Source organism: Chlorocebus sabaeus, chromosome 1 (genome assembly GCF_047675955.1).
Source record: "Chlorocebus sabaeus isolate Y175 chromosome 1, mChlSab1.0.hap1, whole genome shotgun sequence".
In the NCBI taxonomy this organism is placed as follows: Eukaryota; Metazoa; Chordata; class Mammalia; order Primates; family Cercopithecidae; genus Chlorocebus; species Chlorocebus sabaeus.
In genome coordinates this window covers 28,364,547-28,508,725 of record NC_132904.1, presented here as the reverse complement: position 1 = coordinate 28,508,725, position 144,179 = coordinate 28,364,547, and the positions used below count along the sequence as shown (strand labels likewise).

At 44.2% G+C, this 144,179-nt stretch overlaps 1 protein-coding gene across 2 annotated transcripts; it reads left to right on the top strand.

The window, feature by feature from the left end:
- The first annotated feature begins 30,713 nt into the window (after positions 1 to 30,713).
- On the top strand, positions 30,714 to 124,564 carry PRR5L (proline rich 5 like). 2 transcript variants are annotated; one of them, XM_037999513.2, is made up of 9 exons: positions 30,714 to 30,879; positions 55,223 to 55,511; positions 57,542 to 57,622; positions 71,973 to 72,021; positions 84,538 to 84,595; positions 90,093 to 90,184; positions 105,804 to 105,944; positions 110,716 to 110,842; positions 121,763 to 124,564. In XM_037999513.2, the coding sequence occupies exons 2-9, from the start codon at positions 55,348 to 55,350 to the stop codon at positions 122,155 to 122,157; spliced, it is 1,107 nt and encodes a 368-aa protein (XP_037855441.1). In that variant the 5' UTR covers positions 30,714 to 30,879; positions 55,223 to 55,347; the 3' UTR covers positions 122,158 to 124,564. The 2 variants fall into 2 exon arrangements, with proteins under 2 accessions (XP_037855441.1, XP_037855442.1); XM_037999514.2 differs by lacking the exon at positions 30,714 to 30,879 and adding an exon at positions 52,238 to 54,334.
- The last annotated feature ends 19,615 nt before the right edge of the window (positions 124,565 to 144,179 follow it).

Genomic DNA, 144,179 nt, shown 5'->3' with positions numbered 1-144,179 from the left:
TTTGTGGGCCATATGGTTTTTGTTACAACTACTCAGCTTGGCAATTGTAGTGCAAAAGCAGCTATAGACAATACACAAAAGAACAGGCATGGCTGTGTTCCGATAAAACTTTATGTACAAAAGCAAGTGGTGCATCAGATTTTGTCTAAGGGTCATGGTTTGCAGATACTTTGCATAGCATATGATATCTTTGAAAATAAACTTTGGATATTGTGTATGTGTTTTATAAGAATAGGCTCCAGGCCGGGCACGGTGGCTCACGCCTGTAATCCCAGCACTTTGGGAGGCCGAGATGGGCTGATCATGAGGTCAGGAGATCGAAACCATCCTGTCTAACAAGGTGAAACCCCATCTCTACTAAAAAAAATTAGCCGGGCGTGGTGGCGGGCGCCCGTAGTCCCAGCTACTCGGGAGGTTGAAGCAGGAGAATGGCATGAAGCCCGGAGACAGAGCTTGCAGTGAGCCGAGATTGCACCACTGCCTGGGCAGTAAAGCGAGAGAGACTCCGTCTCAAAAAAAAAAAAAAAAAAAAAAAAAAAAAAAAAAAAAAAAAAAAGAACAGGCTGCAAACTGTTAATACTGATTACCTTGGGGAGAAAAAGGGTGCGATTGGCAGTAGGGTGATTTTTCGTTTTTTCTTTATTCCTTTCTGTTTCCTTTGATTTGAAATGAAACACATGTATTGTTTCGTAATTTCTTTTTCACATTCCTACAATGAAATACGTACGCAGTGGGAATTCCCAGATGTATAGAAATGACTTTGCCTATGGAATGGGACACTTCTGACTTGATTTGAGGGGATTTTGGTTGACCACAAGCTTCAAGAAACCAGCAGTTGCTAAAAGCCCAACCTAGTTTGAGATGGTGGTAATGAAAGTATAATTTTCTGATTAATAGAGGGGACAGTCCCAGTGTTTTTTGCAACAGTCAAACCATATCTAGGACTTTCTTTTAATTTTGGGGTGCTGAGTTATAAGGCAGACATGGACAAACGAGATGTTTGCTGAAGACAGAGACGGGGAAGGTGAAGAGTGTGGAAGTGCTGTCAAGAGGAGTGGAGTTTGCTGAGCCTGAGGAAGAGAGGGCAAGCATGGAAGAAATAAAAGCTGCCCTCACATCCTAGAGAGGAGAAAGGAACTGTTGCCCATGCCCCAGGCTGTGCCCTGAACTGACATCCACTTCTTGTCGAGCAGCTGATGGTCTAGCCACCATGTAAGGACGAGATCCTTACATAGCCTCCTTCTAAAATATTTCAGGAGGGCCTGGTCTCTGCAAGATTCAGGAGCTTGGGAGGAAAAAGGTTCCTATGGTGGTTCAGGGCCTGAGCTTTGGGGTAGACAGACCTGGGTTTGCAACCTTGGAAAAAGTTTCTGAATCTCTCCAAGCCTCCATTTTTCCTCTGTAAAAGAGCCACAATAAGATTATGATAATGATACTTATTTCACGGGGCTATTATGAGAATCAAATGAATCAATGCACATTTAGCATTTTCCATTATGTCTGGCACAATCAGTAAGTGCTCAGTACATGTTAACAGTTTGTTGTTGGCTTGGTTGTTATTATTGTGGTTGTTACTATAACAGCTGCCGGAGTATCCTTATTTTACTCCAGTAGCTGTGTTTGATATGCTGGTCCCCTTAACTTCACAGCATTTTACCCTATACTCTTCTTAGACAAAACCAAGGTGATAGCTTGGCTGCATGGCTTTCTCTGGGCCTTGGTTGTTTTCATCTGTAAAACAGGCTTCATGGTATCTATTGTTCCTATTCAGTAAGGCAGATGATGTATAAAAGACTCCATTGATATATCCTTAGAGAGAGAAATGAAGGATGCAAATCGAAGGTGACACAGTGCCCAAAGCCCCAGTTCCCTGCCTCACCTTTCTGTGCATCCGAATCCCACTCCTCCTTTAGCTAACCAAAGTCCCCGTGTCTTCCGACCATGTGTTTATCTCCTTCCTGGAACTTCCGGGCACCTCTGTCTGCCTTGCCCATTTGGGCTGGTAATTCTATGCTGTATTGGTTTGCATCATAAATGAATTATCTCACATGGCTGTGTCATAACCATAACTGTAAGTAAGATTTTAGAGAGTTGGGTCTTTGTCTTACATATTTTCATATTAATAGCTATTAAAAAAAGATTACTTTAAAATGAATAATTGATGCCAAGTTCAAGAAGATTGCTGTGTGTCAGAAATGGTGCCAGATATCTTCACAGATAATCAATATTGAATGACATCGCAACACCCCTATAACTCAGGTACCAATGTCTCTACTTTACTGATAAGCAGTGGAGTTCGGAAAATTAGTTAGCTCGTGACCACTCACGTATAGTAAAAGACTGGTTCTTTCCTATTCTGTCAGGGCCAAGCAGGGTATCAGGCACACAGTAGGTTCAGGGTACATGTGATGTAAAATGTACTTAGTGTCCCTCATTAAAAAATTGAAGATTTTGGCTGGGTGTGGTAGCTCACACCTGTAATCCCAGCACTTTGGGAGACAAAGGTGGGCGAGAGGCCAGGAGTTCAAGACCAATGTGACCAAATGGTGAAACCCCATCTCTACTAAAAATACAAAAATTAGCTGGGCGTGGTGACGGGTGCCTATAATCCCAGCTAGTTGGGAGGCTGAGGCAGGAGAATAGCTTGAATCCAGGAGGCGGAAGTTGCAGTGAACTGACATTGCACCACTACACTCCAGCCTGGGTGACAGAGCAAGACTCTGCCAAAGCAAAAAAGAAAGAAAGAAAGAAAGAAAATTTGAAGATTTCAAAAACTGTTGTTTCTAAAAACAACTAAGTTAAAGTTAAAAAAAAAAAAAAAACAATTCCATAGGAGCTTGCACTTGCCTTTTTCTGGTATCTGTTTACCAAACAGGCTGATCATTCACCGGGAACTGAACCAGGGCCAGTGAGGGAGGGGAAACAGGAGGCCCAAGTAGGACCCAGGTTTCCTGCAGGGAAGTCCTGGCCAAGTATCCCGCTTCCTTCTGGTCGATTGTTCATGGGAAGGAAGGCGGGGGGCCTTCTGTTCTTTCCCTGGAATCCCGTGGTGCCTGTCTTTGGCAGGCAGAAACAATGAGCCTACCCCAGCCTCCCACAGTGTGTTTGAGGCACATCTTCCATGCTGTGGCCTCGGTGATGCTTGGACACATTGTAAGCACACAGATGTATGGATTTCTTATTATTTCCTAAAACCTATGCTCCGTTGGCTGAGATGGGCCTGGGATTTACAAGCCCTACCAGTTAGCCGAGTGCTGAGCACTGTAACCCAGGGCCAGTACTGCTCTCCTAGCTGCAGGGAAGGTGTGGTGAAAAATCGCAAGAGGAAAATGGAACCTGGCACTAGAATGTGAGCAAGGAAGAGGCAATTCTGCTGACTTCAGAGAAGCCTCCTTGCAGGAGGAATCTGAAACAGGAGCACCTCTCTGGGGAGGATGAGAAGAGCACAAGGAGGAGGGAAACATACCTTACGCTTTGTAGGAAGGGCTGCTGAGAATCCAGGTTAAAATGTTTAACCCTGGAGAAAAAGAAGTCAATTAGGAGTTTCTTGCTATAATCCAGGTAGTGACAATGAGGGCCCGGATGGAGGAAGAGAGTGAGTGAGTGGGTGTGTGAGTGTGTGTGTGGGTGGGTGAGTGTGTGTGTGGGAGGGTGTGTGTGTGGGGGTGGGTGAGTGTGAGTATGTGTGGGGGGATAAGTGAGTGTGTGTGTGTGTGGGATGGGTGAGTGTGTGGATATGTGAGTCTGTGAATGTGAGAATGTGTGTGTGGGTGTGGGGGTGTGTGTGTGAATGTGTGTGAATGTGTATATGTGTGCATGTGTGTGCCGGGGAGGAGGAGGTGGTGGAGAAGTGAAGAATAATAGAGAGTGAATAATAAGAGGGAGTGAAGAATAAAAGGGACAGTGGCAAGAGGTTCTTAAAGGTAAAGATAAAACTTGACTTGGGATTGGTTATGAAACAGAGGACCAGTTAAAAAAAGTTTATGTTTCAGAATTTGTTAAAACTAGAGTTTTATTTATTTATTTTTTTCTTTTTGAAAATTTCAATAGGTTTTTGAGGAACAGGTGGTATTTGGTTACATGAATGAGTTCTTTAGTGGTGATTTCTGGTATTTCGGTGCACCCATCACCCGAGCCATGTACACTGTACCCAATGTGTCTAGTCTTTTATCCCTCACCACCCTCCCACCCTTTCCCCCGAGTCCCCAGAGTCCGTTGTATCATTCTTAAGCCTTTGCATCCTTACAGCTTAGTTCCCACTTATGAGTGAGAACATGTGATGTTTGGTTTTCCATTCTTGAGTTACTTCATTTAGAATAATAGTCTCCAGTTCCATGAAGGTTTCTGCAAATGGCATTATTTCATTCCTTTTTAATGGCTGAGTAGTATTCCATTATATATATATATATGTATATATATATATCACAATTTCTTTGTCTACTCATTGATTGATGGGCATTTGGACTAGTTCCACATGCTAGTTCTTTAGCATGAAGATGCTAAAGAGGAAGGAAAGATACTTCATACATCTGGGAGGAGATAGTGCTCAGGGCACTGGTTAAGGGCTTTGGCACCTGGATAGATTTGGAGATGTTTTGCATTCCACATTTTTGCAATCGTGAATTGTGCTGCTATAAATATGCGTGTGCAAATATCTTTTTTGTATAATGACTTATTTTCCTCTGGGTAGACATCCCCTAGCAGGATTACTAGATCAAATGGTAGTTCTACTTTTCCTTCTTTAAGGAATCTCCATACCTTTTTCCATACTGGTTGTACTAGTTTACATTCCCGCCAGCAGTGTAAAAGTGTTTCCTTTTCACTGCATCCCCGCCAACATCTATTATTTTTTGATTTTTTGATTATGGCCATTCTTGCAGGAGTAAGGTGGTATGGTATTGTGGTTTCAGTTTGCATTTCCTTGATCATTAGTGATGTTGAGCATTTTTTCATATGTTTGTTGGCCATTTGTATATCTTCTTTTGAGAATTGTGTATCCATGTTTTTAGCCCATTTTTGATGGGATTATTTGTTGTTTTTTCTTACTAATTCGTTTGAGTTCCTTGTAGATTCTGGACATTAGTCCTTTGTCAGATGTATAGATTGTGATTTTCTCCCACTCTGTGGGTTGTCTGTTTGCTGATAGTTTCTTTTGCTGTGCAGAAGCTTTTTAGCTTAATTGAGTCCCATCTTTATCTTTGAAACTAGGGAGTTTTAGATCTAGACAGGGCTCACCTTACTCCTTCCCCCTTTCCCCTTTACAGATGAAAAGTTGAGCCCAGGGAGGTTAAACAACTTGCCTACAGCAGTAACTCATGTCGGTACCTGGCTTCAGGGCCAGTAATTAGATCTCTGGATCCTCAGGCTGGATCCCCAATTTTCCCCTGTTTCTTCTCTTCAGCTCAGAGGGCAGTGCTAATCCCAGGTTACAGTGCTTGGCACTCAGCTAAACAATGGGGCTTAGACATCCCTGGCCCTCCTCAGATACCAGGATACCAGTTTTATGAAGAACAAACCCTGATACCAGTGTTCTCAACCTCAGCACTATCGACTTTTGGACAGAGAGGACAGAGAGAGGGAATATGGCGTGAGATGAACTGGAGAGGTGGACAGCCGTATCGGGTACAGTCCTGTGGGTCACATAGATTTCTGCCTTATCCCAGAAGTGACAGGAAGAACTTGGCCCACCCGACTGAGAAGGATGGTATAAAAATATTTGGTTATTTGGTTTTGTTTGTTTCTTCTTACAGACAGAGTCTTGCTCTGTCGCCCAGGCTGGAGTGCAGTGGCACAATCATAGCCCACTGCAACCTCAAACTCATATAGCTGTTTGTTGTGGGTGACTGTCACCCACATTGTAGGATGTTTAGCAGCATCCCTGTCTTGCACATCATATGTGCAGCAGCATCCTTGCCACTAGATGCCATTGGCATCTTCTCCTTCTCTGCACATCTACAGTGGTGACATTTAAAAACATCTCCACACATTGCCAAGTGTCTCCAGAGGAGTGGGTATGGAGGGACAAAATTGCCCCTGGTTGAGAACCCATGTCTTATATTGATGAGCTCCGGCATCACATGAGTCAAAGAAAACCTTAAAATTGTAAAGGGCGAAGCTCCTATCATTCATTTAGAAGGAAATGATTACTATTTTCCAAATAATCTTGAGAAAAGTGAATTGTTCATTCATTCGTTCAAGAAAAATATACTGTTTATGTACTATTGCCAGGCGCTGACACAGTCTTTAGGGAGACAGGAATGAACAGGTTGGACTCTAGAGCAGCAGCCCCCAACCTTTTTGGCACCGGGGACCAGTTTTGTGGAAGACAGTTTTTCCACGGAGGGCTAGGGAGAGATGGTTTTGGGATTAAACTGTTCCACCTCAGATCATCAGGCATTAGATTCTCATAAGGAGCACACAACCTATAGCCCTCACATGTACAGTTCACAATAGGGTTAGCGCTCCTATAAGAATTTAATGCTGCAATTTAATGCTGCAGCTGATCTGACAGGAGGTGGAGCTCAGCTAGTAATGCTTGCTTGCCCATCACTCACCTCCTGCTGTGTGGCCCCATTCCTAACAGGCCACAGACTGGTACTTATCTGTTGCCCGGGGGTTGGGGACCCTTGCTCCAGAGGGTTTATAATCAAGCTCAGTGACTGTAAAAATGAGCGACCATTCCTAGGACTTCAAGAGTCCTGTGGAGAAAGGGAAAAGGGAGAGAAGCCAGAGGAGACAAAGAATCAATAGTCAGAAGTGGCTAGAAAGACAGGAGAGTACACTACTACAGAAGTCAACCTAGGCATTGGGTGGCTGAGACATAGGCTTCATTGTCAGGAGCACCTTTGTCTCAATTCTGGCTTACTATGACTTGGGCAAATCACTTCTTTAACCTGAGTTTCCTTGTCTGTAGAATGCAAATGATAACAGTAGTCACCTCCTGACTGTTTTGAAGATGAAATAAAAATAATACATGTGAAGCTCTTAGAACAGTGCCTGGGACCTGGTAAACATGCAACAAACCTACATAAGTGTCTCTAGTCATCTTTCAGTTCATACTATTTTATTGCTATGAACAAAGCTGCGCTCCAGGCAAAGGCACATCAACTGCCACCAAGATTGGAATAAGTTGTTGGGACAGTTATTTTAACTTTGGCCATCTGGCTGTCACTTATCAATAATCTGTTGGTTGCATCTGTGGTGGGTTTTGAGGTATGATAAAGTTTACTAAGCCTGTTATTTCCTATATACACAGAAGCAGTGAGAGGAATGTGCTGCAGTCATAATGAAAGTAGAGGTCATTTTTTAAAATTGAAAGTGAGAAAATGTATTGCAATAGGACCATTCTATATTTGTCTAAAAAAGAAAAGAAAGTGAGAAAACGCAGAATGTTACATGTGCCTTTGAAGTGAAGCATCGGATGATGGGGATGACGATACATATTAAATACTTAGAAATGAGTTTGGCACATGGTGAGCACTCAAGTAACATCTTCCTTTGTGATTATGATTATTATGGTGGTGCAGAACAAAGAGGGAATCATATGGTATGTGAAGAATGTTGAGCTTCCACACAAGACAGTTATTAGCCAGGGGCAAGGAAAAGTGAAGACTAAACTGGAAAAAATCTGGAATATGTGGCTAGAGCTCAGCCTCAATTTCAGATGCCTTATGCAAATTCAGGAGATGGCTAGAGGTTGGAGAACATAAAGGGGTAACTTGGAGAAAATGCTGCTTGGAGATGATTGTTGTAAGCCATGGGCATTCCGTGAGGTTAAGTTCATTCATTCGAATATGTTCTTCATTTAAATGAATCTCAGGTGTTCTTCATTTAAATGAATCAGGATCCCATACTTCTCAGATATTTCTAGAGACCATCAGCTGAGGGAGGTCTCATCTGCCTCAACAGATTTACAAATTGATCCATTTTAAGGAAGGATGTCCAAGAGCGGAATGTTTTATGGTGGCAAAGAGAAACATAAACTTCAGCGCCTAAACTAACATTTCTATTTGGTGGATATGTGAGTGAAGATTGCAAACCTAGTCTCATCTTGTTCACCTTGGCTTTACGAATATAGCATCAACAACAACTCGCATCTACTGAGAATGCAATATGTGGCAGACAGTTCCAAGTATATTGCATGGACTTTCACCAAGACTCTGTGAATTAGTTAGTGTTACGTGCCTATTTTATAGATTTAGAAGTGGAGGCACAACTTGCTTAAGGGACCCAGTTAGTGAATTGTACAAGTAAGATTTGAACCAGGTAGTCTGACCCCAGAGTCGCTGCTTTGCTTTGCTTTTTTTTTTTTTTTTTGACAGAGTCTTTCTCTGTCACCCAGTCTGGAGTACAGTGGCGCAATCTCGGCTCACTGCAACCACTGCCTCCTGGGTCCAAGTGATTCTCCAGCCTCAGCCTCCAAGTAGCTGGGGTTATAGGTGCGTGTCACCATGCCCAGCTACTTTTTTTTTTTTTTTTTTGTATTTTTTAGAAGAGATAGGGTTTCCCCATATTGGCCAGTCTGGTCTCGAACTCCTGATCTCAGGTGATCTGCCCGCCTTGACCTCCCAGAGTGCTGGGACTACACTGAACTTACAAACAGCCTATTAACAACTGATCTTTGTTTTTTTTTCTTTTTGAGATAGGGTCTCCCTTTGTTGCCCAAGATGGAGTGCAGTGGCGCGAACAGCTCACTGCAGCCTTGACCTCCCAGGCACAAATGATCCTCCAGCTTCAGCCCTTTAGGTAGCTGGGACTACAGGCACATGCCACCATGCTCAGCTATTTTTTGTAGAGTCAAGGTTTCACCATGTTGCCTGGGCTGGTCTCAACCTCCTGAGCTCAATTGATCTGCCTGCCTCGGCCTCCTAAAATGCTGGAATTACAGGCTTGAGCCACCATGCCCAGCCAACATCTGATCTATTTTTAAGTATCAAAGCTTCTGTATTATTACGACAGCTGTCACTAGTAGGGAAGCATGATCACTGATATCAAGGACAATTGTGACTAAGTAAAAGTCATTTGATTCAGCAACAAGCAGATCATTGACCTCTGAGTGGGTGGTTTCTGTAAGGTACTGGGGTGGCAGTCAGACTGTGAGGCCTTAAGGGAGTTTAAGGAAGTGAGAAAAGGGAGGCCTCCAGGGTTTACAGGCATACCTTGTTTTATTCTACTTCGCCTTATTGCACTTCACAGATACTGTGCTTTTGGCAGATTGAATGTTTGTGGCAACCCTCTGGCCAAGTCAGTTGGCCCCATTTTTCCAACAGCGTGTGCTCACTTTATGTCTCTGTGTCACATTTTGGTAATTCTCACAATATTTCCAAATTTTTCATTATTATTTTATCAGTTATGATGATCTATCATGAGTGATCTTTGCTGTTACCATTGTAATTGTTTTGGGGCCCCACACACTGTACCCGCATAAGATGGCATACTTAATCAATAAATGTTATATGTGTTCTGATTGCTCCATTAACTGGTTGTTCCCTTGACTCTCCCTCTCCTGGGGTCTTGATATTTCCTGAGACACAATAATATTGAAATCAGTCAATTAATAATGCCACAATGACCTCTAAGTGTCCAAGTGGAGGAAAGACCACGTCTCTCACTTTAAATCGAAATCTAGAAATGATTAAGCTTAGTGAGGAAGGCATGTTGGCAGCCGAGATGAGCCAAAAGCCCATCTCAGCTGGGCCAAACAGCCAAGTTCTGAATGCAAAGGAAAAGTTCTTGAAATTAAAAGTGCTACTCCAGTGACCTCAATAATAATAAGAAAGCAAAACAGCCTTATTACTGATATGGAGAAAATGTTAGTGGTTTGGATGGATGATCAAACCAGCCACAACATTCCCTTATGCCAAGGCATAATTCAGAGCAAAGTCGTAGCTCTCTTTAATTTTATGAAGGCTGAGCAAGATGAGGAAGCTGCAGAAGAAAAGCTGGAATCTACAAGAGGCTGGTTCATGAGGTTTAAGGAAAGAAACCTCTCTCCATTACGTAAAAGTGCAAGGTGAAGCAGCAAGGACTGATGGAGAAGCTGCAGTAAGTTATATGGAAAATCTAGCTAAGACCATTATACTAAGATCATTGATGAAGGTGGCTACACTAAACAGATTTTCAATGCAGACAAAACAGCCTTCATGGAAAAAGATGCTCTCTAGGACTTTCATTTTAGTGAGAAGTCAATGGTTGTTTCCAAAGCTTCAAAGGATAGACTGACTCTCTTCTTAGGAGCCAATGCAGCTAGTGGCTTTAAGTTGAAGTCAGTCCTCATTTACCCTTTTCACAATCCTAGGGCCCTTAAGAATTATGCTAAATATACTCTGCCTGTGCTCTGTCAGGGGAACAAGGAGTCCAGATGACAGCACATCTGCTTACAGCATGTTTTACTGAATACTTTAAACCCACTGTTGAGACTACTATTCAGAAGAAATAAAAAGATGTATTTAAAAACATTACTGCTCTTTGGCAATGCACCTAGTCACCCAGGAGCTGTGATGAAGTTGTATAAGGAGATTAATGTTTTCATGACTGCTAACACAACATCAATTTTGCAGCCCAGGGATCAAGTAGCAATTTTGATTTTCAAGTCTTATGATTTAAGAAATACGTTTTGAAAGGCGAAAGTTGCCACAGATAGTGATTCCTCTGATGGATCTAAGCAAAGTCAGTTGAAAACCTTCTGGAAAGGATTAACCATTTCAAATGCCATTAAGAACATTTGTGATTCATGGGAGGAAGTTGAAACCTCAGCATTAACAGGTGTTTAGAAGAAGTTGATTTCAACCCTAAGGAGTGACTCTGAGAGGTTCAAGACTTCAGCGAAGGAAGTAATTGCAGATGTGGTAGAAATAGCAAGAGAACTAGAATTAGAAGTAGAGCCTGAAGATGTGACTGAATTCCTGCAAGCTCATAATAAAACTTGAAGAGATGAGGAGTTGCTTTTTATGGATGAGCAAAACAGTGGTTTCTTGAAATAGAACCTCCTCCTGATGAAGAGGCTATAAACATTGTTAAAACAACAACAAAGATTTAGAATATTACATAAATTTAGTTGATAAAGCAGTGGCAGGGTTTAAGAGGACTGACCCCAATTTTGAAAGAAATTCCACTGAGGGTAAAATGCTGTCAGCTATCTCTTGTGAAAGGAAGAGTTTTTTTGTGAATGGAAGAGCCAATCAATGAGGCTAACTTCGTTGTTGTCTTATTTTAAGAAATTGCAACAGCCATGCTAACCTTCAGCACCCAGTACCCTTACCAGTCAGTCAGAAGCCATCAACATTGAGGCAACACCCTCCACCAGCGAAAAAGATTACAACTCACTGAAGGCTCAGATGATCAACATTTTTTAGCTGTATTTTTAAATTAAAGTATGTACATCATTTAGGCACAATGCTATTGCACACACTTTTAATAGACTACAGTATAGTATAAACGTAACCTTGGTATGCACCAGGAAACTCAAAACTTTGTGTGACTCACTTTATTGTGATATCATTATTCACTTTATTGCTATGGTCTGGAACCAAACCTGCAATATCTCCAAGGTATGTCTGTGTATAACTTCCAAGAATTTGGCAGTAACTGTCAGGAAAGAAATAGAATTACAACGTGGCTCAAGCCTGTAATCCCAGCACTTTGGGAGGCCGAGACGGGCGGATCACGTGGTCGGGAGATCGAGACCATCCTGGCTAACACGGTGAAACCCCGTCTCTACTAAAAAATACAAAAAACTAGCCGGGCGCGGTGGCGGCGCCTGTAGTCCCAGCTACTCGGGAGGCTGAGGCAGGAGAATGGCGGGAACCCGGGAGCGGAGCTTGCAGTGAGCTGAGATCCGGCCACTGCACTCCAGCCTGGGCGACAGAGCCAGACTCTGTCTCAAAAAAAAAAAAAAAAAAAAAAAAGAAATAGAATTACAACTACAAGGAGTAGCCAGCCATGTAGAGGTTTGTTTTTTCTTCTTCCCAAGGTGATAAATATACATTGGAAGTAAGAAAAAGGGCTGGTAAAGGGGAAGAGAATGAAGATGCTAAAGAGGAAGGAAAGATACTTCATACATCTGGGAGGGGATAGTGCTCAGGGCACTGGTTAAGGGCTTTGGCACCTGGATAGATTTGGAGATGTTTTGCGTTTTACTTATTGACGATCCCTAAAACGTCAGTGCTTGAATTTTTAGTAATCAGTGGTTGGATTTTCAGTTACCTGGACCCACGCTGACTTGCAGGCTCACATTCTTGTGGTTGGATGGTCCTTTATCTAATGTTAGGAGAACTGCGTTTGAGTCCCAGTGCTGCCATTAAATAGCTGTGTGTGATTTTGGACAAATAAGTCACTTCATGTGGCTGAACCTCAGTTTCCTTATCTGTAAGTGGCAGATTTGAACTAAAGATCCAGGGGTCCTTTGTACTTGGAGCAGTATTAACTTCTAATGCGAACAGAAGGATGTTCTGTCATTTTAGGTGGAAGATTAATCCTCTTATTGTAAGAGTTTGTCTTAGCATGGGAGAGAGGCCACAGTCACTTTCTTCGGTGTTGGAGAAAGAGGTGATTTGACCAGAATTGTAACAGAGGCCGCATTATATTTATACATGTGTATACTATTCTTTGAAATGGATTAATTTGTTACTTGGAGTCTAGGGCATTATATTTAATTTTTATTTTTATTTTTATTTTTTTATTTTTTATTTTTTTATTTTTATTTTTTTATTTTTATTTTTATTTTATTTTTTTTTATTTTTTTATTTTTTTTTGAGACGGAGTCTCGCTCTGTCGCCCAGGCTGGAGTGCAGTGGCGCAATCTGGGCTCACTGCAAGCTCCGCCTCCCGGGTTCACGCCATTCTCCTGCCTCAGCCTCCCGAGTAGCTGGGACTACAGGCGCCCGCCACTGCGCCCGGCTAATTTTTTCTATTTTTAGTAGAGACGGGGTTTCACCGTGTTAGCCAGGATGGTCTCGATCTCCTGACCTTGTGATCCGCCCGCCTCGGCCTCCCAAAGTGCTGGGATTACAGGCGTGAGCCACCGCGCCCGGCCTTTTACTTTTTTTTTTTTTTGAGACGGAGTCTCGCTTTGTCACCCAGGCTGGAGTGCAGTGGCGCAATCTCGGCTCACTGCAAGCTCCGCCTCCCGGGTTCACGCCATTCTCCTGCCTCAGCCTCCCGAGTAGCCGGGACTACAGGCGCCCGCCACTGCGCCCGGCTAATTTTTTTCTATTTTTTAGTAGAGACGGGGTTTCACCATGGTCTCGATCTCCTGACCTTGTGATCCGCCCGCCTCGGCCTCCCAAAGTGCTGGGATTTATTTTTTTACATATTAATTATCATTTTATCCTGGTGTTTTGTTCTTTAGGAAGACATAAATGTTTGTGATCAAATGTTGACAATCAATAATGATGCAAAGATATCAGCAATGACACTTTCATTAAAATGTAGAAAATAACAGATAAGATACAGACATAACGATTCCAGAGCAGATGCCATGAAGACACTAACAGTACGTCCCAAAGGAGCGGGATCAACAGAAACAGAGACGGGATACATCCAGACTGTTATATAAAAGAAACTATAGGGTATTGTTTTAAATGCTACAGAAGCCTGGCCGAGTGCGGTGGCTCACGCCTGTAATCCCAGCACTTTGGGAGGCTGAGGTGGGTGGATCACCTGAGGTCAGGAGTTTGAGTGCCAACAGGGCAAAATCACGTCTCTACTAAAAATACAAAAATTAGCTGGACATGGTGGTGTGCACCTGTAGTCCCAGCTACTAGGAAGTCTGAGACATAAGAATTGCTTGAGCCTGGGAGGCAGAGGTTGCAGTGAGCCGAGATCATGCCACTGCACTCTAGCCTGGGTGACAGAGTGAGACTCTGTCTCACACACACACAAACACACACACACACACTCGCAAATACTACAGAAACCTTCTTATGTTCTTTATTAGCTAAACTCATGCCTGAATCTCAGGAGAATCATGAAATATTGTTACCTTGTTTCTAGTAGAATGACAATGACATACTGTTCTTCTTTGGACAAGTCTACCTATTATTAGTGGGATGGTGACCTCTCTAAGTGTTGAGTTCTCAGGAAGGAGAATCAAACGGGATATCTATGTGCCAACCATCAGTTGCTAACAGTATTTAATAGGCATAATTTTCTCTAACCACCAGAGTTATAAAATTTAACTCAGCAAATGCTTAGAGTGTCTACTATGTATAAGGTACCAAACAGGAAAATGGGGACTAGAGGTATCAGTTTTGCTGATCAAAGCCTATAACCCAATAAAAACCCAAAACAGGAAACCATGACAAATATCTGACTATCTGGTGTGCAGCCATTTGGAACACAAAGGGTATGTGCAACCCATCACACATGTAACGCACACACCCACATGCATGCAACTCATCAGCTCAAGGAGTATGTGTGTGCATGCATAAATGCGTGTGTGTATGTGTGTGTGTGTGTGTGTGTGTGTGTGTGTTTAGGGTCAGTATGGAATAATAGGCTGAATAAGAGAATAAGGTTTTATGATATACACCCAGAGGGAAAATCTGTGTAAGTTATGCTTTTATCTTGTTAGGTATATGCTATTACTCAAGAACACTTACACCTGGTGATCCAGCAGCTCAAACACACATACATGCACACACTCCTAACTTGATATCACCCTGGTGTACACTAATTGTCTTAAGCCACTCATTTGATTCAAGAAGCAAGTATAACTCTACAGCAGCAGTTCTCGACATGTGGTCAGAGACCCCTGAAGTTGCCTGCAGGAGCCGTGAAGTCACACAGGGCCCCATGCTCAGAGCTCAGTTCAATGTTCTGCTGTGGCTGTCTTGAAATTCTTTATAACTTTTGGACAGGAAACAGCATTTTCACTTCGCACTGGTCCCCACCTATGTAAGTGATCTTAGTTGCTTGAGATCCTTTTAGGAGGTCCATGAGCTCAAAACTATTTTAACAGTAATAACAATATTAATATATTATTTGCCTTTTCTACTCTGATTTTCACACAAGTATACAGTGGAGTTTTCTGGAGGTGACATGGCATTAGTATTACAACAGATTGAGTGCAGAGCAGACATGAGAATCCAGATCTGTTAGGCCAGACATTCAAGAGAGTTGCAGAAATAAATTTAAAATAAAGCCACTTTTCTTGCTATATATACTTTTTGCTTTTGGAAAATATAGCTATTTTTCATAAAAACATGTTACTTATGTTAATTTGTAATGGCTTTTAAAAATATTTTTAAATTGATTAATAAATAACCAAAGATTTTCTCAGTTTTAGTTTCTAATATGTTAAATATCAACAGATATAACTGGTAAAAACAAAAGACTTTAAGGCTCATAACAGTTTCTAAGACTTTAAAGTGGTACTGAGTTCAAAAAGTTTGAGTCACTGATCTCTAGGTATTTACTGTTTCTGCTAGAAGAAAGAAATCACTGTGGGAATGTGATCAAACGATAGTGTGTGTGCTTATACTTGTTCATTTATGTGGGCAAATCAATGTCTACTGAAAAAAATGAGGCAAAGAGACAATCTTTTTCATTACCCTTGGACTTCTACAGAATTTTCCCAACTATGACCTAACACAAGTCACTTGTTTTGACTTGTTTCTCTCCTTTGTGTAAGTTTTAGATCAGCAGGTTCTAGCTTATATCTTGCTCTTGGAGTTTTCCAAAATGGAACGGCTGTTAAAGAGAGATCTTGAGCCTCTCTTCCCTCGAGGGGCTTGGGAGAGGCGCTACAGACGATTCCAGCATGAGGCAGAGTTGGATAAAGTGACCTCTGAAGGCCCTTTCAGTTTGGAGGATGAAAGTAGAGAGAGTCTTTTCCCTTACCAAGTTCAAAGTCAGGGGGGCTGAAGTAATAACAAATGAGTACATAAAAGGCAAAAAAAAAAAAAAAAAAAGACATTCTGTCAGCACGGAAGCAGCAGGCAGTCACCAGAGACTCCTGCCTTCCATAGGCAGCAGAACGGGCCACCTGCTCTGTCCTGAAAACAGAACTTGCTCCGAGTGATGTAGGCAAGGGAGAATGCTTCCGATGGGAGGGCAGGGCAGGGTGGGTATGGGAATCGCTCGCTCTCATTCTTATGACTCTGACTCACCGAAACGGATCCCTCCCTTCCCTTTTTGGGGCCCCCTATTCCTCCACTTTTAGCACCAAAGTGCTGACATGCCTTTTCCCCACTTGTCTTTAGAAAATCCATCTTGCAGTGAATGCTAAGGTGCTTGGCTATTGACAGTTTCACACATCACCCTTAGTGGGGTGAGGGTGAGGGGGCGGGGGCGGTGGTTGGTGGGAAACCATGACAAGGAGAACCAGACACAGTATCTTTACCCCAGGAACAAATCTCCAAAAAAGGACGTTTTAGACACGGGGCAAGCAGAATTGATATATTGGGGAAAGAATGTTTTTCTAGCACTTCTCACACCATGCCTGCTGTTTCTGATTGAAAGCATCATCAGTTATGTCTGTCCTCCCTTCTTCTCTCTACCCATCTTTCCTTCCTCACTTCCACTTTTCCTCCTTCCTTCCATAAAAGGTCTTAGGGATTCTCTGTTATAACCCAGGCATTGCTTAGATATTGGGGATTCAAAGATGAATAATGTGCTGTCATTGATTTTATAATTTGGGAGTGGCGACAGGTAAACTGATCACTGTAACAAGAGGAGGCAAATGCTGCATGGCTGGGAGTTGGGGAGTGGTGTGTGTGCTGAGTGCTAGGGCAGCCTGCTTGGGATGGAGGAGCAGGGCAGCCCTTTGACCTGGCTCCTGCAGCGGGAAGTGGGTGTATCTAAGGGAGAGAAAGAGAACAAGGTGCTCCAGACCCAGAGAGGCTAAGTCATGCACCCAGATTCACATGGCCATGTCACTGGACCGGGCCTGAGCCTGGTTTGTCTCTGCACCCTGCATCCTCGACCCGTATGCAGTAACTACTGCCTTTTCCAGACCACAGGGATCTCAGTGTGCCTGGGCATAGGGTGAGATGAGACGGAAAGAGTGGCCAGGAATGAGGTTGTGGCCAAGACTCCACACACTACTCTTTGTGTCATACCAGAAGACAGAAAAGAGAGGCAAATATTTGTGGACCAGGAGAAAAGCCCAATTCTTTGCTGTTAACTTATATTCGTGCCACAAGTTATTTAAAATGTATTCCTGGAGTGCTTTCGAAGTGTGAGGGCAGACGTCACTCCCTGACCTCTGGGAGCTCATGTCTTTCTTTCCAGATTAGCTGGGGACAGAATGACTGCACTAAGCAGAATTCACTGTTAATAGCTCAATACCTTTTCTGCAGATGCTGTGGTTACAGCTCCTCACCGCTTCCTTAGAAGTTCTTTTACCCCTTCTGATAATAAATGACCTGTCTCTTGTCTTTTCTTTTCCCCTTCCTCCTGACCTGCCTTTGAGAGATGAATCAACCCCAAGGCAGGTTTCCTGCAAGGAGTGGAGGAAGGGCTGCAGCTCCTAGATCGGTAGAAAAAGCAGGAGTTGACCGATTTCTGACAAGCTCGCTTGACCAAGGGATCTGGTCCCCTCTACCTACCCATCCTTCTGTACCTGCCTGACACTGGCCGGGCACTTACTCTTCCAGAAACAGCTGGGCCAGAGGAAAATGGCCCACCCCTCCCACAAGAATGCCAAGAAACAATTGGCTATTAATTTCCAGTAGGACGAACAGGAACCCTTTCAGCCAGGAAATCTAAATTGAACCGTGATTAAGTCATTCAAGCTCCGTGGCCCTGTTTAACTTCCAGGTCTACAGATGGCTCTGCCTTCCTCTTAGAGACCATTTTTAGCCACTGGTCTCGGGAGGGTATTTCACTTTTAAATAAGGCACCTGCGTGTTCTTGTCAGGCTGCACTCTGTGGTGGTTAAACCCACAGACTAGTCGGAGCAGAATGTCCCGGTGTGAATTTCAGCTCTGCCATTTGCTGTGTGACTTTGGGCAAGTTACTTACCTCTCTGTGCTTCAGTTTCCTTATCTGTGACATGGAAATAATAACAATTGCACTGGCACAGTGTTGTTTTGTGTTGTAGGAGAATTAATGAGTTGACACTTGTGATGTGCTGAGAGCTAAGCATAGTAAACATTTTTGGGGGTTAAATTAATACATATATTTAATTATCCAACTGTGGATGGGACTTGCCTTTGTCCTTTCCTTTTCTCATGAGGTCTGTCATTAGACAGAGGGAATGAATTTAGTAAAGAGGTTAAAGGCAGAGATTTGGGGATCAAATTGCCTCAGTTCAAGTCCTGACTCCATCACTTAATTAGAGGTTAAGTCACTTCACCTCTCTACTCTTCAGTTTCTTCATCTGAAAGGTGGGTTATAATTGCACCTATTTCTTAGGATGCTCATGGAGAATGAGCTTTGTAAAGTTCTTAGAGTAGTGTCTGGCACTTAGTAAGTGCTCAGTAAATTTTACCTATTGCATTATTACAAACTCAAAAAAAGTGCCATATAAACACAGCAGTTTTGATTATACAAGCTACAAGCTGCCCAAAGCTAACATTCTGAGCAAGTGTAGCCAGAGCCTCAAGCCAGCTCCTAGAGGCTGGCTGTGTGTTAGTGAGCAGGAAGCTTGGCAGTTTGTCCAGGTGTGGAAGAGCTCAGCTCTCCTGTGTTTGAGTCCTGACTCTCCTGCTTGTTGAAGGTGTGATGTTGGGCAATTTGACTTCTCTAAACCTCAATTTGTTTCCTTTCTCTCTCCCTCCATTCCTTTCTCTCTTCCTTCCTCTAGTGAACATTTGTTGAGTGGCTGCTCAGTGGAGGAGGCACTGTGTGAGGTTCTAGATATTCTCCAATGGACAGTTCAGTGATCCATGCATCACAGGCAGGCTATAAGGATTAAACGAGTTACTGTCTGCTGGGGGCTTAGTCTGGGCCTGGTACTTAATGTAAACTCAGTAAGTAGTGGCTGCTCATGCTGATTTCCTATCAAACGTCCTTAGATCCTATCTGTTGGGTCTCATCATCCCTTCTGTGAAGGAGGTAGCTGGTTCTTATGATAAAGCACTTAGGGGGAATGATTATTCAAGGTTACTTGCTTTGTTTCTGCAGTGGAAACTGAAGCACGATTTTTTTTTTCTCTGTAAATTTGGGAGACTATCAGCAGACCAGTCATCCAAGAAATTAAAAAGCCAAAAGCAGAGTCTACTGAGTAGACTCAATTAAGATCTCCCTTCATCTTATACAGTCTCTGGCCCTTTCAAAGCAAGTTTGACTGACAGGGAATTCTTTGGTCTAGGACCACATTTCCCAATTATGTCCTGCAGAATATTATTTCCTCAAGCTGTTAATAGTATTCCATGAAATGAAATTAAACTATTGAATGTTTTTTTTTTCTGAAGACCACCTCCAAGTTCTTAATATACGAATGCATTTTACAGTATTGCATGCAGTATTTTTCCAAAAGTTATTAGATTAAGGAATGTTTCTCCAGCAACACCAGCAACATTTCATGGTATTATCCCTTCCTTTACTTGGGGAACAGTTTGAGAAATGCCCATCAAGGATAGCTAAGCCAGACTTCATCAATAAAAGCCAGGCTGAAATACCAAAACTCTGGTAACACAAGTATTATATTTAGGAAAAGAAGTGAAGCAAATGTTGAGTGATGGGCCAGTCTGTGTTATTATCAGATTAGAACCTCCCCCGAGTTGATACTGGAGAAAGAACAGAGTTCTTTGTGAAGGGCAGCCATCCACTTGGCTGGCGTGGCTCACCTTGACTGAGTGAGACATTCAAGCACAGTACATGTGCTGCTAGGGAACAGGGCATCTTCCCTCGTTCACTTTCTGCTCCTGCAGAATTCTAATTTCTCACATCCAGCAGAAAACCTCCCTGCAATGAGTGGTTTGGATGAGAATATTTATCTTCCCCAAACAGTTTTGCAACTTCCTCTTCCTTAATTGGGAGGTCAAGATGACTGAAGAACTTACATTGGGAAATAAAACTGTATAATTTGTAGTTATTTCTACCTCTGACAAGCTGTGGGACCTTGGGAAATGACTAAGCTATTTCTTTTCATCTTAACTTCTTCATCTATAAAATGGGGATAATAATAGCACCTCTTTCCTGGTGTTGTCTGGGGAGTAAGTGAGCCACTGCTTGCAAAGTACCTCACACGGTGTCAGCACATTGTACATCTGCAATTAATTTTTTTTTTGCAATTAATGTTAATGTCAGTTGTAATTTGTTTTTACCAATTCCATATTTGCGTGTGTGTGAGAGAGAGAGAGGACAAAAAGGGAGGAAGAGGGAGGCATGTGCCATGCTTAGAGTATAATGTAAATTCTGTTTTGCAAAGGAAGATTTAGATTAAATGAAAAACAAATGCATTTCCTATTATTGACATCTCTTTTGCCTAAAGAGATAATTTATAAATGTGATTTTAGGTAGAAAATTCTAGAAACCAAATTACTGATTAATTAGTATTTTAGTTTATTGGTCACTCTCTGGGGAAGGTAGTTAGCATGAGTTAATCCCTCAAAGCTTGCTTTGTATGGGATGTACCTTGTGGGTGTATTATGGTGCCTAGGACGCTAAATTAGTGGTTAGAGGGTTATACAGTAGTCTTTGACTCTGAGGAAGGGGGCTGAGATTGCCTTGAGGAATTTTTGATCGGGTCTCTTGAATAGCCTAGATAAACTATCCTGGCCAGAATTCTTTCACAGTAGAGTTTAAAACTCCTCTCTCCTTCTTTCTCCCCTTCTTTCCCCTCCCTTCCTTCCCTGCTTCTCCCTTCTCCCACAGACAGGAATAAGCATATATAAATTTTTGCTTATTCCATTTGCCTTTCTATATATCCAATGCAGACTGCTGCCTTGTGTCATTATTTATGTTATATTCATGTGATTATGTTCCTTATCTTGATTTTATCTATTTCTGAAGTAGGAAGGGTATAAATGTCATGGTTTATTTTTAACATTACAACTGTATTTCCATATTCTCAGACCACTTATTGAGGTCTCATTTATATTCAACAGCATGCAGTAATACGCATCAAAATATAAATAAAGGCTAAAACATATGGTCACCAAATTGGGAATAGAATAAAATACTAGGCTTTGCCATAAAAGAATTGAGATTATTTATGTGCGGAAACAAACAAATAGTTGGTCAATAACATACAAGGGTCTCTTATTTTAAATATGGTATCTAATTATTTTTCTTTTGTTACTAAAAAGTGTGTTACAATGTGCCAAACATTGTGCCAAGTATTTCACACAGCTCTCCTAAACCTCATTTAGGCCTCACGAAATCCCTGAGAAACAGGTAGTGTCTGCAACTGAGACTCTCACTGCCTTCAGACGGAACTGTCCTTAAATGGTACTCCCAGGTCTCAGTCCAAACCTTAGCCTTTTTCCCCACAAGGAAACATTGATTGACCTAAGGTTTGGCTTATACTAGAAGGGATGACTGTTCCGGTCAAGATATTTGGGTTTCAAAGGACAAATTGACCTGGACCCTGGACCCCACTATCTCAAATAAAAGGGGCGTCTCATAGAAACAAGCCCAAGCCAGGCTTCATGGGATCTGGGACCAGAGAACTTCTCTCTCTCTTCTCTTGCTCTCTCTCTCTCTCTGTTGGTGTCTCTCTCTCAAAGCAAATACAATGAAGTGTATGAGGTAAACAAAAGGGTAAGAGAGTCCAAGGTATATGTGAGGGAGTTAATATAATAAGGGAATCTAATCTGGGTGAGGACGGAAGTGAAGACTTGAGAATGACCAGCCATGGGTTAAGATAGTGTATCTCAGGGGAGTTGAAGATTTGTGGGAGCCAAGGCACTAGAGGGAATGACCGTGAAAGATGGGAGGTGGTGATTAGAGAGTGGGAGTCGGTGTAAATAGGAAATGACAACATCAAGGCTGACTGTGACAGTAAGTGGCTGCTGTAGAGTGGAGAACAAGGTCATCAGGGCAGAGGTCAAGGATCTGAGCTTCTGGGATACTGGAAAAATTATTTCTATGGATATTGAAATCATGGAGAATTATGAAAAGAGCAACATCTAAGAGAGTGATCATAAACCAGGTCTGAAAGTTTCAAGGCAAGAGGGAGATAACCCAGAATCTGTAATGAACACTACAGGGGCAGGGGAGAGCGAGTAGAATAGTCTAATGCCTTGATGGGGATTTTAGGGAGGGATTGTGGTCTGGAAGTGGCACAAAAAACAAGGAAAACAATAACTCTACCTCAAAGTCCAGCCATGCCGTGAGTGTGGGAGAAAAACTACCATCATTTGAGAGGATTTTTAGGGCCTCAGTGGAAAAGCAGAGTTCACTTTGAATAGTGATTCTCAAAATGTGCTTCAGGGACCCTTAGGGAGTCTCTAAGACCTGGCAGAGATCCACAGCTCAAAACTATTTTCATAGAAAACTAAGATATTAGTCACCTTATCACCCTCATTCTCTCACAAGTCTATGGTGGAATTTTCCAGAGTCTATGTAACGTGTGATAATGCAACAGTAGATTGAATGCAGAAGTCAGTAGAAGAATCCAACTGTCTTCTATTAAGCCAGACATTAAAGAGATTTCCAGAAATGTAAAACAACACCATCCTTCCCAGTACTTTTTTTTGTGTTTTGTTTTGGAAAATATAGTTATTTTCCATAAAATATATGATGGTTTTATTATTATTTTAAACTGAATACATTAAGTTTAATTTTTAATTTCAAATACAGTAAGTATTGATAGATATTACCCACACCAATCAAAGCTCTTAGGGTCCCCAGTCACTTTAAAGAGAGTCATGAGATAAAAATGTTTGAGAACCACTGAGTTAGGGCATAAAGGCAAAGGAAATGTTCAGAAAAGAAGTCGAAGTGTAGAGGATTTTGCTGGTGATGCACTATGGGTTTCAGGGTGCACAAAAGGAGGTTTGGGCTGGGAGACAGGTCAGAAATGGGGATGGAAAAAAGCACGTGGTGATGATAATCTGGGGTGATTAAAAGAATCCTGGGCCCTGATCTTTGAACTGATGGGCAGAGACAAGGATGCAGGGCATAAGGTGGCCAGTCCTGATGACTGCAGTGCAGAGAGTGATGCTGAGGCTGAGGCTGAGTGTTGTGAGGAAACCAGGATCACACGAAGCCAGCTTCTGCTGGGGGGAGAATGAAGCTGGGAGACCAGTTATCTTATATGGCATGTGGGTCTCTTAGTTTGAATTCCAAAGGATACTTTGATTGGCATATCTCATCTGCCCATGTGTCAGGTGCCCAGTCCCAGGACCAGTCACCTGATATAGGTCTAGGACAATCCACTGCACCATTCTGCAGAGTCTGAGGTGTGTAATGGTTCCTGGAAAAGGCAGTATGGTCTGGTCAGATGTTCCCCAAAGGCATCTACAATCACCAAGAAAGATGAAGAACTCTTTTTTTGGGTAACTCTGGGAATTTATTTTTTTTGAGATGAAGCCTTACTCTGTCACCCAGGCTGGAGTTCAGTGGCGCAGTCTTAGCTCACTGCACCTCTCCCTCCCAGGTTCAAGCAATTCTTCTGCCTCAGCCTCCCGAGTAGCTGGGACTACAGGCTCCTGCCATCGCACCCGGCTAATTGTTTTTTGTATTTTTGGTAGAGATGGGGTTTCACCATGTTGGCCAAGCTGGTCTTGAACTCCTGACCTCAGGTGATCCACCAGCCTCGGCCTTCCAAAATGCTGGGATTACAGGCGTGAGCCACCACGCCCGGCCTGCAACTCGGTATTTATTTGGAAAGTTTCCCATTCAATCCTGTCTTAAGATGCAGAGAGGGATTATTTGCAACGGAGTGTCTTCCACTGAAGCAAAAGGCCTTCTAGGAAATGAACTGGGCAATATAATGGCAGCATGTTTGATCATGGCAGTGGTGACTTCCCACTGTGACCAACTCCTTACCATGACCTTACCATGACCTTGCTCTGTTGCTTGGACCTCATCTTGTCCCCTCCCCACCTGTTCCCTATGCTTCGACCATAGGGGCTTGCTTTCTCCCTCTAAATTCCCATGCTTCTTCCTGACTCAGGGCCTCTGTACTGACCATTTCTGCTGTTTGCAACATTCTTCTGTTTCCATAGATGCCTCTTTTCATCATTTAAGTCTCAATTTCAAAGTTGTCTTCTACAGAAGATCATCCTTGATGACCCTACGTAAAGCATTTCTCTTCTTTTTTTCCAGTCACTCCAGTTTATCCTCTTCACAGCACATATCAGTACTTCAGATGATCTCCTTTATGCATTTGTTTCCATGTGTAATGTTTGTCTTCTGCTCTTTGGTGTTAGAAACCTTGTCTTTCTTGTTCACCATTGCATCACTGGTGCTTGACACCAATAAGTGACCAGCCAGTATTTGTTGACCAACCGACGGACTTAGGATTGTGGGAAGGAATAATTGAAACCCTTGAAAGTTATCTAAGAGGCCGGGCGAGGTGGCTCACGCCTGTAATCCCAGCACTTTGGGCGGCCGAGGCGGGCAAATCACAAGGTCAGGAGTTTGAGACCAGCCTGGCCAACGTGGTGAAACCCCATCTCTACTAAAAATACAGAAAATGAGCTGGGTGTGGTGGTGGGCACCTGTAATCTCAGCTACACGGGAGGCTGAGGCAGGAGAATCGCTTGAACCGGGGAGGCAGAGGTTGCAGTGAGGCAAGATGGCGCCACTGCGCTCCAGCCTGGGTGACAGTGTGAGACTCCATCTCAAAAAAAAAAAAAAAAAAAAAAAAGTAGAAAGAAAGTTATCCGAGAAAAAGTCAAGGAGGATCACCAAATTTCTTTTTTCCCTAGTAAGATTTGCTTATTCAAATTATTCTCAAAAGGCAGTCAGATTTAATTCACTACCAGCCACTTTAGAATGGAGGGCAGACTCTCCCCAACACCAAAAGACAGAAACGATGGTAAAAGCCAATATACCAGAAATATCCCATTGCTAACAAGAGAAGGATGAAAGGGACTAAAGTAATTATTTTGTTTATGTCTTCCAAAATTCTCCCAAAAAGCGAACTTCAGGGTTCTCAATTTTTCTACTATGGAAGTTACAAGCAAGTCAGAAGGAGGGCAAACTTTTATCATTTGTGTGCTAAATCTCCATGCTGTACCAAAGGTCACTGATTTTACAGCCTGGTGTTAGATCAGATGCTGAGTATATTTCTCAAATGGTCCCATTTTTATGGATAGTGCAGTACTGTGGTGGTATATTGAGTGCTTATGCAAGTTTTATACCTAGATTGGTATTTACCATGAGTAACTACGTTAACTCATTTTATTACCTGAGCTCTGAGGACCTGAAAAACTGTGTGTTCTTATGTTGCACGTGACTGGGAGACCTGCCTGTGCTCCTCACAAGTTGTGCTGGGCATTAACAAAGGATCTTGGATTCTCAGGGCCTCCTTTTTTCCATCTACAAAAGGAGAAAGCTTATGGGAGGATATATGTTTTTCTTCACTGGAATACTTTTATATCATAGTATGAGACATTGGGTTTATCGTGGAGGGAGATCAAACTTTAAACACCTAAACTTGGCAGACATTTGTTTCACAACTATTGTATATCAGACCCCTAAGGCATTAAATGCGATAATATGCACTGGGCATGGTAGCTCAGGTCTGCAGTCCCAGTGCTTTGGAAGGCAGAGGTGGGCAGATCACCTGAGGTCAGGAGTTGGAGACTAGCCTGGCCAACATGGTGAAATCCCATCTCTACTAAAAATACAAAATTAGCCAGGCGTGGTGGCGCATGCCTGTAATCCCAGCTACTTGGGAGGCTGAGGCAGGAGAGTCGCTTGAACCTAGTCGCTTGAATCCAGGAGGCAGAATTTGCAGGGAGCCAAGATCGTGCCACTGCACTCCAGCCTGGGTGACAGAGAGAGACTCCATCTCAAAAATAAATAAATAAATAAATAAATAATAAAATGAATAAATAAATGTGATAATGTATAAATTGAGTAATTTTCATTATCATTCAGAGATGGAAGCAGTTAATCAGAGGAAGAGAGAGTGAATTGGTATCAGAGATTTCTGTCCTGTCCTTTTTTGCCTGTGTATAACTTTAAACAAGTCACCTAACCCTGCCTGAACTTGGTCTGATTAGGCTCTTTGTGGGGTAGAAATGAATAATGGGAATGGGGTGGGCAGGCATTGTCATGGGAACAAAGCAAAACTAGAACAATGGACTTTTGAAAGAACAGAATCTGAAAGGTGGTTTTGATTACAAGGCAGCCTCTCAGGGAGGGCCTCTGCTTCTCCTGGTCTTGATGTCCAATTGTCTTCTACTGTTTCCTTTATCTCAGTAGTGTTCACATTATGTGGTTCCAAGCAAGGTTTTGTTTGTAAAATGGTTTGAACCCATGCCATTCTATTGCATAATTTCTGCTTGCTCATAGCGCTGGCCCCTTCTATGTGTCTGCATCCCTTGCAAGCTGCATTCAGAGTGTCAGGAAAATGGGTGATCAGGCTGGTAACAAGAGAAGCAGGGAGTGGCTGGGACTGTGGCAAACTGGAAACTGCATGTTCTCCCTAAAAGGGAGAAAAAGCACTGCAGAACTAGCCAATTATGGAGTGCAGGTCTGCAGCAAGAATCATGCCGGGTTCCCCAGGTTTTTCAAGGCAAGCTGAAAAATCTGCATTTTCGCATAATGTTGTCTGATTTTAAAATATCGGCAAGTAATTCAAACAATGTTGACCTCATGAGGTTCAAACAATACAATCTAATATATAACATTTAACGGGCTCACAGCCAGTCTGCAGCTTTTAGAATCTAGAGTTCAGATAAAGTCACAAACTTCAGCTTTTGCTCTGCATAATAGTTGTGTGTGTGTGTGTGTGTGTGTGTGTTTGTTCACATTCCTGAAATGTAATCTTACTGGCAAAGTGTACTTTTGGGGGCCAGAATTTTCACAGGACAAATCTATGGATTGGATGCACCTGGCTTAGGTGCCCACCCTTAGTCTTAAAGGGGGCTGCCTAAGGGATAGCTACTCTTTCAACAGGAGCCTCTATTGGACTGACTTCCATTTCAGAGGCTGTGGACATGGCAAGCTGTGTATATATCTAATAAAGACCTAGAATTTCCTCCTCAGAAATTAATGTACTGGTTTCTTCTATGAAGATTCTGTTTCTTAATAAGAAAAAGCAATGTCCCATTGACATTTAGGTAGAATTTTGGTGAGAATTTGGGTGGTGACAAGCATCACATATTGGCATTAATGGTCCTTAAGGAGAAGCTCTGATTTCCATGGAAATACTGACTACTTCTCGTCTTAAGAAAATTCTGGCTTGGCGTGGTGGCTGTGATCCCAGTGCTTTGGGAGGCCAAGGCAAAGGATCAGTTGAGCCCAGAAATTTCAGGCTATGGTGAGCTATGATTAAGACACTGCAGTCCAGCCTCGGCGAGAGAGCAAGACCCTGTTTCAAAAAAAAAAGAAAAGAAAAAGAAAAAAAAGAAGAAGAAAAAATATCTGCTTACAAAATGAGAAACTCTTAGGGTTAGAAAAGAATTTAACCTCTTTAAACTTCCCTTTCAGTCCTTCAATACTTTTTTATGGCATGCTCCTATATTGTGAATACTTCTGTTTACCAGGAAGTATGCTTCTTCCACAGGAGCCTCTTTCATCTTTGGATAAGCCTCATGATTAACTTTTTTTTCTTATTGCACAATGCCCTGCCCACCATAGGCAATCAGTACAGCATATGCTAAATGAGTTCATTTCTATGGCATTTGCTGAGTACATACCATGTGCCAGACACTGTTCTAGAAACTTGGGCAATATCAGTGAATTTTTAAAAATCGGGTTTGTTTAACTAAAGCGGTCCCTTATAAAGCGGATGTTCTACCCTGAAAGTAGGAGGTGGTAAAAGAGAGATAATTCCTTCTTTCCTTTGCTTCCTTCCTTCCTTCCTTCCTTCCTTCCTTCCTTCCTTCCTTCCTTCCTTCCTTCCTCCCTCCCTCCCTCCCTTCCTTCCTCCCTCCCTCCCTTCCTCCCTCGCTTCCTCCCTCCCTCCTTCCCTCCCCCCTTTTCTCTCTCCTTCCTTCCTTCCTGCCTTCCTCCCTCTCTCCCTCCTTCCCTCCTCCCTCCCTCCTTCCCTTCCCCCTCCCTCCTTCCCTCCCCCCCTTTCTCCTTCCTTCTTTCTTCCCTCCCTCCTTCCCTCCCACCTCTTTCTCTCCTTCCTTCCTTCCTTCCTTCCTTCCTTCCTTCCTTCCTTCCTTCCTTCCTTCCTTCCCTCTCTCTCTCTCTCTCTCTCTTTCTTTGTCTCAGAGGCTGGAGTGCAGTGGTGTGATGTCACCTCACAGCACCCTCCACCTCCCAGGTTCAATCAATTCTCTGCCTCAGTCTCCTGAGCAGCTGGGATTACAGGCACCCACCACCATGCCCGGCTAATTTTTGTATTTTTAGTAGAGATGGGGGTTTCGCTATGTTGGCCAGGCTGGTCTTGAACTCCTGACCTCGTGATCCACCCGCCTCGGCCTCCCAAAGTGCTGGGATTACAGGCATGAGCCACCACACCCAGCCATAATTTTTTCTTAAAGTAAACCATACAATATGTTACAAGGTGATAGATGCTACAAAAAATAAATAAATAAATAAATAAAAAATAAATAAATAAATAAATAAATAAAGCAGAGTTGAATGAGGGAGACTGGGAGTGAGGGGCGAATTACAACTTTAAATAGGTGGAATAGGGTAGGTCTCATTGAAATAAGACTTGAAGGAGATGAGAGAGTTAGCAATGTAGAATGGATGTTCCCAGACTGATCTCCTTGCAGCCGCATAGAACTAGCTCCCTTTCCTCTTCCCTGGCCCTAGGGATAATGATAGGAATAATAATAGCTTAATATCCTTTGAACCCCAGCAGGGCTTCTAAGCATTTTTTTCTGTATGAATTCACTAAATCCTCATAGCCATCCTAAGACATAGCTACTACTTTTATCCCCATTTTCGTATGAGTAAACTGAGGCACAACAAAGTTAAGTAACGGCTAATAACCAGAGGACGGGAAGAAGAGGAGCTGCTGTAGAGACCTTGCCATTTTGGCTCCAGGCTTCGGCTCTTAATCCCTCAGACCAGCCTCTTTTACGTCTCCTCCCTGCTCTTTGTCCTCTCAGTTTCTGGCCAGGCACGGTGGCTTATGCCTGTAATCCCAGCGTTTTGGGAGGCAGAGACGTGTGGATCACTTGAGGTCAGGAGTTCTACACCAGCCTGGCCAATATGGTGAAACCCTGTCTTTACTAAAAATACAAAAATTAGCCAGGTATGGTGGTGCATGCCTGTAATCCCAGCTACTCTGGAGGCTGAAGCATGAGAATTGCTTGAACGCAGGGAGTTGGAGGTTGCAGGGAGCCGAGATCATGCCACTGCACTCCAGCCTGGATGACAGAGGGGAAATGTCTCAAAAAAAAAAAAAAAAAAAAAAAAAAAAAAATTGTTTCCCAGGCATGTGTCCCATGCCCAGTCTCTTTCATTGTGTGTGATTCCTGGGATGAAATTTAAAGCCCTTTATCATTCTAGGGCTTCCGTTGAGGATCTTTTAGCTTTACTTAATATCACAGGACAAATGAGACACCCAGAACTTCCTCAACCCGCTCCTATGCCCACAACAACCCTAACACGTAGGTTTTGTAGGGTCGCAATGACCAAATCAAAAAATGAAAATGAGTCTTGCTCAGTTTTGAGATAAAAGGACACGCACATCTTTTTCTTCAGCAAATGTCACTGTGGTTTCAAAGCCTACGTGTGATGTGCGATCGGGCAGCATTTTTAAAGTATTTCCTGCTCAACCATAGGGTGAAATGATGCAAGTAGTGAGTCCTGCAAACAGCTGCACTAAATTCTTAACACCTGCAAAAAAACAAAACAAAACAAAACACACACACACACGAACAGTCTTCAAAATAATTATGCATTGTTTTTAATTTTTGGCTTGTTGGTTTTCTGTGGTATTCAAACTCTGAAGGACCCTCCAATTCATTAAACCTGCAGTTAGAAAATGAGTTTGGGAGCTTTAAAAGAATTTGCAAACAGGGGAAAGATTTCACTTGCATTATATTTTCATTAATGCACTTGAAACAACTTCTGGAATCGCCCTAGGGACTATTCCTTAAAAAAAAAAAAAATTAAATTAAAATAATAATTTAAAAAACCTTCCAGGCTACAGTCCTCTATTCAGCTCTGCCCTGCTCCTTTCAAGTGAGCCCCAGAATCACCTCTTGGTTTGACAGTTTCCCACTGCCCGGCAGCGGGGCCGGGGGGCTGCACATCTCCCTTTGTGTGAGAGAAACACAAGCACAGAGCTCCCTTGACCTGCATCCTCCTTGGTATTTTATTTTATTTTATTTTTTTTTTGGTTAAGTCAAAAAGTTTGGATTTCCTGAAATTGTTGAACTGGATTTAAGTGCAGGGCCCCCCTCTCCGCTCTCCCCAGCCGAGTGAGAGTTGCTGAAGGGGAGGAGGAGTGGGATGGTGTGAAGTGAGGTGGGGGCCGTTGGAGAGAAACTAAAGCGAGGTGCCCGGGACAGGAAAAGTGGGAGGAGGAGGAAGGGAGGAGAGGGAGGAGGGGGAGGAGGAAGAGGAGGAGGAGGCTGTAAGATGAGAGAGGAGGGAAACGTGTCACCAGCCCGGCTGTAGGAGCTCCGCGGCCGATGCGTTTGTTGACTCGCTCTGGAGAGGAACCGAGGCTGGACGAGACCCCATCGGAGGGCAGAGCTGAGGGAGGGAGGAGGGAGGGAGGGAGGGAGAGCTGGGCAGAGCGCGACGGGGAGAACCATCCAGGTCGCTCATTTCTCCCCGGTGAGAAAACTTCCTCGGGAAGACCGGAAACTTTTTCCTAGGCGCGCGGAGTCTCGGGCGGAGGCGAGCGGCGGGTGTGCGCGACTCGGTGTGATTCACGCCGGAGATCCCAAGGAGGTGAGTGGTGGGTGGGGGGCGTCTCTGGGAGGGGCTGGAGTCATAGGCTCAGCAACCGCGCAGGATTGAGCAGAAAATTACCGCGTACTAATCTGACTGGGCGCGGCGTGGCGGGGGTCGCGGGGAGGAGCTGGGGAAAAGTGTCACATTTGGGGGGCAACCAGGTGGGAACTCCTGCACGGTTAAGGATCCTTCAATCGGACGCTGCAGGCAGGCGTAGGGGATCCTACTCGCGACCACCATGGTGGGGCGGTGGGCAGGCCACGCTGCCGGTCTGCTGTTTAGGGTGGCTGAGGTACCGCCGTGGGGTGGGATGGGGATGCTGGTGATCATGGGACCTAGGCTGAGCTGGGAGGACCTAGGCTGAGCCGGGAGGTCGAAAAAGAAAGTCGGCTTGTTTGACTCTCTTTTTCTCGGTCTTGGGGGCAAATCTAAAGAGCTGTCCCCGCTTAAGCGCGGGTGATTTCGCGCCTGCAACAGCCTTTTCCCGGCCTTCCCCGTTTTTCTGGAAGGAGGCGTGGGAGAGAAGGGCAGGGAAGGGAGCCACTTTGTCCCGTGCGCTGCTGCACACGCGCGCTCTGCGGACTAGGGCGGGCCAGGGCCCATCCCGCGGGGACCCCGCCGGGATGGGCTGCGAGCGAGCCCTGGCACGGCCCAGCTGCGGACCCCGCGCTGGGAGGCCGCAGTATCCCCCTTCGGTTTTATTTCTCCCGCCTGCCTGCCTTACGGCGAGACTTTCCTCTGCGCGCCTACTGTGCGCGCACGCCGGGCTCGCTGCACGCAGGGGGCGCTCTGGGGGCCCCGCCCCGGCAGCTAGGACCCTGCCTGCCCAACCCTTCGGCCCGTTTTCCTAGAGGCCGCCGCCCGGGGGGGTGGGACCAGGCTGTGTGCTTGCTAACTGCTTCAGGAATCAGCTCTGGGATGCCTTCCTGTCTGGCAATAGGGGTTTCCCCCAGTTCTACCCAGCCCCTGTCCTCGGTCACATGCCGCCGCCGCCTCTTCCTCCGCGGTGCCGGGAGCCCGCGTTTTGTTTGTCAGCAGTTAGGCGGTGAGTATTTATAGACGCCACGGCAGTCCTGCGGTGTGCAAGGTTTCAATTACTGCGATGCGCTCCACAAGACGAAAGGTTCACGCGCTGCGTCTGAGCTGCACGTCTGCCCCGGAGACCCGCGTGGAAAAAACTTTGGGCTGGAATCTCCGGGCTTCCCTGCTTGGGCGGAGTTCTGGACCTGTTGCCCAGACGACACGTGCACATTCAGATGACCCATACTAAGGATCAAAGGGATGCCACCGGCCCAATGGACGCCTTCAATCCCCCACCATCCTCAAGGGACCCTTGCTGATCAAGCCCGCGAGACTATCCTTTTTGACCTCTCTTTGGTGATCCTGACCACCGTAGAAATTTGCAGTCATGACATTTCATTGCCCTACATACTGCAAAATGTCAAAGTGCTGAGCTGTGGTAAATTGCTCTGGGGTGGAAGGCGCTGTTACAACACGAAGCAGCTAGCGGGTCAGGAGGGGAAATGGAGCTTGCAGAAACTAATTTAGCCACATTTAAAATTTAGTCCCTGGTAAGGTTCCCAGGTCGACTGAGGAAGGTGCAGGGCTCCTGTCTGTGGAACCTGGCTGATTAGTCTTCTCTGGTTGCAGCCCTAGAATCAGGATCAAGGGTGCTGTTTAGAGCGGTTTCTGTAGAATGTAGCCTTGCAGATAAGGGAAGTGATGCTTCATCAATCCCCAAAGTTGTCTTCAGTTTTTCCAACTGCAACCATCGCTCTTTGAGTATGTTACTGATGCTTCTAACAACTGGAACCATTAACACGTAAAAGAAGAAAGGCACTAGAAATAAGAAAGTCAAAAAAGGCTTGATTTAGACTAGTTTGTTTCTCAAGGGCGGGACCTCGTTTCTTTCAGGTCCAGCTGGCCATGGATAGATATTTATTTCTGTGGGTGAGATTTGAATAATGTTCTGTGTTTGAACATTACAATATGTGCCACTTGTTTTAAAAAGGGGAAAGGTGCAAACACCTCTTGAGGTCTTAAGATGTTTTAAACTTTGCACTGAAAGACTTTGATAATATTATATACTCCTCATGCAAACAACGATATAGGTACTGTAATATCGCTATCATATAGATGAGCCCACTGAGGCTTGGAGAATTTAAGTAATTTGCCTAAGGCCATAAACACAGGGATGGAGCTGAGAATGGATTACAGATTTGTTACTCCGGACTTGTAGTCTGGAGGTGTCTTTCCCTTCAATTCTCCATTGTTGATTAGCTCACATTATAGCTGATTAGATTGATGGTTTTTTATTTATTTTTAAATTTTAACAGAGTGTTACAAATTGGCTCAGTTATTGGGGAAAAAAGCCCTAATCTTGTCTTTAGAAAACCTTTACACTGATTATCTGAAAATCTCTTGCTAATAGTCCAGACCTAAATTATAATCCTCACTTTGCTCCTTGACTTAGTGTATCTTCAACATTAAAGCCATTTCTCTTTAGAGAATTGAATTCAGTGAGGACTTTGTGGATTACTTCATTTTTTTCAGATTTCTCCGTACTAATGATTTGTAGGTGTGCATGTGTCTGTTTTCCTGTGGCTGTTCCTTTCGTACAAGGTAAAATATGCTGAAATCTCTCTTAAATTGCAGCCTTTTTCCTTTTCATTCTTTCTGCAGAGCTAGACCCAATACAGAATTGATTTGAAAAATAGTGTGTGAGTTCCTCTGAAAGATCCCTACAATGTCTAATGTTCATCATTGAAGGTTTGTTCTCAAGAGTTGCCTCTCTGTATGTAAAATGTAAATACATGTTAAAGGCAGTGCTTGTAGAAATGACCGTTTGTTAGCAAGTCAGTGTGAATTAATATGTTAGTTGCTGAAATATAGGAATAAAATATTTTGTGGATTTTGTACATAAAACTGGTTTTGGAATTGGGGAACAAAGAGAGCAGTACCCCGATAAGCAGAAAGCACTGTTTTACAAGAGATTTCACATGGAGCCAAGGAGGGGGACGGATGGCAGTGATGGGGCATCAGAGGTGAACTTGAGTTAATTCACATTTTTGTCAGTACCTGGGGATCCAAGATTTACTTTGTAACTTGTACAGTTAAAGCAAATGAGCTGACTTATTTATTGGGCAACTTCTGTGAGCCAGGTATAGCTATGGTAATGGTATTTGTGCCTCCCAACAAGCCAGGCAGGAAGGTGTTATTTTCTGTATTTTCAGATGAGAAAACGGAAGCTCAGAGAGGGTTGTTACTCTCCCAGTGTCACACAGCCGTGAACTCAAGCGTCTTGCTCTTTTGAGTACATTTTGATATCTACCCTTGAAGGCCTTCCATGGAGAATCCAGGGTCCCAAGTTCTCAAGAAAATCCTAGTGGTTCACATGGAAGTTTCTGAATCGGAAGTTTCTGGATCAGGAGTCAAGGCTGGAGCTATTCAGGGACTGTAAAATGAGGGGACAGGACGTGGGTGAACAATGAAGCCTGAAGGGATAGTCTGGATAATTCTTACAGTAGTGATGCCACAGAATGAGGAAAGTCACACCCTGTAGTTATTGTGAATATAGAGAATTACTAGCATTGGCCTGGGCGAGGATGGCTGTCACACTGCAGAACACACCAGACGAGGTTCCCAGAAGAGAAGAGTGGGAAGTGTTTCCACCTCCCTCCCGATGTCTTCTGCTGGTCGGTGTTGGCTTTATAGTCAATACAAATTAGGGAGCCTGTGAGACCTGTTTCCATTTTAATTAGACTTGGCCCTTTGAGGTTCCAGTCACCCAGTCTCCCTCTTTAAATATTCTTTTTTTATGCTTTGCCAGTTTATGGCCTTTATAGATCAATCCTTGGATTTCATGTACGGGAGAGAGAAAGAGAAAAAAAGCAAAGGTTAGTGATTACCTAAATTGGATTAAGTTCTGTCTAGCAGCGTTTAAAGAAATGCCACTTGCTCCCTAATTACCATCAACTAAGAATTTAAACAGTCTATTCAATTTAAGCTGACTTTTTTTTTAAACTCCCTGAAATTTCCAGCTGTAACATATTCTGAGATTTTAGAGGCTTTTATATATATTCTTCAAATGTGTAGAGGACATTCTCTGCTTGCCCCCCCTTTTAAAAAATATTGCATTTCTGGAGCAGGGTAATAAGTGACATCACTATATACTAACTTCATTAAAAAGCAGAAGCTCACAGCTAGGCTCAGCTAGAAGGGTTTGTGGAGAGCGGTAGAAACCCGTCTGACTGTGGCCTGAGGGAAGACCTGATAAACATCTACCCCCTCCAAACAACCTGCCATTATTATTTGTTCCATTTATTTAGCATATAATTATATGTTACATAAAATTATGTATTTACTCATGTATTAAACTCGCAAAGCTTTCATTCTTCTTTTTCTCTCCTCAATTTTGAGGTGTGAATATATTTCCCTCACCCACACATCAATATTCTGGTTTTACTTTAGTTGGTTGCCAAATGCCAGCAATGCTTCCACTTTTCCTATTACAGAACTTTCTCCAACTTTGCTGGTTCTTTTCGACACAGGATGCGTCCCGTATTTTGTTGATGGCATCTTTGACAGCAGTTGGGTTTCCAGCAAATACCAGGATTAAGGGACTGCATTGCACTCAGCTGTTTAGGAATTGGAGTATATGTTGGCTTAAGTTAAGCCTGGAAGAATAGCTGAAAGGATTTGTTTTTGTCTTCTTCCCAAGGACAGAGGGCAGGGTAGCGGTGGGTGGGGAGGGGGAGAAAATCTACCATTGGCTCTGATGTGTGTCTGTATCAGACTGAACTAGGCTGTCTCAAACCCTGTCACAACCTGCTTATGACCTCAGCCACATAAATCCTTGGTGTAAACCCTTTTACGCTTGCCATTTAATTCTAAATACTTATTTAGAACTGGTTGAACATCTTTCCCCAGATGTCTTTGGGGAGACCATATTGACTGCTGCCGTCATTTTGGAGAACGGTTTCATCATGCTAGCTCCTGGACATCACCACTATGGGAGCAGTATGGCCGCTTTCCCTGTAAAACATCTCGCAGGCTGAATTGCTGGGTAAACATGGTACTCTTTTGTGGTGTTTGGGATAATTATTTTTTTTTTTAATTATTCACCAACAGGACAATAGATTCCTTTCAGGCCTCAAAAAAGCTCTCCACCAGCTGGGCGTGGTGGCTCACATCTGTAATCCCAGCACTTTGGGAGGCCGGGGTGGGTGGATCATGAGGTCAGGAGATCGAGACCATCCTGACCAGCACGGCGAAACCGTGTCTGTACTAAAAATACAAAAAATTAGCCGGGCATGGTGGTGCGTGCCGGTAGTCCCAGCTGCTGGTGAGGCTGAGGCAGGAGAATCGCTTGAACCCAGGAGGCAGAGGCTACAGCGAGCCAAGATGGCGTCACTGCACTCCAGCCTGGGTGACAGAGTGAGACTCCGTCTCAAACAAAAGAAAAGCTTCCCACCAAGGTTGGTATCAACTTTTCAGAGAGGCAGGATTGTTGAACGAGCCCTCATTTTGGTCCTAACGGGCATCATGGAGATAACACAGGTTGAGGAATTGAGATCTGCAATCTGATCTCAGCTCTGCCATGAGCAAGCTGTATGACCATGGTGAGTTGTTCAGTTATTCTGGGCCTCAGTTTCCCTATTTACAAAGTAATGACTTTGGCCTACCACTAAGGTTCCATTCTGTTCTAAAATTCCTTGATGGCCAAGGTAGCGAGGTCTAGAGCTGTGCTTCTGAAAGTGCACGTGCGTCCCCTGGAGATGCTGTTAAACCACAGAATCTGATTCAGTAGGTCTGGGCTGGGGCCGGAATGTCTAAGAAGCTCCCAGGCAATGTTGATTCTGTTGGTTCCCAGATCACAATGTGGGTAGCAGGGTGCTAGATCCTTGGTCAGGGCTTCCCAGCCTTGGCCCTATTGATGTTTTTGGCAGATAATTCTTTGTTGTGGGGGCTGTCCTGTGCATAGTAGGATTTTTGGCAGCATCCTTGGCCTCTACCCATTAGATGCCCATAGCACCCCCCACTCCCATAGTTATGACTATCAAAAAGTGTCTCCAGGCAGTGGGACAAAATCGCCCCTAGTTGAGGACATTGGTTTAGACCAGTGTTACCAAGCCTAGTTGTACATCAGAATCACTTGGAAGATATCTGGAAAGTACAAATTTAGGTATCTTGGACCCAGTGAATGAAAATCACTAGGGGAGGGCCCAGGAATCTATATTCTTTAAAAATCAGGTGATAGAGATGGCCTGGAATTCTTCTCTTTGAGAGTCTGAAAAAGTACAAGATCTACACCTGAGTTCTGGTGTTATCCCTCCATAGCTATGGGACCACACAGTTGCTTAAATGCTCTGAACCAGAAACTCTCCAATTCTAAAATAGGAATAATAATAGTGTCCACCTCCTAGGATTGTTGGGGGTCAAATGGGATAACATGAGGAAGAGCTTTAGTAACTATAAAGTGCTATGCAGATGTTAGTGGCAAGTGTTATACCACAGGCCTCTGGAGTTTAATTTTTTTGGTTCAATTACTTTTTTTCCCCAGGGCTGTATTTCTTTTTCTTGAGACTTAGCTCTGTAACCTTCACAATATGTCTTTTCATCATTCCTTTGGCCCTCACAGTCAACAGCTGTGTACATTTGTCCCCACTCAGTCTCATGCAAGGGTCTAAAACTGGCAGCCCATGGGCCAAACTTTGGCATCAGACATGTACTGTTTGGCTTGCATTGTATTTTGGGGAAAAGAAGAAAACAAGATGATTTTTCCAGTATTTAAAAGTTGGGAGAGTTGACATCTGAACACAGGTTTTCAGCTTTTCTGTAATAAACCAAAAGGAATCTGAGGACACTCTTTAGTTTGCCACATTCCCCACCTGGCCCGCTAAGCTTGTTCACATTCTCTGCTTTGGTCTGCTGTAAGCATTGTTTCCCATCCCAGCTTTAGGCTTTCCTGTCTTTTTCTTTTCTTTTCTTTTCTTTTTTCTTTTTTTTTTTCTCTTTTCTCTTCTCTTCTTTTCTTTCTTTCTTTCTTTTTTTTTTTTTTTTTTTTTTTTTTACATGGAGTCTTGCTCTGTCGCTCAGGCTGGAGTGCAATGGTGCAATCTTGGATCACTGCAACCACTGCCTCCCAGGTTCAAGTGATTTTCCTGCCTCAGCCTCCCGAGTAGCTGGAATTACAGGCACCTGCCACCATGTCCAGCTAATTTTTGTATTTTTAGTAGAGATGCGGTTTCACCAGGTTGGCCAGGCTGGTCTCAAACTCCTGACCTCAGGTGATCCACCTGCCTCGGCCACCCCTGTCTTTTTCTTTAATCATGACCAATTACTATTCCCTTTTATTATTATATTATTGTAGGAGCCATATCTGGCTCATCTTTGTGGCAAGGGTAGTAGGTACTCCCTAGATATTTGTTGAAATGTGATGTTTTCATCCTACACCTGGTCTCTCATAGTTAAGACTTGAATACACCTTGAACTTTTAAAACTTCTTACATATGAAAGCTTGTTTTCCTTCTCAACATTTCCTTTCCATTCTCCAGGCCCCATATTCGTTAGACTTATGGGCAAGGAAGTGGAGAACCTGTAGTTTTCAGTTGACCTTTCATTAGCTTTGTTTTGTAACTCTAGAATATGAGTTAACCTTTCTGCCTCAATCTTGTCTCAGTTGTCCATCTTCAGTTACAGCCCTTGGTGTCTTCTTGCATTTATAGTATTACTTTTGGATATTTCCTTAGAAATTCTGAGCTCCTTGGGGGAAGATAATTTATTCTTCTTTGCCCCCTGTAACTTCCTTTACTCAGATCCTGGCATCCAGTGGGCACTCTGATGTTTGGTTGAGTTAAATGGGCTTGAATTGGACTCATTACGTCCATGAAATGATCATATGTGGATATTTCATCAGTTTTCTGAGTCTCTATCAATGCCTGTTATACCTGGCTATACTACCTGAGAAGAAATTTCCCTTCCCTTCTTCTTCTTCCTCTTCTCTTCTCTTCTCTTCTCTTCTCTTCTCTTCTCTTCTCTTCTCTCCTCTCCTCTCCTCTCCTCTCCTTTCTCTTTTTCCTTCCTTCCTTCCTTCCTTCCTTCCTTCCTTCCTTCCTTCCTTCCTTCCTTCCTTCCTTCCTTCCTTTCCTTTTCTTTTCTTTTCTATTTTTTTTTTTTTGGAGATAGTGTCTCACTTTGTCACACAGGCTGGAGTGCAGTGGCGTGATTATAGCTCACTGCAGCCTTGAACTCCTGGGCTCAAGGGATCCTCTTGCCTCAGCCTCCTGAGTAGGTATGACTACAGGCATGGACCACCGTGCCTGGCTATATATTTTTTTATTTTTTGTAGAGATGGGATCTGGCTATATTGCCCAGGCTGGTCTCAAACTCCTGGCCTCAAGGGATTCTCCCACTTTGGCCGCCCAAAGTGCTGGGATTATAGGTGTGAGGCACTGCACCCAGCCTCATCTCCGTTTCTTATGAAAAAAACATTTTATCTTACTTCTGCAGTGAGAGAGTGGAGCTAATTTTTTAAAGTTGCACATTTTAATCTAGAGCACATTTTCCCACACTTAAAACTCTTGTTGGCTGCCAGACTGTAGCTTTTGACTACTCTTTCCCTCACCAGGGTTTTATATACGTTACATGTCAGAAATGTAATTACTCACTCACGTAATGGTCAGTCTTAGCTACTGCTTGTGTCTAGACTTTTTGGCTTACCATCTGGTAGGCGCTGTAGAATCACTCTGGATGACATTTGTGGGCCACACCAGACAATATGCACTCCAAGAAACTTGATACTTAAAGTGGGCTTATAGATGAGTAAATAAGATGTGTGGTTATTTCCCACAGCTTTGCTTAACTTGTACCACAGAAGGGGATTTTTCTGGTGATTATACAGTGGCTTGCAGGCCAATGCGATGATGACGTGATGATATAATGACTTCTAGGTGCGTCCAAATTGTCAGCTTTCTGAATCCTGTGGACACTTAGTGAACACTGTTAAGCAGATATAAACACTTGAGTGTGTATCCTGTTTGCCCTAATATTTATTGTTGCGCCAGTTTGGACTCTCAGACTCTTCTGTCTGCACTCGGTTTCCAGTAGCTCCTGAGAAAGTTGTCTCTTGCCTCCTGTTGAGCCCTTTCCATAGTTCACAGTTGACCCTTAACATTTGCTTGTTTGTAAGAGTCAGTGTTCATTCCTTGGCCAGCTGTTGTCTCCTAAGAGTTGCAAAGATTGGTCCTTAATAGAAACAAATGTGCTATGCTATGCAGCAGGCACTTCTGCTCTGCTATGTCTGTAGGCTCCACTGACCAGCAAAAAGACTCAGGATTGCTCACCCATGTGGCCCAGGTCTACGTCCCTGTGGACAATAATGCTTAGGTGAACCCAAGTTTAGTCAGCAGCAAAGAAAATTATTCTGATCTCTCAGGAAAGGGAAGGCCACTCTTCCTGGTGACTTGGAAGTGCACCTTTTATTCCATCATTTAAAAGTATTTGGGCAGGCATGGTGGCTCACACCTGTAATCCCAATAGTTTGAGAGGCCACGATGGAAGGATCACTTGAGGCCAGGAGTTCAAGACTAGTCTGGGCAACACAGCAAGACCTGTCTCTACAAAAAATTAGCTGAGTGTGGTGGTACACACCTGTAGTCCTAGCTACTCAGGAGCCTGAGGTGGGAGGATTGCTTGAGCCAGGAGGTCAAGGCTGCAGTGGGCTGTGATTGTGCCACCATACTCTAGCCTGGGTGACAGAGTGAGACTTTGTCTCAAAAAAAAAAAGTACAAATAATTAAAAATATGTTAAAAATAAATACAATAAAAATATTTATTGGGTACCTTTTATGTGCTCAGTGCCATGCTAGACACCGGGATATGAGAGTGAACAAGACGGGCAAGATGTTTGCCTTTAAGGAGTTTCCATCCTGTCAGGGCTCATCAGACACTGAACAAGTAAATAAACACAACAACTGCAGCCTGGTCTGTGGGTGCCACAAGGAAACAAAGACTCCTTGCTTGAGGGGCAGAGTCCTCTTGCTCTAAGGTAAGAAGCTATGGGTGATGTTTATGAAGGGAAGCAATGGGTGGCGTTTAATCTCTCAGCTTTGTGTGTGGCACACACGAGCATTGTTTAAAACAGAGGGGTCAGGAGTTCAGGCTCTGAAATCATACAGGATTTGCCTCTTGGTCCCCCTTCCTAGTCTTCTGCCTTTGGGCAAGTGAATCCCTATGCTTCGGTTTCTTCATCTGCAAAACGAGCCTAATGAAACCTACCTCATTGGTTCAGAGTAGAAATTAACTGAGGTAATAGATGCAAATAGAGGCTTGACACAGTCCTGACCATCCTGGCCAGCCTCTGATGATAGTTAATATTATTCTAATCAGCAGTCATAATGATAATAAAATAGCCATGGTAAACAACTGATTTGACCAAATGGCCCCACCACTTTTGAAAATTTACTTGTGATCTAGTTTCCATCCAGTGGTCTGGCCCTGGGGCAGGTCCAGATCTAGTCTCCTCTGCTGGCTTGGAGGGTTCTGCTTTCTGTGTGTTTCCTTTAGCAATATCTTGGGTGCTGCTGGCTTACCCTGTATCTGGGTGTGTATATAATACATAGGGGAGGGAGTATGTCATACATAAGGCTTCGTAGAGACATCGATAATGGGTTGAGAGTGAGTTAAGACAGCCGCTAAGTTAAGAGGCTGGTGAATTAGATAATGTGGTGGGTGGGAGTTCAAGCATGGCTGAGGGAGGGTTCTGAGTTTGTGTTGTGTTAGGGTGTCAGTCCCTGCCTCCTCTCTCAAAGGTTCTCAGTGTGTATGGCTCCCAGGGTAGGGGCTGAATGCACAGCCAGAGATGGCGAAAGATCATCGTGGCCATCAGCTGGGCCAAACCGTTAATTAACTGGTGAGTCAGCAGACCCAGAGAAGGGAAGTGACTTGCCCAAGGCCACAGGGACTGATTAGTGCGGGCTTACCTTATACCTGGCTTAGGCCCTGCATAAAAGCTCTAAGAAGACTGGAGGCTGCAGCTGTGATGGGGGTGGAGGAAAGGCCACAAACCTACATGTCTGGCCTTCAAAGTGCTGGTTGGCCTGGTGAATTAGTTGCCAACACTTACAAATCCAGTGATTTCACGTTTCTAAAAATTTGGATTTTTGGCTTTTCCTGGGAAATATCAGATCTGGCAAAACCAGGCTTATATCCGAAGATGGCAAACACCGGATCGGATTGAGTAGCGGCTGCCTCCTTTAGCCAGGGCAGGTGCTGGTAGTAAAGCAAGCTTACCGTCCACACCTGCCTCACTCCCTAAGCTGGTCCCTGCCTGGCCCTTTTGGCCTGTTTATGATGCATAGTGCAGAAAAAAGAAAAGAAATTGGTTCTTCCTTTCATCTACTTTTTCTGCCAGTGTTTATTTGCTAGCCCATATGTTCCTGCACAGGGTCACTCCTGTTGTGGAATAAATGCTGAATAAATAAAATTGGTGTCAAATGAATGAACTGTCATTGCTAGAGTCCAACTTGGGATCAGAAGCTGAATCTTGACTTCCTCCTAACAGCTGGGTGACTTTGAAGAAATCATATGACCTTTATTTGTTGTCTTCCTTTTGTGGAAGGGAGGTTAGGGGAGTCACTATTGCCTTTACACTTATTTATTTGAAGAAGTAAGGCATTTTCATGTTTCTGAATTCAAAAAGTCCAAAAGGGCTTGTAGAGAAAAGACTTCCCTACTGTGTTCCTGCTACCCAGCTCCTTGCCCTGGGGGAAACCAGTGTTATCTGTTGCCGGTTTGCCCTTCCAGAGACATTTTACGCACATGCAATGAAAAGGGTAAATGCTCTTTTTTATCTTTTTTACATAGATGGTAGCATAATGTACACATGGCTCTGTGTTTAGCCTTTCTTTCATTCAAGTTTAGCTCTTTCTTTTTTTTCTTTTATTTGAGATGGAGTCTTGCTCTGTTGCCCAGGCTGGAGTGCAGTGGCGAGACCTCAGCTCACTGCAGGCTCCGCCTCCCGGGTTCATGTCATTCTCCTGCCTCAGCCTCCGGAGTAGCTGGGACTACAGGTGCCCGCAACCACGCCTGGCTAATTTTTTGTAGTTTTAGTAGAGACGGGGTTTCACCATGTTAGCCAGGATGGTCTCTATCTCCTGACCTCGTGATCCACCCGCCTCAGCCTCCGAAAGTGCTGGGATTATAGGTGTGAGCCACCGCGACCGGCCCAAGGTCAGCTCTTTCTTAGAGCTGCTTTGCCTTCCAGTATATGGGACACCATAGTTTACATATGGCCAGTTCCCTGTGGGGGAGCACTTAGGTTATTTCCAGCTCATTGTTGTTATAAACAAAGCTGCAGTAAAACCCATGTTACATAAGCCACTTGATGTGCCTTGAATAAAATTCTTGGAAATAGATTTGTTGGGTTAGAGGGTATGGCCTTTGTCACTTAGATAGATCTTGTCACATTTCCTTCCACAGCAGTCAAGTCAGAGTGCTCTCCCTCCAACGATGCGTGCGAGTGCCTGTCTCCCCCAACCCCACCACCCATCACCTTGTGAAGCCTAAGAGAGTTTTGCGAAGAACACAACGTTGTTTAAAAATATTAATAATAACTATAGCTTTTTGGGCCTCTACTCACGGCCAGGCCATGATCTAGGTTATCTCAGTTTCATCTTAACAACATGCACTTAAGCATTGCAACCATTTGACAGACAAGGACACTGAAAATTCAGAGCCTACGAGGAACGTACGCAGGTCATCCAGCTAATAAGCTATAGAGGCTGGATTTGAAGCCAAGTGAGTCAGATTTCAATACCCTGGTGTTTACCCATGGTGAAGCCCCATGTAATTTTTTTTTTTTTTTGGTAGAGTTTTGCTCTTGTCACCCAGGCTGGAGTGCGATGGCGTGATCTTGGCTCACCGCAACCTCCGCCTCCTGGGTTCAAGCAATTTTCCTGCCTCAGTCTCCCGAGTAGCTGGGACTACAGGCACCCACCACCACGCCTGGCTAATTTTTGTATTTTTAGTAGAGACAGGGTTTCATCATGTTGGCCAGGCTGGTCTTGAACTCCTGAGCTCAGGTGATCCACCCGCCTTGGCCTCCCAAAATGCCCATGTAATTTTAAATGTTGGTGTTCTGAGCCGAAACCTACTTATAGTTGCTGTCTCTTAGCAGTGATGCTTCACATACACCTGGCTCATTTACTCATTCAGAGAATATCTATGGAATTCCTGCTTCACTAAGCCCTGTGCTAAGCCCTGGGGATGTACCTGAGAACATGACAGATAGTGCCTGCCCTTATGGGCCTTACAAAACTGTAACAAATAATTCTGTAGTCATTTATTAAGGCAGATTATGACAAGATGACGAAGGAGGTAGGGAGGGTGCTCTCTGGGGTAATGGAACCTAATCAGGGGTGAGGAGAAAGGAGGGCCTCTCTGAGCGAGTGATGGTGGGCTATAAAGGGGGTGCAGGTTTGAACCTGGGGAGTGGGGTAGGAAATATTTCACACAGAGGCCACAGCACATGGAAGGATCCTGGGGCGGGGCAGAGCAGGTGCTGGTGGAAGACATGAAGGAAGGCCAATGAGAGGAACTGCAGAGTGGTGAGAAGTGAGGCTGTGAGGATGGAGTTTGTGAATTTATTCTAAGACTTGTGGGGAACATTTGAAGGCATTGCAGCAAAGAGTGACGTAAGCGTGGTGGGCTCTGGACTGTTGGGTTCTAGTCCCAGCATCCTTTCTCATGAGCTGTGTGACCTGAGACCAGTTAAACATTAGACACCTCCATTTGCTCCTCTGTAAGCTGGGGCTGGTAATAGCACCTGCTTTCTGGTGGTTGTAAGATCAGACACGGGTACTCCCAAACAGGTGCTTTCATGTAGTTTTGAGTGCCATATGAGGTATGAAATAGATGAGACATTTTAAACCAGTAAACATGAATACATTTGTTTTCTCCGAATGTGATGCGCTCTGATACTTTCTGTTCTATTTCACTAAAAGTCAAGACCCTGTAAGTTCATTTTTAAAATGCTGAGAGAATACATGGCAAGTGCCCGCCTCACAGTTGGCAGTCAGTAAATGGTGCTATCATGATCATGAAGGTTGTCATTAGAAAGACCATTCTGACTGCAATTAGAGAATGGATCAGTTGAGTTTGACCGATCATTATCTAAATCCTGGTGGTGTGGAAGGACATTGGGTCATTCCTGTGTTCATGGGCCAGGGAAGGATTTGCATGCTGGGCTTTCTGACTGCAGAAGCTTCTGAGGGTTATGTGTAAAAGAGTCCATCTCTCTTGTTTCCCTGGGAACTAGTTTCTCCTTGTTTTCCAGGCAGTCACATCAGATGGCATGGCTGTTTTCTTTGATTTCTTTGTTATTTACACTCAGAATGGCTTTTTCCTGGAAGCCTCAGAGTTATTATAAGCCACCTACTTCTTTATTTTAAGTTGTCGGGCCACGATTCTACTTCCCTTTTCAGAGTCAAAGGTTGGAGCCCTAGTGGAATTCATTTGCATTTTCCACTAAGTGCAGCATCTTCCTCTACCCATTGCCCCAGTAGGCAGGGCTTTGCCCCATCGCTATGCCCTGGCCGTGGCAACTGTGAGGAGAAAGTGAGATGACACATTCTTTTTCTCTAAGAAACACATCATGGAAGTTTTTGAAGAAACTCATGTGAGCTGAGTGTTAGCAAGGCCTGTGATACCTCCCAGTAACTCTGTAACCGCCACAGAATTTCCTGGACCCAGGGCCTGGGCTTTCCAGATAACTGAAGTGAACCCTTTCAGCACCAAAACTTTTAAGTTGCTTTTGAAGGGAATTTTTCTTAATGTCACTGGCATTGGTCATTCAGAAAGGAATATGGACCAAAATTCTAGTTTCTCTAACTCAGAGACATTGGGCATAGAACATTTCTTCTAATTTTTAATTTTTGTGGGTACTTAGTGTGTGTATTTAGGGGGTACATGAGATATTTTGGTACAGGCATGAAATGCACAATAATCACATGAGGGTAAATGGGGTATCCATCACTTCAAGCATTGTCCCTTTCTTTGTGTTACAAACATTTCAATTATACTCTTAGTTATTTTAAAATACAGTTGACTGTAGTCACCCTAATGTGCTATCACATACAAGATCTTATTCATTTTACCTAACTATATTTTTGTAACCATTTAACATCCTCCCTTCCTCCCACCACCAATACCCCTTCTCAGTCTCTAGTAACCATCATTTTTGTATCTCCGTGAGTTCAATCATTTTAGTTTTTAGCTACCACAAATAAATGAGAACATGTGAAGTTTGTCATTCTGTGCCTGGCTTATTTCACTTAACATAATGATATCTAGTTCCACCCATGTTGTTGCAAATGACAGGATCTCATTCTTTTTTATGGATGAAGAGTACTGCATTATGTATATGTACCACATTTTCTTTAGTCTGTTGATGGACACTTAGATTGCATACAGGTCTTGGCTATTTTGAATAGTGCTGCAGTAAACATGGGAGTACAGATATCTCCTTTATATTCTGATTTCCTTTCTTTTGGGTATATACTCAGCAGTGAGATTGCTGAATCATATGGTAGCTCTATTTTTTGTTTTTTGAGGAACCTCCAAGCTGTTCTCTATAGTGGTTGCACTAATTTACATTCCCACCAACAGTATATGAAGGTTCCGTTTTCTTCACATCCTCACCAGCATTTGCTATTGCCTGTCTTCTGCATAAAAGCCATTTTAATTGGGGTGAGATGATATCTCATTGTAGTTTTGATTTGCATTTATCTGATGATCAATGATGTATTAGTCCATTTTCACACTGCTGTAAAGAACTATCTGAGACTGGGTAATTTATAACAAAAAGAGTTTTAATTGGCTCACAGTTCTGCATGGCTAGGGAGGCTTCAGGAAACTTACAATCATGGGGGAAGGCAAAGGGGAAGCATAGTGGCAGGAGGGAGAGAGAGAGCAAGAGGGGAACTGCCACACACTTTAAAACCATCAGATCTCATGAGAACTCATTCACTTTCATGAGAACAGCATGGAGGAAACTGCCCCCATGATCCAATCACCTCCCACCAGGTCCCTCTCCTGATACGTGGAGATTATAATTCGACATGAGATTTGGGTGGGGACACAGAGCCAAACCACATCAAATGATGTTGCACATCTTTTTATATACCTGTTTGCCATTTGTAGGTCTTCTTTTGAGAAATGTCTATTCAGGTATTTTGCCCATTTTAAAATCAGATTATTATATTTGTTTCCTATAGAGTTGTTTGAGCTTCTTATATGTTCTGGTTATTAATCCCTTGTCAGAAGGATAGTTTGCAAATATTTTCTCCCATTCTGTGGGTTATCTCTTCACTTCGTTGATTTGTATCTTTTGCTGGGCAGAAGCTTTTTAAATCAATGTGATCTCATTTGTTAACTTTTGCTTTGGTTTCCTGTGCTTGTGGGGTATTACTCAAGAAATCTTTGCCCAGTCCAATGTCCTGGAGAGTTTCCCTAATGCTTTCTTTTAGCAGTTTCATAGTATAAGGTCTTAGGTTTAAGTCTTTAACCCATTTTGATTTGATTTTTATATATAAGATAGGAGTCTAGTTTCATTCTTCTGCATATGAATATCCAGTTTTCCCAGCACCATTTATTAAAGAGATTGTTGTTTCCTCAGTGTATGTTCTTGGCACCTTTGTCAAAAATGAGTTTACTATAAATGTATGGATTTGTTTCTGGGTTCTCTATTCTGCTCCATTAATCTGTGTGTCTGTTTTTTATGCCAGTACCATGTTGTTTTGGTTACTACAGCTCTGTAGTATAATTTGAAGTCAGGTAGTGTGATTCCGCCAGTTTTGTTCTTTTTGCTCTGGAAGATTTTGGCAATTCTGGGTCTTTCTTGGTTTCATATAAATTTTAGGATTTTTTTTCTATTTCTGTGAAGAATGTCATTAGTATTTTGATTGGGATTGCATTCAATCTGTAGACTACTTTAGTATGGACATTTTAATACTATTGATTCTTTCAATCAGTGAACATGGAATGTCTTTCCATTTTTGTGTATGTGTCCTAGAAAAGGCAATTTGGACATAAAGAGAAACATCAAGGGCATGAGTGCACAGAGGAAAGACCATGTGAGGGCATGGTACAAGGCAGCCATCTGTAAACCAAGGAGAGAGACCTCAAAGGAAATCAACCCTGCTGACATCTTGATCGTGGACTTCTAGCCTCTACAACTGCAAGAAAACACATTTCTGTTGTGTAAGCCATGCAGGCTGCTGTATTTTGTAATAGCAGTTTGAACAGGCTAATACAGGGGTCGCAGTAATGGAGGCAATACAATAAACCATAGGTAGCATTTATCAAGCACTTGCTGTGTTCAAGGAGCATTCTAAGTCCTACTTGAGTCATCTCATTCAATATCTTGCAAATCCTAAATCACCTGCTCAATGCTCCACAGGAAGTAGTGATACCAGCCTGTCTCGGGTGACTTTTCTCCCAGCCTCCACTGCACCTGTGTCTAGCACCTGTACAGTTCCAGGAACCATGCAAAGTACTTCACAGACAATCTTTCTGGTCACCACAACTCTCCAAGGTAACTCTTCCTTTTCCCACTTTTCAGATGTAGAAACTGCAGCTCAGAGGTGTCCAAGGTCATACTGTGAGTGTATTGGTTTTTTGTGGCTGCTATAATAAGTGACCACAGCTTTCATGGCTTCAAACAACAGAAATATATTCTTTCATGGTTCTTGAGGCCATAAGTGCAGAATTAAAGTGGGGCAGGGCTGTACTCCCTGTAGGGGGGAACCTGCTTCTTTTCTCTTTCAGCTCCTGGTGACTGCATTACTCCAGTCTCTGCCCCTGTCTCCACATCACCTTCTTCTCTATATGTGTCTGTGTCTTCTCCTCTTCTCTCTCCAGTACCTTCTGTATCCCCTTTATAAGGACACATGTGATTGTGTTTATGGCCCACCTGGATAATCCAGGACCAGCTTCTCTTCTCAAAATTCTTATCTGAATCGCATCTTTTGCCATATAAGATAATATTCACAGGTTTTGGTGACAAGTGAATGTATCTTTGTAGGGGGTCGGGAGATGTTTTTCTGCCTACCACAGTGAGCGAATGGCAAAGTGACCACTGATTTTAGGGTTTATCTGCCCCCAAAGCTCTGAGTGATACATACTTGTGGCTGTACATCCTTCAGAGCTATAAGCATTATACTTCTCAACATCTTTTCTGCAATGCTATTTCTAGGCTCTGGTAGGGGTGGGTATTAGAGCCTTAACTAAGAATTTCTGGGCCCTTTGATTCAGAAGTTCCACTGCTGAGAAGGCACCTTACAAACATGGTCATGTCATCCCTAAGACCCACAGATACGCTCATTCTTTACAGTAACAAAAAAAGGGGAAACTCCCTAAATATCTACCCATAGGGGACTAGTTAAATAAAACGTAATACCTCCTAAATGGAATAGTCAAGCTACCATTAAACATAATAAAGTAGATCAATATGTAGTGATATGGGAAGATGGCCATGACATGTTATTAAAAGGAAAGAAAAACATTACTCATTCTTATTAGCATATTAACAAGAATGTGTGTGCACACGTGTACAGCTATTAAAAATTCAATACAATTAAAATTCAGTTCCTCACTTGCACTAGCCACATTTCAAGTTCTCAATGGCCATATATGGCTAGTGGCTACCATATTGGGCAGCACAAATACAGAACATTTGTGTCATCTTGAAGTTCTACAGGATAGAGCTGCTCTATACTAAGTGGCTAGAAAGAGGCCTTTCACTATGTATGTTATAGAGTTATGTGAATTCTTATGTTTTTTGTAATATATGACCAAGTATGCTATTATCAGAAAAATAGGGGCACATAGAGTTTCCAAGGTAACATTCTATTTCTTAAGTAGGTACTAGTTTATTATCATTATTTATTTATTAGCTGGTTTTTTTTTTTAAATAGAAACAGGGTTTTGCTCTGTTGCCTAGGGTGGAGTGCAGTGACAAGATCACAGCTCACTGTAACCTCGAACTCCTGGGCTCAAGCGATCCTCCTGCCTTAGCCTGCTGAGTAGCTAAGAATACGGGCAAACACTACCATGACTGAACAATTCATTTTTATTTTTATTTTTTGTAGAGACAGGGTCTCACTACATTGCCCAGGCTGGTCTCACCCTCCTGGGCTCAAGCAATCCTCCTGCCTCAGCCTCCCGAAGTGCTGGGATTATAGGCGTGGGCCACTATGCCTGGTCTACTATTATTATTTAAAATATATTGTTTGTGTGTGTATAAACTCTTAAAGCATGTTTCATAATGAAAATATTTTGAAATATATAGGAAAAAAGATAAAAAGAATCTCCTGGCAGGCTCAACAGTGAGCCAGGCGTGAGGCTGGGAGACTCCCGGCCGGGGCTGAGTCCCTGACCTGACAGCTGTCCAGCCTTGGCCGAGTCAGGCACCTGCTCAGGCCTCAGTTTTCTAATTTGTGACAGACTGTCTGCTCCATCTGCCTTACAGGATTGAGGTAAGACTTAGAAGCACAACTGTGGGTGGAAAAACACTTTCAAACTGAGGAACTTGCTACAGAGAGGTGTAGGGTCAGTAAATAACGTCTTGAGTTATCAAAGGGCTGAGGAGGCAAGCCTGGGTGCGCTGTGATGGGGATGGGGGCTCAGAGGACTTGTCTGCTCCTCAGTGGAGTATTTCCAGTTGCCACTGGGTTACCAGAAGCAGAGGGAGCTGCTGTTGTATCCCCACTGCTATCCCGGCTTGGCAATTTAGGAATAACTGCAACAACGTGATTTTATTTATTGAATGAGCTCTTATGTAGCACTTATTTGCCAGGTACAGTTCTAAGTGCTTGACAAATATTTACTCACTTAATCCCCCTCCAACCCTCAGGCAGTCACTCAGGGTCATTTCATGTGGGAGGAATTTGAGACTCAGAGAGGTCGAGTAACTTGATCCAGGTACACAGCTAGTAGGGAATGGGTGTCTAAGGCAGCTGTGCTTTCTCCTTTCGTCCTTTCTCACCACTCCTCTTGCCCCATCAAGTATGGTCATAGAGTTCCTTATGCCAGTTTATCTATCTCAGGGGCATGAGATTGAACTTTTGATATGAAATTTGGTTCCTAACTTAGTGGCTTCAGTTCTGGTTTTCTGACTGAGTTTGGTAGCATGGAAAAGTGGGAGTGGGCTAGGGAATGAGGCACCAGTCAATGATCTGTCACTCACTAGCTGTGTGACTGGGTAGGTTACTTAACTTCTCTAATGTTCAAGTGTTCTGTTTTGTTTTGTTTTGTTATTTTTTGAGATGGAGTCTTGCTCTGTCGCCCAGGCTGGAGTGCAGTGGCACGATCTCGGCTCACTGCAACCTCTGCCTCCTGGGTTCAAGCTATTCTCCTGCCTCAGCTTCCTGAGTAGCGTGCACCACCACGCCCGGCTAATTTTTGTATTTTTAGTCGGACAGGGTTTCACCATGTTGGTCAGGCTGATTTCCAAACTCCTGACCTTGTGATCTGCCCACTTTGGCCTCCCAAAGTGCTGGGATTACAGGCATGAGCCACTGTGCCCAGCTCAAGTGGTATTTTTTGAGGGTTGAGGAAGTTTATGTATTGAGACAATGCTTGGCTTCATGGCAGCCAGGCAGCTGATGCCTTTTTTTTTTTTTCTTTTCTGAGAGAGATTGAAGCCTCGCTCTGTTGCCCCGGTTGGAGTGCAGTGGTGCAATCTTGGCTGACTGCAACCTCCGCCTCTCAGGTTCAAGCCATTCTCCTGCCTCAGCCTCCTGAGCAGCTGGGACTACAGGCACACACCACCATGCCCAGCTAATTTTTGTACCTTTAGTAGAGACAGGGTTTTGCCATATTGGCCAGGCTGGTCTCAAACTCCTGACCTCAGGTGATCCGCCTGCCTTGGCCTCTCAAAGTGCTGGGATTACAGATGAGAGCGACTGTGCCCGGCCTAGCCAATGTCTTCTTAATTCTTATATCTTCCTTCATCTCTTTTCTCCTCTCTCCTCCCCTCCCCTTCCCTCCCCTCTCCTCTCCCTTCCTCTCCTCTCCTCTCCTGTCCTCTCCTCTCCTCTCCCATCCCTTCCTCTCCTCTCCTCTCCCCTCCTCTCCCATCCCTTCCCTTCCCCTCCCCTCTCCTCCCCTTTCTTTTCTTTTTTGATGAGTTTTGCTCTTGTTGTCCAGGCTGGAGTGCAATGGCACAATCTCGGATCACTGCAATCTCTGCCTCCCAGGTTCAAGCGATTCTCCTGCCTCAGCTCCTTGAGTCGCTGGGATTATAGGCATGCTCCCCCATGTCCCGCTTATTTTGTATTTTCAGTAGAGATAGTGTTTCTCCATGTTGGTCAGGCTGGTCTCGAACTCCCGACCTCAGGTGATCCACCCACCTCAGCCTCCCAAAGTGCTGGGATTACAGGCTAAGCAGTGAGCTTAGTCTTGAGGATGCAGAGGTGAATAAAGCCCTATGCCTGTCTTCAAGGAGTTTGCAGATTGGCCTAGGTGGGAGCTGGGGAACATGCTCAAACAGGTGTCAGGGAACAGCTCTCACAGTCCTAGCTCTCCTCCTGCCTCGAGCACTTTGGACGACTTTCTTTGTTTCTTTGCTGTACCTTTGTCATCTGTGAATGGGACCTGGACTGGCCCCACTCCGAGGGCCCATCTGTTCTGTCATTTTCTGACTTGTCAGATTTAGGTCAGGACAGGCCTGCGCCTGTGGGGCCAGCGCTGTAGCAGGTGAACCCAGGGTGTATCAGCGTTTCCCTTTAGGGCACTCTTGTCAGTGCTCCCAACGGCCTCCTCCTTCCTCCCTGTGCTGCTCTGGGGAGGTCTCTTGGCTCTGCCCGGAAGTAGGAACGGTGGAGACAAAGACAGCTTCACATTCTCTTCAACTGTCAGCATTGAGAGTGGCGGATTCGGGAGGAGAAAAATGAGTCAGTGGCAACTCATTGTGTGTGAATCTGCAGTTTATGAGTCCGCGGGGGCCACAGTCGTAGGCTGAAAGTGACCCTTATTTAAGAGGGGCTGAGTGTGTGGATGGAGCTGCCCTGGCGCTTTGCTGGACTAGGTGGCCTGGGGACACTAACTGAGAAGTGGATGGGTACAGGAGCCAGCTTGTGATCCTCAGTGTCTTACAGTTTCCTGGAGAAGTGGGTGTTTCAGCAGGAAGGTGGTGGGTAAACACCTGGAACGATCCATTCTGCTCACTTTTCTACTTCCCTGTACCAGTGCCATGGAATGAGAGGCAGCTCCATTAACTCGTTTAAGATCCTCATAAAGGGAGTTAATATCCTGTAATTACACAGGTGAATTGCAGTTAGCAGTTCCATTTGAAGAAGGGCAGCGAAATGGATCCTGTCTTTGTAGTGTGACCTTTACTGGGCGAGTTAAATCCCAAAGCTAGCCAGTTTAAAGATACGGAAGGACCTTCTGTGGCTTTCTTTCTTCATCATCTCATTTGTTGGTTTATCTAGATCTTTCCAAGTGGCAGTGGCATTTATGAAGCTGCTGAGGCCTTCTGAAACTTGACAGGCCTGTTATGCTTCTTTTGTTAATAAAGTTTAACAAAACTGTTGAACTCATTCTGAGCGGGGAGTGAAGGGGCAAAGACTGTACAGAAAAACAGGACATAAGTCTGCTTTTTCCTTAAAAGAAAAAAGTTAAGAGACAGGACAAGTCATTTCTTTTCTGCCTCTTCGTATCACAAGTTCCTTGTTGCGATGCCTGTTGCCTGCAGACAGCTGCTAACACCTCCCGTGCCCTCTCGATGGCTTGCCTCCGTGCCCATCTGAGTGGCCTAACTCACTCTTCTGACCACAACAGCATGTTTGATTTGGAGTTGAGACTTTGGTTCCCCCTTCTTCAAATGCTAACCAGCTGGAGTTGCAAAAACCTTCTTCCCCGGCAACCTGAAGGTTGACTTAAGGCTAGAATATCTTTTTCTTGCATCATTAGTTTTTGGGACATAGCAGAGTTAGCTGGTGAGACAGATGTCAGTGAACATACTTCTGGGCTAAACCTACTAAACCCCTAAGTAAAAAGTGACTATGAGATTCGTGGTGTTGCCTTTTGTCCTTCACTCTGCTGAACTCTAATACTCACCTTTTAAGTCATTCATTTAGACTTTAGAGTCACTAAAGAATAAGAGACTGAAATTACAGGTCCAAAGGTGTCGAGGAAAGAAAGAAATTCATCTGAATGGAAATAGCCAGTCCTTGAGGCCCATGGCTGTGCCATTCTGCCGGCCATGTCACATGATCTCATTTCGTCTCTCCAGTCCTGGAAAGTGGGCATTAGTAACAGCTGAAGACTTTAGAGTCAGTGTGTCCAAAGTTAAGACGCAAACCTGAAGTCACTGCCTTTAACTGTGAAGCTGCGAAGTCTCCCAGCGACTGCTACAAGGGGACAGTGTCGTTGAACCCAACCCTGCAGGGTGAGTTGGGTTTAAATAAGCAGAGGGAAAAAGGAAGAGAATTCTGGGTAAGAGGAGCAGTTGGTACGAGCAAAAGTGTGGTGGAAGGATCAGGCATGACATAGAAGAGTGCTTGCTGGTTGTGAGCTCCATGGGGCAGGGCACCATGGCCTCTGGAGCCATCTTATATCTCCCTGTGCCTGAGTGCCTGTGCATAGTAGCTGCTCAATAAATATTTATTGCATGAGTGAATACTTGAAAAGATAGTTATCTTCTCCATAGACTGAGTACCCTGAGGGCAGGGATTTGGTCTTAGAAATCTTTGGATGTTCTGCAACTCACAGTAGTTAATAAATAGCAAACGTTCAGTGAGTGTGTCCTGTTGAAATGAGTGAAGGAATAGCAGGTAAGGGAAGGTGAGATGTGCCTGAGTGAAGAGACACTGATACTTTGAGAAAAACTGAGCAATACATTCAGACTGGCATGGTAAGGGCGTATCATGGAAGGTCATCAATGCCAGGATGAGGAGCTCTTGTGTCCTCCTTGAGACATTTTAAAAAAATCTATCTCTTACTGCCCAACATCGTGGGCCACAGAAACCCAGGCAGTACCCAAACTGATGGGTGCATATTAGAACCAGAGTCTAGCACAGCTTAGAAATCATTTTTCTGCAGGACTGGCCTTAGCCTGGCCCCATTGTCACTGTCTTCCCACCTGAGGGTGACCACACTGTTACAACGAAAAAGAGATCTGTACAAACTTGTGAATGGGAACCTGCAAGGGAATAGATGCTATTTCTGGGTACCACAGTTGTTCTGGGGGTAGTTAGGCTGGAAAGTCCCAGCCAACTTCCTCTAAGAGGTGTTCTCAGGCCAGGAGTTCTCAATAAAAGCTGCTCTCTCTTTTCAGGTGTTGGCTACGTTTGTGGTTTTAAGAAAGCCTGAGCACCTGAAGGCAGCCCTTGGAAAAGCCCTTTCGGAGGGCATTCAGAACCTCGTGCTCCTAGAGGTGAAGCTGAACTGTCACCAGGACTTATGACCCGTGGCTTCGCTCCCATTCTGCCCGGCGAGTTCCATAAGATGGGCTCCTTCCGCAGGCCTAGACCGCGCTTCATGAGCTCCCCTGTGCTCAGCGACCTTCCCCGATTCCAAGCGACTCGGCAGGCTCTGCAGCTGAGCTCCAGCTCAGCCTGGAACAGGTGAAGGAGGCCGCAGGATGTGGGGTGGAGGGCTGCCAAGGGTCATGGCAGGGAGGGAGGCATCCGGGGGCTGACTGAGCTGCTGCTGATTCTGGGAAGGTCGTGATTATGGGGGTAAATGATGACGAGAGCAAATTTTCTTTTTTTTTCCTTTTTTTAGAGACAGGGTCTCACTCTGTCACCCAGGCTGGAGTGCAGTGGTACAATTATAGTTCACTGCAGCCTCAAACTTCTGGGCTCGAGCGATCCTCCTGCCTCAGCTTCCCGAGTAACTGGGACAACAGGCACAAGCCACCACACCTAGCTAATTAAAAAAAATTTTTTTTTTTTAAAGGGCTGGGGTCTCACTATACTGCCCAGGCTGCCCTCGAACTCCTGGCCTCAAGGGATCACTCCCACCTCAGCCTTCCAAAGCGCTGGGATTATAGGTGTGAGCTACCACACCTGGCCAAGAGAGGAAGGTTTTTTTACATCCAGTGTGTCTGTTAGCTTTCTTTGTTTCAGTAGCCAGAAAATAGACCGCTGAGCGCCTCTGGCCTGTCAGAGTCAGTTTACCAGACTGGGACAGTTGTACTGGAATTACAGTCACTATTCATGCTCATTAGTCACACCTGAAACTGTCAGCATATCTGAGAGTGGGCTTCTATAAGTAACCTTAAGTAACCTAATTCCCACTTCCCACTTGGGAAGATAAAACATGTCTGTGAAAAATTAAATGAGTGGCATAAACCAAAGATTATGAAGACCTGTGAGCCACAGGTGCTTAGAAGAGGAGGCACAGAGTTTTGTTAGGTGTCTAGCCAACCTTTTGTGCACCAAGAATTGAGCAGACTGAATCAGCACTATGTCTTATATGCTTGTGGGCTACTGTTTTTCAAATCTTTATAGATACTGTTTGGAGAAATTAAATGCATCATTATTTTGAAGCATGACTGAATTCTTTGTAGTTTGGGTCATTATGGATCTTTTCTCTTTTCTTTTTTTTTCTTTTCTTGAGACAGTCTTGCTCTGTCACCCAGGCTGGAGTGCAGTGGTGCGATCTTGGCTCACTGTAACCTCTGCCTCCCAGGTTCAAGCGATTCTCCTGCCTCAGCCTCCTGAGTAGCTGGGTTTACAGGTGCACGCCACCACACCTGACTGATTTTGTATTTTTAGTAGAGATGGGGTTTCCCCATGTTGGCTAGGCTGGTCTCGAACTCCTGACCTCAAGTGAGCCGCCTGCCTCTGCCTCCCAAAGTGCTGGGATTACAGGCGTAAGCCACCGTGCCCAACCCATTATGGATATTTTCAATGAATGGACACAGAAAGCACGACTCTGATGATAGGGATGGAGAGAGGGGGCTCCAAAATGTTTTGGTGTTAAATGGATCCCTGTTCTTTAAAGAAAAGGCCCGGGCCCTTAATACAGACAAGATTGTAAGCAGCTCCTTTGCTGAAACATTGGGCTGTCGTCCTAGAGGCTGTGGAGTAAGCCCTGATATGGCCTCTCAAGGGACTGACTCTACTGCCCGTACACCTCACAGGAGTAGAAATATGAGGGGCCTGTAAGGCTGGCCTGCGGGAAATTCTTCCAAGGAAAGTGCTGTTAAAAAGGAAAGGAATTACCGGTTCATGTTAGTTCAAGGCCACCAAGCTTCCCTGTGAAGACAGTGGCTGTGAAATAACCCAGGCATGGGTCAGCTTCTGCTTGCAGGAAATGCCATTTGGAATCTCCCAGGCCCATGCAGTTTCCTGCAGTCAGATCCCACTGCCTGCGCTTGACTGTGGCTGCACCAGCAGGGCCACCAGTGAGGTGAGGGAGGAAGACCTGCCGGCTTGCAAGAAAGCGGGGGCTGCTTTTGAGTCCTTTCGGCTTCCGTCTTCCTTTCTCTCCAAGGACACTGAGGAGGAAATGGAGGATGGTTGGACAGTGTGACCAGGTTTGTGCTATGAGCTTCCTGGTCACTCCACCTACCTTCAGCCCTGAGCTGCTATTGAAATGGCCCAAGAAGAGAGATTCTCTAACCAGGGGTTATTCTCTTTTCCTGTAGCGTTCAGACTGCTGTGATCAACGTTTTCAAAGGGGGCGGCTTGCAAAGCAACGAGCTCTATGCCCTGAACGAAAACATCAGGTATGTGGCAGGCCAGACTTGGTGCCATTTTCCCGTATAAGCCTGATCAGGGGCAGAGGGGCTACCCCCTTAGGAGCCTTAAGGGTTTTTTGTTTGTTTGTTTGTTTGTTTCCTGCTTGGTTCTTATTGCTGCTTCTGTCAGCTATGCTGCTTTCATGGCTGTTACATTCTGAGACCTATATCTGTCTAGACTTCTGATCCAGAGAGAATCATATGTTCAGTATATAGTGTGTTTTGTGGGGGAAGGGGTGGAAGGTTGATAGATGGCAGGTGTCATTTATTCTGCAAGCATTTATTGTGCCCCTCCTAACCATTAGGCACCATAATAGGCAATTCAGCTTGGTTGTTGGAACCAGACTGCTTGGGGTTTTATCGCTGTTCTTCCTTTTACTAAGTGTCTTACCAGCAAACATTTGAGTGTGTCTCTGTTGGCCAGGCACTGGAGAGACAACAAGGACCAAAGACAGACATGGACCCTGCCCTCCTGGAATTTATATTCATTGGGAAGGGAATCATGAGTCAACTAGCCACACATGTGAAACATAACGGTGCAACTAAGACAGCTACTTCAACACAGCTGATGTGATGAAAGCATATGTTAGAATGATTGATTTTTGTCAAGGAGGCCAGGAAGGGTGGATGTGATGCTGCTGCTGCTGTGATCTGAAACATCCACGGATATTACCTAGGTGAAGAGGCCTCCAGTTGGTAGAAACTGCGCATGCAAAGTTCCTGTGGTTGCAATGAGCAAGGAACCAAAAGAAGGCCCATCCACGTGCGTAGAGCACCTGAAGTTGGGTAGTTGTGCAGTTAGGTCTGTGTTTTGGTGAAATGAGAGCAGCAAGTCAGGCAGGGCTCAGAGCACCAGGATCGTCTAGGGATAGGAGATTGATCCATCAGGTCTTTTTTTTTTTTCTTTTGAAATGGGGTCTTGCTCTGTTGCCCAGCCTGGAATGCAGTGGCACCATCTTGGCTCACTGCGGCCCCCACCTCCTGGGATCAAGCAGTTCTCTGCCTCAGCCTCCAGAGCTGGGATCACAGGCGCCTACAACCATGACCGGCTCATTTTAGTATTTTTAGTAGAGACGAGGTTTCACCATCTTGGCCAGGCTGGTCTTGAACTCCTGATCTCGTGATCCACCCACCTTGGCCTCCCAAAGTGCTGGGATTACAGGCATGAGCCACGGCGCCTGGCCTCCATCAGGTCTTTTCAGGCCCTGGCATTCATTTGTTTCTGGATATGTTAAGTGCAGAACTTCAAGGCTAAAGACCCAACCCTGGAGTGGGCAGAACAATAAACAAGTCCATTGTTCTGGTCCTGTTTACAGTTAGTTAAGGCCTGCGTTAAGGTCAATGGGGTGTTTTAAGAGCTCTACTTTCATTAAAGTCTTTAGAATTGTATTAAATTTCTATCCATGTCCTTGAATTTCACATCATACTTACATAAATATGGAAAAAGACAAAAGATATCTAGCCCAAGGCCTCATTTTACAAAGGAGGAAACTGAGGCCCCAAGAAGTTGAGTGACAGGGGCAAATCTGGGTCAACCAACCCCCACATTGCCAAGCTTCATTTTTCTCCAAGGACTAAAATTCTGGCCTTTCTATGAGGTTCTTTAGTTCACAATACAAGTATAAATAAATAAAACAGTGACTCAGGAATGTACTAATTGTTCTTCACTTTGGGAGGCTGATCCTGAAATTGTACTTAAAAGCTCTGTTTGTGGACAGCTGGGATAAGTACAGGCCAAGCCAGATTTCACCAGCCCAGGTAGCCCAGGAGCTGCTAACTCAAAAGACTTCAGGTACCAAGCAGGTCTTCTGAATGGGTGAAGCTGGTGTGGGTGCCGGGCGGTGAGATCTTGTCCTCTGTCGAAAGAGGATTACCCTGGCAGAACACAGGCCCTGTGATACATCTCTTATTTTTCAAGAAGAACTGGAAATTGAGATGTTTATGTGAAATTTTCTGACTTTTAAATGTTGGTAAATCCAAATTTCCCCAAACACTGGTGCAGGCCAAACAAAACACATCTGTGGACTGAATATGGCCAAGAAGCTGCCCTTTTGTGATACTAGTCGTTGTATGCATTGGGGAGGTATTGCTGCTTCGGGGTATTGAGTCCCAAAAAGTGCTAGGTACCTTCCTCCTACATCAACACATTCAACCCTCCCCACAGCCCTTTGTTATGAGTAGTTGATAAATGAGAAAATCATGTATTAGAGAAATAAAATAACTTGTCCAAAGTCACACAGCAATGAGCAGTGGCATAACGATTTGAACTCCTTTCTGACTTAGATACCTCTAGTAGTCTGCTGGGGCTGCCATAACAAATACCATAGACTGGATGACTTAAACAACAAAAATGTATTTCTTGATGTTCTGGAGGCTGGGAAGTCCAAGATCAAGGTGCTGGTCATTTCCATTCCTGGTGATGGCCCTCTTCCTGGCTTGCAGATGTGTACTTTGTGTACACATGACCTCTTTTGCATTCAATGGGGAGAGCTTGCTTTCTGATGTCCCTTATAAGGACACTAGTCATGTGGGCCCTACTCTCATGACTTCATGTAACCCCAGGTATCTCTCAAAGGCCCATCTCCAAATCCCATCAAATTGGGGGTTAAGGCTTTGACATATAAATTTTGGGGAGATGTATAGCAACACCTTTGTTCTTTGGGCAATATTGTAGTGTCAGAAAGAGAGGTCTTATGCTGGAGAGGGATTAAGCTGATGGTTCCTGATCTTTTTTTCTGCCATCGTTCCTTTCCTGAGGTCTCTGTGAGCCCATCTCTTATCATATCCTGTGACTAACACCCATCCTGAGGAGCATGACACTCCCCCAGCCCTCCTTTCCAGTGTTGGAGTTAGGGTTACTAAATGTCCTCTTGTGTCTTGAGTGATTTTTCAGACTAGTGGGAACTACATATGGTTGAGGTTTGAAACTATTTGCCCAGATATAAATTGAGCCCAGAATAAGCCAAAGCTTAAAAAAAAAAAATCAGAGCTTTCTTCCCCATTTTTCTGTACCTGGTATTCTAGCCACACTATATTAGAGAAGGCCAGAGGATGGAGATAGGCTTTCACATCAGAGACGCAGATTATAACTGAGGATGTGAAGTATCTCCCAGGCACTGAATGTGACCTGGATGTCCCAAGTTGAATAAAGCCAGCCCTCCCACATCAGCAAGTGCCTGTGTGGAGGTAAACACAGCTGCCTTTATTCCAGCATCTTAAACACTGAAATAGGCTGCTCTCTGGTTACATTCAAGTAGACACTTGGGTTTTGATTTTCCTTTTGGAAGACTTGTTTGCAGAATAGATCTATCAACTCAACATGACTGAGGCAGGACTGGTGGAGAGGGTGGGGCACAGAATGGTAGGGATGTCAGAAAGGGATGTGCAAACAGAGAGGCCTCAGTTCTTCAGCCCATTTTTCAGTTGTGACAGTCCTCTTATACGCAAGAGGATTTGTGCTAGGTTTAATAGAAATTTTTAACCGAAGAGAGCAGTTTCTGGATTCAGAAAGACCAGGGATCAAGATTGGGCTAGCTGCGTGACCTTGGGCAAGTGACTTCATTTTTCTAAGTCTATTTTGTCTTTTATGAAATGAGGATAATAATAGCCCTAACCTCATGGTCACTGGGAGGATTGAGATAATGCTAAAAGCATCCTTAGTACAGGGTCTGGTGATTTAATAAAGTTTAATAAATGTTAGCCATATGGTTCTTATTACTGTGAACACTTAAGAAATAGTAAAGTGATACATAATGGATGAGTACAGTGCATGAAAGCACAGGCTGATGTGATGAATTTCGCCATGAATAGTGCTGTGTATAACCCTCTCCTGGCTGGGTGTCATGCTCCCACTTGTAATCCCACCACTTTGGGAGGCTGAGACAGGAGGATCGCTTGAGTCCAAGTGTTTGAGACCAGCTTGGGTAGCATAATGAAACCCCAGTTTCTACAAAAAAATACAAATAAAAACTGGGCATGACGATGCACATTGCACTCCAACCTGGGCAACAGAGCAAGATCCTGTCTCAGAAAAAACTTCTTCAGCAGTTTGGATGAGGTGAGCTCACTTTGAACTAGAGAGTCTGAGACAGAATCCTCAGAGTGGTGCCTGGAGTTGAAGTTTGGGTGAGGCTAAGTTCTTACAAGGAGAGCCAGCTGTTTCTCCTTTCCACAGAGAAAAGAACAAGAGGAAATGACTTTCTCAGTTCTCCATTCTACTCAAGCCAAATGGTAATAAACTTTTGATGGAGTATCCAAGTCTGGGGTCAAAGCCTAAATCACGTTCTTTGGGTCACTCATCCCAGCCACCCTGGCCACTTTCTATGTGTGGAGTTAGTATGTACCTGGGAAATACAAATTTATTTAAATAGCAGCCAATGCAAAGGATGACTAGGAAGGAAGATGTTTTATGTAGCTGGGTCTTGTAATGCAGTCATTATTATAAGTGGTATTTCCATTTAAGACATGTCTTTGAAAATAGACTCTACTTTAAATGTTAGCACAGAGACTTTGAAGTAACTATGAGGAAGAACTTGGGACTGAGGAAGGTCAAGTTCTAAAACACAGTATTGGATCCAAAGGCAGGTGTCTCCACACTGTAAGAATAAATCCAGCTGGGCGTGGTAGCTCACGCCTGTAATCACAGCACTTTGGGAGGCCAAGGTGGGCAGATCACGAGGGCAGGAGATGGAGACCATCCTGGCTAACACGGTGAAACCCTGTCTCTACTAAAAATATATATAAAAAAATTAGCAGGGCGTGGTGGTAGGCACCTGTAGTCCCAGCTACTCAGGAGGCTGAGGCAGGAGAATGACATGAACCCAGGAGGTAGAGATTGCACCACTGCACTCCAGCCTGGGCGACAGAGCGAGACTCCATAACAACAACAACAACAACAACAACAACAACAACAACAACAGGATAAATCTGTCAGGCCAGGTGTGGCGGTTCACCCTGTAGTCCCAGAACTTTGAGAGGCCGAGGCGGGTGGATCACCTCAGGAGTTTGAGACCAGCCTAGCCAACATGGCAAAACCCTGTCTCTACTAAATTAGCCAGGTATGGTGGTGTGCGCCTGTAATCTCAGCCAGCTATTTTTGGGAGGCTGAGGAAGGAGAATTGCTTGAACCTGGGAGACAGAGGTTGCAGTGAGCCAAGATCATACCACACTGCACTCCAGGGTGGGGGACAGAGTGAGACTTTGTCTCAAAAAAAAAAAAAAAAAAAAAAAAATCCAACAGAAATGTTTCACCTCAATACAGTGGCCAGTGTTGCCCTGTGTAAAAGTCAGGGCACATGGTCTGTTGATATGAAAACCATAAATCAGAATATTTCCTATTGAAACTGCCTTAGGAGGCATAGCTTGCACGTTGTAATAGCTCTCAAGGTAAGACAATGACCTTTCAGAATAGACGTATTCTGGCTAAATCCCCAGGCATCACAATCAACAATTCTGGCTTCCCTAAATTTCCATCTGCTGGAGTTCGGGCTGATTCTGGGAATCTTCTTGTTTTGAATTCTCTGTGGGGTATTAGTGCGGCTTTTAACACCCCTCTCCAGCCTCACCCCTGATGTGGCTGCCTTTTGGCAGCGGGGACAAGTCTGGGTTAGAGGTTTGGGTTTCATGAGCCCTTCCAAGAATGAGGGCAGCTAAGCTGACTTTAGAGAGGAGTGTACTCTCCCTAAACAGTCTTTTCTGCCAACTCTCCCACTGATTTTATGCAACCGAGAAGAATTAGAAAAGTGTGAAAAAAAAGCAAGATTGATGTTTGCTGGTTCTTTGAAGAACCTGCTTGCCAATGCTCTTATAAGTTCTTATTCAGTCTTTGAGTATTGGGGTGTGTGTGTCGAAGGAGGGGCCATTGATTCATTGATTCTTTTATTGAATAAATGTGGAGTACTGGGCTGTATTCTGGGGTGGCCATTGAGTAGGTGGTTTGTGTCTTGGAGCTCTTACAGCAGAATGAGAGAGGAACTGGGCAGGTAGTTCTCAGGCAATGCTTTTAGAGGGGTGAAGGTGGAATCTGGAGTGCTGGGAGCCTGTGGAGGATGGGCACATAATTAGACCTAGGAGAAAGTGATACCCAAATTGAAATCGGAAGCGGGAGCAGGCAGAAAGGGCAGTTGAGGATCTAACATTCTTGCCACCGCCACTCACTCCATGCCCTCCCGCCTCCTCAAACTCCCTGGGAGGACTTTTTCTCTGCAGAAATAAATGCTCAGAGATGAGGTTTCCGGAAACCAGAGATGAGTTATCTGCAGCCGGCCTGAGACAGGAAACGCACATTTTCCTTCTCTCTCCAACCACCCTGCTTCTGTTCTTGTTGGGAGGGAGGAGGTGGTGTGAAGAAAACCCCAGAGATTTTCAAGGAAAGAGGAGGTTCCAAGAATTGTGTTTGATCTCTGACAGGTCTGAGTTGAAATATCTTCCTTCTGAGTCAGTTGGTTGCCGGAAACCCAAAGGGAAATCCACCTCCGATTTTCCCATCTCTTTAACAGAGTCTGTTGACTGTAGGAGAGGGGGACCCACAGTAGTGGGGAGAGCTGGGAGGGGACGGGAGGAAGGTGAGCCTGGATCCAGCTCACAGGCTGATATCATAGACCAGTCCCTGGCCTGATGCCACGAGGTAATGATAACCGCAGACACTTGCTTAGCGTTTAGTATGTGCCAGGCTCCAAGTGCTTCATATATGTCAACTCTTTTAAAACTCCCCACACCCTGTGAGATAGATACCATATCCCTGTTTTACAAGGAGGAAGTACAGATACAGAGAGGTGGAATAACTCGCCCGGAGTCATGTAGCCAGTAAGAGCCTGAGCTGGGATTTGAACCGAAGTCTCCCATGTCCTTAAACCCTTAGTAAGTGGGCTGCAAGAGCCACACAGAGCTGGCATTATCCAGATTTGGGCTTGATGTACCTGGGCATAGGTTCATGAATAGATCATGAGGGGGGCATTGACCTTCTGAGAAGCCTAGTTTTGGAGGGATTAAGATGAGGTCTCTTCTTGGTCTGGGTGACTCTGCCTGATGATGTGTTACTACCTTGTATCTGCTGTGGCTGAGAAACAGACTTGGTTTTCAGGTTAAGAAGGGTTGTTAGAAATGGCAGATTGGAAACCCATGGGGTTGGCGCATGTGGTGTTTGGCCTAAAAGTTGTTTAGAAATCTGGACATCTCACCTAAAACTCCAGGTTTCCAGCCTCTCTGGAAAGGTCAGATCTGGGCACTGGACTCATGGTCTGGCATGGAGCTTGTCAGGGGAGCTGAGGCCTGGCTGCTGGCTTTAGAGGGACTTTCTTGGTCCTTACAGTACACACTCACTTGCCTCCCTTCCTTGCCTGCCTGCCCCTGTGGCATGGGGGGTACCACTGCCTGGCTAGGTTGGCCTCCATTTGAGTTGGGATCTACCAGTGTATGCCCCTGGCAAAGCTCTGAGCATCAATCTCATCAGCAAAACGAGGATACACTCCTACCTGTGAGGCTGTTGGAGAATTTGAGATTCTGTGTGCAGACTGCTGAGCATAGTGTGCCGCATAACTAGGAGTTCAATAAATGCTCTTTGTCGGTTTCCTCCCATGTTTCTTACTGTTCCCATTGCCACCCACTAGGATGCAGACACCCAAAAGGTGGGAGTAATCCATGTCCTGAGTCAAGGATACCACCTCCCATGGGTTCCCATGGAATGGACCAGAGAAGGGGAGGGAGTCTTTCTGTCTGTTCTGACTTAAGAGAAGCTGTCTCCTTGAAACATACCCTATCGCAGAAGTGAGGTGGGTGATATCAGGACATTCAGCAATCAGGCTGGATGGGCACTGACTGGCTACAGCCTTGGGCACAGGACTCTGGAGGACCTCTGCTGTTCCTGGATCTTGAGGTGGTCTGGGCAGATCTCACCAAAGGGCCAGGGTGCAGGGCTAGGGAACTTCGGGCAACCCCTACTTGCCAAATGGCATAGAAATGTTAACTACTGATATGGTTATTCCAACTCATCTTGGCTAACCTGCAGCGCTTCTTGCAAGCTGCCTCATCCTCTTTAACCTCATGTGGGAAGAGAGTTGGGTCTTTAACCTCATGTGGGAGGAGAGTTGGGACACGGAGAGGGATTTCGCCACTTTTGGTCTTTCTCTGTGTGCAAGGCGGACTGACTCTGTCCGAGGTGATTTCCCTCTGTCACTTCCACGCTTGCCTACTCTGCTGCCATCCTGCTGTCCCTGCGCCTCTCCACCAGCTTGACTCCAGCTTTTAGTAATGCCTCCTTTACGTTTAAGCCCACAGGAGTGGGAAGTTGAGTTGACAAGATGGTGAGGCGTGAGATTGCAGGTCTGTGTAATAACAGGAAATCCTGTCAACTGGGGTGGTGCCTCAGCTGGTCAGCCTGGGAGGGAGAAAGGGTGAGATCATGTAGACCAGTCAGTGCTTCCCCATTTTTTCCCCCTATTATGCCTCCTTTTGGCTTCTGGCTGAACTTCACACCCAGTTTCTCATTTTGGTCAGGCCCCATGTAAGTGTCCCCTTCACATTACCCTCAGTTCCCGGCTTCCCTTTTTCTAGCTCAGTGGCTTGTGGTGGGGGTTGGTAGCAGTAGAATTCTATTTTCAAATGAAACCAGGCATGGAAGTCCAATATGTGAAACAGATGGCATATGGGGGCTGCTGAGGCTGAGGGGTTGCTTTCATGTCAGTTACACGTCCCGGCAATTCTCTTCTCCAAAACGCTGCCTCCACCTTCCTACCTTCTTATCCTTTCTTCAGCTGGTCTGGCCCTACCTAACATATTACCCGCTTTATGAATTTCTCCTGGGTCCTCAATCCCAGGCATAGGAAATGCTAGTGTGGCTGTTATTGTAGGAAGATGCTGAGAAGCAGTGGGCTGGAGTTTTCAAGACCCTGGGATTCAGAGTCCTGGGTGAAATCATAGCAGCTCATGCTTGCCAAGCCTTGCTGTGGGCCAGGCAGTGTTCTAGCAATTTGATGAGGATTAACCCATTTTACTTGTACAGTAATCCTATGAAGTAGGTATCCTTATCCTCCCCACATTCTAGGTGAGGAAACTGAAGTATGAAGAACCAGTGAATTTTCCCAGGTCATTGCTAACAACAGCTACTAAGTGGCTGCCAGGATGCAGAGCCAGGTAGCTCTGGGCTCCCTGGTCACAACAAGACACATGTTATCTCTCGCCTGTGCTTGCTCGGGACAGTTTCCTTGTGTATTAAAAGTGAGGCTATTATTGCTGCTTACAGTTCTGTTTTAGGCTTAAATGTGGGAATGCCTACATTGTTGACAGTGGTTTCCAGCACCCAGTAAGTGCTCAATAAACTTTAATTGGAGAAAAATGCCGGGTTCCATCCTAAGAGCAATTTGTTTATTATTCCTTATGATGATGTTTGTTCTAACAAGTAATTGCTTTTCTATTGACAGGGCAGCAACCCTAGGATAGAGCGGGAAAAGTGGAAGGGAGGCTGCCAGATTCTAGGCCTGAGCCTCCAAGGAGCTTACGGCCTAGGTGTTAGGAATCAGGATTTTCATCTTTCCTGCATCTAGGGAACCACAAACCACAGCCTCTTTAATTTGGCTGTCTCTCTCCAGCTTTTCTCTTCTATCTTGTCCTTTACAAATTAAATTGGTAAACGTGAGTAAGGCTATAGGGTGAATTGTCCCATTGTGATTTTGGCCTAGGTATCTAATGCCCTGATATTTTTTATTCTCATCTTTTGGGTAAGATGAACCTCCTGTGCCCTATAAAAGAGTGGACCAGATCACTCTCTCGTGGGGCACAGGAGAAATCATTGAGCTCTGTTTCATCCTTTTCTTCTGGCATCCAGCACCATGTCTAACACATAACATTATGTTTTCAGTAAATGGTTAAGATTCAAATAATTAATTAATGGGGTCTCCACTCTGAGTTCCTTCTTTTTTTGATGGGGGGAAGGTAGCTTTTAAGTGGGGAAGTGTCTGCCAAGTTCCACTAGAGATGGTGTGTTAGAACAGAGGTGTGGAAAAATCCCCTTCTCTCAATTCAGCTGAGACAAGATAGAGTTTTTTTCAGAAACATTCTTTCCTTATAAACCAATGCAAGCAGAATAAACAGAGTATAGACATGGATTGTAGATTTGCAACATGACTTAGCCACGGCCTGCTCACAGGCTGGGCTAGCCAGCACTGCTGGGGACTCCTGGCCCCCTTTCCTCATCTCTTCACTCTCTATAGTCCTGGGAAAAAGGATTCTTGGGTTACCAGCTTGAGGCAGGTCTAGACTGGTGGGTTCCCAGGACTTGTGGGATTCTCTGTTAGCTGGTACCCACCCTGCTTCCTGATGTGCCCTTGATAGGGACTTACTCCTGCGATTCTTTCTCAGGCTTCTGACCATTCTGCGATAATCTTGGTGGTGGTTATTAACTTCAGAATCTTAAAAATTTGTTTCTGAATAGGATTGCATTGACGTGGTTCAAAAATTTTACACATATAGCAAGGGTATACAGTAGAATCTCCCACCCCTGTATCCCAGAAACCAGTTTTCCATTCTCTCTTCCTCGAAGATAAGTATTAGTAACAGTAACTTATTGGGTATTCTTCCAGAGTTTCTTTATGCATATATAAGAAATACATACGGAAACACAGCTGATAATACTGGATACTTTATACAAGGTCTGTGGACTGCAGTGGGGTCTGGTGATGTGGTGTCTGCAGGACAGCATCTTCCCCAAACTTCAGGGAATCGGGTTGGCTAAAGTGTTGTGTTGCCCTACGTAATTTCCAGCAACAACTTCAAGCTTCTCCAAGGCTTTACGTGTAGACATGGAGAAGAGGACACACAACCCAGTACTTTTTTACATATGATTTTTAAAAATGCGTATGTGGATCGGGCACAGTGGCTCATGCCTGTAATACCAGCACTTTGGGAGGCCAAGGTGGGCAGATCACCTGAGGTCAGGAGTTCGAGGTCAGTCTGGCCAACATGATGAAACCCTATCTCTACCAAAAGTATGCAAATTAGCTGGGAGCGGTGTTGGGTGCCTGCTATCCCAGCTTCTCAGGAGGCTGAGGCACAAGAATCGCTTGAGCCCAGGAGGCAGAGGTTGCAGTGAGCTGAGATGGCACCACTGCACTCCAGCCTGGGCAACAGAGTGAGACTCTGTCTCAATAAAAAACAGCTAATGAATTAAAAAATAAATAAAATGTATTTGTGTTCTCTGTGTTTAAAAATCAAGGAGCTATATATTTCAATTCTAAGGGCCTATGGGGAAACCCATTCATATAGTAATACAGACTTGAACAGCAAGTTATAAGAGTGGAAGAGTGGAATTAACCAACAAATGTGTTAATGCTATATAAACTAAAATGTGTATTCTTGTTTTTTTCTTCCCATTTTATAAGATAGCCTGTTGTATGTACACACTGTTCTGTATCTTGCGTTGTTTCTTTGCTTACTATGACTTAAATCTTTCATGTCATTATTTAGAGCACTTTTTCACTCCCTCTTTTAAATAGTTGCATAGAATTCCATTGCCTGGATGAACATAATCTTTTTATTAGCACTTTATTGGTGCATATTTATGTTGATTTCTATATTTTGCTGCAATGAAAAACTCTGCGCATATGTGACATGTGACCCTGTCTAACCATGTTATCATGCCCAGACAGAAGGCAGGATTTTATAAGGAATAAGGGCAGTGTAGCTTACTGATTTGCCCACGTAGAGCAATAGAATCTTGCCTTAAGTGATCAATAAGGTCTTTTCTGTTCAGATAATTCTATGAACAGTACCTAGTGGAGAAGGCTTTGCATTCTAGATTTGATAAAAGGACAAGTGTGTGGTTCTCCTACTGTACCTGGCTATGGACCATTATATTTAAAGTATATAAAGCAGATGACCACATCACGTCTGGTTCCTCCTCAGTAAAGAAATAGTTATCACTATCAGCATGGTGGAAGGCCCCTCTTCATGTTCTACTTCTTTATTCTTCCCCATTACCATCTCATCACCTCTGTTATAGCTGCTTCTAGCTTCAGAGTCCTTTCTGCTAAGTCTTTGTCTTGGAAGTTGCATTGTCTGCTCTTTAGCTTCTGCTCTGTTGGGCTGATTTCTACCTAGACTTCTCTTCCTGGGACCCTCTGCAGAATTCTGGCCTTGACTGTGGCTTGCTGCAATGTAAGGCTCCTGGGCTTCCGCCCTCCCTGTAGAGTGAAGCCCCTTCCTGCCTTCCCTGATAGGAGGAGAGGAGATGTCTTGGATTCCTCAACTGGGTAGCATCAGGATGCTTTTCTGCATCCCACTGTGAGATGCCTGGGGCAACCTTTACTTGTTCAATCATATCCAGCCCAAACTCATAATTCTGACACCGGCATAGATCCCTCCTCCATGCTGCTCTCCAGGAGGATGTCCGTAGTTTTTTATCTTGAAGGCCCCCTTAACCCCAACCTCTTTCTTTTTCAATCTTACCCATGGCATCTTCATGAGCACAGTGTTTTCCCACTGTGGGTTCCTTGGGACACCAATTCCACAGCATATTATATGATTTCAGAACCATGTTAGTCCCTCAGCATCATGAGTACCCAAGATACCTCTTGGGAAGCTCTGCCCTAAGTAGCCTATTGTTAGGACTTGTTTTTCCACTTGTGCGCAAAGCTTGGCTTCTTCACCTATGGCGTTGAGACTTCCCAAGGACCACGAGGACTTTGTTAGAAGGTGTTTCTCCCTCCTGTGGTCAGAAGCAATCTTCTTACCTCTTCCTGTTTCAAAGCCTCCATCCACTTTAGGCTGCCCCATAGGTTGCTGTTTCCTGTCTGAGAGACACGTCTAGCCTCTGCCTCAAAGACTAGCGATGCCCAACCTGCTCTTAGTCCAGTGGCTTTTGACAAAGGCTTCCTTCTCTTGGATGAGACCTGCCCACATCTGGGAGAACCCCTGGGTTGTGTTGACGGGGTGGCCCTCCATGAGACTGCCATTAAATTGGCCCTCAAAATGCAACATCCACGAGAGACATATTTTCTGTCATGGGAAAAGGAAGGTATTTTCTTTGTTCAATGTGTGTTTGTGGTTTTCCAGGGCTTTTTCTGGCACAGAAATTCAAATCGTGTGGTTCTCTCTTTGTCTTAATTTTATTGTGCCTGTTTTCTCTGCACAAAACAACATCTTGCTGTAACCTCCTGTTTATCCTTCAGTGACATGAGTGAACATGTTTTGGGGGAGTGAATCCTCAGCAAAGGTTGTCAGAAACTTGAGCATTTGCTCCTTATTAGCCATAGCCAATGGGATGAGTAAAGAAAACCATTTGAAATCATGAAGGGTTTACTCCCTAGGGAACTCATTGGATCTGGGGAGCAAGTTATTCTTGTTTTTTTGTTCCCTTACCTTGTCTGGATCAAAATAAAGAATAGTATGGGTGGTTCCATTATTTGTCACAGGGAAAAGGAGAGCTGGCGTCAATATCCCTATTTTCCATTTGTATTTCATTAGCACTTAAGATTCATTGAAATCATCTTGTGAGTGTATTTATTAACATGCTATCTATCCATCAGCCCCCAAGAAGAGAGCAGAGACCTTGTCTGTCTTATTCACCTTTGAACTCCTGGTGCTAGAACAACGTGTAACACATAAAGAGCCACTCAACACATCTTCATTGCTGGATAAATAAAATCTCTCTGTTCTCCCTGCTGTGGTCCACCTTGAAGACTGCTTCAGTCCATTGGGCATGGGTTGTAAGACCACCCAAACCATGGTACCAAGTTGAATTTTAAGTCAGGGTCGGGGGAGGGGTTCTGGATTTGGAGGAGAGACAGGGTGGAGTTATGGGAAAAGATGTTAATTTTGCAAAAAGTCTGGGTTCAAATCTTGGCTCTGCCACTGACTTGTTTTGGGGAACTCTCTGAGGCATAATTTTTAAAATCCATACAGGAAGAATAATAATTACTCCTACCCCCCCGCAACATACATTTTATAATCCTTGGTTGAAGAATGTATGAAAAATGCGTTTTAAACTATAAAGTGCTCTGCAAATGTGGAGGAGTGCAAAATGATGGTCTTTCTCTTCTTCTTTTTGCTTCATATAAAGCCAGGTGCCCTGGCCTGCCCCTAGCAGCTCTGCTAGAATTAGGATTTCCTGTGGCTGGCTGCCCTCTTCACAGTGCTACTTTCTCAGAGTGAACTGAGGAACGCATCTTCTAGGATTTCCGTTGCTGCAATTCCATGATAACAATGGGGGCATGGGGACCAGGACCTAAGAACGTGCCCCCAACTTCTCAGGCCTGGTCCCACCCCATGCCACTGGTGAGCACATTGTCACCATGAGCTGTACCATCAAGGGCCGCTTGACGGTGTTTCTCTTCTCCCTTCTCCCCAGGCGGCTGTTGAAGAGTGAACTTGGATCATTCATTACAGACTATTTTCAGGTAAGCTGTGTGGATATGAGCATCCATCATTATCATGCATGTGGGGGCATGGACCTAAAGTGGGTGGCCAATACTGTACAATTGGACATTCTTTCAACAGCCAAAATTACATATCCCTAGTCCCTGCTGTGTGCTGTGCGTTGCAGAGGGGCACCAGGCCTGAGTGTCCCGGCAGTTAATGGAGATCCCAGTCCCATGCAGCAGTTCTCAGGCATTTTGGTCTCAGGACCCCTTTACACTCATAAAATATTTTGATGCTTGTCTGGATCAAAATAAAGAATAGTATGGATGGTTCCATTATTTGTCTTATGTCTATCTTTACCATAATAGAAATTAAACCTGAAGAGCTTTAAAATATGTCTTAATTTATTTAAGTAATAAGCCTATTACATACTAGCGCTAATTACATTTTTATGAAAAATAACTCTCAGAATAAAATAGTAAGGAGATGTCTGCATTGTCTGGCTTCATAGAAGACAGTTGGATTCTTATATCTGCTTCACTTTCAACTTGTAATGATATCGCATGTCATGTAGTTTTGGGAAAACTCCACTGTAAACTCATGGATAATGCAAGGGAAAAAAACAAGTAGCTTAGTATTACCGAGAAAATAGTTTTGACCATGAGGATCCCCCAGGGGACCCTGAATCATACCACATCTGGATCCACTGTCTGGATCAGTCAGACTTCTCCCCTGTCTATAAAGCTAGTGTAAAGCTAGTGAGTTTAAGGTTCCAGGACCAATCAGAGGATAGTTTCTCATTCACAGACACAAGCTGTTTTCATGACTCTAACCAAAGGCATATGGTGGAGAAAGAATGGGGAGTGTTGGGTGATAAGGAGTAACTGACTGGATGGCACTTTGGTGAAGTCAGAATCCCCACTTCTCATTCATTTGCTGAGTGGGCAAGCTGTTTCACCTCCCTGTGCCTCGGTTTCCTCATCTGTAAAATGCGACCAAACATACAACTTATCTTAAAAGGTTATTATGTGCTTTATGTGAAATAACACATGTAAAGCACTCTGTACATAGTGTGTAGGGGGGCAGTATAGGGTAGTGGTCAAGATCACAGACTTTAGAGGCAGAGTGCTTGCGTTCGGTGCTCAGCATAGCCACTTACTAGCTGTGTGACCTTGAGCAAGTTGCTTTACCTCTCAGTATTTCCTTTTCTGTGAAACAACAGTAGTAGGACCAAACCTTGTAGGGTTGTCTTGAAGACTAAATAAGTTATTTATAAAAAGTGCTCAGTGACTAGCAGAGAGAGTAAAACAGTAATAAGTGCTTACTAAATTTATATAAGTGCCTATGTGTTATTCTAAGGTGTAATCCATCTCTTTTAATGGTAAGGTAGCATACAATGCATAATATCTTGGTTTCAGGTTAGCAATATTATTCTGTATCTAAATAGAGCATACTTTTAAGACAGTTTAAAGAGATTTTAGGTTTTGAAAACAGTACGGGCATCCTTTTATAATTTTTCTTTATGAGATTCAGGAAGCTTAAACTTTTACATGCACTTTAAAAGAATGACATGTCAGTTGTTTAAAAACCACACACACACACACACACACACACACACGGACAGCTCCTCTAAATCTGGACAAACCAAGACCCAACAGAAGCCTGGAATTCAATCCGGTCATATGTCTCAGTTGCTTGGAAGACAGCTCCTGTTCAGGGAGAGACAAACATAAAGATTAAGAGAGAGATAATTAGTCACAAATGTGAATCATTTCAGTTGCCCTTGACTCAAAGGTCAGTCTTGGCCTCACTCTCTTCTCTTGCTGTCTCTACTGATTGATTTTTTAAAAATCTAACTACAGAGAAGTGGTTTTTTGTCAGTCCTGGAGAAACCTGCTGGGTTGAATTGCCTTCCTCCTTGACATTTAAAAGCTCCATGGTTTGGTATGGTTTCAATCAGGTTTTAAATGTCGTTTGTCTTTTTTGCTGGGGGTTACCCCTAGGGCGGATAGGAAAGGGTGTTTGGGTGGGGACTTGTTTATCTGGGAAGCCCTGAGGTTTTTGGGGGCGGTTAATACTGCTTACAAAGCATGCCAGATGCTTAAAAACTAATAACCACTTGTCATTTCCTATCGGGAACCTAATCAGAGAAGCTGCTATGTGAATAGAGTCTCTTGCCAGGGGTGCAGGGCGAGGACTGGTTTTCACAGTTTTAAATCGAAGTTTATTTAAGGTGCTGATCTGGAAACAAGGCTCTCCTAGATACAGTTGTTTTTTTGTTTTTTTTGGTTTTTTAAATAGATTTTAAGTGTCATGTGGGCACACAGCTTTTTTCTTTCTTTCTTTCTTTCTTTCTTAGTCTTTTCGTTCTCCACTCCCTGCAAAGTTCCTGGAAGATAGTAGATACTCAGTAAACCTTCTTGGGAGAGAGGGAGGGATTTTCTGCCACAGATCACTGAAATGATGTTAGGTGATGCGTGCAATGACATTAAATAACATTAGGCCTTGTGGTTAGAAACTGCTCTCCTCTTTTATTTTCCTTTCACCCTTGGGATTGTGCTAGAGAGGATCTTGAGTTGCACCATGGTGTCCTCTCCCCTCCTTCAGGACTTCGTAATCTCTCTTGTTTGAGTAAGGAGGAGAAGTCCTCGAACTTAGTGTCTTCAGCTAGGGACACTGACTAGTTAGGATTTCTTAACATTATTTTGTTGGCATTGAGTTGATCATTGAGTTCCATTTCACTTAGTGTAAATGATGTTGCTATGGTTTCGGTTTTAAACATATTTATGTGTTTAAAAAGTGGATTGATATAAGAAAAATAGTATGCAAAGAATAATCACGTAGGTGGCCCTGGCTCTGGCCCTAGTCATGCAGGTGGTTCAAGAGAGACTCAGATTTGGAAAGCCCGTTACCAGGTATTGCTTAAAAATGGGCTGGTTTCAAACCATTCACTTTACAGAAGAAATCTCCATATAAGGAGGCATGTCCCAGAGGGAAGGCTTGTAGAGGCAAGCTTAGCCTTCACATTCTACTGTCAGATGTCGTTTCAGGAGGGAAAATCAGGAGGAATGCCAGAAAGTGTGTTCCTCCAGTAAAGGGGCAGAAGGAAGGCCTGAGGACAGATGAGGAATGGAACCCAGGGGTGGCCAGGAAAGTCACCAAAACCATGGCTCTGGCTGTTGGGAAAGGTGAAAGATGGGCTTCCTGGGTGCTGGGTTCTGCACTGCAGAGGCTCGGATGGCCATGCCCAGGCATCTGCATTCAGCAGTCAAGTCTGTCTCCTCACCCTGACCCCCAACTCCGAGCTTGCCACTCGTACAGCCCTTTCTGTGGCTCTGCTTTTGAAAGCGAACATTCTTATTTTACATTCTGTGAGTCTTAACACATTTCCCACTTTCCTGAGTGGGAAATAACGAAAATGACCCCGGGTGAGGCCAAGAGAAATCATGTAGGAAAACTGTGCTTATCTCATGTCTGCACACAGAGAAGACAAGCTGTGTGATCTGTGGAAGCCCAGAGAGACGTCCATAAGGCACTGGCCAGAAAAGTCTCTGACATTTCCAATATTGATTTTTTTCCTTTCCCTCTGTTTTGAATTGTGCCCGGAAGGAAAATTGGGGTTTCTGAGAGAAGCGCTATATACTAATGACAGCTCTGAGGGATAATTGGTTTCTTGTAATTTTTGAAACTGATGATATGAAACGTTCTGGATTTTCCTATTTACCTAATTAGGTATCTTGGTGGTTCAGAGCATGGGCGTGCTTGCAGATTGCACTTTCTGCCATTCTGTATCTACTGGCTTTGTTGTGTGTGTTATAAGCTTTTCCCCCAAGCCCAGAAACTTCAATTCCTTTTGTTGGAACTGGTGTTTTACCTGATAACAGAAACTCAGGCTAGAGTCGGTGGCTTTGAATGAGTTAATACTAGGAAGAGAGGAAACTTAGCTACCACAGTTGTCAGTAGGTCATGGATACTTGGTAATGTTTGAGATACATTTGTGTGTGTGCATGTATGCATATATATTTATTTTTCCATTTGCTGCTCATATCTGCAAGAGTCCCAGGAGGTCAGTTTTCCCTAGAGTTTACAGCATATGGCAGAGAGCTGAAGGAGTGTAGCATTAACTGAAGACCTGAATGGATGGCAAAGACTTTAAATCAGGCCCAGAAAAAGCAATTATACTTTGTGGGAACAAAGATAGGACTTCTGAGGATTCATGGCAAGCTGGATGGAGAGAAGATCAAGAGTGGTGAAGGTAACTTTTGTGATTTCAGAATCCAAATTGAGGAGGAGACAGAAGTTTCAGCTGTTCTTTGATCAGCTGGACAGGCTTCTCTAACAAGCAGGACTCCCAAAATGGAAAAAGAGCTAATTGGGTGAACAGAGAGTAGTAAAAGGAATTCCACATACACTCTTCTTTAAAGGTAAAATTGGGGCCTATCCACACAGGGGGGCTTTGAACAAGTGGAACGAGGATCTGGTGAGAAGACAGAGGAGAAGTTATGTTTTTAGGTGAGAGGTCATTAGAGGTTGCATTTTTTTTTTTTTAATTTGGCCAGTACTGAGAGAAGAACAGCATTGTGGAATCTGTAAGCTTTGGGGTGGTCTAGAAGCTCCCATTGGCCACGGTGAGGGGCGAGAATGAGGTGGAGCCAGACTGGGGGCTTCGAGAAGCATCCCTGGTTGTCTTGGGCTACTTACTGTGGAGCTCGCTGCCTGCCAGAGGTCACTTTTCAGCAGCTTTGCCATTTTTAATCTCCTTAGCAATTATTTGAATTTTGTGCAATTAGTTGAGTATTTTGATTGTACTTTTATCATACTTGATGAGTTTATGCGGAAAAAATGGATCTTGAAATTGATGACCACAGGTCTTAATATAATTGAGATAAAGATGAAAATCAATAGGCTTGCAGAAGTGGCAAATCTTTATCCTCATTGGACTCAGGTTATTGCACATCAGTTGTGGAAGAAGGGAGCACATGGGTACCAAAGGCTAAAAATACATCACCCAAAAATGAGCTCTGAAGATGAGGTGTAATTAGGGATTTCATAATCCTTTCAAGCTCTGGGGGGACAGAATTCCTCCTAAATCATGGAAGTGTGGTATTCTACATAAGTATGTATTTGCAGGAACTCACTATGTATGGAATTTGGTGATTCATTGTAGATGAGAAAGGAATAGCAGGAGCCAGGCTTAGAACATTGATGGGGGAGGCATAAAAGGTAGGAGCAGATGCTGGAAACAATGTGGTATTAAAATAGTGGAAACACTCGGTGATTCAGTGGGCATGAGAAGTAGAAACTGAGTTGGAAGCGTCCGGAAATTTTTGTTCAATATGGAAAGCAATAAGGTGACTTTCTCTGAGGCTCTTTAAGAACTATAAGGAGAACAGAATTAATGATAATGGTAATGACAGCTAATATTTTCAAGCACGTACTTGCTGGGCATTGTTCCAAGCTGAAGGTTCTCAAAGTATGGTCCCCGAACCAGGCGCTTCAGTATCAGCTGGGAATCTGTTAGAGAAGCAAATTCTAACTGAATCACAAACTCTGGGGTTGGGGTCCAAGCAATCTGGCTTTTTTTTTTTTTTTTTTTTTTTAAGACAAAGTCTCACTCTTGTCACCCAGGCTGGAGTGCAATGACACGATCTCGGCTCAGTGTAATCTCCGCCTCCCAGGTTCAAGCAATTCTTCTGCCTTAGCCTCCCGAGTAGTTGGGATTATAGGGACACCCCACCATGCCTGGCTAATTTTTTAATTTTAGTAGAGACGGGGTTTCATCATATTGGTCAGGCTGGTCTTGAACTCCTGACTTCAGGTGATCCACCTGCCTCGGCCTCCCGAAGTGCTGGGATTACAGGTGTGAGCCACCGCACCCAGCCACAATCTGCGTTTTGATGAGTCCTGCGTGATTGTGAGGCATGCTCAAGTCTGGCAATGCTTTCAACATTTCTCCTGGGCTAACTCATTTATTCCTCCTGATGACTGATGAGGATGGTTCTGTTATTATGTATCCCCCTTTTACAGATGCTGCCACTGAGGCTCAGAGATGGGGGTTATTTGTCTAAGATACAAATACATACAGCTAGTAAATGGTGGCACGAAGACCCAGCCCAGGTCATCTGGCCACAGCAGAAAAATCGCTTGGATTATATTTAAATGCCCTCAAGGAATCTGCAGGAAAAAAATCCCAAAAACCCAGGCAGGAGTAGTTCCAGGTTTACTTTACTTGTTGTTGTTTTTTTTTTTTGAGTGTTCAGCAAATCAGACATGGACTGTCTTCCTTCTTCCTCATAAACATAACCTTTTGAAAGCCCCAATTCACCCTTGAATTATGGCTGAAACGGTGCTAAATGAAGAATTAGTATTAGCACCGAGTTTCCACTTCTTCAATCTCCATTTGGAGACTTCTCGTGAGTGTCATCACACTCACACACACCAACATTGGCTTATTAGGAATTCTCTGGGCCTGGGAGTAAGTTGTGTTTGTAAGGCTTTGTTGTTTATCTAGGAAGGCATCCAGGTTCACAGGAGATGTACACATCATTAGAGGTGATGGCTGGCCTTTCAAAGTCATAGAGAAAAAAACTGGAAGTGGCCTATGATTTCCAGCCCTGGGTTTATGCCAACAACGGGAACCTTCTAAGACATTGATATCTCCGGAAGCAAATGTCTGGATTGAAACTGGTTAACACAGGTTCTGGGAAGGCAGAGCAACACAGCTGCTTTCCCTCTGGGGTAGGAAAGAATATCTCATTTGGGAATGGAATCCACTCGAGTGCCAGGCACTCTCCTTGCTAGATGTTGAATGTGTATAGTCGAGAGAAAGGCCCAGCTGGGTGGAGGCCCTGTGGCAGAACCCAGCTACGTGGCCTGAGATTGCCAAGCCAACTGCCCCAGTATCTGAATCTGTAATGGATCCCATCTGCTTTCTTCTCTGGGCAAGGACATAAGAAACCTCTCTAAAGCAGGAAAGCATGATGTCTAAAAGCACCAACCCTTCTACCAGTAGATCTGGGTTCTAATCCTTGTTAGAACACTGACTAGCTGTGTGCCCTCAGCCTTGCTACTTAACCTCTCTGATCATCAGTTCTCTTAATAGTAATCCAGGTGGAATCATGGGACCTACTTCATATGGTTGATGTGGTTGCTAAGTGAGGTGACGTATAAAAAGTGTCTGGTTACATAGTGAGCAGTCAACAAGTGATAAGTATTTGTATCAGTATTTTTATTACTATTGCTAAGTAAACCAGAAGAATATAATAGGGGAAAGATTTGGGCTTTGGATGCAGACCAACCTTGGTGCAAAGTCTGGTCTCCCATTTGCTAGTTGCTTCTTCGAGCCTCAGATTCTTTATTTGTAAAAAGTGGATAGGTTGTGGTGAAAGTAAAATGTGAGAAGGCAGCAAAAGACTGTAAGACAGTGTCTTGATACTGAGTAAAAAACAGTAACTGACTCCACTGGCATTCTTACTGCCATTATCATCACCCCTAAAACATTAAAAGGGACGGTAGCTAGCAGCCTTAGCATTTACAGAATTCCTGCTTCCTGGTCTCCATGGAAAGTTCTTCCTGCTGGGAAGATGGGGTTCTCCCTGGTGACCCATCTCATCTGGGTCCCTCCCACCAGATTGGGAAGGTGCCTGCTTGGCAGGAGGCATGCATCGTTGGTAGCCCCACACCACCCACGGCCACCCTCTGCTCTGTTCTGCCCACTCCTCCAACTCACTCTCTGCGATGACCCGGGAGGAGCCGGGTCTTTCCTGTCCATTGAAGACTGGTGGTTTTAGATGCCTTTCCCCAAACATCTTGTTTACATTTTTCCTAGCTAAGCCTCATTTTTCTGTTTGCAGCCCATTTTTCTATGTCTTAGGAAAAATAGATATGTCAGCTGTTTTTCTTTTTCACTTCCATGTCCTCTGCCACTTCATTAGAGTGCGACTTGACTGTGTCCAAGTTCATGTATTGGGTAGGGAGAGGATGCATTAAGTAACAATGGGCCCAGTTCCAAGTCCCAAGTTGCTTCCTGGGTGGTTACTATTTAGTAACCGTTTTTGGCTTAGTCTTCCGCCTGGGGAGGTGGTGGGGTTGGTGCCATCAGGCAAGGAGTGGGACAAGAGAAACTTGGGCCTTCTCCAGCTCTGTTACCATACAACTCCCATCACTACAGCTCAGCAGCCAGCAAACACTCAGAAACTTCTGGAGTCAGGCATTCATCAGGGGATGGGAATACTGTGAGGTGAGGTCCAGGAAGACTGGACACTTAGGAAGAACACACAATGCAAGATGGCTGCCTGAGCCAAGGCTGGGTTTCACCCTGCCTTCAACCCATTTGAGCAGGCTTAAGCCCCACAGGTGTTAAGTTGGCATATCTTTAGGTGAAGTGACAGGGTGAGCTTCATAATTTGCAGAAGCCAGTCCAGAAGGAACATGTGGGTACTCAGCATTCTGTGCAAGGACTCCTGAATGCCATTCTTCTCACCACCTCTAATGTCAACAGTGGTGTCCCTGGCTTCTTCTAAAATAACTCTACTAACCAGACTGGGGTAGGGATGCCAATATCCCCTTCCCATGGGCCTGCCACTGCAGCTCATAGTGGGCAGGGGTCCCCAGGGATCCCACAGTCTGCACTGGGCACTCTTGGTACCTAGATGGAGGGTGGGTGAGAGGTCCCCTTTGAGTCAGCAGCAATTGCACTGCAGCACTGCCAGTCCAGGGAGTGCAGGATGGCTGGCACTATGCCTCTCCCCAAGACATTGCAGGGCGCATGCCCAGTCCTGACTCTCCCTGTACCGGTGCAGAGGCCTCCACCAACATGACTCTGTCAGCACCTTGGGAGTAGGGTGACACTGGTGATGGAGCCCAGGCACCAGGGGTGATGTGTAGGTGCCTGAAAATCCCTCCTGGGGAGGTGGTGAGGAGGCAGGACCATGAGTGAGCTGAGGCTTTAGATGCCAGTGCATGTTCACTTATAAACACAAATTCAAAGATAAAAATACTAAGAATCAAAGATGGCAGCTGCAGAGCACCCAACCGCAAATGGAGGCCGTCAGAGTACAAGGGCCTTAAGAATGCAAGACCCTTTGGGGCTCAAATTCTCTAGAGAGGAGGTTTGGGGTTCAGTTTGAGACCCATTAGCAAAGCTGGAAGATGCAGCTGTGGCTTGGATGTTGGAGCATAAATGAATGGGCACACCTCCACTGGGTGGATGGCAGTGGTTCCCCAGTGAAGAGGGGCCTGGGGCTTGGCTAACTCAAAAGATCCTTACTCTGATAGTGTGTGCTGAATAAAACATGAGCAGTAGAGAGACTGAGCCTCACTCTCATGTCTTTTCTTGGAATTGTGGAGAGGGAGACCCTACTTCTAGCCTCAGTTTATACAACTATAAGGTAAGAGCAAAATCTGCAGACTCCTGGGAGCAGGGAGTTATATAAGGATTTTCAAGATACCTTTGAAAGGTACTTTAGCCTCCTGGAAAATGGAAATGGATCCACTAAACATCATCAAAATGTGTGTGACCAATTGATTTTGACCATAGGACTGGGGAGAGGAGAGAATGTCTATATGATTCTTAAGACTCCTTCTAACCTCAAGTTTGTGTTTCTCTTATTTTGGTCTAAGCTATAGAATTTCTATATTTCCATGCTGTGTATTGTGAGAAGTTTTAAAGGAGTATTTTCTTTATCATTTCTCCATAATATAAGAATAATTACTTTTCCTTGAAAATATATAAAAAAGATTTTTTTTCCTAATGGCTCCTTGAAGGGAGAAGACCTTAAAGGAGAAGACAGGAAAATCCAGGCCATGTTTTGAGGTTTATTCCATAAGATATGGACAATGTAATTTTCAAATGATTTTCTAATTCAAATGAAGAAAATGGCAACAAACTTAGGGACCCTATAGCACTTATTCTTCTTAAAAATATTCTGTCTTTTATCTTGACTTCTTAAAAATAAAAAATGATTTTTTATCACTAAAATAGTCAGTATATATATTCAGTAAATATTTATTGGGTACCTACTATGTTCTAGGTACTATACCAGGAACCAAGGATAGTAACTAAAATAAGACATGCCCTCACTCCTAAGGACCTAAAATTCTAACAGATGAATGGTTTGAATTAATTTCTGTTAACTCACGCTATCACCTGGACTAGGTTTTTATTTCTGTCCATGCCTCAGTTCCCCCATCCTTGTCCCATGTAGATAATTATCGTGATAGAACAACATGATGAAAATTGCATCACAGAGGCGATCTCTATTACCTCTATAGGTGGATTTCAGAAATGTGAAATTAGGGAGGGTTAAGAAAGTTGTTTTAATAGAAGCCTGGGACATCAGTGTTGACACTAGAGGTGCTGAGAAGAATGGCATTCAGGAGCCCATGCACAGAATGCTAAGGGGACGTTCTGAGAACCTCACCTGGACTAGGTGTAAGGGACCAGCCAGGCGGAGACTGCAGGGCACAATTGAGATTTGTGCTCAGAAGTATTCAGTGGAGTGGTTGCCATCTGAACATACCTCCACAGACCACTCATGTCCAGCTCAGCTGTCACAAGATGTCAATTTGGTGCTGGGGTATTTTCTTGCTTTCTGACCCAGAAAGTCTTGCCATGACCCAGCTGGGATTCATGAGCTCGGTTGGAAGCTAAAGAACAGGTTAGGGCTTTGTCTTTATTGCCTGTGTGTTTCACAGTTCTTTGTGAAGGAATTGCTTTCTTTTTTTTTTTCTTTAACAAAGTTGGTGTATTCCTATATGGTGTCACTGTAATTTTGATTTGGTGTTCTAGCTGCCATCTTGAAACTACATGGTGGCTGGATGTGGTGGCTCACGCCTGTAATCCCAGCACTTTGGGAGGCAGAGGTGGGCAGATCACTTGAGGTCAGAAGTTTGAGACCAGCCCGGCCAAAATGGTGAAACCCTGTCTCTACTAAAAAAGTACAAAAATTAGCTGGGCATGGTGGCTGGTGCCTGTAATCCCATCTACATGGGAGGATGAGGTGGGAGAATTGTGTGAACCTGGGAGGCAGAGGTTGTAGTGAGCCAAGATCCCACCACTGCATTTCAGCCTGGGTGACAGATCAAGACTCCGTCTCAAAAAAAAGAACTACATGGTAACCAGTTACTTTCTCTAATTAGGTCGTATTTTGTAAATCCTAATAGGAGTGTGAATTTGCTTAATGTGTATCCATCACAGAAATGGGATAGTACCTTTGATAAAATGTTCTATTAGTACATTTTATAAAGGCCCATTCACTGCTGACTCTCGGCCTCCCACTCCTTTTGTGGAGTTGGGCTGAGATAGCGGTTATTACTATTGCTACCACCGATGCTGATTACTAAGGACATAAAATACTGTGTGTATGTGTTTATAGTGATTAATCATGTTTATAATGATTAGTGTGTTTATAATGATTATAATGAAGAATGTTATGGTATTGCTAGTATGCTATTTAACAAGAGGAAGAGCTTGGGACTCAGGGAAATTAAATGCAAAATCGCACAGCTAGAATGTAGCTGACTGGAACTTGAACTGATACCCAAGTTCTTTCCACTCTGCTCCATATGCTTCTTTTATCATTGCAATAGGGTCTAGGGTTTTATAAAGGAGAAGGCTAAAGAATGCATTAGGTCCTTTGGTAAGACACATTATCACCTTTGCAGCTGCCTCTCCCATAATCATAGGCCTTGTTCATCTAACAATGTAACATGAGTGTAAAGACACCAGCCCGTCATTGATCTCTGAGCTTCTGTGACTTGCAGAGAGGCTGCTCCATGTCTTAGGGGGCCAGCAGTAGCCTTTCAAGGGAAGAATGGGGTCTGGGTGGGAAGACTTGCTGGAAGGCAGTGAAGTGGAGCGGAAAGAACATGGCTTACAGACTCAAGTAGACCAGGTCTGTGTCCCTTGAGCAAGTCTCTTCACTGACCATCAGTAAAGTGAGGACAGTAGCACCCACTCGATAGGACTGAATTAAATGAGATGAAGGATATAAAGCTTATGATGTAGACAGGACACTCAACAATTGTTAGTTGCAGTTGCAAGAAGACTTTACTTTTCTCTTTCCACAATTTCCCATGTGCACATTCATCGACAGATGCATTTTCACTGCTGCTTAAGATTTTGCACGCAGTCTCTTTCATGCTAGTGTGAGAAGCCCTAAATTTATGTTTTTTAAATATGTTATTTCTGCATAGTTTCCCATTGCCTCAGTGCTCCCTTTTGTGAGTTTAGATTACTACGGGCCTCTAGGACACTGGGTGTCACCAATAGCGAATTCATCCAAGCTTGTGTCATGCCTTTTTCCTGGTCTGAGGGATGAAGGTGGCGGTTGGGGTTGCCTCTTATCTCACTCACTCTTTTGCTATGGGAAGTCTTACTGTCTTCTCCTGAAGCCTTGGCCTTCCAAGAGGAAAAAGGCTTCTTAAACTCGGAGGCATGGCTAGAACACAAGTGCCTAGAACTCTGTGCCCTTGCCCACTGGAAGTGGAAGAGGGTTCATCACTCACGCTCTAGAGTTGCCCAGATTCTTATGTTCTTTGTTCTCTTTTGGCAGAACCAGCTTCTTGCAAAAGGACTGTTCTTTGTGGAGGAGAAGATCAAGCTGTGTGAAGGCAAGTACAAGACAGCCCTGATAGACTGGGGCCTCTGTGACTCAGCCTTTGATGTCTGAACAGCTGAGATGCTTCTGTCCAGAAGTGACAGACTCCAAGCGAGTGATTCACCCTGTCCATTTCCTTCCTACCTAGGCGGCAGCACTTTCATTTGAGTCAGCTGCTCACAGCATTGCAAGTCAGAACTGTGTTTCAGAAAAATGTAGTGGGATGGGGTGGTGGTTTCTTTGGAGACCTTGTTCAGGTCTCCTTTTTTGTTTGTTTGTTTGTTTGTTTTTTGTTTGTTTGTTTAATGGGATGCAGGCTAGGGGTCTCTCTTGAAGGAATAAGTTACTCTGTGAATCCTCCATGCTATTTCCTCTGGTCTGCCCCGAGCTATTTCCTACAGACCTTTGTAATATTTCTGGGGAGTCATAGAGGAGTCCTGTCCATTTGGGGGACATTAGGCTAAGCAGGTACTCACTCAATAGGGTATGATTTGATAAATGAAGGGAAATTTCCTGATCTTAGATTTTAAAGTCCAACTGACAGGAGAGAAAGGAACTGAATGGAGATGGAAACAGGTTCCAAAGGTAAGAATTGGTCAACCCCATGACTCTACCAAGGGCTACTTTTAGCTCCCACCAAAGTGGGACTTGATCTTAGCTTGCCACCTACTTTTTGGGTAACTTTTGGTTAGTTACTAGTTTCTCCAAGTCTCAGCTTTTATCATTTTTGAAGTGATAAATTGGGGTGAGGGGTTGTAGGGAACATAAGGCACATGAGTGGCGTAACACCATACCTGGCACACAGCAGGTGTACATACTGGACCCTTTCTTTTTTTTGTGCTCCAGCCTAATGTCCCATAGATCAAACTTACTTCCAGGCCCAGACTTATTAGGTGTCATGTCATCATCCTTTTGTTTCTCCCCATTCCCTGGGAGAGACACTAGTGTGTCCAGGAAAGGGGCTCCTAGAAAGACAAAGTAGGAAGGAAAAGGAGAAACTGACGCTGGAAAGTTCTGAAGTCCAGCATACAGTAATTGCTTACCAAGCCTTGGGAAGAATAGAGGTTAGAAATTAACCTTTGCACATTTGAGAGTTGGCTGAACCTGTAGCCATTCTTCCCTTGAATACATCAATGCATTATTTTTTTTTCAAACATATAAATACCCAGTAACCCAAGGCCTTTAGAAAAAAATTTTAAATTGTAGTTAAACAAAACCCCACACAATATAAAATATACCCTCTTTATAATTGCAGTACTTTACAGTTCAGTAGTGTTAATTATATTCACATTGTTGTGTAACAGATCTCTAGAACTTTATCTTGCAAAACGGAAACTCCATGTCCATTGAACAACTCCCAACATTTTGCCCCCTTTCCTCAGCCCCCGACAGCCACCATCCTATTTTTTGTTTCCGTGCTTTGACTACTCTAGGCATCTTATAATTGGAATCATACGGTATTTGTCCTTTTGTGACTGGCTTAGTTTCATTCAGCATAAGGTCCGCAAATTCACGTTGTAGCATGTGACAGGATTCCCTTCTTATTTTAAGGCTAATATTCCATTGTATGTGCATGCTACATTTGCTTTATCTTCTCACGTGTCAAAGGAAGGGGCTTATTCTTAGGTGACTTGCTTAAGAATTTAGTGGGTCTTTTGCATTTTATTTATTTATTTATTTTTGAGACAGAATCTCACTTCTGTGGCCCAGGCTGGAGAGCCGTGGCACGATCTCGACTCACTGCAACCTCTACCTCCCAGGTTCAAGCGATTCTCATGCCTCCGCCTCTTGAGTAGCTGAGATTACAGGCACCTGCCACCACGCCTGGCTAATTTTTGTATTTTTAGTAGGGGTTTCACCTTGTTGGCCAGGCTGGTCTCAACTGACCTCAAATGATCCACCGCCTTGGACTCCCAAAGTTCTGGGATTATAGGCATGAGCCACTGTGCCTGGCCCTCTTTTGCATTTTGGAGTCAGACTAGTACAAAAATGTGGAAGACAACTGCCTGGTAAAGGAAGGGGAAAGAAACATTGTCCCTAGTCACATAAATTGTATGTATGTTATCTGGGGAGTTATTACAAGCTCCTGGAAATGTGGAAAAACAGCTCTATGAAAAAGATACTGAATAAAACCAGAGGTTCAAGTGCCCTTAAAAGGAGAAGTTGAATATCTCTCACCCGAATAACCCTCATCATAGATACACTCAGAGTGAAAACTCAGAAATGGGGCTAGACAGGATGAACAAAGTTCATCCCACATTCTATGCCCCTGCCCTGGCATGGCCTGAGAGCACCAGGCCTGGGGTATTCTCTCTGAGTCTCTTCTAGTCCCGGAGTTCTGGGTGTTGGGGCCTTTTCTGTACAGTGAATGGGCATGTGGGGAGCCTTTAAGGGACTCTGCCATCTTCAACCAGGCATCTCTACTGTTTAATTTTATGTATTAGAACTCCAAGAAAAATCTGTTTGAATAAAAGGATTCTCTTGCTATAAAACAAAGTTTGAAAACAATTAATATGATATGTCCAGTCACTGAACAAACTCCTCTTCGTTGACATCTCTGCTTAGATACTTACATGTCTATATATACACACCCTTTCTTTACTGCCGCAGAAAAGACAGGTGGCTGTTCATACCCACCTGTTGCTCTTTTGTGGGCAGAAGATGCCATGTTAAGTTCATATTTTCTGGAGCCTTAGTGACCTTGAGTCTTAGGAAGTTTCTGACACTTACCTATATACTTCTGGTGACCTAAACTGCTGTGTTACATTAGCAGATGTATAGGACAGTCATCTAGAACCATCCATCCAACCCCCTTCATTTTTGCAGGGAGCTAAGTCCTTGACTTATGGGCTGTTTCTGGAAGGGAAGGCACCTGTGTTCTTTAACTCTTTCTCCCCCAGGGCTGCCCTGTTGCTGTGTCTGTGTCTGTCTGATGTTCTTCTCTGAACACTTTCCAAAACCTCCATTACTCTCTGAAGTTTGCAGCCAGCAATTAGACCTGGGTTCTTGGGAGGCATCTTACTGTTGCTAGGTTGCAGAATTACCTTGTGTGTCAACGAGCATCCTGTCTTGGCACTGAAAGGGGGAGTAAGTAGGCACCAGTGCTGACCCGCAAGGTTCTCTCTTCTTCTCTTCCTTCAGATCAAGAGGGCCTCTGCTTGTCTTGGTTGTAGAAGGCTTAAGATAAGGGACATCAACAGAGAAGCTGGAGTCACCTTTTACCATGTGGGGTACATTATCCAGGTGCTGGAGTTCACCTTGGTTCTAGGAACCCGGATGACTCAGTATGTGAGATGGTCCTTTTAGACTTCCCCCTCCTCCTCCCTGCAGTGAAACAGCATAGCCTACGTTTGAAAGAGGATACTGACTGCTTCAATGAAATGTTTATTTGATTATCTACTATGAGCCAGCACATTGCTAGGTGCTGGGGAGTCAGGAGTCAGAGAAACCATCACAGCATTACAGGCCCTCATGGAGCTCACACATGAATCAAATCATCACCAAGTATAAAACTGTACCCAGGACAAGTACTAAGAATACAGTCTGTAGCAGAGTGGTTTCACCAATGGGGAGAGACTTTCTCCTAGAAATGATGTTCAAGCTGCAACTAGAAAGATCAACAGAAGTAGGTTAGGTAAAGAAGGGAGAGAAAGAGCAGTCAAGGCAGAAGGGCCAGCACATGCAAAGGCCCTGTGGCATGAGAGAGAAGGGTGACTGCAAGAGAGATCATTAGAGCCCAAAGGCCAACAGGAATACAGAAGAGGATCAAGACCCAGAAGGAGGAGACGGATTCTCCTGGGCTGTGTAGATCATATCATTCAGGTTTTCTTTATCCTAGGAGCAAAGGAAAATGTTCATGCTAACTATTAAGTCCTGTTCTACACTGTCCCATATTTGGGTTAAATGGTAACCTCCTTCCACTCACCAGTCCCAGTATCTGCAAAAATCTATACACTTGGCACTTTCCATCCATTCAAGCAAAGCTTTTAAAAGATTGATTTATTGAAGAGGCTGCACCATCCTTAGCACTAGTAATATAGTGATGAGCAAGACAGACAGCGCCCCTTTCCCACTCCCATTCCAGTGACAAGACAGAGAAGAAGTGAATAAACCGTTCCAATAAAGTGTGATCAGTGGTTTGCACAGGAAAGTTGAGGGTGCCCTGGATTTGCATTTTCCCCCCTGTGAATTTCACCCTGACCTTTCAAAATCTGCACACATCTTTGGACCTGCTGGCTACTAGTCATGCCCTTGTTCTATTCTCTCTCCCCAGCCACTGCTTTTATTGCCCATTAAATTAATAGACGGTGCCAAATGAATCTTTCAAGATTTATTCAGTGGAACTGGCAGTGTCTTGCCAAACGTGTCTCTCAGTGTCTAATCTTGGCTGACCCAGTTTCTCTGCCTGGGATGAGCTGAGGCAGTGACCAATATCAGCTCTGATATCTAGGTCATTAAACAGCAACTGCTATGCAGGCCCTTCTCTGCCAGGGCCCGTCTTTCCTGGAGGTGCAGAGTTCCTCACACAGCCTTCCGATGGTATTGGGTGACCTGTGTGCTCCAGTCTGGGGTAGCAGGGACACTTGGCTGTAGCTTAGACTTCCTGATCCTAGGAGTAAGTAGGGACAGCATCAGAAGTCAGGTGCTGTGTTTTGCAGAGTGCCTTTTCAGAGAATGCTGCCCTCCCAGTTACTGTAAAGAAGTGGGTGGAGAAAACAGTTTACAGATCCTCTTTCTGCCTCTCTCCATTGACAGCTGAAACTCAGAATAAACCCAGTGTCTTAATGAGTGAGAAAACAAAACAGTATATAGCTGTGCACATGATCTTCCCGGATTAGCCTGGCCAAGAGCTTGAGTTCTGGAATCACAGCTCTGCCTTTGAGCTGTGTGACTTGGGGGCAGTTAGTTGGCCTCTCTGAGGCTGTAAAGTTGGGGGTATTAGAGTTTAGTCATGAGATATCTTATAGGTAAGTAAACTAGCATTGTGCTGGATAATGTTGTAACCATTCATGTGATAATAGCTACTGTGTGATTTTAAGATGTCAGCTCCCTTTTCTGGATTGGAGGATGGAAAGGCATATTTGCATATTTTCCGTTGGATTTTCCCACCCAGTCCTACATTTACTATAGTAACACCTTGTAGATCAAATGTAAGTAGTGCGCTCTCTTCCCTCCCCACACCTAATGCTGCGTCTCCCATTCAGAGTCTTACTAGTGAAGACTGGTAAGTTTAGATTACTTACTAGTAAGACCAGTGAGCTAAGATCAATGCATGCATCCTTGTGAGATGGAATATATTTCTGCCCTGAGAATTTCTGTTGGTCTTAGCCTGGAATGAATATCCTGCAGTACCACACCTCTGCTCTCTGGGCTTTAATAGCTCCTGGCTGCAAGTTTTTTTAGCATGTGCAACTTGACATTTTATGTGGAACTGTCTTCTGGCCTCTTCTACAAATAATGACAAATTCTTTTCTTTCTTCCTCCCTTCCCATCTTCTCGCCCTCTTGTAGGTGAAAATCGCATTGAGGTTCTGGCTGAAGTCTGGGACCACTTCTTCACTGAGACTCTCCCTACCCTGCAGGCAATATTTTATCCAGTTCAGGTTAGTCTCACTGGGGAACACTTCCTGCCATCCTCAGCAGTCTGTCTTCTCTCCTGGCCTTTGCGGCCTGGGGGCTCCTGGTAAATGGGAGAAAACTTGGAGATTGGGTACTTGCATTGGTTAAGGAGTTCAGAGATCTTTTAAGGGCTCTCGGGTTCTATATTTAGTACCTAACTTCAAGTGAAGAAGAGTGCCTGCCTAACTAGCAATTTTTAGGCTCTTGTTACCCTCTTGGTTTTGAGTATGTCTTTATATTCTTGGAGTGGTTTGTTTTTCTTAGTTTTCAAAAGTAGAGAAGTTGGGGGGAAGGGAGATTTCTTGTTTCTTTTCTTTCTTTCTCCCCTGCCTCTTTCTTTCTTCTCTCCCTTTTTTTTTTTTTTTTTTGAAGCTCAATTTTAAAGCAAGTTTGCTGTTGCTTTCAAATCATGAAAAAGGAGTAACATTCCGTGTTCCTCTGTAAGGGATCCTACGTGATTTAGTAGGAAGAACGCTGGACTAGGAATCTGTAGACTTAGATTCAAGAGTGTGAGTTTGGGCAGAGTCATTTATCTTCTGTGAGCATAGCTCCATTGTATCTCCGGCAAAACGAGGAATTGAGAGTAAAATATGAATGACACCTCTAGTATTCTTATTCTGTGGCCTTCACTCCTTCTACCATTTGTGTTGATATCCTTGCCCCCTTGTCTCTGTAGAGCTAATACCACGATGATCACTGCCAGGTCGATGCCACCCCTAAGGAAGGTTGACCTGTAGATGTTCCTCTCCAAAATACATGTCTCTCTCACTTCAGCTGCAGTGTGCTCACTCTTCTCTCCTCCCACTGGGGTTGAGGCTTCGTATGTAATTAGGTATTGCTGAAGCGTGGGTGTCGTATGCAGAGGAACACAGCCATTAAGCAATAGGTAGAACGACCTTATGCCAGAGGTCAAGGCCCACGTGGACTGTTTGGTCTGAACAGTGTTTTAAAGGAATTTTGAATTGCTGAAAACATATGTCAAATATCTAAAACCTGGGAGGTTAGGCTTATAATTCCATTTTCCATGTTAGACCCACCCCATAACATTTCCAGTAAGATAGTACAGATAGAAGCCTCTGTCCTGTAGCCTGCAGAAACCTTCCCCTTCCTTGCAGTAGTCACCCATCAGCCATCAGTGAGTCTTCTCTCAGGAAGATAGACATGGGGATAAGGTTGCCAGATTAAGCATAGAAAAATACAGGATGATGGCCAGGCACAGCACTTTGGGAGGCTGAGGCTGGTAGATCACTTGAGCCCAGGAGTTTGAGACTAGGCTGAGCAACATGATGAAAACCCATCTCTATTAACAAAATTTAGCCAGGCATGGTGGCATGTGTCTGTAGTCTCAGGTACTAGGGAGGCTGAAGTAGGAGGATCACTTGAGCCCAGAAGATCAAAGCTGCAGTGAGCCGAGATTGCACCACTGCACTTCAACATGGGAGACAGAGCAAAATCCTGTCTCTAAACAAACAAACAAACAAACAAACAGGATGTTGAGTTATATTTGAATTGCATATATAAGCAAATAACGCAATATTTGGGACATATTTATACTGAAAAACTCTTCAAATTTAACTGGGCATCCTGTGTTTTATCCGGCAACCTTACTAGAAGAGGGTTATACAGAAAAGGCCTGGATTTGTAAGTCGACAAAGGGGCATGTTGAATCAGTACCTGGCGCCTCCTGTGCTTATTTATTTATTTATTTATTATTATTATACTTTAAGTTCTAGGGTACATGTGCACAGCGTGCAGGTTTGTTACATATGTATACATGTGCCATGTTGATGTGCTGCACCCATTAACTCGTCATTTACATTAGGTATATCTCCTAATGCTATCCCTCCCACCTCCCTCCACCCCCCGACAGGCCCCAGTATGTGACATTCCCCACCCTGTCTCCAAGTGTTCTCATTGTTCAGTTCTCACCTATGAGTGAGAACATGTGGTGTTTGGTTTTCTGTCCTTGTGATAGTTTGCTCAGAATGATGGTTTTCGGCTTCATCCATGTGCCTACAAAGGACATGAACTCATCCTTTTTTATGGCTGCATAGTATTCCATGGTGTATATATGCCACATTTTCTTAATTCAGTCTATCATTGATGGACATTTGGGTTGGTTCCCAGTCTTTGCTATTGTGAATAGTGCTGCAGTAAACATACGTGTGCATGTGTCTTTATAGCAGCATGATTTATAATCCTTTGGGTATATACTCAGTAATGGGATGGCAGGGTCAAATAGTATTTCTACTTCTAGATCCTTGAGGAATTGCCACACTGTCTTCCACAATGATCGAACTAGTTTACAGTCCCACCAACAGTGTAAAAGTGTTCCTGTTTCTCCACATCCTCTCCAGCACCTGTTGTTTCCTGATTTTTAATGATCACCATTCTAACTGGTATGAGATGGTATCTCATTGTGGTTTTGATTTGCATTTCTCTGATGGCCAGTGATGATAAGCATTTTTTCATGTGTCTGTTGGTTGCATAAATGTCTTCTTTTGAGAAGTGTCTGTTCATATCCTTCACCCACTTTTTGATGGGGTTGTTTGTTTTTTTCTTGTAAATTTGTTTAAGTTCTTTGTAGTTTCTGGATATTAGCCCTTTGTCAGATGGATAGATTGTAAAAATTTTCTCCCATTCTATAGGTTGCCTGTGCACTCTGATGGTAGTTTCTTTTGCTGTGCAGAAGCTCTTTAGTTTAATTAGACCTCATTTGTCTATTTTGGCTTTTGTTGCCATTGCTTTTGGTGTTTTAGTCATGAAGTCCTTGCCCATGCCTATGTCTTGAATGGTATTGTGTAGGTTTTCTTCTAGGGTTTTTATGGTTTTAGGTCTAACATTTAAGTCTAATCCATCTTGAATTAATTTTTGTATAAAGTGTAAGGAAGGGATCCAGTTTCAGCTTTCTACATATGACTAGCCAGTTTTGCCAGCACCATTTATTAAATAGGGAATCCTTTCCCCATTTCTTGTTTTTGTCAGGTTTGTCAAACATCAGATGGTTGTAGATGTGTGGCATTATTTCTGAAGGCTCTGTTCTGTTCTATTGGTCTATATCTCTGTTTTGGTACCAGTACGATACTGCTTTGGTTACTGTAGCCTTGTAGTATAGTTTGAAGTCAGGTAGCATGATACCTCCAGCTTTGTTCTTCTGGCGTAGGATTGTCCCGGCAATGCGGGCTCTTTTTCGTTTCATATGAACTTTAAAGTAGTTTTTTTCCAATTCTGTGAAGAAAGTCATTGGTAGCTTGATGGAGATGGCATTGAATCTATAAATTACCTTGGGCAGTATGGCCATTTTCATGATACTGATTCTTCCTATCCATGAGCATGGAATCTTCTTCCATTTGTTTGTGTTCTCTTTTATTTCGTTGAGCAGTGGTTTGTAGTTCTCCTTGAAGAGGTCCTTCACATCCCTTGTAAGTTGGATTCCTAGGTATTTTATTCTCTTTGAAGCAATTGTGAATGGGAGTTCACTCATGATTTGGCTCTCTGTTTGTCTGTTATTGGTGTATAAGAATGCTTGTGATTTTTGCACATTGATTTTGTATCCTGAGACTTTGCTGAAGTTTCTTATCAGCTTAAGGAGATTTTGGGCTGAGATGATGGGGTTTTCTAAATATACAATCATGTCATCTGCAAACAGGGACAATTTGACCTCCTCTTTTCCTAATTGAATACCCTTTATCTCTTTCTCCTGCCTGATTGCCCTGGCCAGAACTTTCAACACTGTGTTGAATAGGAGTGGTGAGAGAAGGCGTCCCTGTCTTGTGCCGATTTTCAATGGGAGTGCTTCCAGTTTTTGCCCATTCAGTATGATATTGGCTGTGGGTTTGTCATAAATAGCTCTTATTATTTTGAGATACATCCCATCAATACCTAACTTATTGAGAGTTTTTAGCATGAAGGGCTGTTGAATTTTGTCAAAGGCCTTTTCTGCATCTATTGAGATAATCATGTGGTTTTTCTCTTTGGTTCTGTTTATATGCTGGATTACATTTATTGATTTGCATATGTTGAACCAGCCTTGCATCCCAGGGATGAAGCCCACTTGATCATGGGGATAAGCTTTTTGATGTGCTGCTGGATTTAGTTTGCCAGTATTTTATTGAGGATTTTTGCATTGATGTTCATCAGGGATATTGGTTGAAAATTCTCTTTTTTTGTTGTGTCTGTGCCAGGATTTGGTATCAGGATGATTCTTGCTTCACAAAATGAGTTAGGGAGGGTTCCCTCTTTTTCTATTGATTGGAATAGTTTCAGAAAGAATGGTACCAGCTCCACTTTGTACCTCTGGTAGAATTCGGTCGTGAATCCATCTGGTCCTGGACTTGTTTTGGTTGGTAGACTATTAATTATTGCCTCAATTTCAGAGCCTGTTATTGGTCTATTCAGGGATTTGGCTTCTTCCTGGCTTAGTCTTGGGAGGGTGTATGTGTCCAGGAATTTATCCATTTCTTCTAGATTTTTTAGTTTATTTGTGTAGAGGTGTTTATAGTATTCTCTGATGGTAGTTTGTATGTCTGTGGGATCGGTGTTGATATCCCCTTTATCATTTTTTATTGTGTCTATTTGATTCGTCTCTCTTTTCTTCTTTATTAGTCTTGCTAGTGGTCTATCAATTTTGTTGATCTTTTCAAACAACCAGCTCCTGGATTCATTGATTTTTTTTGAAGGGTTTTTTGTGTGTCTATCTCCTTGAGTTCTGCTCTGATCTTAGTTATTTCTTGTCTTCTGCTAGCTTTTGAATGTCTTTGCTCTTGCTTCTCTAGTTCTTTTAATTGTGATGTTAGGGTGTCAATTTTAGATCTTTCCTGCTTTCTCTTTTGGGCATTTACTGCTATAAATTTCCCTCTACACACTGCTTTAAATGTGTCCCAGAGATTCTGGTATGTTGTGTCTTTGTTCTCATTGGTTTCAAAGAACATCTTTATTTCTGCCTTCATTTCGTTATGTACCCAGTAGTCATTCAGGAGCAGGTTGTTCTGTTTCCATGTAGTTGAGTGGTTTTGAGTGAGTTTCTTAATCCTGAGTTCTAATTTGATTGCACTGTGGTCTGAGAGACAGTTTGTTATAATTTCTGTTCTTTTACATTTGCTGAGGAGTTCTTTACTTCCAACTATGTGGTCAGTTTTGGAATAAGTGCAATGTGGTGCTGAAAATAATGTATATTCTGTTGATTTGAGGTGGAGAGTTCTGTAGATGTCTATTAGGTCTGCTTGGTGCAGAGCTGAGTTCAATTCCTGGATATACTTGTTAACTTTCTGTCTCATTGATCTGTGTAATGTTGACAGTGGGGTGTTAAAGTCTCCCATTATTATTGTGTGGGAGTCTAAGTCTCTTTGTTGATCTCTAAGGACTTGCTCTATGAATCTGGATGCTTCTGTATCGGATGCATATATATTTACGATAGTTAGCCTTTCTTGTTGAATTGATTCCTTTACCATTATGTAATGGCCTTCTTTGTCTCTTTTGATATTTGTTGGTTTAAAGTCTGTTTTATCAGAGGCTAGGATTGCAACTCCTGCTTTTTTTTGTTTTCCATTTGCTTAGTAGATCTTCCTCCATCCCTTTATTTTGAGCCATGTGTGTCTCTGTGCATGAGATGGGTCTCCTGAATACAGCCCACTGATGGGTCTTGACTCTTTATCCAGTTTGCCAGTCTGTACCTTTTAATTGGAGCATTTAGTCCATTTACATTTAAGGTTAATATTGTTATGTGTGATTTTGATCCTGTCATTATGATGTTAGCTGGTTATTTTGCTCATTAGTTGGTACAATTTCTTCCTAGCATCAATGGTCTTTACAATTTGGCATGTTTTTGCAGTGGCTGGTACCAGTTGTTCCTTTCCATGTTTAGTGCTTCCTTCAGGAGCTCTTGTAAGGCAGGCCTGGTGGTGACAAAACCTCTCAGCATTTGCTTGTCTTTAAAGGATTTTATTTCCCCTTCACTTATGAAGCTTAGTTTGGCTGGATATGAAATTCTGGGTTTAAAATTCTTTTCTTTAAGAATGTTGAATATTGGCCCCCACTCTCTTCTGGCTTGTAGGGTTTCTGCCAAGAGATCGCTGTTAGTCTGTTGGGCTTCCCTTTGTGCGTAACCCGACCTTTCTCTCTGGCTGCCCTTAACATGTTTTCCTTCATTTCAACTTTGGTGAATCTGACAATTGTGTGTCTTGGAGTTGCTCTTCTCGAGGAGTATCTTTGTGGCATTTTCTGTATTTGAATGTTGACCTGCCTCTCTAGGTTGGGGAAGTTCTCCTGGATAATACCCTGCAGAGTGTTTCCCAACTTGGTTCCATTCTTCCCATCACTTTCAGATACACCAGTCAGACATAGATTTGGTCTTTTCACATAGTCCCATATTTCTTGGAGGCTTTGTTTGTTTCTTTTTACTCAAACTTCTTGCTTCATTTCATTCATTTGATCTTCAGTCTCTGATACCCTTTCTTCCACCTGATCAAATCAGCTACTGAAGCTTGTGCATGTGTCACATAGTTCTCGTGCCATGGTTTTCAGCTCCATCAGGTCATTCAAGGTCTTCTCTACACTGTTTATTCTAGTTAGCCATTCATCTAACCTTTTTTCAATGTTTTTAGCTTCTTTGCAATGGGTTTGAACATCCTCCTTTAGCTTGGAGAAGTTTATTACCGATCATCTGAAGCCTACTTCTGTCTACTTGTCAAAGTTGTTCTCCATCCAGCTTTGTTACGTTGCTGGCGAGGAGCTGCATTCCTTTGCAGGAGAAGAGGTGCTCTGATTTTTAAAATGTTCCGCTTTTCTGCTCTGGTTTCTCCCCATCTTTGTGGTTTTATCTACCTTTGGTCTTTGATAATGGTGATGTACAGATGTGGTTTTGGTGTTAATGTCCTTTCTGTTTGTTAGTTCTCCTAACAGTCAGGACCCTCAGCTTCAGTTCTGTTGGAGTTTGCTGGAGGTCCACTCCAGACCCTGTTTGGTATCACCAGTGGAGGCTGCAGAACAGCAAATATTGCAGAACAGCAAATGTTGCTGCCTGATCCTCTGGAAGCTTCGTCTCAGAGGGGTACCCGGCTGTATGAGGTGTCAGTCAGCCACTATTGGGAGGTGTCTCCCAGTTAGGCTACTTAGATGTCAGGGACCCACTTGAGGAGGCAGTCTGTCTGTTTTCAGATCTCAAACTCTGTGCTGGGAGAACCACTACTCTCTTCAAAGCTGTCAGACAAGGACGTTTAAGTCTGCAGAAGTTTCTGCTGCCTTTTGTTCAGCTATGCCCTGTCCCCAGAGGTGGAGTCTATAGAGGCAGGCAGGCCTCCTTGAGCTGCGGTGGGCTCTACCCAGTTTGAGCTTCCTGGCTGCTTTGTTTACCTACTCAAGCCTCAGCAATGGCAGACGCCCCTCCCCCAGCCTCGCTGCCTCCTTGCAGCTTGACCTCAGACTGCTGTGCTAGCAGTAAGCAAGGCTCCATGGGTGTGGGACCCTCCAAGCCAGTCACGGGATATAATCTCCTGGTGTGCCATTTGCTAAAACCATTGGAAAAGTCCAGTGTTAGGGTGGGAGTGTCCCGATTTTCCAGGTACCATCTGTCACGGCTTCTCTTGGCTAGGAAAGGGAATTCCCTGACCCCGTGCACTTCCTGGGTGAGGCAATGCCCCACCCTGCTTCAGCTCACACTCCATGGTCTGCACCCACTGTCCAGCAAGCCCCAGTGAGATGAACCCGGTACCTCAGTTGGAAATGCAGAAATCACCCATCTGTGTCGCTCACGCTGGGACCTGTAGACTGGAGCTGTTCCTATTTGGCCGTCTTGGAACCAGCTGCCTTCTGTGTTTAAAGGCAAGCTGAACCAGATCCAGGACAGCAACATGGTACCACCATTTCAAAGGGCCCTGGGTCTCTCTTCAGGCCTTTTGTGTAGGGAATTCCAGGGTGCAGGTGTCCAGATGGTTCTAGAATGGAGAATGCAGAATCTGGGTGGACCTAGCCCCAGTATAGTCAAGAGGGCAAAAGTGAAGGCAGGGGATGGGGAGGGTCTTAAAAGCTCAGAGCCAGGCAGGAGCCCAGACATGTGGGTCTAAGGATAGCTCTGTTTTGGTTCTCTTGAAGGATGGTAAGCTCTGGCAAAAATTAATATTGCCCCTGTTTGCCTCTTCACTCCCCATTGACTGACTTGAATTCTGTTTCTCTTCTTGAGTTTGCCATGGTCCCAACCTTGCTGGCTTCTCTTTTCCTGTTAACGCCTGAGACCATACACATGTGCTAACCCTGCTTTATTCAATTAGCTGAATTGGGTATGGGTGAGATGGGCATGTCCAAATTCAGATTATGGACAGGGAATATTCCAGGGAGGTGGTGAAGATCTGTAGCAAATGGGCATCAAAGGTATATAGCATACCCAGAAGGAGGCAAACTGTGCCTTCCTCCTCCTTTTTGCTCTCAGCTGATCAGGTTCACATATTTATCATTTTATGGGACTGTATGCTCTTAGGCTTTACTTTTTCTTTGTGCTTAGCCTAGAGAAACTGGATGGCATTTGGGTAACAGGGATATGCACTGTTATTTTTTTTGGAGGATGTAGGTTGTGAGGAGACAGGCTTGGTTTTCTTATGCTTTCCCCCCACCCCCAAGCCTAAAACAAGAAAAGAAAAGCCAATTCTGGATTAGTATGAATTCCTTCTCTGATTCATTGTGGGCCTAAGAGATGGCTAAGGCCTGGTAACAAGCCAGTGCTCTGGTTAATGGCCCCAAATGATCCTTGAAGAAAGCAATGATTAACTTGTTTATGTGGCAGGTTGGTATAAACCAGGTACCCCACACCATCCCTTAAAAGTATTTTCTGCCTACATTGAAGGCCAGATTCTGCATTTAGAAAAAGAATTTATGGGTTGCAAACCAGCAAGGAGTTCTCAAGATAAAGCCCCCTGCACCCCAACCCATGCTGGGGAGGAATTTAGATATTGAGAGACTGGGATATTGGAGCCAGTTCTAACATAAATGGTCGTGGCATGTTGCTGTCCTTGGCCTGGTTCAGCTCACCTTTAAACACAGGAAATACTAGGTACCAATTCAATATGCCCCACTGGTCACTTATAAATCGAGGCCTTTTCTTCTGAGAGTGTAATGTTTAACCATGGGCTTAGAAGTCCCAAAGGCAAAAATCCGTCATGTTCTCCAGGTGAGTGCTATAACTACTCAGGCCCAGTCTAGACCCAAATAACTACAGGTATTTCATATGAAGAAGTGATGACAACAGAATAATCTGGGTAAGAAATGAGGGAGGGGGAGCAGCACCAAAGAGGAACAAAGTGGTTCAAAGCATGAGCTGCTGAGTTAGCTCATGACTGACTGTGTTTGTCTGTTTGTGTTGCTATAAATGAATACCCAAGACTGGGTAATTTATAAAGAAAAGAGGCTTGTTTGGCTCATGGTTCTGTAGGCTGAACAAGAAGTGTAGTTGCCAGCGTCTGCTCTGGGTGAGGCCACAGCAAGCCTTCACTTATGGCGGAAGGCAACAGGGGAGCCAGTGTATCACATGGTGAGAGGAAGCAAGAGATGGAGAGGAGGAGCCAGACTTTTTAAAACAACTAGCTCTCTCATACTAATAGAGTGAAAACTCACTAAAGAGTGAGAGCGGCCGGGCGCGGTGGCTCAAGCCTGTAATCCCAGCACTTTGGGAGGCCGAGACGGGCGGATAACGAGGTCAGGAGATCGAGACCATCCTGGCGAACACGGTGAAACCCCGTCTCTACTAAAAAATACAAAAAAACTAGCCGGGCGAGGTGGCGGGTGCCTGTAGTCCCAGCTAGTCAGGAGGCTGAGGCAGGAGAATGGCGTAAACCCGGGAGGCGGAGCTTGCAGTGAGCTGAGATCCGGCCACTGCACTCCAGCCTGGGCGACAGAGCCAGACTCCATCTCAAAAAAAAGAGTGAGAGCTCACTCGTTACCAAGGGGAGGGCACCAAGCCATTCATGAGGGATCTGTCACCATGACTCTACCTTCTACTGGACCCCACCTCCAACACTGGAGATCACATTTCAACATGAGGTTTGGAGGGACCAAATATCTAAGCCATATTATTCTGCCCCTGGTACTCCAAATCTCCTGTCCTTCTCACTTCGCAAAATACAATCATTCCTGCCCAATATCCCTTAAAGTCTTAACTTGTTCCAGCATCAACTCAATCAAAAGTTCAAAGTCTCATCTGAGACTCAAGGCAAGTTCCTTGTACCTATGAGCTTGTAAAATCAAGAACAAGTTATTTACTTATAAGATACAATGGTGGCACAGGCATTGGGTAAACATTCCCATTCCGAAAGGGAGAATTTGGCCAAAAGAAAGGGACAGCAGGCCCCACTTGAGTCTGAAACACAACAGGGGAGGGCAGACATTAAATCTTTTTTTTTTTTTTTTTTTTTTTTGAGACAGAGTCTTGCTGTGTCAGTCAGGCTGGAGTACAGTGGTGCAATCTTGGCTCGCTGCAAGCTCAGCCTCCTGGGTTCACACCATTCTCCTGCCTCAGCCTCCTGGCAGATATTAAATCTTAAAGCTCCAAAATAGTCTTTGACCCCAAGTTCCACAGCCAGGGCACACTGATGCAAAGGATGGGCTCCCAAGGCCCTGGGCAGCTCTGCCCCTGTGGCTTTGAAGGGTGCCAGCCCCTGGGTCTGCTCTCACAGATTGGAGTTGAGTGCCTGTGGTTTTTCCAGGCTCAGGGTGCAAGCTGGTGGCTCTACCCTTCTTGGGTCTAGAGAGCAGCAACCCTTTCCCACAGCTCCACTAGGAAGTGGCCCTTTGTGGACTGTGTCAGGGGCTCCAACCCCACATATCCCCTTGGCACTGCCCTGGTAGAGTCTCTTTGTGGGAGCTCCACCCCTGCAGCAGGCTTCTGCTTAGGCACCCAGGTTTTTCTATACATCTTCTGAAATCTAGGTGGAAGCTGCAAAGCCTCCTTCTCTCTTCCACTCTGTGCACCTGTAGACTTAGCACTATGTGGACGCCACCAAGGCTTATAGCTTGCTCCCTCCAGAGTAGCAGCTGGAATGGTACCTGGGGCACTTTGAGCCACTGCTGGAGCCAGAGAAACTGGGATGTGGGGAGCAGTATCCTGAGGTAGCACTGGGCATCCCCTGAGCGTGGCCTCTAAAACCATTATTTCCTTTTAGGCCTCTGGGCCTGTCATGGGAGGGACTGTCCCAGAGGTTTCTGAAATGACTTCAAGGCCTTTTTAAAACTGTGGTCTTGGCTATCAGCACCTGTTTCCCTTTTAGTCATGCAAATCTCTCTAGGAAGTCATTGTTCCACAGCTCGTTTGTATTTCTCTCCTGCAAATGCCTTCTCCTTCTTCACTGCATGGCCAAGCTGCAAATTTTCCAAATTTTCATACTCTGTTTCCCTTTTAATTATAAGTTCCAACTTTAAGTCATTCCTTTACACCTATTCCTGATTTTAGGCTGTTAGAAGCAGCCATGCCACATCTTGAATGCTTTGCTGCTTAGAATTTTTTAGAGACAGAGTCTCACTCTGTCACCGAGGCTGGAGTGCAGTGGCACAATCTTAGCTCATTACAACCTCCACCTTCTGGGTTCAAGTGATTCTCCTGCCTCAGCCTCCCAAGTAGCTGGGATTACAGGTGCCCACCACCACGCCTGACTAATATTTGCATTTTTAGTAGAGACAGGGTTTCACCATATTGACTAGGCTGGTCTCGAACTCCTGATCTTGTGATCTGCCTGCCTCAGCCTTCCAAAGTGCTGGGATTACAGTTGTGAGCTACCACACCCATCCTAGAAATTTATTTTACCAGACACTCTAAGTCATCACTCTTAAGTTCAACCTCCCACAAATCCCCAGGGCATGGACACAATGCAGTCTAGTTATTTGCTAGGGCATAAAAAGGGTGATCTTTATTCTGGTTCCCAATAACTTCTTCATTTCCATTTGAGACCATCTCAGCCTGGCCTTTACTGTCCATATTTCTATCAGTGTTTTAGTTATAACCATTTAACTAGTCTCAAAGAAGGTCCAAACCTTCCCTTGTCTTTTTGTCATATTTTGAGCCCTGAGCCCTCCAAACTCTTCCAACTTCTGCTCATTACCCAGTTCCAGAGCTGCTTCCACACCTTCAGGTATCTTCCTAGCAACATTCTACTCCTTATACCAATTTTCTGTATTAGTTCATTTTGCATTGCTATAATGGAATACCTGAGACTGGGTAATTTTTTTTTTTTTTTGAAAAAAGCAAGGTTTATTATTTGACTTACAGTCCTGCAGACTGTATAAGAAACACAGTACCAGCATCTGCTCCTGGTGAGGCTTTGGGAAACTTTTATAACCATGGTGGAAGGTGATGGGATGCCAGTGTATCACATGATGAGAGAAGGAAGCAAGAGATGGGGGAAGAGGCACCAGGCTCTTTCAAACAGTTAGCTCTCATGTGAATTAACTGAGAACTCACTTATCACCAAGGGGAGGGCACCTAAGCCATTCATGAGGGATCCGCCCACATGACCCAAACACCTACTACTAGGCCCCACCTATAACACTGGAGAAAACATTTCAACATGAGATTTGGAGGAGACGAATATCCAAACCAAGTCACTGACCTGGGTTCACATCCTCAGTCTGCTGCTTATCATCTTGATATTCTTGGGAAGATAACTTTGCCTCTCTGAGCCTTGGTTTTCTTCTAGAAGATAATAAAACTTGTTTCACAGGAGTGTTAAGAAGAGTAAGTGAGATAATACATGAAAAGCACTTAATTTTGCATATGACATACAGTAAGGGCTTAACAGTTGTCATCATCATCATCAATATCATTATCATTACTATTCTCTGTACAATAAAATGTGTTGGAATCACAGCAGATAATCCAGTTATTTGGGTGTGGTTTTCCTATGTCATTGGCTGAGCAGATGAGTTGACAATGGATGACTGTTGAGTGTCTGCCATATACTGGCACGTTATGGATGAGTGTCTACCATATACTGGCACTGTTATGGATGAATATCTACCATATACTGGCAGTGTTATGGATGAATATCTACCATATACTGGCACTGTTATGGATGAATATCTACCATATACTGGCACTGTTATGGATGAGTGTCTACCATATACTGGCACTGTTATAGAAGTGTGGGTACAGCTCGTGAGAGTTGCCTAAGTGGGGTCATGACATGTATTTTCCTAATCATCCTACTTAAGAAATCATCCTCCCAGTTGGTGTGAGACAGTAGGCTCTCTTATACACTGTTGCTGGGAGTACACACGGATGCAGTCTTTTTGGAGAGCAACATGGCAGTATTTTTTAAAGACTTTTTAAAGGCATATTTGGATTGAGCAATTTTCCTTTGCAGGACAATAATCAGGATATGCTGACAAAATATGCCCAACATGGCATGGATAAATATGTTTGAAACACACACACACGTGTGCAAATGAAAGCATCTTGGTCAGGAGATGGTTGGTTACACAGAGTGTGTTCATACAGTGGTAGAATATTATGCAGCCTTAAGAGTGAAGTGGGTCAATATGTGCTGGTATGAAAAGATTTCCAAAATATACAAAGTGAACCAAAGCAAGCTGCAGAACAGTAGGAGGGGTATAATATCTGTGTGGGTTTAAAGGTTTTATGTGTGGTTTTGTGGATATAGGAGCTTTCTGGAGAAATCCAGAATATAAGTAAAAACCTCAAGGAGCAGTTACCAGTGTGGAGTGAGAATAAGAGATTGGACGAAGAGGACTTGTAACTTTACCTTAAGCCCTTTTTTCTGATCTCTTTTAATCTTTGCCTTTAAATGTTTTATGATGTAAATACAAAACCAAAAACAGTAAGGCAAAATAATTGTCTATTTGGAGTGCAGTTCCGGTGGATGAATGGTACTTCGGGATGCCTTGATGACCTTCTAGGGAATTCCTAGAAAATCAGTTCTGGAAAGTGATTTGGCAGTTGTTGGAGCAGGAGGTCCTAGAATTGTTTCCTTTTGCCTTGCAGTCTTTCCTTCCCACCAGACTTGCTGTTCTAATTTCTAGAAGGTTGCCTGCCCCAGTCTTCCTTTTTCTCTCTTCCCACATTCTATAGTTTAAATCAGACAGTTCTGTTGTTCACTTCCCTGGAAGGTTGTAAACAAAAAGTTGGTTATGTCTCCTCTGCTTCCAGCATCACACAGGACCAAGAGCCAGGACCTGGCCAGAATAATGCTGCCTAATGCTGGCTCTCTCCTGTTGCCTTAACATCTCTGTCCATCAATCCATCCAACAGAGGTAGTACCAACTGGCCAACTTTTAAAAGATATTGAAGGAATAAAAACCCAATCAAAGTCCCTCATTATAAGATAACTTAAAGCACTCAACATAATGTGAGCTCTATAATTTTTTATGTTATTGAAAGGTATGGGTGGTGACTGTGTGTATCTGTTGGATGTGGGGGATCAGGGGATATGGAGATAGCAAAACCACTCTGACCATGTTTCTATAAAACTCTACGGGGTTGCAGGAAATATAAAACATCCTTAAACCTTCGTCAGCTTGGGACGGTACCCTAATGATGTCTTTGGTTCTACCAAAAACAACTGACTTCTAGTGTGCATTTGTATGTATGTGTGCAAAGGAGAGTCTGAAAAATGCACCCTCTTTTCTCTTTTGTTGTTAAAAAACTTGAGGAGCTCTAAAATCAGGAAGTTTGGGTTTGAAACCCAGCTCTACTTTGGGTGTATTATAGTAATTCTCTGAGTTTTCAGGTTTTTCATCTGTGAAATGGGTTTGGTTCTACCAAGAGCAACTGAGTTTTAGTGCGCATTGTATGTATGTGTGCAAAGGAGAGTCTGAAAAATGTACCTTCCTTTCTCTTTTCGTCTTGGGAAACTTGAGGAGCTCTAAAATCAAGAAGTTTGGGTTTGAAAGCAGCTCTACTTTGGTTGAATTATAGTAACTCTCTGGGTGTTTGGGTGTTTCATCTGCGAAATGAGTTTTATAATGGTACCTATCTCAAAGGGTGGTTGTGGGGATTACATGTGTTGTTTACATCTTAACTATGTAGAATCATGCCTGGCACATAGAATTTAATACATGTTAGCTTATTGATAGTTATTATTTTCACCTTCTGCTCCCTACCGCATCCCAACAATTGAACAAATCCCTTTCCTCCTTTTACTTTCCTATTTATTTTTCTTCCTCAATTATTGGTATTTATACAACAATCTAAGAGGTCCCATGCTTTTTTCTTTATTTGTATGATAGGTGTTCAGATGTATTATAGATGAAGTTGGGAAAACAGCCTTGAATGTAGGGAGGTAGTGTTGATCTTCTTCTTTGTTTCTCCCATCTTTCTCTTTCTCTCCTTTCTGACCAGTTATAGCACTTATAATAGTGTGGCCCTGATTATATGTGCCTTGTATTGTCTTTGGGTCATTTAGGTAGGCAGTTTGAGTCATGCCTTATCTTAACTACATTTTAATTCTAGAGGAGCTTGGTCTTTGGCTCTTTGAAAGACACACTGGCCCTTGCAGATGCCTCATCCCATCTTTGGTGCTATGTAAACATGTGTTGTCTTGAGCTTCACATGATCGGTGGCAGATTCAGTGAGATCTCACCTCACAGCCTTCCCTTCTCTGTCCTCTCTAGGGCCAGGAGCTGACTATCCGCCAGATCTCCCTCCTGGGCTTCCGAGACCTGGTCCTGCTGAAGGTGAAGCTGGGTGACCTGCTGCTGCTGGCCCAGTCCAAGCTGCCCTCGTCCATTGTCCAGATGTTGCTCATCCTGCAGGTGAGGCTGTGCTGGAGACTTGCCCCAAGGCCAAGGGAGGGAGCGAGGGAAGAGACTGCCTTTTTGAGATAAGCGGGAAGGAACCTAGTGACCAGAGCACCTTAACTTGGCTAACTACTATTTAGTTTGTTGGCCCGTGTTCGTTCGTTCATTCATTTGTTCATTTGATGTGCATTCACTGAGCACCTGTTAGGTCCTGGTGCTGTGCTTGGTGCCAAGATTGCACTCGGGAGTGAAGGAAGCATAGTCTTTCATTCAGGAAGTAGATACCCTTTTCCCCTCTCCAGTGATGCCAGGGAGCCACAAGTTGCAAGTCACAGCAAATAATACACTTTGGCCTAGCTTAAGCAGATGAGGAACTCCCTGGAAAACTCTCAAGGCAGATGGACTTCAGGAGGGATTACAATCAGGAATGAGGCTGTCTCAGGCCAGGAAGCCACCATCCTTCCTCTGCTTCCTAGTCTCTACTTGTATCTGGGCTACCTTGTCTGTCTTCGTCTTTCCTATCTTTCCTGGACTTGGTCTTTTTCTCCCTGCAGGTTTGTGTTCTGTGTTTGGTTTTTACCTGATCGAATGTGACACCTCACAGTTGATGTGCTTCCAGTAAGAGACTAGCTAGTGGCTGCCTAGTGTCACTCAATCCCAATTCTAAATCAATACTAGGAAGTTGAGCTAACACTTATTGGTCTTTGGCTATGTGCCAGGCACGGGCCAAGGACTTTAAGTGTGTTGTTTCCTTAATCAGATAATCGAGACAATCACCGTATGAAGTAGGCATTGTTGTTATTCCCATTTTAGAGGTGAGAAAAATGAAACCTAGTAAGTTTGTGTGCTTGCCTGAGGTCCCTCAGCTAGGAAGAGGCAGTAAGATTTGGAATTATGCACACCGTGCTTCCTCCCCAGAGGAAATAATTTAATTGGTCCAGCTTGGGCTAGATGATTCCTCTTTGCCCGATCAGCCATGACCCTTGAATAAGATCAAGCAGTATAAACATGGCCTTGGCAAACTCATTCCTATGGGTGGGGGCACACAGTTCTCAAAGACTAGAGTTTCTGGCTAGGGACACCCCCAAGAGGTGACTGCTATGCCTCTTCATCTCCGTAACAAGTTCAGATGCTGCAGCATTAGCTCTGAGCCCTTCCTCAGGGAAGATGGCTTCATCCTTGATCAGGCTAGTGGTGACCCCTTGCTGCCCTCACAGCAGTGATGGAATGTCAGGCACTGGGGCCCCAATCCTTCCCCCACATTCCCCAGCTGGTGTTACGTTTCAGTCCTTGAAGCTGGGCCATCCTTCTGGGCATTCTCCCCCTTTCCTATAATTAGAGAGGAGGAAGAGTTGCCTAATAGGATGAGGGTGGGTGTAATTGGCCGGAATGCCAGGTCAAGTATTTTTATGGAAGAGATGGAGAAGGAGGGGGATAGAAAAATGCATGTGGGTCTGAGAAGCCTTAATTAGATCGTGCTTCCTGAATAAGGAGTCTTGAAAATGAGCCCTTTGGGATTCTGATAGGAAAATTCGGAAAGTTGGGCTCCCATCTTCCCATTTCAGTTTATAATAGTTTAGAGCTGAGAAGCGATTCCTTTGTGTTTTGGGTGGTGGTGGTTTGTTTGGTTTTGTGGGAAGGAGAATTGATCCAGTCCTGCAGGTGAAGGCTGTCACCTGTCATTGCTGGAACAGGAGGGCCTGTGTCTATAATGAAAGACACCTATCACATTCCAACATTCTGGGCCCTGGGCCAGGTAGCCCTGCAACCGTATGAGAAAGCTGTCATCATAGCCCTGAGTCCCCAAAGACAGGTGAGACTGCTTGCCCAGGAGAATCTGCCGTCATGCACTCTGGTCCCCACCCCAATTTGCTCTCCATGGGACTGCCTCAAACTCTGCAGTGGTTTCTAGTCGATCTTAGAAAAACAGCCCAAGTCTATACCCTCGCCTTCGGCATCTCCCACCCTTCCATCTCTGCCTGGAACCTGACTTCCCCACTGCTCTGGTCTTCTTGGCTTCTGGCTGCCATGGGATCTTTGTACTCACCATTCCTCCTGCTCAGAACACTTTGTTTTCCGGGCCCCTCAAGTCCCTGTCTAATCAAGGCAGGTCAATGTTTTCTCCTTGCCCTTGAGCCCTCAGCACCCAGCACAGTCTTTGACACATAATAGGTATTAATTAAACACTGGCCATGGAATATAGCACCAACTAGTAGAAGCTTGAGCAGGACTGACTCTGGGTCCCTGACCTCACACCCATGTTGGTGACCATCACGCAGGGCTTCTTCTCTTGGCAGAGGGAAGTACAGTCAGAGAAGCTCTGGGGTCATGGTGAATTTCTGGAAAGTCAGGCAAGGAAGCAGTTCCTCCTGTGTCTATACCATTATTTTCCCCATCTCACAGCTGAGATGGAGGTTCAGAGAAGGTGGTGGCCTTTCTCAAGGTCTTGTACTTATTGATAACAGAGCTTGATTGCTCCCCATCCCTTAGCCCTTGTCTTCCTACCTCCACTTTGCCTTTCTTGGCAACTACTGCCTTCCTTTTGCAGTCTCCCAGGGTACTGGGAAACGCCCCACAGGCACCCTACAGACCATTAAAGATCATCCACTCTCCTGCAGGGCAGCTGGCATCACTTCCCCGAGAGCTTCCTGGGAATGGTGCCTTTGGCCCATGTTCTTCCTTGCCAGGAGCTCTAGAGCCTGGGGCTGGGGGTATGGCTGTGAAGAACTCGGATCTTTCCCTGGCCCAAGTCCATCTTGAGCAGCAGGGGTGGTGGCCTCTGGATCTGAATGAAACTTCCAGGTGGCACTGCCCTGGGGCCATATCTGCTACAGGAAATTTGGGCCTCAGTACTTAGAATTGTCCATTATCTCCTTAGACCTGCACTTTCCACAGTGCCATGAGACCTGGGGCTGATCTTTTTCAAAACTACCTGAGCCTACTACAGAGAAAGAAGCCCTTAGGCCTTCAGCTCCGTCTTTTCTGTTGCTTTTCCACAGTGTCCCTGACCCAAGTCTACCCTTCCCAAAATGTACAAATACTCCTACAGTGGGCCACGTGTGCTGCCTTCAAACCGCCCCAGTGAGAGGCAGAGTCAGAGATATAGACCAGTGTGAACATCAGTTCCCTCCCAGCTGATGCAGACAGGTCCTGAGACCACCGTCAGAATGGTGCATTCTCAGGGGTCCCAGCTAGGCAGAGTGTGCAGACTGTGCAGCCTGTGCTCAGAGGACCCTGAGCTTGTTTTTATTTTCTCCCATCGCCATTTGACATTCTTAATGATTTTTGAACACGGGGCCCTGCATTTTCATTTTACGCTGGACCACACAAATTCCATAGCTGTTTGGCAGCCAAGCCAGGGGCTGAGGACAGCACCTTCCTAGAGGGCTGTGCACAAGCCAAGTTCTCAGCAGCGAGTTTTCTGGGAGAAAACCATCCAGCTCCAAATCACGTGTTCATTATCCATTTTCTTCTCACCTTTTGCCACTTCTCCTTTTTCTGTGGTCCCTCCCTGTTTCGCATGTATGCAAGGTTTGGGGGAGAAGCCACTCATTTTCTCTGCATCTCTTCTGGCCCTGTTTCTACCTCCAAATCTGCACCATAGCCCCCGCCTCAGCCTCCTTGTATTTCCTGAAGCTGTGTCCTCTCTCCCCCAGCCCCTGCCACACCCATGTCGGTGTGATGGTACCAAAAAGGGGCCAAGGAAGAGCCTGTTTCCTTGGCAGCTTACATCTCCCCCTGGGATCACCAGCCTGCAGGAGTCAGCCCTTCCTGCCTCATTACCTGACCAGTTTCCCCTTCAATCCCTGAAACACCACACTGGAGCAGAGCCTACTTTGAAAGTGAAAGTGATTTACAGTCTACTCCATTTCGAGAATTTGACATGTTAACCCCTTGGGCTGGGCACAGCCCCACGGAGACTTGTTTCTTTCCTGGCCAGTCCCTTCTTCTGCCAGGTGGGCTTTGCTTCTTTGTAGCCGCTCAACATGACAGCATGTTTGAGTCCTTTCCAGCAAGAAGCTGAGTTCCCTAGGAGTCTGCCAGTTTTCTAGAAAACGTTGGTTACTGGCTTCTTTCTGGTTTTGACTGTTCTTTACTCAGGGCTTAGCTTTGAGGACTTCTGTCATGCTGGGGTTTTTAACTGGCTCTTCATTTGGGGCTAAAACTATTCCTGGCTCTAGAAGAATTCTCCTTTTCTCTTATCACCCTGAACTTTTCCATATTCTTTCTTCCCTTCTTTTCTAGCCTGTTAGCAAGTGGCAGAAGAGGGGATCAGAGCCAGATAGCCTGGGTTCCAGTCCAGGGTTTTTGCCATTTACTGGCTGTGTTTTTCTGGGCAAGGTATTTAAGCTCTCTGGGTCTTTAGTTCTTCATCCATAGAAGGGGGATAATAAGAGGACCTTCCTTTTCACATTATCAGGAGACCTCTGTGCATTATATATGTTAAATGTCTCTATGCTGTGTATGAACCAGTGTATGTGGGTAAGATTATTGTCCTTGAAACCAGTCAGATCTCATCCTTGGAGGTGGGACACCCACACTGTATTGGTGGCCCAATGTGAGAGGCTGCTGTGGTACTAACCATGCACAGTTCTAATTGCAGTGACCCATGGCAAGTGACTAAGGCTTCAGGCCTCAGTTTCTTTCATTCTAACTGCAGCGATGCTGCCTGCCAGCAACACAGACTTGTACATTGGAGGAGGACAATCAGGATTTGTTGAATGAAAACCTGCTGGTCATGGCAATGAACACTGACCTTTGTGTATCTTGGTTGTTCATTTTCCAGAGTGTTCACGAGCCCACAGGCCCAAGTGAGAGTTATTTGCAACTGGAGGAGCTGGTGAAGCAAGTGGTTTCTCCTTTCCTCGGCATCAGCGGGGACCGTAGCTTCTCAGGCCCCACGTACACGCTGGGTAAGGAGTGCAGCTCTCAAGTTGTCAAGAGGCCTGGTGATCATGATACCAGCACTGTTTAACTGAGCACTGATTATGTGCCCAGCCTTTTGCTTCCTGTGTGGGTCAGAGCAAATCTCTGCATCTTAAGCACTCACGTTCCTGGCCTCTGGAGGTTGCAGTAACCTCTCCCCCTTGATGATTCCTCCCCAAGGACCGATACTATGCCTTTGTGGTGGTGCTTGTCTGATCCACATCTTTGATCAGTGGCTTTGATCATTTTGGTGTGCCTAGGACATTAATCTTTCTATATCTGATACCAGAAACTGTGCTTTGTTACACTCTTCCTCTGGGTGAGTAGAGAAACCTACTGTGATGGATTTCCCTTTGAAACCAACTGGAAATGCCAGGCCAGCTTGTATGTGTGGCCAGATGTTATCGAGCTGCTGTCTCCCACTCCGTTTCTGTAGGTACCACCACATGGCAAGGAAAGGGGCTCCTGGATTTGGGGACAAATCCTGTTGGGGCCGTTTTTTGATGGCTCTAAACCTAGCATCAGTGAGTGTCAGGCTCTGTACCAGGCACCTTGGAAAATCTGGAGATGAATCAGATCTGTTCCTTCTCTCAGTGACACTGCAGTCTAGATGGGTTCAGTACAAATATCTCTATAATATAATACAAAATAGCTCTCAGACCAGTCTTTGTAGAAATAGCTGTATGATAAGGCTTCTAATAATAATAATAATAAGCCCAGTTATTGTCTGAAATATAAACCCTCGAAATGCAGAAACGTTTTATTCATTATTCTGTCCCCAGGAATGGTGCCTGGCATATAGTAGGCACTCAAAAAATGCTAGATGATGGCAGCAACGGTACTTCGGGGCCAGGGGAGCCAGCACCTACAGAGAGACGCAGAGGCGGAAATGGATTACTCAAATTGGGAACCTGATACCCCTCTTCTCGCTTTAATGGAGTTGTAGTAGTTGAGCTTCAAAGAAAGGAGTGTCCTCCAGTGAGGTTCCTGCCCCTTCCTGGGCCTCTTACCACAGCAAGAGCCAGGGCCAGCTGGCCGTTTTCACCACCCTGATCATGTTTTTCTGGAGACACCAGCTTAACCACAGCCACCACAGATCGGAGGGTGCTGGCCTCAGCCTGCTGCCTGCTGGTTCTTCTCCCTCCTCCCTCCCTTCCTCACTCATTCCTCCCAGGAGCTGGAACGAGCCAGTTTCAACGACACTGATGGAAAACAGCCTTCTGCAGCCCTACTCTGAGCTGGGCGCCATGTTGCTGCAGTCTCCCTGGAGCCCACGTTCCTGCTGGCTCAGCTCACTGACTTTGGGGGACAGGGGCATCCAGGGAGCTGTCAGGATGTCAGCAAGCTAGCTGGGCCATGGCAGGAATGCCACCATTGTTTGGGCCTAATGCCAGTATAGAGGAAGAAAAACAGTTTTTCTTCCAACCCCCCTAAGCTCTTAGTTGGAACAGACCCCTGTAACACATTAATAGGAGAAAAACAAACAGAAGCTTATTAATATTGTAGGTTTCATATATACATGGGTCACACCCAGGGAGTTAGTAGTTCTTAAATACGTGGCTTTGAATTTCAGCTCATATAGCATCTTCAACAACAAAAAATAAATTTCTAGAGAAGTGACAAGGCAAAGAAAAACAACTTTGAGTCAGGGGAGGCAGCTTGTGGCAAGGGAAATAGATGGCAGATAAAGGCTGGTTAGTGAGGCTTGTTCATGTAAGTTTCTCTGCAGCCATTGCCGGCTGATAAGGGTCTAAAATTGTCTTTAGTGGTTAACCTTTGCTCTCCCTGGTAGAAGTGGGATGGGATAGCTTTTGTCTTTATACATCTATATCCTGTCTTTAAGCAAATAGAGGGAGGACAGGGAGCTTCCCGTATCTGCTGCTTAACTGCCTTCAGTTCATAAATCCTTATGCCCAAGAGGCATATTTTGTGGTGGCTTATTCTGGTGTCCTATCCCAGGAACAAGAGTCGATTGGGAAGCTTGTTCAGTGAGGATTCACTCTAAGAGGGGATAGCTTTAGCTTTCCAACTAAAATAAGAATAATGCACATTTTTGCCAAATTAAAGATTTGAGGTTTTATTCTTGTACCTAGGACAGTCCCTGCCTCTGGTGAGTTGTCACAGTAGGGGCAGGGACGGAAGGACGTGACCCTCTTTTGGCTAATTTTAAATTATTTCAGCAAATGTGTACTAAGACCCTGTCCTGGCACTCTGGGAGGTGCTATAGACATATCTGTGAATGAAGCCACCCATTCCTGCCCTCCAGCACACACGGCCTAGGGGAGAAGTCACAAACAAGGCCGTGTCTCATCAGTGTACACTTGTTCTCAGGGGGCAAGTACAGGGGCCACGAACCCAGGGCACGCGGACTTCACCTTGACTAGGGAATCAGGGAAGACTACCTGGAGGAAGTGATGATGTCTGTGATGGGACCTGCAGGATGAATATGAGTTAGCTGAGTAAACAGAGAGGGATGACTATAAGGGGAGGACCATGGGGGGGTTTGGAGGACAGGTGATGAGCAAGAGGAAGGAGTGTTAGAGGAACTGAAAGGGCTTCAGAGTTGCAAGGAAGCTGATGGCAAGGGAAGCTACTGGACACAGACCTCGTCCTGGGCATGGTGCTGGGGGCGCTGGATGCTGGGCCATGGAGCAGACACTGCTGTTTCCAGGTTTACAGGGGAGCAAGTGAGGATTAAGGTCATGTGGAGCCAGGATTACAAAGCCTCGAGTTGTGGATACTGTTGTGGATACTTTATCAGCTGCCCCACGTGCGCTATCATCACCTCCACCCCCACCGCCCGCTGCCAACTTTGAGGAGGTGACTTTATTAAGGGACAGCTCAGGAGGTGTTCCTTAGCCCAAGAGGGATCCTAAGCCAGACATTTCAGCCCATGTCTCTGGATACTGAGAAGCTAAAGTGGTCACAGCGGTGCCCATCCTGACTGAGGACATGGCTTTCCAGATAAAGAGAGGACTCTGGGGGCCTCCGTCTGCCCCTTAGTAAAAGGTTTATTTTGCCTGTGGGAGGGGAGTGTTGAGATGGCTGGCTGAAGTAAAAACTAAGGAGTCAGGCTGGAGGTGAAAAACCCCTTAACCTATGGGAGGGCTTTGCCGCGGCTCATTTGGGCGGGAGGATGGGTAGGCGTGGTCGCAGGTGGGCGTGGTCACAGGTAGGCGTGGTCGCAGGCAGCAGGGGCCAGCCATCCCCTAAGAAGCCGCCACTCAAGCTGGATTACTGACCAGGGTTTTGGCACGTAACTCATTCCATCCTCCAAGGTACTGTTGGGCTTTCAGAGCCAGAGAAGCGGTTTATTCCCGGGACTCCGCACTGCACCCACGCGCCCGCGCGTGTTTGACTGCACGAGGATTCTCTGGTGGTCTCCCTTCCTGCCAGCCCGGCCTCACCCCTGGGTCAGCGGCCCATGATGGGAGTGAGAGAATGTGCTCCCCTCTCCAAAGCAGCCACTTTTCTGCAGCAGTGGGAGTTGGTGAGGGAGGAGGAGGAGGGTAGTGAAACTTTTTGTAAAAGGCCGACTCCTCAGAGACTGGCCCTTGCCCCACCTTTCAAGTCCCCGAAGTCTCCAGGCTGTTTGCTTGCTGTTTGCAGGGCCCTCCCAGCGTGTACACTCAGCAGCACGCTCGACTTCTCCCACACAAAGGCCCTGGTCTCCCACAGACCTCCGTCCATTGTATCTCCCGCGGGAGGGCCCTTCTCCTTCGGGATACTGTAACTTCTCTGCGTGACAAGCCGGCATTCACGGCTTTCAGGTGCCAGCCTGGAGAGGGACGCCCACCACGGGCTTGGTGTGCTGGGGTCACAATGGTCGTATTATGGCGGTCGCTCCGGTGGGGCCTGGCCAGGGAGCCTGGGAGATCAAAAGCCTGGGAACCAAGTCCCCAACAAAGGGCCCGAGGACGGCCTTCTCCAGGCTTTGCTTCTCTCTGGGGGTTTGAAAGGAGCTGCTCTTGCTGGCTCCGGTGCCGTGGATGAATGCCAGTGCTCAGCAGGGCTCCTGGTGAGTGAGGAGGGAATAAAGGCTCCCCTTGGCCTCACCCCATGTGAAAGGGAAGAGGAGGAGGCAGAGGTGGCCTGGAGATGCCAGCTGAAATGGCAGGACCCAGCCCTCTTCCTGCTAAAAGGGCACCACTGCAAGGGAAGGGCTGGCTTGGAGCCCCAGGGGGTACCCACAGGGTAATCAGTCCCTTAGTGGGAGATTCCCTTCCCTGGGTGACAGGGTCCTGCCTTCCTGGGGGCAAAGAAGGAAGAGGTTGGGGAGGAGAACAAGAAGCAAGAGTGTCAGTCACTGTCTGCCAGTCGTGGGCATGGCGTTCAGTTTTAAGGCCTCCCAAGGGGCCCAGCAGGCCTGACCTCCCAGTGGGGACACAGCTGACGCACTTGTCTGAGGCTTGGCTCTGGAGTCTGGCAGGAACTTAGCAAGGAAACGCTGTCTGCTCGGGGGCCTCAACACAGCCTTGTGGTCCCTGTGGTCCTGGCTCTGCCCACACCCAATCTTGGGAATGAAAACATTCCACCCAGAAAGCAGAAGGAAGAGCTGTAGCCTCTCTGGTGAGTCATCAGCAGGGAGAGAGAGGCTGAGGCAACTGTGGAGAGAGCAGGGCCTTGGAGACCGCAAGAGCTGGGGCTCAGCTGTGTGGCCTGGAGCAACTTCTGAGCCACAGAAGGCTGAGCACAGAGGCCCTGTCCTCCTATTCAGGGCCAGCAGGAGGAAGAAGCTGTCCTGTCTCAGGGAAGGGCCAGGTAGAGCTGCCTGCTGTGTTATGGACCCCAGCTAAAGGCAGCCTGGCCCCTGTGAAATCGCTCCCTGGGGAGGTTATGTGTACCTCCCCAATCCCTCCCCTGGATCCCAGACCACATCCTTGGCCTTGCCAGAACGTGGCTGTATTGCCATGTTCTGTTTCTCAGCCTCTCCCTTACACTGAGCTTGCTCGTTGAGAGCAGGGATTTTGTATCCCAGGACCTGGCACAGACCTCTCCTGTGAGTGAGTGGTTCAGTCTGTAAGTCAAGCCTAGAGAAGCACAGCCCATCTGAAATCGACTTTGTGACTTCTCTTCCTTCTCCTCTGAATTTCCAGGGTGCTGTCATCTGTATCTCCGACCTGACATTTGCCACACTGACCTGTTCTGACAGTTATTTGTGTGTGGGGGTCATGAGCTGGGTCTGTGCTGTCCGCTCTGGGTTTGAGTCCTGGTTTCATCGCTAACTGTGACTGTAGTTATTCCACATCTCAACTTCAGGTTCTTCTGCAAAGCGGTTAGAAGCCATCAGTGGAGCACCTCCTTTTTGATACAGTACCTAGCATACCGTAGACGCTCAGTAAATAGTTGCTCCTAAGAACTCTTGCCCTGACATGTGAACATACATGCGTGGAGGTACACAAGTGTGCTGGGCTCAAGCCCCTGTTGGGGGCCCCACATCAGATTTATGTTTCTTTTCTTCTCTGCAGCTAGTGCAGCATTTTGCATGTACAGGTAGTAGTGTTTGTTGAAGGTGGGGACAGGTGGTGTTGGGGTCTCTCCTCCAGGGCAGCCCCCCTCACTCTGGCTCCAGCTCTTGACCCGTGAGTAGCCAGAGGGGCTTCTCTTGTCCGTTTGCTGCCTGGGCCCTCCAAGGACCATTGGAGACACCTTTCCCTGGCTCCTTCCCGTGGGTTGGGACCTGTGGAAATCATCAGATGAATTCTCATTTCTTCCAAAGATGCTGCATGTGTCTGCCATGCAAGTAGATTTCCCGTTCCCTTGATTTACCCTCTGTCTTCTCTGGTCCCAGCCTTTCTTCCAAGTTTCAGCCATGTTGTAAAATCTAACATTAATACTGTATCTTTCCAGATACCCCTTCCCCAAAGAGAGGAGTCCCCCATACTCTTATAAAACATTATCAAGGCCGGGCGCAGTGGCTCACGCCTGTAATCCCAGCACTTTGGGAGGCTGAGGCAGGCATATCACGAGGTCAGGAGATGGAGACTATCCTGGCTAACACGGTGAAACCCTGTCTCTACTAAAAATGCAAAAAATTAGGCGGGCGTGGTGGCGGCGCCTGTAGTCCCAGCTACTTGAGAGGCTGAGGGAGGAGAATGGCGTGAACTCGGGAGGCGGCGCTTGCAGTGAGCTGAGATCGCGCCACTGCACTCCAGCCTGGGCGACAGGGTGAGACTCCGTCTCAAAACAAACAAACAAAATTATCGAAATCTCTAGCAAGAATAGAAATAATGTCGCTACTGTCTGCCTCTTTTGCCTTACCCTTTGCACAAGCACCTCCTGGCAGATAGGTACCCAGTCTCAGGAGCCCAGACATCTGCACGCAGCAAATGCTCCCCAGATAGGTCTTGTCCCGTCTCCTGCTAGGCTGGCTGTAGGGTTCAGGTCCCAACATGGATTTCCCAACAGCAATCTAAAGTGTGTACTTCTATCAGCAGTGAGAGAGAAATGAATTGTTCTCAAGGGTGTTTTTTTTTAAGGACAGTTTTTCGGTGGGATCCTTGCTGCTTTGAACTCTTCTGGTGCTTCTGTTTTATAGTTATTGATTTTGGAAATCATAAAAGTAATGCAGGTTATAAGAATGTGGGAACATTTTAGAAATGTGTAACTTGGAGAGTAAGAGCGTCCATGCTTCACAAAAACCGCTGCCAGTGCCTGGCATAGATGCTTTCTTCTTGGTTGCTCCTTGGCGTTTTTGTCTCTTATCTCCAAAGAGGGGAGCCAGTGTCAGCTACTTGTCTAGCACCTGCTGGCGGCAGTGTTTGCTGTTACTTGACTTCAGTAGGGGGGGAGCCGCTTCAAGGGACATGTCTTCTGAGGGCAGCAGCAGTCCTCTGAGACACAGCAGCATGTAGTGGGGAAAGTTTGGGCACTGCCATCTGGAACCTAAGAGAACTGGGGCTGATCCTCAGTCTTCCTCATCTGTGCAGTGGGCATACTGAGAACAACTCTGTTTTGGAGGGAGATTGGGACTAAACAGCGAGATCCTGGGTGGGAACACACTCTACACTCTAAATTCTATGTATTATCCTTTGATTTTGAAAAATTGTTATCACCAAATAGGCCCCTTGGGCTTCTGAGCCAGTAGACTCAAGATTTAGTTGAAGGGTTAGAATTTTATTATCCTCATTATTTATACACACACACAACAGTCTGATAACGGGAGCTGCTGTGAGCTTTGCACATGGATGTGCGCAGGTCTTGCTGTGATCTCCTTCCGGGAGCATGGGCTCTGGAAGTGGCTGACACACGTGTCTAGGGCCCTCCAGATCCACTGCAAGAGCAGAGAGTAAACTAAAGCAGCATGAGCCACATGTCCCCACGGCCAGTCTGTGAACAGCATGGTTTGCTTTCCTCTTGGAAAGTGGGGTGTCCCCCCTCCTGTCCGAGTGTGGTGTGAGTACTGATACCATCGGCCCCACTCCCTTTCTCCCCACTGCATTGTCCTGCCTGGATGGCAGAGGGAACGCCTTTCTCTTGGGTCTTCAGGGTGTCAGAGATATGGGCACTGTGGAAGGCAGGGACAGGTGAAATTGGGTGTGTGAATGGAAGCTGGGGAGAGGTGTGCTCTGGCAGAAAGGGAGGCTGAAAAGAAGAGGCCCGGAACAGAACCCACCCATCCCCCAGCCCTCTGAAGCTGTGTTTCTCCCATGGCCGTGCCTTCAAATTCACTCTCTCCCAGGCCAGACCAGCTGCAGTGGCTGGACTGTCCCATGCCTCCGCCTCTCTCAGGTCCAGAGCCATCCAGCTCCTAACATGATACTGGGCCTAGGTGGCAGAGGAAGCAGCACTGCCTTGAGAGGAGCATGGGTCGGGGGACTTCTCTGGGACCAAGGGACCCAGCCTTGTCATGGTGCTTATTCTATTTCAAACCCTGTGCAGGTTTCTGCCCTGGCGTAGCCTGTGTGAAGGTGGGAGAGCAGAGGCCCCGGGAGCTGGGGTGTTGCTGTCAGATTTGCTTCTTCTCTTGGGACTCTACTCTCCAGGCTTTGGTTACCTGAGGGTTTTGGTTCTTCTCCTGCCTCTCTGACCCACCCTAGGGTTTCCTTCCTTCTGGAAAGGCAATGAGGCTCACCTGGTTTTTGGAGGCTGCCATCTGTGCTCCAGTCCCAGCTCTGCCTCTTCTTTGTAATGTGGAACAAGTTATTTAACCTCTTCCGTGCTGTAATTTCCCCATCTGTAAAGTGGCAGTGGTGATAACAGTACCCACTTCATTAGGTTGATAATTAGTTCATAGATACAAGATGCTCAAATCAGCACCCAACGCTCTGAAGTGCTATCCTGTGTGTTAGCTGTTAATACTTTAGCCCCTCTGAAAGTAGTGCTGTTAGCTCCTCTCATGTTATCCACCCAGCACAGGTGCACACACGAGAATAATTTAGTCCTTTACCCCATCTTCATTTTCAGAGCGGTCCCATGCACTCGGAGGGCTCCAGCCATTACTAATTTCCGGAGGACTTTGATTTTCATATCCTAAAATGTTTTCTTCTTGTTGTAAAAGAAATGCCCACATATGGAATGAAAATTTTAAAGACATATCAATGAAAAGATAAAGAAATTTTAAAAATCACCGGGTAATACCTTTACCCAGAGATGATAACTAGATATTTTGATGTAGCCTTTCCCAGTTTTTATATATAAGTGTGGTGGGTGAATATAGCACCCAGTATAACCCCAGTTTGGCTTAAAAAGGGACAAATGCATGTAATACTGTTGTTGATATTCTGCTTTTGTCACCACATATTATCAACATTTCTCACTGTCCTTAAATATTATTTGAAAATGACCAAATTTCTGTCTTTAGATAGAAACTTCTTTTCCCAGATCAAAACTGCGTGTCTGTCTGCCCGTGGAGGTTGCCCCTTCAGCATCTCAGATGCGATGTGGCCAGGCCCCGGCACTGGGTCTCACGAGCTGCCTCCTCTGCATCTTCCCCATCCCTCGCCCCTCCCCCAAGTCTGCTGTTCCCTCCTTCGTCCCACAGCTCCTCCTCCCTGCCCCGCTCCCAGGATCTCTTAGTTGTGGGGTTCTGTAGTATCTCTGCAGTGTCTCCAGCGGTCATCCTCACTTTACGCATATCACCACAACTCTATTTCCTTTCCTCATCACCTCTCACTTTGACTCTGATGTTAGCATTACCTTTTTTCACATGCAATCCATATTTATTATAGAACATAATACCCGAACCTTCTCCCTGGCTTTCCTCGCTGCTGGCCTTGCTGGCTCCAGCCCGTTCTGCCACGCTTCTGCCCAAGGAAGCTTCCTGAGCACAGCCCATCCTGCCCTGTGACCTTCGATGTTAACTGCGTCCCCGCAGCTCTGCTGTGACCTGGCTGATGTACTACAGGTGCTTCCATCTGCCTGCCTGGGCACCTCTCCACTGTCTGCTGGACTATGTTCCAGCCAGGCTGTGACCTGATGGTGCACCTGTCTCAGCAGCTGTCTCAGGCTGCTGCCATCGCTCAGAACTCTGTCACCCCTTCCCCGCTTCTGGGAGTTCTGCCATCCTAAAGGTCCATCTCCAGTGTACATCCTCCTGGCAAGTTTCCTATCTCCAGATGGGCGTGCTTTTTCCAGCCCTCGAAGCACCTCCACTTGGCTTGTCCTTCCCTTGAGGTATTTCACCTACCCTAGTTATCTTTGGGCCTTGGATGGGCAGCTAGAAGAGCAAGGCTCTGGAGAGAGACAGACCTTGTTTGAGTCCCAGCTTAAACTACCTTCTATCTATATGACCTTGGGTAAGCTATGTCCTCTCTGAGACTCAAGTTTTCTCATCTGGAAAGTGGAAGCTGATACTATACCATGAATTAGGTTCAGTTTTGGGGAGGATTCAAAGGATAAAATGTCTAGGTTTAGCAGTTTCTGGAACATGATGAGAATTCAAAAGCAGCAGTGTAGGCTGGGCGTGGTGGCTCACACCTTTAATCCCAGCACTTTGGGAGGCTGAGGTGGGTGGATCACCTGAGGTCAGGAGTCCAGGATCACCCTGGCCAACATGGTGAAGCCCCATCTCTAGTAAAAATACAAAAATTAGCTGGGTATGGTGGTGGGCGCCTGTAGTCCCAGCAACTCAGGAGGCTGAGGCGGGAGAATCACTTGAACCTGGGAAGCGGAGGTTGCAGTGAGCTGAGATGACACCAGTGCACTCCAGCCTGGGTAACAAGAGCAAAACTGTCTCAAAAAAACCAAAAAGCAGCAGTTTCATAATTAGTACCCAGTCTTCCCGTGTCTGCCTCCTTGGGGTGTCCATGGAACCTAGCCTGTTCTTTGGTGATGCTAAAGACTGAGTCCAGGAGAACTGACTTGAACAGAACGTAGGTCTGAGACCCTTGACCTGGTGGGAGATGAGGGTCATTGATAGCCCTGGTTCCCTATGATTTGCAAGACAGTCCTGCTACCTTGGGTTTGACAACTGAGGTAACTCCCCAGTTATCTCTTCCTCTGGATTTCAGCTTATGAAGGCTCTTTTATGTCACCTGTTGGCATGGGAGAGGCCACTCCTGCAGGAAGCCAGGGTGCTTCTTTTGGAAGTTGGCCATCCCATGCCCGGGTCCTCAGGGGACATTGTTTGAAAGGGAATTTTAGGGCACATCCGACGAAGCTCAGGCAGCAGCTGAGAAACATATCAGATTCCCTTGACCCTTATCTATCAAGGAAATTCTGTTGGTGACCACCTAATATGTGGGGTAGGGTTGGTTATGGGCAGGATCTGGCATAAACAGGTAAAGTTGTAAGAGAAACATTTAGGTATCACCAAATTCCTCCCTTGCATTGTAGCAGGGCTGCACCTAAGAGCTGCTCCTAAAGGTTGAGCCACCACCTTGTTCTTTTCCCCCATTTGGATTAGGAGCTTTTGAGCACCAGTACCCCCTCCCCAGTAACAGTCTTTGCTGATTCTTCTCTTGCAGCCAGGCGGCACTCCAGGGTCCGGCCCAAGGTGACTGTCCTGAACTATGCTTCCCCGATAACCGCAGTCAGCCGGCCACTGAATGAGATGGTCTTGACCCCACTGACGGAGCAGGAGGGGGAAGCCTACCTGGAGAAGTGTGGCAGCGTGCGGCGGCACACGGTGGCCAATGCCCACTCGGACATCCAGCTACTGGCCATGGCCACCATGATGCACTCAGGCCTGGGAGAGGAGGCTAGCAGTGAGGACAAGTGCCTTCTCCTGCCACCCAGCTTCCCCCCACCCCACCGGCAGTGCTCCAGCGAGCCCAACATCACCGATAGCCCTGACGGACTGGAGGAGGGGGCCGGGGGCAGCCAGGAGGGCTCAGAGCTGAACTGTGCTTCCCTCAGCTGAGTCGCCACCTCCAGGCCTTTCCACCTCCTGTTTTGCAACCAGGATGAGGACACCTCCATCTCCATGGATTACTGAGGGGCCTCTTGCTTTATGCAATGCTGCCTTATTTCTTTTAGGGTACTGTCCTGGTCAGAATGCCCTAAGGGGAAACCGTTGTTGTAAACCTCTTCATTTTGGTGACTGTGACCAGTTCTTTGTAGCCACCAATTGTAGTGATCAGTTGCCTCATGGTCACTTTCTGACTCCAGCCTTGCCAGCCTGACTCAGATCCTCATCTCTGGGCCTTTCCTCCTCTGATGTTGGACTGCCTAACGTTCCCAATGACATATCCAGTACTCCTGGCATTTCTGGAGCAGGAGGTTGTCAGGATCACACATACCACCACCAAGGATGTGTTGGCCTTTGGAGTTCCCCTTTAGGTTCCTTGTGATGCGGTGGGTTATAGGTGAAAAATTAGTGGAGAGGGAACTTCCAAATTAGTGGAGTGAAAATAGCCTGCAGCCCCTACTCAGCAGGGCTCTGGGAATGTGCCTGCCTTATTTTAGTTTCAGGATTGCTGGGAAAGTTACCCTCTGGTGGGTGAGGATCTGTCCTCACCTACATCCATATCCTATGTGCTGCTTGCACAGAGGCCTTTGGCTTTTGACCCAGAGGGGCTGTGAGGCTGGAGCTGCCCTGTCTTTCATTGAGCCTCAGCATTTCCCTCTTAGGCTTCCTCTCAAGCTCAAGGAACTCACCCCCAGATGCCTCTTGTCTCTCTCATTTCAGAAACGGACTTTCTTATCATGCTTTCCTGTGGTGGGTGTGAGGGGCCAACTGATACCAACCAACTAGCCTGTACCTGGATTTGACTTGAATTTTTAAAATGTGTGGTTTCAAAAAAAAAGTTTGCAAATTTTGCACGTGGGATCTTGCACTGTTCATTTCCACTGGGGTGAGTCTTCACACTAAAATTACAAGCAGAGCTCCTGGGAAAAGAGACTGGAAGTGGTTCAGGATAAAGAGATCTATGGTGCACACAGCTCTTATGTCACAGAGCTCTAGAAGCAGCTGGACTTGAATCCACAGTGGCCTGTGTAAATTTGTGAATTTCATGGTTTCTGGGAAAAGCTGCATTGGGGTGGGGAGACCCAGTTTGCCTCATGGGCAGAGGATTCTTCCAGGAAGCATGGAAAATGGAATGTTTCCATGCTTTACAGTGCAGGGAGAGAGCGGAGATGTAGGCAGGACCTTTTGGAAGGATGTTTATTCCCTGTGGTTAAAGAAATGCCCGGAATTTCTAACACGTGAAACACTTGGGGGCTGCAGGCCATGGCACGGTGCTGCATCCTTCTACTGCTCCCTCCAGGTCTGGGGGCTTTTATCCACCTTGAATCCCTATCCTCCTCTTTGTAGTTGTCTGTCTCACTGATAACAGCTCCAGGAAAAAAGACAAGGCTCCTCCTCTGACCCTTCCTGTTGATGTTTATGAAATCTCAAAGAGATGAGCCACCTTGGCTTCCAATATGGCAAGAGGGTGCTGGGAGAAGGTGAAGATCAGTCTAAGCTGCCATGGGGATGAGACCTTCTCATTTAACTCTTGACGGCATTTCCCTTCTGGGTGAAGATTTGAAATACGATCAGAATTGTGCTCTTGATGGCTGGGAATTTAGAAATGTAAGAGTTATTTCATTTTCATTCTAAGAATGATGGGAGAGAAATGTCCAAAAGAGATCTGCCGATCGGCTGAGAATTTCAAACAAAAAAAATCATCTCTGTGTATGTGTTAGATAAAGTCTACAGACTGACTAACATGCATTAGCAAATGGAACATCAGTAGGTAGCAACATGATTTATGTAACTGATAGCTTCTGTCCTTATTAGTACACTTAACATTTGAGACTAGTATTTATTGATCCAGGCAAATTAATTAATCATGCTTGGGCTTACTTTTTCAGTTTGTAAGGTTAATCACATGTGCATGCGTGCGTGTGTATATAAATGCCTTTTCCATGTCTTAAATGTCCCTGATGAGGAGAGCAGTCATCAATTAAATATATAAGCTCTTAAAATGAGAATGGGAGTGTCAGTATAGACCCAGTATACTTAATTGCTGATGACTGTTAGCCAGTTTACAACTTTACCATCGATGTACACACTTGATATTTGTGCAGTAAATAGACTGTACCTATAAAAATTTTATTGTTTATGATCATGTTAGCTATCAGAGGGCTATTGGAAGAGTGATAGCTGAGGTGTTTTTAACCATTTTTTCTCTCCTAGATTCGTTTTCATTATTTATGCTAGGATTTTCCTATGGTTGACATTTGATGACAGGAAGCAATCATGATTCTTCGAGTGAGCTCACAGAAACCTTTCATGTTATCTGTTTCCAAAACGAATTCAATAAACAACATTTTGTCCTTGCTGGGTGCCCCAAGGGTGTCTTGATTGAATTTGCAAGTATAGCAGTCAAAGTAGATCTTTTTTTTTTTCCCTCAAATTAGATCTTGATGCATCCTTCCCTCAAACTCCCTGCCCCCACGTCTGCCTCCTCAGTCGTTGCCTCCACTCCACAGTCGGACAGCAGCCTTAGCTCAGCCAGTCTTCCCTGGGTTTTGTTTGCAATCCTGGACTGGATTGGCAACTCATTTCCTGGAGAAACAGATTGTGGAGCTAGAAAATACGGAAAAAAGTCTGAGAAGCCAACACTTTTTCTAAAACCAGCTTGGCCTTTCTTCCCAGAGTATTTGACCTAGAGGGAACACTTAGCATATGTACTCATGGATGATCTCATATATTCCCCTCTGATTCTGTTTGGCAGAGGACATTTATAATATTTTACTCTGCATAAATACTTCTAGGAGCCTATAGCGGCAACAGTCTAAGATCTCTAAAGGCTTGATAAGAGCCTTTGGAGAGGTGTGACTGATTAGTCATCTGTAGGATGAAAAAGGAGAGTGTATATGTTTCGGTTGAGCCTTTGCAGGTCATAACTATGGTAAACAACCACTGAGCATTCTGTCTCAATAGGTTTCATGTCATTAGTGTGCCCATGACATAGCAGTGCACCATCATATTCATTCATCCACCCCATCTACCCATCAAACATTTGTGGAGCTTCCATTGTGTGTAGGCACTTTTCTTGGTACTAGGGATATGGTGATGGACACATAACCAAGATGCCTTCTCTCATGGAGCTTACTCTAGTGGGGAAGGCTGGAAATCAGGTCAACACAAGCATCACAACTACCGAACAACACTGGGTGAAATGGCAAGGTGCCAGTGACTGGAGAGTGAAGAAAGGATGACTGTGGGTAGAATGGCCAAAGGAAGTCTCTTTCCAAGTCAACTGACCCAAGAGCTGAGTGACAAGGAGCCAGCCTTATGATCTGCTTTGTTTCCGATCACTGCCGTAACTACCACAGACTTAGCAGCTCAAAACAACTTATTTATTATTACGTTTTGTCAGTTGGAAGTCTGACAAGGGTCTCACTGGGCTGAAATCAAGGTGGTGTCAGGGCTGCATTCCTTTCTGGAAGCTTTAAGGGATAATCTGTTTCCTTACCTCTGCCAGCTTTTAGAGGCTGCCCATATTCATTGGCTTGTGGCTTTCTTCCTCCATCTTCAAAGCCAGCAGTGAATGGTGGTTGAGTCCCTTTCACATGGCATCACTCCAAACTACATTCAGCCTCCCTAGGACCCTTGTTGATTACATTGAGCCCATCCAGATAATCCAGGATTATTTCCCAACTCAAAGTCTTTAATCACATCTGCAAAGTCTCTTTTGCCTTGTAGGATACATTGCAGGTACTGTGGATTAGGATGTAGACATCCTTGATGGGGGTGGGGGAGTCATTATTCTGCCCCACAGAATGATGTTTACCACATAATCCTTAGTTTTTGCTGCTTCTACTGATTACTCTTTGTAGGTGCCAAGCTCCTGAAAGACCAGCTTAGCTACTCAGGAGACTCCTTGTCTTCTGGCCCAGTGGAATCCGATGGGAAAAGAGAAGGAAAGCAAGATGGACAAAAAGTGTCCACCCCAGGGGCTCACCCTGCCTTCATGCTAAGGAGCAGTGGTAAGTTGGCTGAAGCTCTTCTGAAAGTTCTTAAATGGCCTTGAGCCCCTCAGCTGGCCAGAGATGCACTGGTGTCCTCCCTGGCATGCTTGCTGTTGTCTCCATCCCTTCTCAGCTGGACTGAAGATTTCTGTGGGTACTGCTCTGCTGCCGCCTCTGCTGAAATCTCTCTCCCAGCAGGAGAAAGGCCAGTCATGGGATGTACCTGGGAGCCTGGTAAGATGAAACTGCAGCATACCAAGTGCTGGTCTCAGTGTACAGGGGAGACTAGGTGACATGGCCTGGGGACCTTATAGCCTGACCTCCACCCACCATGGCCTAGACTCCCACAGAGACCACGATTCTGTAGTCCCAGGCTCCAGTCTCTAATTGCCTCATTGCCTTCTGTCAGGCCCTCACCATCCCTAGTCTGGACTTGCACAACTTGGTACTTTCTTTCTGTATTTGTGTACAGACTCCATCTCTACCTTATGGACATTCCCGTTTGATCTAAGGTGCAACCCCTGCTTAAAACTTTTCCTTGGCTTTCAATATAATCCATACACCTGAACTTGACTTCAAGGTCCTTCACAAGCCGGCCCCACCTACCTTCCCGGCCTCATTGGCTGCTCTTTGACTCCCTCGAGTTGGAGACCAACTGCTTCACCAGGGCTGTTCATGGTCCCAGGAAGCTGCCTTCCATCTCCATACCCCCTGCCATGCTCCCACTGTTCCCTCTCCCTGGGGGCCCTCCCCACCGCTTCTCCAGATAGAAGCAGTCACTTCAACCTCTATACATTCTCAGGGGCTTAATCCAGGAAGGCAAGAATGTGTAGGATTTATATTTGCAGGCTTAGGGCCTCACAATACAGAGAAGCTTCTAAGTCATGTGCATTGAATAAATGAACGGGATGGTATAATTCTGATCTCCACCCCGCCCCTCCCGGGTATGTGCAGAAAGGATGCCACCTCTCTCCTTTTTCTCCAGGTAGGGATCTTCCCCATGCAGCTCTCTCCAAGCATGTTCCAACTGAGGCTGTGTGTCCAGGTGACCCAGTGAACACAGGTGGCAGTCTGAGCCCTTCTTGCAACGCCTCCCCTTTGCTCCAGCCAGTGTCTGCCACTTCCCTGCAGAGAGCTAACCCTGTTCATGGGGCTGATGCTTTGCTCCAGAGCCGGCTCTTTCTCTTGGCCTGTCCTCTTTCTGTCTGTGGTAAGAGATTGCTTTGGGACCTGGCAATCCTGAGGACAGTGAGAGCACCTGTTGTTTGCCATAGGGCCATCTCTTTGAAGAAGCTGTCCTGCCAAGAAGAGGGAGTGTCCCAGGCCAGTGAGCTCAGGCAAGAGCCTCCTTGCCCCAACTCTCTCTGCATTCAGGAATCCAGCATGAGGGCTGAGTACTATGCTGTTCCTCACAACAACCTTGCAAGGCAGGTATCACCCCCATTCTGCAGATGAGTAAACTGAGCCTTGGGTCTTTTAAGCAATGGAGCTGGGACTTGACCCCAGGTTTACCACAAGTCCAGTGGTCATCCCCTTCTATTCTAGGAGCTACCCTAGCCTGATAGAAAATGAAGAATAACTAAGCCAGGGACATAATCTCCTCAGCTTGCTACAAGGTAAGAGATGTTCCGGGGTTTCTAGAAAAGCTGAGGAACAAAGCTGCATCTCTTGCTTTTCTGCAACCATTTCTAGAAAACCTCATGGCATAGGGAGTGGGGGTGGGGGACTCTGGTATCCTGGACGGTAAATTTCCTATGTAGAAAAGATTTTGGGGCTTTTTAAAAAAACATGTTAAAATTTGTCTTTGAAAAGTAATAATTTAATGTTTATATTTAATTTAATACATAACATAATTTTGTCTTTAGAATCAATATTCCATTTCAGATGCAAAGTTTAAACATTTTTTATGCTTTTAAATTCAGCTTACAAATTTTATTCTATTTTATAAGTCCAGCAGTTCATGGCAGTAACTTTGGAGGAGGGTTTGAATAATGTTTGCTCTTATTTACAAGCATAGCTCAGCACTTCAAACATTTTTAAACAAATTTAGAAATTTAATATGTTTATTTTTTAACTACTTTGGTTTTTCTGACCACAAGCAAAATCATCCCAAATTTTAAACTCTTGTAGAAGCTAATAAATTTAACTTAAAAGAGAAATCTAAGTCCTCTTCAATGTTTTTATACTCTACTTAAACTTAGATGTCACCATTAAAAAAAATCACAAGTCTAAATTAATTCTCAATTATACATTTTAAAGTGGAGTTGTAAAACTGCACTTAATGGGCTTTATTCTCTTAAATATCACATTCTGAAACACCAAATAGGCACATATTCCTTCCTAACATAAAATATTAATGCTATAATTTTGTTTCTTTTAAATATTTCTACCCTTAAATCTAAACCTCCCTGAAGTGTTGGTGAGCTATTGTCTCTCAGTTTCGAGCCTCTTCCTTTTTTTTGTGTTGCTGTGGCTGGGATTCTGCAAACCACCTTGCTGCTTTGTCAGCTGGGTCCCTGGTAGGTTCTGCTAATGGAGGGCGCTAGAGGGAGCCTGGGGTACTGGTGGAAGGAGAAGAATTGGACTCATCCTGTTTTTGTCCACATTACCTGACACAGACAGCTGGGTCCAGCAGCAGTGTTGAGTTACTGTTTGCAGTTTATCCACATTCCCAGAACCAGCCTCAACATCTCCCCTTAGAGATGCAAGCACTGTCCAGCCTGGGATCCCTCCTCAGAATTCTGAAGCCCTCTGGGGCCCCTCCTCTAACTTTTTAAATTTCAATAACCCCTAACACTCTTTTTGTTTCCCCAGTTCTAAGGGTGGAAGTTACTTCTTGTAGTTACCACCTCTGTCATTCCTCTGGGTCCCCTCTTTGCCATTTTATTTGTCCAATTTCTGATTAATAATTCATATATTAAATTCTCTCTGTTAAAATAATTGATGCGGCCTTTGTCCTCTGACTAGCCCTGACTGATGAACCAGGGTTGAAAAAGTACCCACTAAAGAAGATAATAACCATTCCAGGTAACCAAGGCAAATTGCTACCAGAAATTTCCTTTGGGTGTGAGACCCAGATCTGCAGACATTGAGTGGATTCTTCTCCCCACACCTAAGAAAACCATATCACTTCCAGTAATTTTGGTGGTTGCTTCTCAGCATTCTTGAGTTTATAGGTGGAGCATACTCGATTCTTGTCTGAGTCCCTAAGAGACACTGGGTCCCATTTGTGGTTGCTTTAGTCAATGACTTCATAGCTTAAAAGAAGTGACCTCGGGGCCCTTGTTCCTGTATCGTACAATTGCCTAGTTCTTCAGTTATCTTCAGCAGATGTGTTTCTTACTAAGTCACTCATTAGATTGGCTTTTCATTTCCTTGGTGATTCTAGCCTACGTCTAATGACTTTTGAGAGAAATCCTAAGCCATGTAAACACCTTGAACCAAATAGACTTCTGAATTCTTTTATATTCTCAGGACTGCGTAACTCTTAACAAGTGCTTAAATTTCAGTCTGATATCAGTTAAATATCTCAGATAGCTTTGTTTGTGGTCCAACTTATGAGGTCATTTCATTCTCTGTAGGCTGAAGTAAGGATTAAATTATTTGCCTGCCAACAGAAACTTTTGCTGACTAGTCTAGAGCAGTTTTGAGAAGGGTTCAGTAAGTGGAAATCGCATTAGGCTTCTGGTTCTGGCCATATGGGAATGGCTTGTATCAGATTAATTTTCCTTATAAAATAATTAGGAAAGCTGGGCAAAATACATAAAGGAACTGTTCAAAGGAACTGGAGAACATCCAGTGCAGGCAGGACCTGAGAGGCTGTGATCCCCAAGAGAAAGGAAACATGAGGAAGGCTTCACATTCTTCCTGGCTTTTCCCCTGAGAGGATTTCCCCGAGTCCCTGGAGTGGGTGAGGGTACAAGGGAGTAAACAACAGAAAGCAGCAGTCTGACTAGGCTAAGAGGAGAGTTTAACGCTGCCAGAGCTGCTGGAGTTTGAAGGTAAAATGATAGGAAGGGCTGAATGAGAGATATGCACACAAGTTCCCCTCAAGTTGTTTGCTGACTCCTAAGATGTGCACGTACAGGGAGAAGTAGAGGAAATCAGCAGAAAGGAAAGCTACTGGGATGCTAAATACGGGAACCAAGTTCAGCTACCACATGACGCTGAGAGGTTCAAGTCCCACTGGTGGAAGGGCTTTGGCAAACATCCTGGGCTTTGGATGAGACTCCCCAGAGGGCCACAGTCTAGGAGTAAGGGTCATGCCCCAAAGCAAGCTAGTAGACTTAAACATAACTATATCAGTAATTATGTATGAAGTAAACACTCAGATGAAAAGACAAAGTTAGTAAAACAAGATGTTTATAAGAGACACACATTGAATATAAGGACACAGAAGGATTGAAAATAAAAGAATGGAAAATGATACACCAGGTAGACACCAGTAAAAGAAACAGTGTTGCCAATTTAGAATCATGGAAATTTCATAATGATAAAAGGTCAATTCAAAGAGAAGATATGAATTGTAACACAGGTTGAGTATCCCTTATCCAAAATGCTTGGAACCAGAAGTGCTTCAGATTTCAGGGTTTTTTCAGACTTTAGAATATTTGCATTATACCTACCTACCAATTGAGCATTGCAAATCATAAAATCCAAAATCCAAAATGCTCCAATGAGAACTTCCTTTGTGCATTATGTGGGTGCTCAAAAAGTTTTGGATTTGGGGGTGTTTCAGATTTTGAATTTTTTGGATTTGGGATGCTTAACTTGTACATAAATTATCATTTACTACTCATCGACTATATGCCAAGCAACATCCTAAATATTTCATATTCTTTGTTTTGTGTAGTCCTCTGAGCAATTTTATGAAGTAAATGTTATCATCCCCATTTTACTAGATGAGGAAATTAAAGCTCAGAGAGGTTGCGCCACTTGAGCAACTTGCCTAGTCACACAACCAGAAAATGGTAGAGACAGCATTCAAACCTAGTTTTGTCTAGTCTCTTGCCCAAGAGCTTTTAATCGCTGCTCTGCTTTCTAAGCACCATACTGCCTGTGGTATGCTTGCCTGAACTAGTTGGAGAGGTCCTGTGCACACAGGAATATTATTTAACCCAAGGGCAGGACATTCTGCAGGGACTCGGAACTCTGGACTGAAAACCTTTCAAAAAAGTAGTCTGTCTGACTCTCTCTCTCTCTCATACACACACACTTCTTTGTAAATGCTCTGCCTTTGGGTACACATGATCCCCAAAATGTTACCCCAATCTGAGTCTAAGGAACCTTCCAATTCATGGACCACAGCCTAACATCTTTGAATTTCTTGTTCCAAATCCTCAAGAATCTGATTGATGTGATTCAAGAATCATGAATCCATCCCTGATCCAACCAGTTGCTTCTAAGGAGCACCATCTCACATGGTTTTAGACTTGACCTCTGTTAAGTCCTTCCCTTGGAGTTGAAGGGGAAGGGTTCAGCAGTTCTTGGGGAAAAAGAGACTCGTCTGCCCCAGGCTGAATCCATGCATGCATATGTGGGTGGCCAGAGCAGAAAACTTCAGATAATCTTTCCCAAGCAACCTCTAATCATGGTCTTTCCCCCAAATGTAAATATGGTTGAAAGAGGGGACAGGCAGCAGGCTTATGTAAAAGGGGCTTGGAAGTCTTGAGAGAGAGTGAGAAACAAATGGGCCCATCTTCAGGTGGGAGGGGGAACATGGAGGAAACCATGAAATAAAGCACTTCCTAAAGTGGGCAGTCTGGGGATGGAGCCTCATATCTGCCTTTGAGCTACAAGAGGGGCACTTTCTCTCAGAATATTGCCATGCTGCTCCTCTTACTATCTGGGCAGATGCAACTGGAAAAGCCTGCAGAGAAAATCAGCTAAGGTTGTGGCATTTGCTGTTGTGATGGACAACTGGAATTATGTAGGGGGAGTCCAAAAAACCTATGTGTTTTCCAAGCTTCTGACACCTCCAAGGATATTTCTGTGGCAAATAATTGTAATAACAACATTTAATACTTATTTAGGGTTTACTGTAGCCAGTTCCTAGCATAACCCTTGCTTTCTCTATCTTATTTCCTTTAACCCTCATATCAACCCAGCAAGGTAGATGCTATTATTATTAATATTTTACACGTGAAGAAACTGAGGCACAGAGACAGTAAGTTGACTTGTCCAAGGCCATGGAGTAATTAATAAGTGGCAGCCCCAGAATGTGAACCAAGGCATAGTTCGGCTCCAGAGAATTGAATTTGCTTTGAACTCCAATGTAAACTCCTCCACTCTTTGGAAAATGCAATATCAATTGTCAAGCAGAGTTAGAGTCATTAAGAAAGGCAAGAGCTTGCTGGGAAGCCCCCTAGAGCCCCTGGTTTTCCACAGGGAAGTTGCTCCACTCAAGAGAAATCCCTTCTGTGGGCTGTCCCCACACAATGCGTGAGAGCCATGAGGCTCAGCCCCAAACCCTGCCACCAGAAAGCCAGCGGGCACAAGGTAGGGAAACAGCTCACAGAGAAATCAGGGGTCACTATTTAGGGTTTAAGCCCCACCTTCTTTTTTCTCTGTCACTCTGCTGCCACTGCTGTCAGTCACATCCTTTCTCATGCCCAGCTAAACTAGCTGTGTGGCCTTTGGAAAGTCTTTTTCTCTTCTGCAAACTATAGTTAATCATGTCTGCCTACCTTGCAGGATTAGAAGGTACACACACACGCACACACACACACAGGTATTCATACACATATACATACATATGGCAGAGAAAAGGTTTAGGCTATCTCTGAGTAGGTAAAATCATGAGTGTTAAGTGTTATATTGCTCCTTTTAGTTGTCTACATGTTCCTAATTTATGTAATAAGCATGTGATATCTTTACTATGAATAGAGGTTAAAAACAAACTTCAAAATTCCAACACCTCATGATAAAAACAAACAAAACAATTTAACAAACTTGGAATAGAGGGAATTTCCTCAACCTGATGAAGGACATCTGTAAAAACCTACAGCAAACATCATACGTGATGGTGAGGGACTGAATGTTTTCTCCCAAAGATAGGAGCAAGGAAAGGATGCCCGTTCTTGCCTCTTCCATTCAACGTAGTCCTGGAGATTTTAGCCAGGGCAGTCAGGCAAAAAGGAAAAACAAAGGCATCCAGTTTGAAAAGGAAAAAGCAAAGCTGTCTTTATTTCAGATAACACGATCCTTTATGTGGAAAATCTTGAGGCATACACACACCCACAAGCCCCTCTTAGAAGGAAAAGACAACTATAATACAACGAGGTCAAAGGATACAAGACTGATGTATTTCTATATGTGAGCAATAAATAGTCCAAAAATGAAATGAAGAATAACTTTCCACTTATGGTAGCATCAAAAAGAATACAATATTCCAGAAGAAATTTGATGAAAGAAGTGTAAATCTTGGTTTGAGGGACATTAAAGAAGATGTAAATAGTGGGAGAGACATTTCATGTTCATGAATTGGAAGACTCAGTATTGCAAAGATGGCAATTTTACCCAAGCTGATCTAAAAATTCAATGCAATTCTGATCATAATTTCAGTAGACTTTTTGGGTAGAAATTGAGAAGCAGATCCTAAAATTTAGGTTGAAATACAAAATATTTATAATAGCTAAAACAATTTTGAAAGGGAAGAGCAAAGTTGGTGGACTTTCACTTCTAAATTTCAAAACTTATTATAGCTACGGTAATAAAGACAAAATGTTATTACCACAATGAAACAGAACTGAGAGTCCAGAAATAAATCCTTACATTTATAGTAATTTTTTTTTTTTCAAAGATGCAAGGCAATTGATTGGAGAACCATTCTACATTGTTCAACAACTAGTGGTGGGACAATTAGATACTCACCTCATGCCATACAGAAAAATCAACAATGGATTGCAGGCTTAATGTAACAGCTAAAACAATAAAACTTTAGAATAAAACAGAGAAGAAAATTGTTGAGATACTGAGTTAGTCAAATATTTCTTAGATACGCTATCAAAAGCATGGTTCATAAAAGAAAACCATTAATTAGACTACATCAAAATTCAAAACTTTTGCAGTTTAAAAAACACCATTAAAAACATGAAAAGTTAAGCAACAGGTTGGGAGAAAGTATTTGTAAAACACATATCTGTTCAAGGATTGCACTCAGAATTAACAAAAACTCTTACAAATCATTAAAAAGATGGCAAACACCCCAATCAAAAAGAGGCAAAATAACCGAACAGACATTTTATCAAATAAAATATACAAATGGCTAAATAGCACATGAAATGTTGCCCTACATCATTTGTCATCAGCAAAATGCAAATCCAAGTGTGAGATACCATTTCGCATTTACTAGAATGGACATAATAGGATAGACAATAACAAACGTTGGCAAGGATATGGAGAAATGAGAACCCTTGTATATTGTTGGTTGGAATGTAAAATAGTGGAGTCACTTGGAAAAGCAGTTTGGCAGTTTCTCAAAACCTAAACCTAAAACTGCCATATGACTCGGCAATTCCATTCCTAGGTATCTATCTAAGAGAAATGAAAACATGTCTACACGAAAACTTGCATGAAAGTATTCATAGTAGCATTATGTATGATAGCCAAAACTGTAAACAACCTAAATGCCCGTCAACTGAGACATGCATGGATAGACAAAACCAAGCATATCTATGCAGTGGAATTCTAATCAGCAATCAAAAGGAAACAAACTGCTGACACATGCTACATCATGAACAGACCTCAAAAATGTGCTAAATGAAAGAAGTGATACACAAGAGACCACCTACTGCATGAGTCCATTTATATGAAATGTCTAGAGGAGCTGAACATAATTTATAGAGACAGAAGTGGATTACTAATTGTTTGGGGCTGTGGATGGCAATGGGGATTAAATGTAAATGGGCATCAGGGATCTTATTGCAGGGATGAAAATGTTCTAAAACTAATTGGTGTTGATGGTTGCACCATTTGGTAAAGTTATAAAAAATTATTGTACACTTGAAATTGGTGATTTTTTAAATTGCAGTAGAATATGCATAGCATAACTTTGCCATTTTAACGGTTTTGGGCACACAGTTCAGTGGCATGAAGTACATTTATGTTACTACGTGATCCATCTCCAGAACTTTCTCCATCTTTCCAAACAGAATCTCTACCCATTACACAATAACTCCACATCCCCTGCTTCCCCCAGCTCCTGACAACTACCATTCTGCTTTCTCTGAATTTGACTGCCCTAGGTACTTTATTTAAGTGAAATCATACAATATATGTTATTTTGTGCCTAGCTTATTTCACTTAGTGTAATGTCTTCAAGATTCATCCAAGTTGTACCATGTATCAGAATTTCATTCTGTGCGTGTGTGTTTTATTGTGGTAAAATATTCACATAAGCTAAAATTTAACATTTTAACCATATTTTAATGTAGTTTTGTGGCATTAAGTACATTCATGTTGTTGTACACCATCACTACCACCCATCTCCATAATGTTTTCATCTTCCCCAACAGAAATTCTGTACCTATTAAACACTAACTCCCCGATCCCCTCTTCCCCAGCCCTTGATAGCCACCATTCTATTTTCTGTCTCTTATGAATTTTGCTACTCTTAGTGCCTCATATAAATGGAATCATGCAAAATATGTCCCTTTGTATCTGACTTATTTCACTTAGCTTAATATCTTCAAGGTTCTTCCATATTGTAGCATTTGTCAAAATTTCCTTCCTAAGGCTGAAATATTTCATTGCATATATATATCACATATATAACATTGCATATATATATATAAAAAACACACTTTGTTTACCCATTAATTCCCTGATGGACATTTGAGTTGTTTCCACATTTTAGCTATTGTGAATAATGCTGCTATGAATATTGGTGTATAAATATCTTGATATTGGTGAATTCTATGATATGTAAAGTATACCTCAATATAGTTATTTTAAAATAAAACATCAATTAAAAAAATTAAATTGTCAATAAATGGTAGATGTCTTTATTATTAATAACTTCAAGAATGGTAAATTTGATCAATGAAGTAGGTTTTAAAAAATCCAGTTAATTTATTAACTTAAGCTAATTAAATTAAGTTAGCTAAATAATTAGGTTAGTTTTCGGGTTAAAAAAACAAAAGTAAAAAAAAAAAGTCCAGAAAAGTACAAAGAAGAAAATAAGCATTTGTAATCCTAGAGATAACCATCAAGATTACTTTACAAAAAATTACTATATTTTAATTTTATTTGAAATTAGTAGAAGGAATTAAAATGAAATGAAGTTGGTGAACTTTAGATGTTTATTCACAACAGAGATACTCATTGCTAATCTCTCTCTCTAAAGGCAAAAGGAGTTATGAGGAAACATTGAGGTTGGCTTGGAACACATGGTTTTTCTATTTAGATTCATGTTTCTTGATGGTCAGTTTAATCCCTCAGGTTGACAACTGTTTCATAAAAATCAGAGGACATTTCTGATGTTTAAACAAACACAGCACCCAAATTTTTAGATTGAAAACAAGAAAAAAGTTCAAAAATTTAGCAAACCTTTAGGATAAACTTCTAAGAGAAATTATTAGGGAATGGCTAGCTTATACATTTAACACTACAAAGAGCACAAACCACTTGTTAAAAAAGGAGGAGGAAATGACTGTAGGAAGTGTCTAAAACAAATCCAAGAGGTTATCTATCAATTCTCTGTATTAGTCAGTTTTCTTCTCCCTCTGAATGAATTGGTTCTTGCTTTGGAATATATCTGCTCCAGCCTGAACTGCCTGAATTGTCTTACCCAGAGTTGTAGAGTCCACCCATTTATGTTCTGCTGTTTTCATTCACTGTATAAAAGAGTTATTTAAAACCTGAACATAGGGCAAAAAGTTGAGTGGCATACTCTTTCAATGTCACACTGGAGAATTATTTAACAAGTCCACCCAAGGATCATTTAATTTTCTAGAAGAATGGATCTGTGTTTGACTTTGTTATTTAGATACTGTGAAGTTACATGTTAATTGTATTTTTCTTTCTGGTAAGAGAGATAACTCCAAAGGTTATGATTTTATTAGCCTGCAGGACATTAACCAGTTTCATCTGTAACCTAGAAATCTAATTTTAACTGTTTTCATTTTGAAAATATTTTTTTCCTGGTGGATTATATAAAGCCCTTTTCCTTGAGTGCTCTTGCAAGAATCAGCTTTCCCAGCTAATGGCTCCATCGTAAGCTAAGGAGCTGAATACAACCTTTGACATGTGTCTATATTTGAACGAGTCATGATTTTAAAATTTTATCAATTATACTTTGATATAGCTGATATACCTCCACTCATACTTTCTCCTCCTATGTACTATGCTTACTCTTTAGGTGCAGAAGAGCTACCTGGGGGCCTGTTTGAATACAGATTCTTCCCCCTTCCAGCTCCCACAATCAGAGTCTAATTCAGGGAGGTTGATGTGGGCCTTGGCGGTTGCATTTTAATAAGCTTCTCAGGAGATTCTGAAGCTGATGGTACTCAGACTAGACACCTTGAGAACATTGCCTGGTAAACCAGGTGCTGGTGATGATCTAAGGCCATATTGATTCCCACTGTTCGGAGTGGATGGAGTTAGCTGAAGTTTAACCTTGAGGCCTGGGATGGGCTGGAATCCAACAATCCATTTGCATAAACTTCAATTTGGATGTGGTAGGTGATTTCAGGTGTTCACCCACTTACTGGCTGTATCAGAAAGCAGGTGGGGCTGGGAACCACCAGGAATCTGTATAAATAGGTTGAATCACATGACATTGCTGATATTTGACTATTTAATTGACCTTAAAAAATATGAGTTTAATATGCCTTGATGTAATAACTCCTCAGCTGTTTCTAACTCGAAGCTGATTTGGCAGCTAACTCATCAATATGACAATTGGGACAGAAGATTTCCAATATTTGCGGAAAGTGCTCTGTAATTTTCATCAGACTTTAAGCAAAAATTTAATAATCCTCTTCCTAGAAAAATGCACCAAATGTAACCTTTTGCATACAATCTCAGGGGGATTTATGGACTCCTTAAAGGTCCAAGGACTCTTTTACAATTTTTTTTTTTTTTTTTTTTTTTTTTTTTTTTGAAGGCTGCATTGCCAAAGGCTGCATTCTTTAGAAAGAGTTTTGCTGCCACCTACTGCCACATGGTTCTTGAGCTGGGTTTGCTCTATTCTTGCCTTGTCAATGACCTCCAGTTTGGAGTTTTGTAGGAGCTATAAGCAGCTATCATCTCACACCAACTGACAAGAGAAGTCCAATTCTAGGCTGAAATGGGCACCAAAAACCTGTTTATTTGTCATTCAAACACTGAATTGAATTATCGCAAATGTAAAAAAAATTTGTGCCTACTATGCATTGTCTAGTCTATGCATACTCTTCAGCTTATAGCTGATTCTAAGAAGGCTTAAAATAAGAGTTGGAATAGAGTAACAGGGCCATCTGGTCTTGAGTCTAAGGGAGCTTATTTTACAACTCTGTCCTGTACATAACTGATAACACTGCAGAATAATTGTTCTAGAAATGCAAATTATGTCTTATCCAGGAAGTTCTCTTGACTTTCTCCCTGCAGCTAGTTTTGGCTCCATTTGCATATTTATTTCAATATTCCTGGTCCATAAGAGTATCTTTTCTTTGGATTTTCCTTTGAATCAGTTATAACGTGCCTGATTTCCTCAGAGTGAAATAAAATCCTTCACATGAGCTCATTTGGTATCTGTTTTGAGAGTCATTATACTTTTTTGAAAATTATTCTTTAACAAGGGCCAAAACTAGGTATCTTTGATTCCCATCTACGAGAGGTCTTCTGGCCTTTTCTTGAAAGTGCACAGTCTAATTAAGATGTTCAATATTGAAAGTAATTTTTTGAGATGTCCCAACCCTCTTTTCCCTTTTGCTCCCATTCAAACAGTTAAGACCCTATCTCATTGCCTCAGAGGAGGCAGGGCCAAAACTAACAAAATATAACAAAGGAGTTTGTAAATCTTTCTGGACTTCGTTTTCCTAAAGCTCAAGTTCTTCCAAGAATTGGGAGAGGACCCAAATGTTGGGGGGAAAGAGAGGAGATTGTGTTTTCCTTCCACAAAACGAGATTACCTCACACGGAGGGAAGGAGGGAGAGACAGGAGCAACAGGACCAGGCCCTGAGAGGTGAGGCTGCAGGGGCTGGATGGACTGGAGCCCAGACCACATGGAGCAAGACTGCGCTGGGAGGGCCCTGAAAATAGGGTCCTGGGAGGTGACCCCTGTGGACTAAAGATCCTTGACAGTGTTCGTGTGTGTGTGTGTGTGTGTGTGTGTGTGTGTGAGTGAACAAATTTGGCCTCTAACCTTCTGGGCAGTCTTGACTCAAGATGCAAGTTGCAGTCTTATAAACTAATTTGTGTCCTGCACTACATTTTAAAAGTGAAAAAAAGGGCAGAAAATATCAGAAAGCATAGAATGTGGTAAAAGCAAGTGTTTCATAAACATTTTGTTTCAGCTGAGTCAGTATTGCATATTATTTTTCTTTCTATGATCAATCTATATAATTTTACTGCGGGTTCTGAGCCAAAGGGAAAAAATTGCAAAAAACTGACCCTAAAGACATTTTAAAAAGTCAGATTTAACTTTATTAGCTCAGCTGTATTCAGAACACCTGAGCTTTCCTTTTCTTCTTTAACAATGGCTCCAAAGGAATACCACATTAGGGCTGAAATAAATTTTATTTTCAGGTTCCTACCTATTATAAAGGCAATGACTAGCTACTTAATTTTTTTTTTTTTTTCTGTAGAGGTGGGGTCTCGCTATATTGGGGTCTCAAACTCCTGGCCTCAATGATCCTCATGCCTGGGCCTCCTAAAGTGCTGAGCCACCACTATTACTTCAAAAACTTTTGCTGGGGCTTTGTCTACTTTACCTATTTAGCTTCAGATTAAGTGACCTGGGGGAGAATGAAGCTAGGATCAAGACAGGCCAGACCTCCCTGGACAAGTGTCCCCCACCCCCAATACATTGAAAACAAAAATCAGTCTCTGCCAATCAGGTTAGAGCAAGTGGGAAAGTGGGAAGCACAGGAACAATTATTTTTCAGAATTTGGGAATCTATTTTTCAGTGTGGTTTTATAATTTAGCTTTCAGGAGTATAAGTTCTGTGACAACCAGACTTGCTTTTCTATGGAAATATGCAAAACCCTACCCAGGCGAAGCAAAAATTATTGTGCTTATGCATCATTCCCTGAAAAGGTTACAAGTGTCATGGTCAAAGTATTCTTGCCACTTCTGGCCCTGGTAAAACAGTTAATTTTAAAAATGTGATAACAGGGTAACAGACATGTACAGAATAGACTAGAAGATAGAAAAGTGTTGAGAAGTTAACAAAAAATAAGTGGAATATTTTTAAAAAATGCTTACTCTGGAATTAATAACAGTATTTCACTTTTGGAATTTTAATTTACAAATTAAGGTGGCATTTATAAAGTAATTATATGTCTTACCAGCTTTTGTACTCCACTTAGGGAAGTTGAGTCTACTTTAGAAGAGAAAGGGGTTGACCCCATAGTAAGTTTCCTAAAGTGCTTTTAATAGCGCCACAATAGAGGCAGCTTTGCTTAAAAACCCATTCAGGGAGTTTGGTACCTAAGGAGAAGGCAGAGACAGCCACAGCCCTTTCTGCATTTATTTTTTGGGAATAAATTCATGTTATCTGGCTTCACACTTTCAATCTATCTGTTTCTCACTGGACCTAAAGGAGTTATGGAAGTTCCTCTGTCTTTAGGCCTAATTTTGTTTCGTAAAATAAAGTCTTAAAGGCCCCAGGGCAGAAACCACAGCCCACACCAAGGAGTAAAATGAATGCTCACTTACCATTTCCTGAAGGAGGAAGTACTAGTTTTTTTTTTTAATTAATTAATTAATTAATTTTTTTTATTATACTTTAAGTTCTAGGGTACATGTGCATAACGTGCAGGTTTGTTACATATGTATACTTGTGCCATGTTGGTGTGCTGCACCCATCAACTCGTCAGCTCCCATCAACTCGTCATTTACATCAGGTATAACTCCCAATGCAATCCCTCCCCCCTCCCCCCTCCCCGTGATAGGCCCCGGTGTGTGATGTTCCCCTTCCCAAGTCCAAGTGATCTCATTGTTCAGTTCCCACCTATGAGTGAGAACATGCGGTGTTTGGTTTTCTGTTCTTGCGATAGTTTGCTGAGAATGATGGTTTCCAGCTGCACCCATGTCCCTACAAAGGATACAAACTCATCCTTTTTTATGGCTGCATAGTATTCCATGGTTTATATGTGCCACATTTTCTTAATACAGTCTGTCACTGATGGACATTTGGGTTGATTCCAAGTCTTTGCTATTGTGAATAGTGCCGCAATAAACATACGTGTGCATGTGTCTTTATAGCAGCATGATTTATAATCCTTTGGGTATATACCCAGTAATGGGATGGCTGGGTCAAATGATATTTCTAGTTCTAGATCCTTAAGGAATCGCCATACTGTTTTCCATAATGGTTGAACTAGTTTACAGTCCCACCAACAGTGTAAAAGTGTTCCTATTTCTCCACATCCTCTCCAGCACCTGTTGTTTCCTGACTTTTTAATGATTGCCATTCTAACTGGTGTGAGATGGTATCTCATTGTGGTTTTGATTTGCATTTCTCTGATGGCCAGTGATGATGAGCATTTTTTCATGTGTCTGTTGGCTGTATGAATGTCCTCTTTTGAGAAATGTCTGTTCATATCCTTTGCCCACTTTTTGATGGGGTTGTTTGTTTTTTTCTTGTAAATTTGTTTGAGTTCTTTGTAGGTTCTGGATATTAGCCCTTTGTCTGATGAGTAGATTGCAAAAATTTTCTCCTATTCTGTAGGTTGCCTGTTCACTCTGATGGTAGTTTCTTTTGCTGTGCAGAAGCTCTTTAGTTTAATTAGATCCCATTTGTCAATTTTGGCTTTTGTTGCTGTTGCTTTTGGTGTTTTAGTCATGAAGTCCTTGCCCATGCCTATGTCCTGAATGGTATTACCTAGGTTTTCTTCTAGGGTTTTTATGGTATTAGGTCTAACATTTAAGTCTCTAATCCACATGGAATTAATTTTCGTATAAGGAGTAAGGAAAGGATCCAGTTTCAGCTTTCTACTTATGGCTAGCCAATTTTCCCAGCACCATTTATTAAATAGGGAATCCTTTCCCCATTTCTTGTTTTTGTCAGGTTTGTCAAAAATCAGATGGCTGTAGATGTGTGGTATTATTTCTGAGGGCTCTGTTCTGTTCCATTGGTCTATATCTCTGTTTTGGTACCAGTACCATGCTGTTTTGCTTACTGTAGCCTTGTAGTATAGTTTGAAGTCAGGTAGTGTGATGCCTCCAGCTTTGTTCTTTTGACTTAGGATTGTCTTGGAGATGTGGGCTCTTTTTTGGTTCCATATGAACTTTAAAGCAGTTTTTTCCAATTCTGTGAAGAAAGTCATTGGTAGCTTGATGGGGATGGCATTGAATCTATAAATTACCTTGGGCACTATGGCCATTTTCACGATATTGATTCTTCCTATCCATGAGCATGGTATGTTCTTCCATTTGTTTGTGTCCTCTTTTATTTCACTGAGCAGTGGTTTGTAGTTCTGCTTGAAGAGGTCCTTTACATCCCTTGTAAGTTGGATTCCTAGGTATTTTATTCTCTTTGAAGCAATTGTGAATGGAAGTTCATTCATGATTTGGCTCTCTGCTTGCTGCAGAGATGAGTTCAATTCCTGGATATCCTTGTTAACTTTCTGTCTCGTTGATCTGTCTAATGTTGACAGTGGGGTGTTGAAGTCTCCCATTATTATTGTATGGGAGTCTAAGTCTCTTTGTAGGTCTCTAAGGACTTGCTTTATGGATCTGGGTGCTCCTGTATTGGGTGCATATATATTTAGGATAGTTAGCTCTTCCTGTTGAATTGATCCCTTTACCATTATGTAATGGCCTTCTTTGTCTCTTTTGATCTTTGATGGTTTAAAGTCTATTTTATCAGAGATTAGTATTGCAACCCCTGCTTTTTTTTGTTCTCCATTTGCTTGGTAGATCTTCCTCCATCCCTTTATTTTGAGCCTATGTATGTCTCTGCGTGTGAGATGGGTCTCCTGAATACAGCAGACTGATGGGTCTTGACTCTTTATCCAGTTTGCCAGTCTGTGTCTTTTAATTGGAGCATTTAGTCTATTTACATTTAAGGTTAAGATTGTTATGTGTGAACTTGATCCTGCCATTATGATATTAACTGGTTATTTTGCTCGTTAGTTGATGCAGTTTCTTCCTAGCCTCGATGGTCTTTACATTTTGGCATGTTTTTGCAATGGCTGGTACCAGTTGTTCCTTTCCATGTTTAGTGCTTCCTTCAGGGCCTCTTGTAAGGCAGGCCTGGTGGTGACAAAATCTCTAAGCATTTGCTTGTCTGTAAAGGATTTTATTTCTCCTTCACTTATGAAACTTAGTTTGGTTGGATATGAAATTCTGGGTTTAAAATTCTTTTCTTTAAGAATGTTGAATATTGGCCCCCACTCTCTTCTGGCTTGTAGAGTTTGTGCTGAGAGATCTGCTGTTAGTCTGATGGGCTTCCCTTTGTGGGTAACCCGACCTTTCTCTCTGGCTGCCCTTAAGATTTTTTCCTTCATTTCAACTTTGGTGAATCTGGCAATTATGTGTCTTGGAGTTGTTCTTCTTGAGGAGTATCTTTGTGGCGTTCTCTGTATTTCCTGAATTTGAATGTTGGCCTGCCCTACTAGGTTGGGGAAGTTCTCCTGGATGATATCCTGAAGAGTGTTTTCCAGCTTGGTTCCATTTTCCCCCTCACTTTCAGGCACCCCAATCAGACGTAGATTTGGTCTTTTTACATAATCCCATACTTCTTGCAGGCTTTGTTCATTTCTTTTTCTTCTTTTTTCTTTAGATTTCTCTTCTCGCTTCATTTCATTCATTTGATCCTCAATCGCTGATA

Excerpts from the sequence above, each read along its gene's own strand:
- PRR5L (XM_037999513.2), top strand. The coding sequence starts at position 55,348 with ATGACCCGTGGCTTCGCTCCCATTCTGCCCGGCGAGTTCCATAAGATG. Across the intron at positions 105,945-110,715 it reads AGATGTTGCTCATCCTGCAG|AGTGTTCACGAGCCCACAGG; the intron begins GTGAGGCTGTGC and ends TTCATTTTCCAG. Across the intron at positions 110,843-121,762 it reads AGGCCCCACGTACACGCTGG|CCAGGCGGCACTCCAGGGTC; the intron begins GTAAGGAGTGCA and ends CTTCTCTTGCAG.